The 122446-nt window shown below is 39.8% G+C and overlaps 8 protein-coding genes and 4 long non-coding RNA genes across 17 annotated transcripts; 5 read left to right on the forward strand and 7 right to left on the reverse strand.

The window, feature by feature from the left end:
- Positions 1–1830: 1830 nt before the first annotated feature.
- On the reverse strand, positions 1831–2926 carry LOC116732162 (interleukin-8-like). Of its 2 annotated transcripts, none has more exons than XR_004341718.1 (4): positions 2728–2922; positions 2522–2630; positions 2341–2405; positions 1831–2128 (listed from the first exon to the last, which is right to left on the reverse strand). XR_004341718.1 is itself a non-coding variant. In XM_032582153.1 (4 exons), exons 1-4 carry the CDS (start codon positions 2786–2788, stop codon positions 1930–1932), a joined length of 459 nt encoding a protein of 152 aa, XP_032438044.1. In that variant the 5' UTR covers positions 2789–2926; the 3' UTR covers positions 1831–1929. The 2 variants fall into 2 exon arrangements, 1 of the variants encoding a protein (XP_032438044.1); XM_032582153.1 differs by having other exon boundaries at positions 2341–2430; positions 2728–2926.
- Positions 2927–6840: 3914 nt separating this feature from the next.
- LOC116732208 (growth-regulated protein homolog gamma-like) lies at positions 6841–8163 on the reverse strand. The gene is made up of 4 exons (XM_032582243.1): positions 7817–8163; positions 7621–7729; positions 7455–7535; positions 6841–7107 (listed from the first exon to the last, which is right to left on the reverse strand). Exons 1-4 carry the CDS (start codon positions 7878–7880, stop codon positions 7047–7049), a joined length of 315 nt encoding a protein of 104 aa, XP_032438134.1. The 5' UTR covers positions 7881–8163; the 3' UTR covers positions 6841–7046.
- A 3974-nt stretch (positions 8164–12137) lies between these two features.
- On the reverse strand, positions 12138–16020 carry LOC116733481 (growth-regulated alpha protein-like). The gene is made up of 4 exons (XM_032584333.1): positions 15863–16020; positions 15451–15559; positions 15287–15367; positions 12138–12569 (listed from the first exon to the last, which is right to left on the reverse strand). Exons 1-4 carry the CDS (start codon positions 15921–15923, stop codon positions 12545–12547), a joined length of 276 nt encoding a protein of 91 aa, XP_032440224.1. The 5' UTR covers positions 15924–16020; the 3' UTR covers positions 12138–12544.
- A 923-nt stretch (positions 16021–16943) lies between these two features.
- On the reverse strand, positions 16944–18243 carry LOC116732157 (growth-regulated alpha protein-like). Its single transcript, XM_032582147.1, has 4 exons — positions 18031–18243; positions 17840–17948; positions 17685–17765; positions 16944–17437 (listed from the first exon to the last, which is right to left on the reverse strand). The coding sequence occupies exons 1-4, from the start codon at positions 18092–18094 to the stop codon at positions 17308–17310; spliced, it is 384 nt and encodes a 127-aa protein (XP_032438038.1). The 5' UTR covers positions 18095–18243; the 3' UTR covers positions 16944–17307.
- A 7127-nt stretch (positions 18244–25370) lies between these two features.
- On the forward strand, positions 25371–31974 carry LOC116732887 (protein mono-ADP-ribosyltransferase PARP14-like). 2 transcript variants are annotated; one of them, XM_032583464.1, is made up of 7 exons: positions 25371–25549; positions 25940–25980; positions 26738–27635; positions 27716–28306; positions 29691–29827; positions 30062–30242; positions 30376–31974. In XM_032583464.1, exons 3-7 carry the CDS (start codon positions 26774–26776, stop codon positions 30654–30656), a joined length of 2052 nt encoding a protein of 683 aa, XP_032439355.1. In that variant the 5' UTR covers positions 25371–25549; positions 25940–25980; positions 26738–26773; the 3' UTR covers positions 30657–31974. The 2 variants fall into 2 exon arrangements, with proteins under 2 accessions (XP_032439355.1, XP_032439356.1); XM_032583465.1 differs by having other exon boundaries at positions 26741–27635.
- A 112-nt stretch (positions 31975–32086) lies between these two features.
- On the forward strand, positions 32087–48261 carry LOC116732886 (protein mono-ADP-ribosyltransferase PARP14-like). 3 transcript variants are annotated; one of them, XM_032583463.1, is made up of 14 exons: positions 32087–32788; positions 32871–32995; positions 40385–41902; positions 42070–42306; positions 42638–42862; positions 42938–42992; positions 43082–43228; positions 44574–44636; positions 44728–44904; positions 44991–45170; positions 45276–45887; positions 46314–46450; positions 46982–47162; positions 47337–48261. In XM_032583463.1, exons 1-14 carry the CDS (start codon positions 32617–32619, stop codon positions 47624–47626), a joined length of 4119 nt encoding a protein of 1372 aa, XP_032439354.1. In that variant the 5' UTR covers positions 32087–32616; the 3' UTR covers positions 47627–48261. The 3 variants fall into 3 exon arrangements, with proteins under 3 accessions (XP_032439354.1, XP_032439353.1, XP_032439352.1); XM_032583462.1 differs by lacking the exon at positions 32871–32995 and adding an exon at positions 38533–38657; XM_032583461.1 differs by lacking the exons at positions 32087–32788; positions 32871–32995 and adding exons at positions 38179–38450; positions 38533–38657.
- A 2287-nt stretch (positions 48262–50548) lies between these two features.
- On the forward strand, positions 50549–51152 carry LOC116732722 (uncharacterized). Its single transcript, XR_004341869.1, has 2 exons — positions 50549–50796; positions 50848–51152. It is a non-coding gene; the product is annotated as an uncharacterized LOC116732722 (long non-coding RNA).
- Positions 51153–51960: 808 nt separating this feature from the next.
- f13a1b (coagulation factor XIII, A1 polypeptide b) lies at positions 51961–64449 on the reverse strand. The gene is made up of 15 exons (XM_032583062.1): positions 64343–64449; positions 60426–60640; positions 59525–59713; positions 58560–58808; positions 58367–58485; positions 58182–58289; positions 57899–58073; positions 57330–57468; positions 56471–56574; positions 56008–56096; positions 55673–55826; positions 54960–55235; positions 53499–53659; positions 52992–53128; positions 51961–52111 (listed from the first exon to the last, which is right to left on the reverse strand). Exons 2-15 carry the CDS (start codon positions 60610–60612, stop codon positions 51970–51972), a joined length of 2229 nt encoding a protein of 742 aa, XP_032438953.1. The 5' UTR covers positions 60613–60640; positions 64343–64449; the 3' UTR covers positions 51961–51969.
- A 6254-nt stretch (positions 64450–70703) lies between these two features.
- Positions 70704–79297, forward strand: LOC116732720 (trichohyalin). Of its 2 annotated transcripts, none has more exons than XM_032583060.1 (3): positions 70704–70922; positions 71125–71949; positions 73769–79297. In XM_032583060.1, the coding sequence occupies exons 1-3, from the start codon at positions 70874–70876 to the stop codon at positions 79162–79164; spliced, it is 6270 nt and encodes a 2089-aa protein (XP_032438951.1). In that variant the 5' UTR covers positions 70704–70873; the 3' UTR covers positions 79165–79297. The 2 variants fall into 2 exon arrangements, with proteins under 2 accessions (XP_032438951.1, XP_032438952.1); XM_032583061.1 differs by having other exon boundaries at positions 71173–71949.
- A 4341-nt stretch (positions 79298–83638) lies between these two features.
- On the forward strand, positions 83639–84925 carry LOC116733032 (uncharacterized). Its single transcript, XR_004341934.1, has 3 exons — positions 83639–83688; positions 84104–84230; positions 84439–84925. It is a non-coding gene; the product is annotated as an uncharacterized LOC116733032 (long non-coding RNA).
- A 1034-nt stretch (positions 84926–85959) lies between these two features.
- Positions 85960–87302, reverse strand: LOC116732202 (uncharacterized). The gene is made up of 2 exons (XR_004341734.1): positions 86615–87302; positions 85960–86526 (listed from the first exon to the last, which is right to left on the reverse strand). It is a non-coding gene; the product is annotated as an uncharacterized LOC116732202 (long non-coding RNA).
- A 479-nt stretch (positions 87303–87781) lies between these two features.
- Positions 87782–89068, reverse strand: LOC116733024 (uncharacterized). Its single transcript, XR_004341930.1, has 3 exons — positions 89019–89068; positions 88477–88603; positions 87782–88268 (listed from the first exon to the last, which is right to left on the reverse strand). It is a non-coding gene; the product is annotated as an uncharacterized LOC116733024 (long non-coding RNA).
- Positions 89069–122446: the final 33378 nt, after the last annotated feature.

Consider the following 122446-nt stretch of genomic DNA (forward strand, 5'->3'; position numbering starts at 1 on the left):
TTTTAATGTTTAGTTTTCTTTTCAGTTTAAAGTTAGTTTGTGTTGTTTTGTCACACAAATCCCAAATCGTAGGAACATCTAGAGATCAAGAAAAGCAGTCTCAGCTTCAATCTTTGTTTTCCATTCTAGTTCATCGTCACTACAGAAGCGATGGTGTGTTATACTTCCCTACATCTTCTGATGAGTAAATAGTTCTTCTTTTCTTGACATTTTGCCTGCAGCAGTTCACACACACAATGCTGCCACCTCTTGGCTCACTATCCCTCTGAATGCTGCACAATCTCAGCTCTTTGTGGTTCGGTTGCAAATCACAGTTTCTTGATCCACCTTCAGAATTCATCAGAGAACTAGATGAAAACCGAGACGCTGTCAGATTTTCTTGCTGTCCTGATCTGACCTTTTTCTCTACTTCTTCGCCTGCGAGACTCTGGCACGCTGCCACCAGATGAATCATTATTCTCCTCAACATTAACAGAGCCTGAGACCTGGGATCCAGATGACGGCAACGCTTTCCGAGAGTGGAGATGTGCTGCAACCTGTCACAGCTGGAAAACAGCCAAGGACTCAGTCACTTTATGACTGTTATTGTAATAGAAGTAAATACAAAAACAGATTTCATGGTCGCTTTATTCAACCTTATGTGTGTCATCCTTTTCCAAAAGTGTGGCAGCGGTGATGCGGCAAGAGCAGAGAAATAAACATCTAGAGAAAAGGTGAACATGCATGAAGCGTTTTAAATTTCTGAATGATTCACTAATTATTTGACACCAAAGTGACGCCAAGCAGACATATTTTGTCTGCACAATTTGTGGAAAATGGAGCAGATACATAAGACCTTCATCACCGTTTCTGGGCTGCATTGACGCGCTCCTGCAGAGCGTCAAAACATAACTGGAATAAACGTATGATGAGCTGAGATTATTTGGTAAGCCTAAAGCTAAAAAAAATCAGCATTGCTGGAGGATATTTCGAATCTATTGTTGATTATTTTCATTTGATATTCTTTAAATGATCCAAATATTTGACAAGCAATGACAGATGTCATTGTGCACATGCCTCCTGCTCGACCACAGTGACCGCAGACATCACTGCTGCTTACATTCAACGCGTTAAATATTACAACAAACACAGATCTAGTAAAGACAGATCTACCAACCTGGGTCAGGTTTATTAAGCTGCATCGCAGCAGGTAAGTCATTACTGAGCACATCCTCCTCCCGGTATTTTACAAGTTCTAATAATCTGCATATACTTTGCAAATTCATAAATGTTTTGCCATTCTCCTCATTTTGCTACTCAATCCTATTTGTACGTTATTTATAGATCAGGTTTGGTTAGAGTTTTGTTTTGCAGTAATGCTTCTTAAAATTAGCTGACACTGATACATGAAATAGGTATATTTTTTGAGTTAGTTATGAGGAAAATGATTTCATGTTAAGCATTCAGGTTCAGATTGTGATGTTTTGACCCAACTCTGTTCATGTACTCTGGGGTTTGCTCTTGTCTCTGCAGGTGAGTTTATATTTTACGAGCTATGAATTAATGCAGCCTCAAACTCAAGACAAACCGCCGAGAAGACAATTTTTGTGTTTCTATCAAATGTTGTTTATTATAAAATATGTTAACATCTGTGGCATCATATAGAAGTGAATTTGAATAGATTAAAAAAACAAAAAAACATACATATTTAAATACTTCAAATGATACAAATAAATGCTGTGACAATCAACAACCATAGTTCACAAATTACATCCATGAATTTAAATTATCGACTAATTAAATTATATCACATTAAAATACATCACACAAAGGAATTGACAGATTTGAAAGTCAAGTTGTGCTAAAACTTTATGACAACTAAAACTTGTCTTTTCACTGTTTCAGGTCTTTGCTGAGTTGATAATCTGAATGTGGTGCATTTAAAACAAATTACAGAGATGTTGCTGCTGCTGATGTTGTTGTTTCTGCTACTGGTGTTGCTGCGTTTGATGTTGCTGCTGCTGCTACTGGTGTTGATGTTGCTGCTGATGTTATGATTGCTGCAGTAGTTGTGGTTGCTGCAGTAGTTGTGGTTGCTGCAGAAGTTGCTTTTGTGTTGACGCTGCTCGTCTGCTCAGCCTTTGTCTGCCTGCGAAGGAAACAGATCAGAGTCAATCACTTTGAATTCATTCAAGTGTTTTTACAAAATATTAAACTGATTTAACAGATCAGAGATTTTACATTTAGTTAAAACTGCTGTTTATCTCAGATATGTCTGTTTGTGCACACTGATGTTTATGCCTGTCTAATGTTCAGAGCATCATAGAGGCGCTACATTTATATAAAAATAATCCCACTTACATTTCTTTTGCTTTCAGGATTCTGATGATGTCTTGAGCCTGACGTCCCGCTGGGTCAAGACAGAGCTGGGTTTTATTTTTCAGGATGACAATGCAAGAGATGGAAAAAACATTTAAATAAAACAAATTCAATCAACGCTCAGAGGTCATTCTAATCACTATTTGCTCTTGAAGATACTTACATCACTTCCTGTAGGCTGCAGGATGGACCAGGTTTATACACTGTCGCATCAGCGATGAAACGGGTCCTTACTGCAGAAATCGTTTTTATACACTTACACCTCATAATACCTGGAGAACAAATGACAGCATAAATTAAGATGTGGTTTTAATCAGGAATATTTTTAATCACAGGTTTCATGACTGTAGAATATTTTTGCACACTTACTGGCTGAGGAGCAGATGGTGATGCAGGCCAGAAGAACGATGCACCGGATCCCAGAGTTCATCCTTACTTCAGGTTGTGAAGATCAGTCGTTTCTCCTGCAGTGATTTTCTCCTCTTTGACGTGAAGCGTTCTTCACTCCTGAGTCTGTCTGACTGTGCAGCATCATCAGCTTCTCCTTTTATACGCTCACAGTGAGGTGAAAACCTGCCAGGTGAGTCTTCTTAGGAAGTGAACCCAAAAAAAACTTTCACTGCCCCCGTGTCGTTTTCCTCTGAATCCGGAGGAGCAGACTTCCAACACGTCACAAAACAATCCGGTCGTGTTGAAACTCGGCCGCCTTCGAGGCATTTTCTCTGTGGGTGTTGAAAGCCAACAGAGCCTCATCTGCAGGTTAGAGAAGACAGATAACTCTCTAAACCTTCATAGTGGTGGTCGGAAATATGTTTATTGGCACTGATTCAGTTGTAAAGAACATTAATCAACGGTTTCCTGTTTGTTTGAGAAAGTCGAGGCATTTTTCGAAAACTATCCTTAGCATGTATTTGACTAGGCAGATATAGGAAGAGGTGGAAACATAATTTGTCAATTGAAATTGTGTTAAGAATTGGAAAATTATGAACAAACAACATTGAATATTAGTTAAATATAATGGAGGTTGACTTTCCAGCCAGACAACAACCCTCAACATGCAGCCAGAGATACAATGGGAAGGTTTAGATCAAAGTGTTAGAATGGTCCAGTCAAAGTCCAGCCCTGAATTCAATTTAGACTCAATCAATCAAGTTTATTTATATAGCACATTTCAGCAACAAAGTATTGTATAAAACGCTTTAGATTATAAAAACACAAAGTCATAGAAAACACCACACAGCCAACAACTGAGAAAACCACTAAACGTTACATTATTGCATCATTCCACATCAACATGCTGGTCATGTTTCATTTATTATGGTTCTGAAGCAATTCTTTTAAAGACTTTCAATCAGGGGTCTCAAACTCCAGTCCTCGAGGGCCACAGTCCTGCAACTTATAGATGTGCCTCTGCTGCACCACCTGAATAGAATAATTAGGTCATTAGCAAGGCTGGGAGAACTGATCTACACAAGCAGGAGGTAATTAAGACATTTCATTCCAGTGTTTTGTACCTGTGGCACATCTAAAAACTGTATGTCTGTGGCCCTCGAGGACTGGAGTTTGAGACCCCTGCTTTAAATGGATGTTAATTGCAGCTCAGATGTGCTGGACACAAAAATACACAAACTGTCTCTGCTTTTAATGTTTAGTTTTCTTTTCACTTTACAGTTTAAAGTTAGTTTGTGTTGTTTTGTCACACAAATCCCAAATCGTAGGAACATCTAGAGATCAAGAAAAGCAGTCTCAGCTTCAATCTTTGTTTTCCATTCTAGTTCATCGTCACTACAGAAGCGATCGTATGTTATACTTCCCTACATCTTCTGATGAGTAAATAGTTCTTCTTTTTTTGACATTTTGCCTGCAGCAGTTCACACACACAATGCTGCCACCTCTTGGCTCACTATCCCTCTGAATGCTGCACAATCTCAGCTCTTCGTGGTTCGGTTGCAAATCACAGTTTCCTGATCCACCTTCAGAATTCATCAGAGAACTAGATGAAAACCGAGACGCTGTCAGATTTTCTTGCTGTCCTGATCTGACCTTTTTCTCTACTTCTTCGCCTGTGAGACTCTGGCACGCTGCCACCAGATGAATCATTATTCTCCTCAACGTTAACAGAGCCTGAGACCTGGGATCCAGATGACGGCAACGCTTTCCGAGAGTGGAGATGTGCTGCAACCTGTCACAGCTGGAAAACAGCCAAGGACTCAGTCACTTTATGACTGTTATTGTAATAGAAGTAAATACAAAAACAGATTTCATGGTCGCTTTATTCAACCTTATGTGTGTCATCCTTTTCTAAAAGTGTGGCAACAGTAATGTGGCAAGAGCAGAGATTTATTTATTTATTTATTTATTTTTACAGCAAGAGCAGCGAGAGATCCGATGAAGATCCATGAGGGATTCCAAAATATCTTAATCAGGTACTAAGTAGTAGACACCCAGGTACTAGTGTGTGTGTGTGGGGTGTGTGTGTGTTTTGGAAAGGAAGAGGATTCACCCCATTATTCTAAAACAGACCACCCACTGGCTGCATTACCTTGCTATGCGCTCCAACTGTTGAAAAACAAACGGTGTTGCAGTTGGACTAAGGGTCAAACATGAACATTTGGGAAATATATTCAGTTTGACATCAGTCAAAATTTGACACATTTTCTAGTAATTTCACTGCAGAGGCCCGATAATGACGTTCTGACCGTCGAACCCTTCAGAGGAACTGGTTTGAGGTTCAGTTCACACAGAACTGTGAGAACTGAACCTCATGTCCTTTTGTAAACATTAAACACCCCCTGCACTATAGCTGCTGCGGTTCTGTCGTTCTCCTCAGACAGCCAGGAGGCATTTCTCCAAATGATTCACAAACATCTCCATTTGACCCGGTAAATCCAACTACCACATATCAGCCTGAAACGAAGATACGTGACCTTTAACCTGGCGCTGAACATGTTCCTCCTGAGTGTGAGGGGAAACGGCTTCATGTCATTCACTCTGTTTCACTGCCCTCATTAAAACTGTTACCTACCATCAAAATGACTTTCCTCAATCTGTTCCTCTTAGATTTTGTCTTTTTTCCCTAAACAGTTTTTCAATCAGACACCTGACTAAATACAAAAATATTGTTTTCAAGTAATGTTTTTATTCATTTAAAACGCTGTCCAAAACAATCTAGACCTCGACATGGACAGGATTATTAAAATCACACACGTTTAACAGTTTTTAGAAACACGAATGGTTTGATTAAGATAAAGCTGAAGCAATCAAACAGCTCTGGAAAAAATTAAGAGACGACTTAAAATGATTTTATGTGATTTTATCTGTGATTTGACTCTTTATAGATTTATGTTTGAGTAAAATGAACTTTGCTCTTTTATTCTATGAACTACTGACAACGTGTCTCTGAAATTACAAGCAGAAATTTAGTTTTTATTTGCAGAAAATGAGAAATGGTCAAAATAACAAAAAAGATGCAAATAAAACAAGTTCATATTCATTTAGAAACAACAATACTAATGTTTTAACTCAGGAAGAGTTCAGAAATCAATATTTGGTGGAATAACCACAATGTTTCCAATCTGGTTCAGTGCAGTGGGCTCTTCATTCTTTTCCAGAGCTGTATTTAAGTCCAGACTTTGACTAGACCACTCCGAAGCCTTTCATTTGGTTGTTTTTGAGTTACACAGAAGTAGCTCTGAATCATTGTACGGTCAAGACGCTTATTTGATCAAGACTTACTGGTATATCACAAAAGCTAATGGACCCAGAAAAGGCATCAGAACAATGAGCGTGCAGGTTTTTAAATAAAGTCTTCAGAAAACAACAGATAATTTATCTGAATCCATAATTATCTTGACAAACATACAGAACAGATACAAAAATAGCTTGTTAAAAACAAAAGTGGGTCCAGATCGACTGGCGGCGCCATGAGGGCACGAACTGGTGCAGGTTGAACTGACTTTGTTTATCAGTGTGGAAACTTAACGCTTCTCTGAGTGAAGAGAACAAAGCTGCAGATTCTACTGAGGAACGGAGCCACACCATAAAGGTAATAATGGGGTAATTAAGGTTGCTTCTCCAGGCGCCAGGATAATTAAAACGTTTTGGGCTTGTTTAGCAGCACCAGAGTGGAGGCGAGTGGAAAGCGAAAGTATCGACTGTGGAATATTTGGATGTGAGAGGTTGTAGCTGAGTCACAGCAGGACCAGACATTACAGCTTTGAGCGATTCTCTTTTGAAGTACAATAATAAATGGAGCAATTTCCTCCACCGTCGGTTTTAATAGATACCAGATTAGCCAGTAATGTTTCTGTACAGAGCAACAAAAAAACACAAGTGTTGTGTTTAAACATAGGTATTTATTTAAGTTAAGCAAATTTGTAAATATATATATACTGTATATATATATATATATATATATATATATATATATATATATATATATATATATATATATATATATATATATATATATATATATATCCTTCAAAAATAAATGTACATATCAAACAAAGTATAAATTCACAGATTTGTGTGAAAGTCTCGTTTTGCTGATTAGCCAGTAATTCAGTCCTAACAGAGACTCTCTAATCTGGGGTTAAATAAAATTAATATTTTACTTTTAGCTTCTGGTGCAAACTATGTTTCATACAATAAAACAAACAAAAACATAATAAATATCAGCTTAAGCGTCACTGATTTGTGACAGACGAAGTTGCTGCTGTTGCTGTTGTTGAGAGTTTCTTGTTGTTCCTGTTAAGAAAAACAAACCAAATGTAAACATTTTGAAACCACCACTGTTAATGCATCTAAAAAAAAACTCTCTGAATTTGTTTTACTTATTTAAAACTCTACAATGTAATACATTCAGCGCTGAGGTCATAGCCTAAAATGATGAAATTGTCAATTATCTTCACCAAGAGAATATTTAGGAACTGATTGTTTAGGCCTTTGTTATTGGTAGAAATAACTAAATTCTTTAGATTTGATGACTTGATTCCCGTTGACTGAATCACTTCAGCTGCCACTAAACGTCAATTTGATCTTTTATGTAAAACTTAAGTGAAAGATGTTTTAAAAGAACTACTTTTTCCACTTACATTTCTTTTTCTAGCAGGAGTTTTTTGGTGAAATCTGTCTCCGGGTTGAGACAGAACTTTTTATCATCATTCCGGATGACTCTGCAATAACAGGACAATAAATCAGTCTTTAGTTTTCAGTGCCGTTTCTGATCGTCTTGACAAATTTTTTTCTGCAGGGACTTACATCACTTGGAGTTTCTTGCAAGCCGGACTGGGTTCATGCACCTTCACTTCTTTGATTAATTTGTGCCTTATTGCAGGGATCGTGTTTATACACTGGCATCTCATAATAACTGGGGAGAAATTATTACAGCGTAAGTAAAGAAGGCAGTTTATACACAATGAAACAACAAAAGAAAATCTTTCGACAGCACACTTACTTCTCGCTGAGGAGCAGAGGAAGACGCAGGCCAGAAGAACGACGAGCTGGACAGCAGACTTCATGTTTGTCTCAGATAATAAAAACGAGTGAAGCTGATCTCTCCTCTCCAGACTGAAGGATTTCTCCTCTCTGTGAGTTTTGCTGTCTGACTCTGGAACGCCATGAGCTTCACCTTTTATACACTCACAGTTGCAAAAATATGTCTTCCAAGGAACTTAAAAAAAACAAACCAACAGTTTTTCTTGCTCGTCCGCCCCCTCTAATTTATCTGTCCAGTTTCTTCTGAAACAGGAAGAGCTCCCTTTTCCTTTTATGGACTTTCTGCGCTGAGAGGAATCCCTGCTTCATAGTGAAACAAGCTGAGTGATGTCAGACTGCACCCGGCATTTATGCTGCTGCAGAAACGCTGTGGCGCAGGAACCAATGTTTAATTAAGTCTGACAAGTCAGTAACTCCTCACTGATATGGATTCACTTTAGAGTTTTACAGTCTGTCAGATATCATGCATAGTTATTGTATTCCACATTACTTAAGTACAGATATGTTGTTTTTTTTTTAAAGCTATGGTTGTCTATTCAGTTTCCTCCAACAACTGAAATCATAATTTGTATTTTTTTTTCCTGACCTTTCTCTGTAAACCCAATAATTTGAAGCATCACTTCACTGCTTTGGACTCCAAATGAATGTATTTTACTGGTCCTGATGGCTCAGGTGAGTTTTTTTAACTGGACAAATAAAACCTCTGATATTAAAAATAAAATACAGAAATATTCATCCTTCTCCACTAATCGCCATTTTTTTATTATTTGGTTTGCTGCAGTCTCTGATGTCGAGTTCATTTGCTTTTTGTTTACGTAGAAAGTTCTCCTAAACAGTGACGGTTTTCTTAACTGTTGTCCTGGAAAGGTTCACTGGGGTAATTTCTGTCATTACCTTTGAAATATTTTAAATTTCTCACACACCAGGCTGGTGCCTCTGAGTCTGTCTCTGTCTTTAAAGCTCCTGCCTCCTGCAGATGTACTTCCATTTCGAATGTGCGCAAAACTTTGTGAATATTCCGCTGATGACGAAAAAATAGCATCGTTTTTGCAATTGTGGTGTTTCAAGTAAATAAGAAACACAATCAAAATCACAGGTGACTACGCTCGTTCACGCGGTGAACCATTAGTAAACAAGCCGCACCATGATTCTCCAACGACTTCCTGTCGTCTTCTTCTTCGTGGTTTCCGTCAGTGTCAACACCGGCTTGTTGATCGCTTGACTCGTGTGATGCAAAAAAAGTGTCTCCGTTGCAGTTTTGCGAGACAAATTAAAAAAAAACAAACACCTCATCCTAGAATCAAAACTTTTTTATCTAAACTGGTGTGTTTCCAATAAGTAAATTTAGTCTCTAAATAAATTTCTAAATGCCCAGTCGACTGAGGCAGTCACTCTGAGCATGAGATTTATTCCCGTTTAAAGGAAGTCATTCCTCTCCACTGTCTCCACATGCTTGCTGAGGACGAGGAATTGGGAAGAGCAATGAGTCGGTGAAATCATTTCAGTTTCTTTCGATCGATGATTTTAATTAACAGGCACCGAATGGCTGAATTTCTCTAAATGTATTAGAACTTGTGCTATGTTGGGCTGCAGGTAAATAAATATGAATCTGACCACATGGCTGTGTTTTAATGGGAGCGGCTGGTTTAAATGAAGTGGATTTGAACTGAATAAGATTCTCTACACTGTAATTGTTCATATAAATTGTGTTGGAAGGTGAATTGAAATGACATTTGTTGATAAATGGGGTAAAGTAGATTAATTGTATGTGAATTGTGTCATACGTCGAAGCGTGTTCAGTGGTTTTGATTAATCTGAAATAGTAAAGAGGAAGACAGGAACAGATTTTAAAAAAAGATCTGTTTCTGCCACTTCCTTCTCAGACTTTTTTAAAAATATTGTTTATTTTCTTTTAACTCTTCTTCCAGTTTCTTTTTAAAGTCTATTTGGCCGTGAACACAACAGTCTGACCTGAGTCACATAAAATAAGTCAACATTTTACTATAATTGTTGTTTTTTTGTGTTTTTTTTTCTTGGGATTTGCTTGCAGGTTCATCTGTGGGCTTCGGGTAAGTAGTTTTTTTTTTTTCATAGTTCCAGCTCAACGTTCTGCACTGACTCAACAATATCAACGACTGAGATAAGACTCTCCCGTTGAGATAAAACGACCTAAAGTGAAATCCATCAGCTCTGAGTGGGAGTGTGTCGAAATGCAGCTGGGAAGCATCCAAGTCCTCGTGTGAAGCACGTTGGACCTGCTGACAGGTTCACAGAGAGAAGGCCAGAATGTTGGTCTCTTTTCTCTAATGATGGTGAACATAAAACACCAAACTCTTTAAAAAGAAAAATAAAACTCAGCATAAAATCTCTTGGCATGACAGCGGCTGGGAGAGAATCTAACCAATAATACGCAGTCGGCTATCCCTATGTTTGGTTCATTGTTGAGTGAGTGAGTTTCAGAGCAGTGAAGGAAGCTGCTGTCGTTTGACAATTTCAATTAATTTAGAAGCCAATTTAAAAAATCATTACCTTATCCAGAGCAATTAAAAGTGCTTTATGTGTGTAAACACGGAGGATTAAAGGACGGTCGCAGTAGTGGGATGAACATACTGAACCAGGTGTTTTATGTCTCCCTTCATCCTCATCTCTTCTCCACTTACTCCTCTCGCCTCCCTTCTCAGTAGCCACCAAGCAACTTAAATTCATATTTACTTGAATTTAAGTCAAGTAAATTTATGTAGATCCATGCCACGTTTTTCAGATTTAAATAATTATTTTTTTAAAACTGCGTTTCATTGATTGTTATCAGTACTCGGATGCTTCCCAGCTGTGTTGCGACACACTCACCCCCCCACAGGGAGCTGCTGAGTTTTCCGCCACGTTATGTTGTGACGACGGAGGAAGATTCTTATCTCAGGCTGTGATGTTGGTGAGACTGAGGCGGACGTTGTGCTGGAAGCCTGCCAGCATTCCTGCTTTCCAATGTGAAACTTGAACCCACGGATGAAACCGGAAACCGTTTCTAAGAGTTTGTAAATGGCATAATTTGGTGATTAGATGAAGCTGCAGTTTCTTTTCTGTACCACGTCTTGACATTATTTGATTTGATTATTTTGTGCTGTGATTTTTGACTCATTTTGCATGTTTAATAATCAGCCAGATAAAGCTGTTCTCTTATCGTCTCACTCCTGTCTCAATAATCAGTTTTATAGTTTAACAGAATCATTAAAAACAAAAATAAACGGCATATTTTATTGTTTTATTGCTCTGAAAAGCACTGTATACCTGTTAGCTTGTCAGCTGCAGTTTAAAGAAGCGTTATCTTAATAATAGGTACGACTCATATTTCCAGACAGCCAAATTAGTGTTTTCTGAAAGTGTGAGAAATCTCACCACGCTCCCATAAAACCTCCTGGGTTGGGCAACAGCGTCTGATTTATCAGGGCCTCAATCAGTGACTTTAATGTCGGTTATCTGTATTTGAAAGTAATTATCCCTTTATTACATCTTTTCGCTCCCAGGATCACAGCTTGCAACAAATGTAATGGTCAGCTCTTTTAGTTCTCCTTTTGTGTTGACTTCTTTGGAAAGAAGAAACTGTGATTCCTCAAAATAAAAAAAGAAGAGTCGTTAATTAAAAAGGTCTTAAATGGCATTCTTGCACTTGATTCCATAAAATGTGAAGCTCTGAAGAAAAACGTGTTTAACTCTGTTATGCAGGCATGAAGCCTAGAAAAGGGATTTTTTTTACTCCATTACTTTTGCTGCTTTCAGCATTTCAGCTTCTTTAAGATGACTTGAGGTCTTTTGGTCTTCCTTTCCTCCTGACTATGATTGAATCAGATGGTTGAGTCTCTAATATAACAACTCTCTCCTACATTAACAAACAGGATTGCATTTTTCTAACTCGTATGTGTATTTACGTTACTCAGTCTAAATACTTTAAGATGGAAATAACTATATATTTTTTTAAGTAAACGTTTGACATTCAGTCCAAAGCTCACAAACGACTGTGTGACCTCAAATTTATCACCGTGTGTTTAGCAAAGAATACTGTAAAAAAAAAGAAACAAAACACATCAGATTAAGTTGTAGGTTAAACTTTCCATATTTCAAACAGCATCTCATTCATTTTATGGCGGAAGTGGGACAGTCAGGTATTTAAAAAAAATACAGCCCCACCACCAAGACGACATATTACAGCTTAATATGTCGTTAATACAACTGAATTACATAAATAATAATGGCTGTTTCATAAGAATCAAAATCACAGCGAAACATAGAGGATAACTGTCTTTATTATGATTTCAGGCTTAAAAACAAAAATATGAGGTTAAATCTTGACAGACACAAGTTTCACATTTATGTTTAATTGTGCAGAAAGAGCATAAGGTTTTAATTTTTTTTTTGTTAATTTGATCATATTAGACAACAAGTATTGATTGTAAAGGTTAATTTAATACATCTCTTCCTTCAAATCTTTAAAGCTTGGAGCATCAGAAATTTAAGACCAGCACTTTTCACAGGATTCCAACTAAGCAAACTGAAGGCTGTTACTCTTTGACATTTTGGCACAAACGAGGAACTGAGCAATCCAGCCGTTGTGAAATAATCTCCGCTGATGATGACACTCTGGAGCAGTTCCTGGCAGAGTTGTGGGAACCTGAGCTCATCCGGGGTGGGAGCCTCATGTCCTAGTTGCCAGTGGGATCCTGTGAAGCAAGCAGGAGGGGACGATGAGAAAAAGAGTCATTTCTGAGTGAAAATAATGTGATAACTCAGTAGAAAAAAACAAAAAACAAAAAATCAACTGATTCTTGTTTAGATTCCAAGTTTAATTCTCTCTGACAATGATTTTTCTTGTCCTTCTGTACTCTACCCTGTTCAAAGAGTTTGAAAAGCAAACATGAGTGAAGTCTCCCTCCTCCATCTTGTTCAAATCTGACAAAATTGGTGTCAAACGTTTGTGCTCCGTTTGACAACGTTGTTACACCAAAGTAACAACGTTCATCCGTGTCATTGTCATTTTAAAGGTAGCAATAAAGAAGTTTCCAGATGTAACCAGAGGTCATCAGCAACATCTTCAGAGCACGAGCAGCACAAACAAAACCTTTTGCTGCACAACAGAACAATCCAGCGATCCAGAGAGAAAACAAACATGGAAATCCTGCGCGCTGCGTTTCTGCTTTGCACATTTGCAATACCGTTTTGAACTTCAGGAGCAGCTTGGCCAATATAAGTTTCTCAATATGATATTTGGACTCCGGCCATCGGTTGAGACATCGTGGGCCTGTGATCGTCGACTCGTCTACGCACAAACTTTTTCCAGTTGCTGATAGATTGGTGGCTCAGGACATTAAAGATAGCAGGAACTATTCACTGATGCTACATAGAATGTGATAAATGTGCAGCATTTGAGCTGCAATTAGATCATTTTAATGCGCAACATCAAAAGCTATGTTTTTGTACATGGAAGATTCATGTATTTTATAAATGCATGATGTTTGTCTCCTATGTGTCTGTTTCATGCCATATTTATTATGCTTTCATAAACTTTTAGTTGGAGAATCAGGTACGATTTCAGTACAATCAATACATGCAGTGGTAGCGTTAGCAACACTGCATGGCTTATTTTTCACCATGACGCCCAGAAACGTTGTGAAGTCTAGAAGAAAACGAGGTAAAATGTTTCCTGCAGTTGGTTAGGATCGAGGTCGGTCTGTATTCACACCTGAAGCGAAATGCACCGGAGTTTGATTGGGAGTGGACCGAGATCACCTGAGAAAGCGGGTCAGAGAAAGAAGATGAAGACATGCAGGAAATGGTTTGGGAATCAAACCTCATCAGAGCCTGAATCAGTATCTTTAAAGTAATTCATTGATATTTGAAAATAACAGTTCACATAATTTCTCTCCCGAAAGCACAGCTTATTTAAAGGTCATCTCCTTTAGTTCTCTTTTTTGTGTGGACTTCTTCAGAAAGCAGAACTGTGGTTCCTCAAGAAAAATGAGTCTTAAAAACAGAGTTCTCTGTGATTCTTGCACTTGATCCCAGACAGCGAGAAGCTCATTTTAACAGGAATAAAAACATGTTTTATCCATGTATGAAGGGGAGAAAAGGGATTCTCCAGAACCTCTGGGGTTCTTTTCTGTCCTATTTAGATGTTGTTTACCTCAACCCAGAGCTGCTCAGGTGAAGCTCTGTTCAAAATGCCTGATTTAAAAACCAAAGTGAGCTCAGTGGGCAGTTCCCTATTAGTGATCCTCTGGTTAGGATGATCAATAATCATCAATTTAGTTTTTATTCCTCCACTCCTCTGCTCATCATCTTTGGTAGGACAATTTCTGGGCTGCAGGAAGAAGCCAGAGTGAGAACCAACACCATGCACGGCAAGAACATGCAAACTCCATGCAGACAGCGCCGTGCTGTCACATGTGTAACTTTGCATATACCCTGTGCAATTCAACAGGAAAAGATTCATTTTTGAGAAAATGTTAAAGTTGCATGTTTAGTGGCATGGACAGAGAATAACCTGTCATCTGATGGCTGGGATTTTAAAGTTAACTGTGAATGGTCACGCCGTCATTAAGATCCTAAGAGCAGAACAGTTCAGTGTGTGCTCCCCCAGTTTTGTAGCCGTGGAACAGAAACTAGTCTGTCAACGGCAGCTAGTCGTTTCATCATCTGAGATGTCCGTGAAAAGCATCCAGAATCTCTCCAGCTTTAATCAGCCTGGATGTGTATTATTCTGAACGGTGCTTCAGGACCTTTCATGATTATCTCTTGTAAATCTGTGCTCTTCAGTCTGGTTTCTCTCTTTTTCTATTTCAACACCCACTGCGTTTGTAGAAGTGTAAACAAGTGTTAAGATGAACTGACCCAATAAAGTCAAATCAATGACTCTGTGTGTGTTGGCAAGCCAATGAGACAGAGTAGAAGCTGTAAGTTGTCACTTTTTGCTGCTTTGAGCTTGAACAGCAGCCATTAATGTAACGGAAAATACAACAAATATAACTAAGATGACATGTTTAATGCAATTGATTTAATTACAACACAATCACATTAAAGAAAGGTTAACTTTCTTTAATATGATTTCAGTCTTAAAAGTAAAAGAATGGGAGCAAAATGTGACAGATGCATGAAATTTAACAGTACATAAAGAAGAATGGGTTTCAACATATTGTTTGTTCATTGGATTATACTAAATGAACATGAATAAGTCTGCCAACTACCTTTGGCCAATTCTATGATATTACATCATTTTTGTCACAAATGAGGGATTGGACAATCCTGGTAGAGTTGGCAGTGGGTTCTTGTGAAGAAAGTCAAGGGGACAATTAGAAAAAGCTGCTGCAGCTGCGAGTTGACTTTGTAATTTCATGTTAAGCTTGAATGAAAAACATGTTAAAATAATTACTTTTCCACTTACACTGCTATGTCTCGCAAGAGTCTTTTGGTGAAATCTGACTCCGGGTCAAGACAGAACTCGCTATTATTCTTCATGACGACTCTGCAATAAAAGAATGATAAATAGTCAGAGCTCTTCAGTTTCGTTTTTGATCGTTTTGACAAATTGTTTCTGCAGATACCTACACCACTTCGAACTTGTGGCAGGCAGGATGAGGTTCGTACACATTTACACCAGTGATGAGAGAGCGCCTTACTGCTGGTATTGTTCTTATGCAACGGCAGCGCATAAAACCTGGGAGTACAGTGTAAGAAAGGCCATTTATTGTCTAAATTGACTATCTGACTAAATACCAAAAATATTTAGTCATTGTTACACTGCAAAAACCAACCGTCTCTAATTTATGGTAAAATATCGGCAGCTGTGTGTTGCCAGAATTTTACCTTATAAATACAAACTTTCACAAGGTGAAATTCTGGCAACCACAGCTGCCAATATTTTACAATAAATTGTTTTGTTTTTTTTACAGTGCAATGTTTTTTTTTAAAATATATTATTAATTATTGAATTTAGAAAATCTTTGCACAGTACACTTACTCTTTGAGGTGCAAATGGCGATGCAGGCCAGAAGAAGGATGCCCTGGACTGCAGCCTTCATGTTTGTCTCAGACGGAACAAAAATAAAGTTTTTTGCAGTGATTCTCTCCTCGTCGGTGTGGAAGCGATCTGACTGCTGCACAAAAAGGATTCTGCTCTCTTCTGAACCAGTTGGAGCATCCCACATCCTTTTATGGACTTCCTGCGCTGAAGGGGAAAACTCCTTCACAGTGGAGAACGGCGAAGCCTTTCGGTTTGACAGTCATCACTGATGAAGCACAAAAGCAAGTGATAAAAGTGCTGTTTATTTAAAACAGATGACAAACATTTGATAAATAAAAAGACGTGGAATCTGAAATGGTTTAGATTCATTGAGTTGCTCTTCTTTGTGCTAACCGTCACCCCCCATTTATAAATATTTAAAATGAACTGCATTTCATTATTTCGTAAAACTTAAACAAGTGGAATGCACAGAACTGGAGATTTGGTTGGATTTTTTTCAATAAATGAATTAGTAAAAGCTAGGATATTCAATGCTTGAACATATAAATTATTGAACAATATATCAGTCAGATGCCCAAATAGCAGAGTTTATCTACAAGTCCTCTCTGCTTTGTATCGGTGTCACTTTTTTAAAGTTGCTCAGCTTTACAGTGAAGAACGGTGAAGCTTTTTGGTTTGACAGACAGCCATCACTGATGAGACAAAATGAGGTTTTGTACCAACAAACCACGGTGTGTTTGCCGCTTTGCAGCTGAAAACTTAGGTTTTTCTATCACCTGCTCATAGTTTACTGTAAATAAATGCGGTTTTGTGATTCCAAGGTGGCTATTTGTTTTGATCAGGACCCTTGAGTTTCTCGTGCATCAATAAGAGGCATCAAAACTTTAACATAAAGTCTTCAGAAAACAACATAAAGCTAAATAAAGATGACATTTGTTCTGTTGGCATCATTAATCTTTACAAACATAAAATTGGGCTGAGCTACAGTGGCAATGCCAATGTTGGTATAAAGTGGAGAACAGACTCAGATTTACTATGAAGTCCTTTGTAGTTACCAATAGAAAGTATAAAGTAAAAGCAGAATGCAACGGTGTTTATTTGCGTTTGTATTTATTGTAATGTAACCATCAACAGCATGTGGTTTTTATGTACAGTGCAATAAGAGATAAAAATACACACACATATTTGAATTAAACAAAATTATGAAAAAAAAAACATCTTCCCAAAGGGAATAAAGCAAAGCTTTTCTTGGACACGGCATTAAGTTTCACTGATTAAACATTAAAGTACAAACTGACAGATATCTTGGAAGGTCACAGTTTGCTGATTAACAAGCCTGTCGTTGCCTGAAATAAATATTTTAGTTTTAGCTGCTGGTGCAAATGTTTGTAGACTTGAATAAAATCAAACCAACGCAAACAGACTGAATAGCAGCTTCAGTGTCACTGCCGTCTGACAGAAGTTGATGTTGCTGCTGATTTTGTAGTGGCTGCAGTTGTTGTTGTTGTTGTTGTTGTTGTTTTCGTTGTTGTTGTTTTTGTTGAGTGTTTCTCTGTAGATGCTGTCCTCTGCCTGTAAAGAAGATAAAGCACTGGTGAATATTTTTAAACCATTGCTGTTCATGTTTCTTTAAAAATGGTCTGAATTAGGTTTTTACTCTAGAAAGGAAATTCTGTAGCAGCAAAAAATAAAAAAATCATGTGATTCCTGTTTACTGATGCTTTACAGTTACTGCAGCTGCCACTAAATACCAATATAAACTTTTATGTAAAAGTTGAAAAAAACCAAACATTTTCAAAGGACTACTTTTTCCACTTACGGGAAAAACTCCCTCAGGAGTCTTTTGGTGAAATCTGACTCCGGATCAAGACAGCGCTGATTGTTGTCTTTCATGATGGCTCTGCAATAACAGAATCATAAATTAGTTCTCAGCCTTCAGTGTCGTTTCCACAATTTTTTTCCTCAGGTACTTACATCACTTCTTGCTTGCTGCAAATCGGATTCGGTTCATCCACCTTCACATCAGCGATGAGATGGCGCCTCACTGCTGGGACTGTCCTTATACAACGGCATTTCGTAATAGCTGGGGAGAAATTATTGCAGCGTAAGATAGGAAGATCGTTCATACCCAATAAAACAAAAACATCTTTATACAGCACACTTACGATTTCCCGACGTGCAGAGGAAGACGCAGGCCAGAAGAACGACGAGCTGGACAGCAAACTTCATGTTTGTCTCAGATAATAAAAATGAGTGAAGCTGATCTCTCCTCTCCAGACTGAAGGATTTCTCCTCTCTGTGAGTTTTGCTGTCTGACTCTGGAACGCCATGAGCTTCACCTTTTATACACTCGCAGTTGCAAAAATATGTCTTCCTAGGAACTTAGGAAAAAAAACTACTTTCTGCTTTTTCACTTTCGCTACTTTGTAATCCTGAATTCTTCTGTAGTATGAGGAAACCACCACTTCCTTTAATTTGCTTCCGATGCTGAAGGGAATGACTCCTTCACTGTGAACTCAGGGAAGGAGTCACTGAGTAAACCGGCACGCTTGAGGAATGCCGGTATGGGAAACTCCGGCCTGTGTGCAGCCGGACTTGCTGCTGCTAAACGTCTGATAAGTCAGTAAATCCTCACAGTGGAGGTTTAAAACGTTTTATTGTTGTATTTTACAGTCTTTCAGAAATCAGGGACATGCATGACATGGTTACAGAAAATCTTCAAGAAGGTTTGTCATCATTCTTTGGTATAACAGGCAATCTGGATTTTGGCGACAAAAAAGAGGTGATGAAAGTAAAAAATATGTTAAACATTGGATAAATCTAAATGGGAAGAAACACATTATCTTAACTAGTTCAGATTTATTAAGTTCTTATTCATTAAATTCCAAACTTAAACTACAACGTCTCTTTAAATTTAACTTAAGGACATTTTTACTTTATCTGGATAAATGTTCTTTTAAGAGCTTGGTATGAAGTTTAACCTGCACTTTAGAAAATTACCGTACTTAACTTTCCGGGTGTTTTATTACCACTGCCTGATTTACGTTTTGGCACCAACCCCCTAATTAGTCATCCACTTCATACCATTTTTTAGGTAAACTAGTGAGAATCAGGTCACCAGTTCATCAACGAGGCTCAGAAGGAAACTAGAAAGTGTGCATTCCTGCCAAAATGTAAGAGTGAATGCTTAATGCTTTTCTTGAAGATGCCAAAACGTTTGAAATCAACTGCTGAAGACTTGCAGAAATGCAAGAAATAGGCAGACGCACCAGAACCAATTATAATCCTGCAAAGTGCCTAAATGGGATTATTATAACAGAAAAACTGTTAAAGAGGAGTAAAAGCTTTTGAATAATAGAAAAATTCCACCTAAACAGTATTAGAAATTGCTGGAGAACAGTGGTTCCTAACCTAAACCGCAGGGTCACCGCAGTTTATAAGGTAGAATTATATAAAAGGCTAAAAGTAGCTAAAATACTAATGGTTGCAGCTAGGCTTCCACTTGCATGTAGAGTTACAGCAATATATTCTATGCAATGTAAAAAAAACAAATGTAAAACCTAAAATTTTAAAAAGACAGAAACGTTCCCCTATTCATTCTGATAGAAACGGTGGGTGAATGAAATCCAAACCTTTTATGGTTGGTAAGATATCAACATTTGTTTGGAGGCATCGTTTACACGGTGACTACAAAAAACATGCCACATGCAGCACAAAAAAAAACTACGTCAAAAGGTCAAATTACTCCCAGGTGTTAAACAGCATAAAAGCTGTTAAGCTGTCCAACTTCAAAATGGCCGCTGCCTTGTGTCCTCCATCAGGCCTGGAACTGGATGATTGATTGCCATTGATAGGCAGGAACTAAAACATCCACTGTGAAACACAACAGACATTTTATATTGTAATTCTCAATTCTGCCACAGGATGGAGTGGTTTCCCCCATGGGGTGAAAAATTCATAAAAAGCTGAATATTACAAAAACTATGAAGGTTATGAATACCAAGAGAAATAGTCGGCATTAGGAGAGCAAGCTGCATAGTATAAAAGTTGAATGGTGAAAATAGAGCAAAGTATGCAGAAGAAGAAGTGAGGCGAAATTTACGGAGCAACCAGGAAAGTGGGACTCAATAGTGTGAATGAATGCCTGCAGCTTTCATTCACACTATTAATAAAAATGTGTAGGGGGGTAAAGTGGAGGGACCAATGGTTCCCTGGCCCAACCTGTTCTGGCGAAGCTGCGCAGGTCACTTCCAGTTCAGACTTGTGGGAAAAATGTATTTAATGCCCACAGATTAATTTTTTTCATATGCTCACTGTGTGCTATTATTACCCCTAGCAACAGTTGCCATGTTGCTGACAATGATGTCATCAGCATGACTTCAAATGATGTCTGTGTCATGAGGCCCTTCTAAGGATGCCTTTGTGATGTCATAAAGTCCATGACATCACCAACTGATCAGTTAATTCTCCGGTCAGTCAACACAAAATTCATTTGGACATTTTGGACAGCGCAATAAAGATGAGTGATGAAAGCTCCAGGAGTGACGTAGTAAAGGACGTAGATTTTGTCTTTTTTGACGAGATGGAAAGAAAACTCTGCTGAGACATTTTTCAACTTCTCTGTGGCGATGATGATGTAGTTAGAGAACTACTGTTTAAAATGATCAAAAGTGAAAACCCAATAGTTTTTTACAAGCCCACACAGAGTTTCAGTAGAACCTGGAACGTTCTAGGAAATTAATCTTCAGAAAGATTTTCTCAGGAAGTCATGGAAGTGGATTCAACATGCTGTCTGCTGTAGAGACGATTCAGACGTTGTTCAGACTCAAGAAACCTCTAAAAGTGGACCAGATATGGAGCCAGCCTCCGAGTCAGGACTGGGATCTGAGTCAGGACTGGGATCTGAGTCAGGGCCGACCTCCGAGTCAGGGCCGACCTCCGAGTCGGGACCGGGATCCAAGTCAGGACCGACCTCCGAGTCAGGACTGGGATCTGAATCAGGGCCGACCTCCGAGTCAGGGCCGACCTCCGAGTCGGGACCGGGATCCAAGTCAGGACCGACCTCCGAGTCAGGACTGGGATCTGAATCAGGGCCGACCTCCGAGTCAGGGCCGACCTCCGAGTCGGGACCGGGATCCAAGTCAGGACCGACCTCCGAGTCAGGACTGGGATCTGAATCAGGGCCGACCTCCGAGTCAGGACCGACCTCCGAGTCGGGACCGGGATCCAAGTCGGGACCAGGATCTGAGTCGGGCCCTGCTTCTGAATCGGGACCTGCCTCTGTGTTGGGACCGACCTCTGAGTCGGGACTGGGATCTGAGTCGGGACTGGGATCTGAGTCGGGACTGGGATCTGAGTCAGGACTGGGATCTGAGTCAGGACTTGCCTCCGAGTCAAGACTTGCCTCAGAGTCGGGACCTGCCTCCGAGTCAGGACCTGCCTCTGAGTCAGGACCTACCTCCAAGTCAGGACCGGTCCCTGAGTCAGGACTTGCCTCCGAGTCAAGACCTGCCTCTGAGTCAGGACCGGTCCCCGAGTCGGGACCTGCCTCCGAATTAGGACTTGCCTCCGAGTCGGACTCATCCTCCGAGTCGGACTCATCCTCTGAGTCGGGACCGGCCTCCGAGTCGGGACCGGCCTCCGAGTCCCCCTGAGTTTATTGTAAGAAACGGTACCTTAAGTCACTGTTGTCTTTCTCATTTAGAACCAGTCCCTCCATTCCCCTATGAATCCCAACACCATAAAGACTTTCCTATCTTAACTCCTGTTTGATGAAAAGTATATTTTCTTCTGACCATTCTCTATAAACCCAAGACATAATGGCACGTGAAAATCTTAGTAGAACCATTATTTGTGAAACACTCTGACCAGCCTGTCTGCCACCGACAGCTATGCTACGTCCAAAGTCACTTTAATCACTTTTTGTTAATAATCTGACCCTCTGAACTTCACCTGAAGCCACTTGGCTTCATGTCGCGGATTCACTTCTTAGTGAATAAGGTTTTGAACCAGTGTACCTAATGATCTGGCAGACTCATAAATGTAGTCTGTGGTTAATGTGTGGTTCGGGTCCTGCAGCCAGATACTTCTCGGAAATCCCTCTACTTGGGTTTCGGGGAATAACATGGAGAGAGACAGGAATTTTCTAACAACTATATAACAGCTTCGTCCAGCGGCTTTCTGTGGGTGAGAGATACGGCCATCTGTCACAGCTCAGAGAGATGTTCATACTTAGACGATGTTTTATTTGTTTATAATGCAAGAGACCAGATGTCTGGTCTGGGCGAGAATGTCGGTCTTTTTCTCGTGATGGGGTGAATGTAAAATATAATTTTTTTTAAACAGTGGACTTTGGTAGCACAAGAGGGGCGGGGACTTTATATGAAGTGCACACCTACAGCTCTAGAAAAAATTAAGAGACCACTTAAAAAGATCAGTTTCTCTGATTTTACTTTTTGGTGGTTTATGTTTGAGTAAAATGAACATTATTCTTTTATTCTATAAACTACTGACAACGTGTCTCCGAAATTCCAAACAAAAATTTAGTATTTATTTACAGAAAATGAGAAATGGTCAAAGTAACAAAAAAGATGCAGTGCTGTCAGAGCTCAAATAATGCAAACTGAACAAGTTAATATTCATTTAGAAACAACAACACTAATGTTTTAACTTGGGAAGAGTTCAGAAATTAACAGAAAAACTCACGAGGCACCTTTCTTTCAGCAACACGTTTGTCCAACAACTTATGATTTTCTGCAAATAAAACTATAATTTGGCCATTTAGATATTTTTTAATCTGGAAATTTGGCATTTTGTCAATCCAGAGGTTAGATTAAGATCAAATTTATCATCCCTACCTTATAGGAAAATGATGTTTAAGGGGTATGCATTAACTGAGAATGGATGTCACCAAACAGAGTGTTTCCATATTTCATGTTAAATTAAATCCTGAGATCTTCACAGAGCATCTTCTTTTTGTTCAAGTAGACACATTTGTTCTGTTTAAAATGCCCAAATCACTATTCCTTGCGATGGCTTAAATAGTGCGCCTATGTTCCTAATTAAAATCGTAAGAATTTTATTTTTTAATTATTTCCGATTCAAAATAAGGGCTTGCATCACTTCCCTCTCAAAATCCCAGCTTAAGCATTTCGCAAAGTAAGCACCTATAGTTCCCTTTTCCGACAATTTCTTCAGAATGAGGAGACTGTGATTCCTCAAAACTGACTATGACATGACCTAGTTTTAACAATTTCATGATGTTACTATTTTGCTTCATGTTCTTCACCCCGTTTCAAAGTCAGTTCATCAGACTTGTTGTTTGGTGCAGAATCAAATAAATCCCCAATGTATTTCAGTGACCTCTAAGGATCAGAGTTGTGACCTTTCGCGTGCGTCTGTTTTACAACAGACGACGAATTTCTTTGTTACTGAATTGCACAATGCACTATGAGTAACTGGGTTTTCTCTGTCTTATGATGCCTCCTTTGACCAGGTCACTGTGGTAAACACATCGTAAAACATGAGGTCTCTATCACAGGAGAACAATACGAGCTGATTAAGTGGAGTGCTTAGGCTGCACTAAATGCTAAATTAAGCAGCTAACAGCTTCAAGCAACTGGCCAGATGTTTTATTGCTTGATAGGTATTTCTCAAACCTTCATAAAAAGACAACCACAGACAACGTTTTAGTTTTCAATCAAGTCTTTTGCAAAAGGAGAAAGCATAGCAAACCTTCAGCACAACTTATTCACCTCTCATCTACTCCGTCCTCAGATCTCCGGCCGTTCCATACACCGGGCAAAGGAGACACATTTAAACTCTTTGTACAATAAACTTTAACTGATTTTCTCTGTATCCTGAAGTGTATTCTGCATGTGGGTCAAACGTTTAGCCTCAATCATGACGAATGGTTCCTTTTATGAACTTCCGAAAAAAAGGAAGGAGTCTCTCGGTGCACTGATTTGGAAAAACAGGTCGACTACCTTTGAGAGTCCTTATCTATTTTCTTCTCTGTTTATTTTCTTTATCTGTGGGTGAAAATGTTTGTCTTGGCAGGCTTCATTGTTTTACATCTTTTTTTGGCTCAAGGAAAACCTTCAAGATTAGATTTAATACTAGTACATTTGATTTTTGGTATTGGCTTCTAGAACTAAAAGGTGGACAGAAAAATAATTGCATATCAAAAATATAGTTTTAAACTACAGTTTTCCAAGATGAAGGCCCAATTACCCTTATGGTGAGTGAACGATCTGATATGGCGTCTGCCACTGGATTTAATATTGTTAATGTATTCTCAGTAATAGCTTTAGAACGTTTGACCATATTACTTTCAAATAATTTTGTATACATTCCCTTACTGACACAGGCAATCTGTCAATTTGATCAGAAGAAATATATATATATATAAAAAACTTGGCCCTCACGCTTGTTTAATGTGACCAAAATCATTCATGCAGAAACAGAACTTGACGTCCCAATAATATTGGGAATAGTCTGATCAGAATATTATATAGATACTGGATATAACCCATGTGAAGTACCTTCAGAAAATGTAATAAGTTTACAAATCCTAAGCGTGTCATCATGTGCCTGACTTTGAGAGTTCATCAGTTTGAGGAGTTCGTGTTTTCCATCTCCACCATTTATTGTTTCGAATGCCTAAAATCAACATATGAATCCCCAACACCTTTCTAGAACTCCCTTCCAATCTCAAATGCAAATATGACCATAAGTTTCTCAAATCATATAGCTAGTAAATAGAGCCAAGCCCATATTGTAAATATATGTCATAGATATATAAATCTTGATATATAAAAAATATGATATATACAAATATGCTTTAACTTTAGTTGGCTAATTTTGCTGTTTAAAATCTTAGAAGAAAGCAGATTTTAATTTTTGAACATTGAATAAGAACCATTTACTGTGAAGATGCTGTAAACTTCACCTTTCCGCGGTTTTTAATCTCAGTGTGACATCTAGTGGTTTGCTGTGGTATCACAACATGCCGATTTGACACAAGATATTAAAACATAGTGTTAGTTATTTGGTTTTATTGCGTTTTAAATAATGTTGAGTGACAATACATTAAATCAAATGGAGCAAATTTTGACACGTCATTAAAATAAATGTGATATATTTAAATATATTTTGCTTCCAAAAAACTAATTAGTTTTCTAAAAAACACATTTTTTATACAGTTTCTAAACAATAATTCTCAGACTTTCTGATAGTCTCTACTAGTATTAAAGCACTTGTACCGTGTTGTTTTAAGAAAGCCTCTTTTTCACAACCACTTACAAAGAATAGAAGATAAATTTGATGATTCAAAATCAGATTTTGATATTTAAAAAATGGCTCAGCGTACTCTACAGCCTATTTATTTCATATTGCCATTTGCACAACAAAACACAAACAGAAATGTTGCCATAAAAGGAAAACTATTTGCATGTCTGGGAGTGTCACTGCAACACACAGACCTGTCAGTAAATGAAACTGAAACTCAAAGTTGTCTCCTGAGATCAGCTGGTGGAAATGGTGACACGTTTATTAAAAGTCTTGTTAGAAGTTCAAAAGTTTGATAAATATCAGCAAATAATTTCTCTAGAATCAGGGGAGACTTAAACCCTGTCCAGGACAGCAGAGAGTCTGGGGGAGGAAGTGAAAAACCAGCAACACTCGGTAAGTTGTATTTAGAAACAAAGCTAACTTTGTCATCAGTACTCATAACAGAGTTAGCCGTCAGCTAGCAGCAGGCTAACTTCATGCTAGCTCAGTGCTTGGCTACACCGTTAGCATGTTGGACAGGTTAGCTTTAGCTAACCGAAGCAAACTATTCCTGACAGAAAGCAGTGACACAGTTTATCTGAGACTTTTATGTTTTAAAAACATTAGTTGTGGGAGAATAAAGGAGAGGAGATAATCAAATTTAGTGAATTGCATCACATAATCCAAAATGAACCTGTTCTTCTTCTCTGACTTATTTTTTGTTGCGTGCCCCGTCCATCCCACAAAAAAGTATTTGCCAAGGAAATGTCACAGTTTTAATCTACTTGAAATGTTTTCTTCCAGATCTTTTAACTACAGAAAGGAACTCTAATATTCAGCAAAAGGTGAGTTTTTTTTTTTTCTGGAAATGATACACTATGCTTCACTCCCCCCCTGATTTTGATAAATTGAAACCTTTTTCCAAAGTTTATTAAACAAAATTTACCTGAAAGAAATTATGCTATGGTGATATCGGTTAAAATGTCAATTTCACTGCATAGAAATATCAGATACTTATATAGAGCTTGATTGGAGTTCACCTGATGTCAGTTCAGTTGATTGAACATAATTTGGAGACACAGTTGAGCATGGCTCTTCAAATCCCAGCCTTGAGGGCCAATGTCCTGTTTTCATCACACCTGAATACAGTCTTTAGCATCACTTTGGAGAACTTGACTGCATATTGAGGAAGTAATTCAGCCATTTGATTCAGGTGTGTTTCTTCTGAATGGGAATAATATTAATGTTTTGGAGTGGACCATGGTCGTCTTAATGTGAATCTGAAAAGGATTCTGTGCAGGGAGCTAGAGGTCAGGGTAATGAAAGTTTTGAAATGAATATTTTTCACCACAGATATTTCTATATCTTATTTAAAAAATTAAAAAAAGTAAAAAAAAACAACAATTTTTCAATAGTGTAATAATAATTGTTTTCAATCTTTTCAATTCTTTTTTGAGAGATTCCTATTTCATCTCGTCTTAGATGACTTGGATAAAGAAAAGTAATTTTGATTCTAAACCAAAATGACTGGTTTATGAATAATTTTGGACCTACCTGTTAATGAAGCAGATAATAATTTTTTGGTCTTTGTTTTATTTCTAGAAGGACCCCTGTCGCAGGGAGGAGCGGTTCAGAGTGATGAATGATTTCGCCAAAGGTCAGCGTCTGTCTTACCCAGGAAATACAAATATAGTCATCTTGAAAGGACCTGGCAACACAAGACCTACTAACCCCCATGGACAAAACACAAGTGATTTAGAGAGGAGAATAAATCTTCCTCAAGATGTAATAACCTTTATTAAATCCAGTAATGCCGTTCGTAAGTACCAGACACTCTTCCAGCAGCGGTTCAGGAATCCCGTGTTCATAGAGGTCGGGTCAGACTTGGTCTTGTTTTGTAAGTGCCCTCATGACCTGGATGAGGCTCAGGCACAATTGGTGGGGGATCTGAGTGTGGAGATTGAGAAGCTCCAAGGCGCTGCCGCTGTTCCTCCAGATACAGACAGAATCAAAGAAACCCTCATGAAAGCCAAGACGGACCTAAACCGTGATGAGCTCAGGGTGGACTTCAGCTTCATCCCTGGGCAAGGTGCAACCACGGTGGCCAAAGTACGCCTGGTGGGCTACACTGAATACGTGAAGAATCTCAGAGGTGTTCTTCAGGATTACCTGTTGAATCAGGTTTTTACAACAGAAGTGCTGAACCTGCAACATCCTGAAATGGTTGACTGCTTTGGCAAAATCCTAGAACTGATTAGCATTAAGCAAACACAAGTTACTTTGAAACAATCCCTTCTTCCCAAGCCCTGTGTAGCTATCTCTGGCCCCCGTTGCCACGTGCAGGAGGCCCATAAGGCTCTTAGGTCCGGATTAGCCAGTTTGACATTAGAAAAGTTGGTTTTAGATGGTCCGGGAGCTGTGCGTTACTTCCAGGCAGAAGGTAAAACGAGCAAACAACTGGTTGAGAGCTCCTGTAAAGTTCTGATCCAGGAACGTCAAGGTAAGCACAATGAACAGGAGTACTATGAGTCTTCTTCTAGTTACATCTGTCTAACCATTTATATTGGATTTAATTTGCAGTATCAGCACCAAGACAATTTATGTTTTCAATCCCAAGTCTTCGTCATACTACAAAAACCAGTCAGCAATCCTCTTTCCTGTTTGTGGGCCTTCAAAGAAAAAATGTTGATGATGCCCTAACAAAGATTAAGAATCTGTACCAAGACCACAGCGCCACAAAAACTTTCACCAATCAGGATCTGGCAGACCTCACAGAGGAAGACATGAAAAAGTTGATGAACCTAGTAAAGACTCAGGACTTGTATGTACAGGAGGACCCCTTAAGCCAGGGAGGCTTAACGGTGAGCGGGTTGAAAGCTGGCGTCAACCAGGTGGACCAGATGCTCCAAACACTCATTCCTCTTAAGAAAGAAATGAGAGCCAAAGAGGAGGAAAATCTGTACCCTCGCATAGCTTGGTGTATCCTGGGACAAAGCGGTACCTGGGAGAGGCTCCCCAAAACAGGCAATTATAATCTGGAAAAGCGTAACGCCACGAAAAGCATAGTGGACGCACACAGGGTTACCTGGAGTGTGAATCTACTGAAGATGGAGGCCAGAAGAGATTTAACTGGACAGACGGCCAAGTTGAAACGACTTGAGAATTTGTCAGGTAAGGGAAACAAATGCTTTTATTTGAGTGTTGGCTTCATGAAGGTTTCAGTGGATCCCATCAGAATTATTTCCAAACTTTGAAAGAGGCAACTAGAGCAATATTTGCCTGTTATTTGCCTTTTACTTTGCAGACTGACTCTGCTACCTCAAAGACAAAGTGAGACTGCCATGAATCATTTTGGGAATGCTAAAAAAAAATATGTCTGCTGAGCTTCAGCCATACCATACCATATATACCACAACATGCCACCTGGTTTAGAACAATATAAACATTCCCCAAATGTTGCAGCAATGGCCCAGTGTACAAAAGTCAAACATATTAAACTCTAAATACAAATATTCACTTAGATACAAAAGTTAATCTAAACAAAGAAAATACAAATCCCCCTCACCAGCAGGAACTAGTGGTGCAGTCCAATCAGCATTTAAGTCTATTGAGCCCTGGCCCCATCTTTTGTCTGGCAACTCCATGGCAGGTAAGTACGGGCAAAAGAACCAAAAAGAACTAATCTTATGCAAACAATTTGCAGTTACCAACTTAAGAGTGAGCCCTAAATGTGTATGTAACATGATTATGGCTCCTCATGTTATCTACAGGCTTGCTCGGCCTTTTAGATCACTCTCTAGGTGGCTGTCATGTTGATATATGTTCTTAGAAACAAACAAATAAAAAAAACATACCCTTACAATGAAAATGCATTCTAAAAGATAGTTAACTGGGCTGGAGATCTACAGATCTTATCTTTTATTCAGTGGCATTTCTATGAAGTCACATGTGAAAAGCAGAGAGGGATTGCCAGTAAGTGATGACGTGTTTTGCAAGGAAGTAATTTATTAACCAACTCTTGACTTCCTGTAAGAAGCTCAAACAATAATTCTGTTAAACATGGTTGGTTTGTCAAATACACAAACATGTAGAAATAACTTGATGAAGTTTTAAACCACATATACACATAACTTTTTTTTTTTTTTAGAAATTAACTCATAGACCGTTTTTCATTGTAGATATTTTGGCACAACGTGTACAAAGTTGAATGCAACCCTTATTGTCAACCTTTATAAGTCTTTCATTTCAACTAAAAATGGAGTTAAAGGCCTCATCACTGGAGTTATGCAATTACAAGTATTGCTTTTGAAAAGAAAATGTCTCCTAAAATTACATTTTCAAAGTTTTTTTGGCTTTGCTATGATAAAAAAAAGTAAGCATTAAACTATTCTATGGTACCTGAACCATAGAAATGATGTTCCAGTTAGAGGCCAAATGTGTATTTATTTCACCAAATAGGTCAGCTGTTATAATCTAACAACTGCATTTATGAAGTTTCCAGAATATCTTTGTGTGTTTCTAACATCTTCTAATGTCAACTGTGACACTTTGCTAGACTTTACATTTCCGCTGTACTGGGACAAAATGTCTAGTACTAAATGTTTGGAAGAAGTGCTGCTGGATCCTTCATCTGCAGAGTATCGAACCGTCCAGCAGGCATTCAACAAAACTGCCCAAAACACCATTGTGAAGGTAGGGGAGCTCTTTTCTTTTTAGTTAGCTTTTTGTTTATGTCTCAGTGAATGTGTACCACATCATTAACTCTTAGACAAAGGCCTCCTCATTTTATCCATTCATAACAATCACATGGTGAATACTTCTTATTAGGTCCAATAAACAGTAATCAAACCTAAGCAATGATTTTTGAACTAATCATATAAAAAAATCTGTTTTATTGATCCATTATCTCTTTTTCCTTCCTGTCAGATTAAACGCTTGCAGAACGTTCACCTGCGGCGCACGTATGAAATGCAGAAGAAACACATCTCTGAAAAGAACAAAAATGAAGGTGGAGTAGTTGAAAGACTTCTGTACCACGGGACAAGCCAGGAAAACCTCAACTCCATCAAAACCAAAGGGTTCAACAGGAGCTTTTCTGGAAAAAATGGTACTGTCTACTAACTAGTTCTTCTGCAGATGAATTGTTTGTGGAGATTTAGGACATGTAAAGAACTTGCAATAACGTACCTGGGTACTTTCCTCCACCATGAAAGGTAATTATTTCATTTTGTCTTTCACAGCTACTGCATATGGTCAAGGAACCTACTTTGCTGTAAATGCCAGCTACTCAGTGGGCTACTCCAAACCCGCAGCAGACGGTACACAAACCATGTTCGTGGCCCGAGTCCTGACAGGCCTTTTCACTCTGGGCCGTAACGACATGAGGATGCCTCCGCCTCGCAACAGCCAGCAACCCGATGACCGCTACGACAGCTTGGTGGATAGTATCAACAACCCCACCATGTTTGTTGTGTTTCACGATAACCAAGCCTACCCAGACTACCTCATCACCTTTCGTTAAGCACATGTTTAAAAAAAAAAACAGCCTGTTGATTTTTTTTGCACATGTACCAATTCATACGTTTGGGGTTTCTGTTGTTCCTAACCTAATGTTTTGTGCCAACAATGTTTCTGTTCATACACGCCTCGGAGACTTAATTCACAGTCTTTGACAGCTGGAGATTTAAAGTCGTTCGCCGCAGGACTGAAGGCATTGCCCAGACTAGAGACTCATCCTCCTGAGAGCTGCAGCTGCATTTTTAACTGAGATTAAAGGCCTTATCTCACAAACACTAATACCTGAAGAAAAGGTTCTGTACCATAGGTAACCAGTTAGCGTCCCCTGGTTTGGAAGAAAAATTAGCAAATATATGACGATGTGAGGAAGGAATTCAGTCTACCTAGCAACATTATGGCTTTCTGTTATAAGATAGCATTGAGGAGAATTACAGCTGGGATGCCACAGGGATCTTTTTCAGAGACAGTGAAGAGCTAGCGCTGTTGTCTAGACATATGAGGCAGTGTATGAGCCGCAAAACCAGAACTATTAAGCTGAGTCGGCAGCTGAATTAGCAGCTTTCTCCTGGCGATTAACATGCTGTGATTTGTTGTTACGGTGGTAATTATGTGAGATGAGATGGTTTAGAGGAGACATTTATTTTTTAATATTTTGAAACTTCATTACAATTGATAATTGATGTTGGCTAATGTAGTTAAACTGTGTTTTGTCTACTAGAGAGACGTTGGAAAAGCACAGAGTTTTTCTGTTAAATCAGCTCAGTGTCAACTGAGTCCTTTGTCTGTTCCTGTAATGTTAAATCAGAGAACAACAGGATTGTTTACATGTGCAATGCTTACAGCATGTTTGAAAATGTTACATATTCAGAACACCTGGGTGCTGGAGTTCTGTAATATCACCTTGGCGTTCTCTAAGTCCGTACAAGAAACTTAGAAGGTACCTAAAAACCAACCCTTAGGCAGCTTGGTTGAATTAGGGGTGGAAAACATGTGAGAACGTGGTCAGTACTGCCAGAGTCCTGGCAGCAGCAGACTGTAAAAGCCTCAACATGTAGGAAGTTTTTGCTCAGATGTTTAAACTGCATTGCAACAATTCAGACATGGCAAGAGTATAAACAGTTTTTCTACTATAAGGGCACAAAATTGGGCAAAACTTAGAGAAGCCTCAATTTGACCTGCTCTGCAAGTGATCCACAACAGCTACACTTTTACTTTGGTATACTGACATTAACACAAGTGATGGGCTAATCCATTTTTCTAAGCTTGTTGAAATTCAGGTCATGCAATCATTTATTGACAAAATAAAAAAAATGCCAGAAATATTTTTAGTCTATTCTTTCAGGGTTTGGTTTAATAGTTCACACATAATCTGCTTGTTTTAAACAGGATAAGATAACAGTGAAAGATGTGGTTTCCTTCCAGGATGGGACGGTACTGTAATATGACTCCACTTTCAATTCTTCAATTGAAAGAATTGAAAGCGGGTACTTCCCATTTCAAGTTTGCTCTCCTCCAGAAATCCTGGCAGTAGCAAACTTTACCGAAGAGAAACACTCAGTACTTGAATCAAAGATCCCTGCTTGCCACCACATGTTATAATTACATATCTGGTATGTGTGAGGCAGCTCGAGTATAAGTTGTGTGTGAATATACTTCTACACAATGAATTACGCAATCATAAGTTATTTCAGAACCACACGAAATGTTGGACGCTGTAGTTAAATGAAAATCATGGAACCATGATCAGTGGGTTTTACTGTCTTATTTACCTTTTCCTTTGCCAGTGTTCAACAACGAAACCAGAAAACACCTTCAAGTTTTCCATTTTTCACAAGGTGACTGGGTGTGTCAAAGGTATCAAGAGGAGCTGAAATATGAGAAAGTGAAACTAGTTCTTCAGTGAACGCTGTTTACTCAGAATAGGGACAAGCACAGAAAGTCCTCTCTCAGGTTAGAAGTCAAACATGGCTGAATATCCATATCCGCTGTATTTTGAGGCCAGACATTTAACAGTCAGAGAGAAGGAAAAGGTCAGGAGACACTTTCAGAAAAGAAGAGACTCCGGGGGAGGCGACTGTGGTGGGATTGAAAAGGTGGAAGACAACATCTATAAAATCTGCTTCAAGGAAGAAGAAGGTACGCACCGATGTTTGGCTTAAATAAGAGCATGCATGCAGATTTAAAACAGACATTATTTATATTGTCTTTAATCTTACAGACCAGGAAAGGGTTTTAAAGAGGAAAACTCATACGATTGGTCTTCCTGGGGAAGATCTACACCTGACCGTAATTCACAGCAGTTCACCACAGACTCAGGACCAGCCATCGACAAGCCAATCACAAGTGAGCTCTTGTTTATTGCAAATAAAATAAAAATAAACAATCAGGGTGAAAGCTGAACGGGGCATAGTATTGTTGACTAAACATGCCAGTTTTAACCTGATGGTGCACACTTTATTTGAAATGTCATTAAATGTTATTACACTGTCAAATGCTATAATAACAGAGTCATTACTAATCTCACGTAAAGTGGAACAAGTAGCAGCAGTTATATAGATGTCATTGCGTGTTATTACACTGTCAGATGCTATAATAGAGTCAGTGCTTGTGTTCTTTGCTTTGGCAACTTTAGTCACATGAAGACTCATTTTAGCCTCAGGACACACGCTGGTGGGTATGGGTGGAGGGACAAAGGATGCTAATGAAGACGTGCTATGGGTGAGGAGGATGCTAATGAATATTCATAAAGACTTCATGTTTATGTCAACAGCTTTATGCACATCTCTTCAAATAAAGTGGTGTCCATGTTTGTCTGTATTTTCCTTTTAGTTTTATTTTAAACTGATTAAACCAGTTTGTCTTATGCTTCTAACGTTGGTGGATTTTAGTCACACAAATGGAAAGTAAATATTCAATAATTATGGTGTTGAGAAGTAACTTGTACAATCTTTATTTTTGTTAGAGATAATGACAAAACAATGTACCTTGCAAAATTTATTCATACATCTTATTTTGTCACATTACAAACATGAACAATATTTGTGGGATTTTTTTGTGATTGACCTAAAGTTGTTAAGTGTAATAAAAATTATGATATTTCAGATTATAGCAAAACAAATTTCTAACTGGTGTGAAACATGTGGCCACCAAGTGGTGCCATCAATTATAGATGGACGGAAACTGAAAACAGCCACTTAGTTAAACTAGGAATAGAAAAAGGTAATAATCACAGGGGAAGCCAGATGTAGTTCACAATTATAAGAAATTCATTAAAACTGCAGTGGAACAAATCTAAAAGCCAAGTCACCAAGTCGGTTCTTTTAGTCGGCCTCCGGCGCTCGATTCTCCAGTGACCGCCCAGTCGGCGTTCCTCAGGGCCTTGTACTCCAGCGATCCCCAACGTTTGGTCCTGTGCCCTTGTTACCAGACTTGGTCACCTGGTCGACTACGCACCTTCCAGCTCTGTACGATCCACCGGAGCTGGTTCCACGTTCCCTGGATCAGATCCACGTTATGGCCCTGATTTGAGTACTCTTAGTCAGGCTGCTCTGCCGATAGACTTGTTTCCGGTCGCGATAGCCGGTTTTACGTCCTGTTGGTACGACCAGGTCCTGGATGGGAGGCTCCAAAACAAAGAAACCACTACAAATACCTGAGAAGTCACACTTAATGGTTGGAATTCCCTCCACCTCTTTGTGTAAGACACGGCACAGTCACACCCAAAAGTAATGAATGGTGGGGATGAGAAGGGAAATGATCATTTTCCTTGTTCTACTTTGTGTTGGTTTATCACATAAAATCCCAATAAATACATTATAGTTTATGGAAATAAAATATGGAAAGGTTTCCTGAGAAACTGTGTTTTGTAATAAATTTGTCTGTGTTCACTTTTACGTTACGTAACAAATTAATTAATTTTGCTGTTTTGGTCTTTCAGACGACTACTAAAGTCAGCACAAAAGGACGTGAGAAGATTTTCAGGACAGACATCTTTCTCTTGTTCTACATGAGAGACAACCCTAAAGCTTACAAAATACTGCAGAAGCAGTTGTCTGCAATCGGCTGCACAATACAACTAGACTTGGAGGAAGAAGAGGCAGTGGTGAGGGGGAACATAGAGAAAGGTCCCGGAGGAGCTTTTGATGGCGGAGCAGAAAACTGGGAGCTACAAGTGGATCAGACCTTCAACAGAATCATCGAGACCTACACCTGCCATCATGTCGTTGAGCCCAAACAAATCAAGAAGGTTCTACAGGATCCCTTCTTTGTGTCTGATGATGTGAAAGTGTACCCAGAGAGTGGCTATGCTGTGGTTGTGGGGGAATCAGATGTAGTGAAGGAGAAGATTGCGGTTCTGGAGAAAAGCATACCAATTCGCAAAGAGCAGCCGGTTGTGGAGAAGAAGTTCAAACTGATTGAAGAGGAATTCAACCGAGAGATGAGAGCAAATTGTCCAGAGGTTAAAATCAGCAGAGCCTCTAACGTCATAATCTTAGAAGGTCCTGAAGATAAGGTGCAGTCTGGTGCAGCCAAACTTAATGAACTGATAAAGACGATAAAAGAGAAGAGGGTCAATCTTTCCAATGATTTATTAGACTTCATGGCGACTAGCAGCGTCATCTCCAAGTACCAAACACAGTTTCAGCAAAGTCTCAGGAGTCCAGTGTCCCTGGAGGTGGGATCAGAACTGGTTCTGTCCAGTTTGTCTTCGGATGCTCTGAGGGAAGCTGAGACGGTGGTGCTGAGAGATCTCAATGAGTCCAGTGTGACTCTTCAGGGTGCTGCAGCTGTGGCTCCAGATCTAGACAGACTCAAGGAAAGTCTAGACAAAGCCAAGAATGAGGAAAACTGTGGCGAGCTCAGAGTGAACGATAGCTTCCTTCCTGGCTCCAGTGGTACTCCATCAACCAAAGTAAAGCTGGTGGGCTACACTGAACACGTGAACAAGCTTAAAGAGCTTCTTTATGATTACCAGGCAAATCAGGTTTCAACTCCAGAGGTTATCAGCTTGCAGTGTCCTGAACTTGTCGACTGCTTTGATAAAATCTTAGAAATACTTGGCATGAAGCAGACCGAGGGTGTGTACCTGAAAAAGGACCTTTTTGGAAACTTGATAGTAAGCAGTATGAAAGACGGGGTCAACAGGACAATTGTGAAGGTCAATTCAAAACTGCATGGCACCCTCACCAGAGAGATGAGAGGGAGGGAGGAGGACGATTTGTTTGCACGTGTGATGTGGTGCATCCTGAGGAAAAACGGAAACTGGGAAAGAGTCCCCAAAACGGCCAATTACAACCTGGAAATGAGGGATGTTGGTGGAGGAATTATGGATGCACACGGAGTCCTGTGGCAGGTGGATCTTCGAAACCTAGCAGTCATAGCTGCAGGACACAAAACAAATCTCAAACGACTTGAGAACCTGGAAGGTGAAAAAAGCAGATTTTAAAAGTATTTATGAAGTATGTCAGAAGCTACTTTTACTCAGCATTTTGCAAAATGCCTGTTATTGCTGGGTTGTGTGTGTCAGTTTACTAATTTGCTAGAATTAGTCCTCTTTCTTTAAAAAAAAAGTTTCCATCTTTTATACAAAACAGTGACTAATACGGCTTTTACACTAAAATATCACACTACTGTATACTGCTGTTAATATAACTTTTTCTTATTCCTCTCATTCAGTGTGGATAAATCTAATTTGTAACCATATAAACATTCCTACTAGATATTCTTATTTTATAAGACGGGTTCACTAAATAGAAGAAAAACCCTCCAACTTTCTGATCTAATATACTTTCCAGACTTTATTGTTCCTTTGGAATGGGACAGCATGGCGTACGGCGAGGACATGAAGAGGGTACAGCTGCAGCCTTGTACACCAGAGTACAGGAGAGTGAAGCAGGGATTCAAACGAACTGCTAACTACACGATAATCAAGGTCGGTGGTTTCCATTAGGAATCAACTTACAATTTTTAAAAATGGACTTTGCTGCTGCTTACCTCAGAAGTTCCCGTAATATTTTTTTCTCCTAGTTTTTGTTTTAACTTTGATCTAGATTTTGCATAATGCATTGGAGAGATTTCAAACCGTATCAGTTTATGACCTGTTGATATTCATCTTTTTAAAAACAACAGTCAGAAATGTCAAACGTTTTAGTGATTTTGGCTTATCAGCCTCCGTTACCTTTTTCGTCAAGATATCTATCACTTTGTTTTAACGTGTTTTTGAAATATTGTTTTAGAGCTACCAACAATTGAGGAAATGGTGCTTTAACAGTTTTTCTCGGTTCTCCTGTCAGATTGAGCGCGTGCAGAACATTCATCTACGCCGTGCTTACGAGGTACAGAAGAAAAAAATATTTGAAAAGAACAAACAAGAGGGATCTGCAAATGAAAAGTTTCTATACCATGGGACAACGGAGGTCAACTGTGACTCAATCATGAAAACTGGCTTCAACAGGCGCTTCTGTGGGCAAAACGGTAAAACTGTCTGATATAGTCTAAACCATGATTTATATCTTAAAGCTTTTGTAAATTAAATTGGTGACGTCTTTCTTAAAAGTAGCTAAAAAATTAGTAAATAAAAGGGAGAACCAGTCCAGCAAGTATCTCTTTGTTATAGTTGCTAAAATCTTTATTTTTGTCGGTCTCATAGCAACAAGTTACGGTGAGGGGACCTACTTTGCTGTAGACGCCAGCTACTCCAGCCACCCCACCTACTCCAAACCTGCTGCTGATGGTTCTCAGCTGATGTTTGTGGCCAGAGTCTTGACGGGCGTCTACACTCTGGGCCAAAGAGACATGAAGGTTCCTCCACCTCTCGACGACCAGGAGCCTCACATACGATACGACAGCGTGGTGGATAAAATGGACAGACCCAACATGTTTGTCGTGTTCCACGATGACCAAGCTTATCCGGATTACTTCATCACCTTCAAGCCATGACCCTGAAAACGTCTCCTGGTCCTGCCAAAGTTGGAGTGAAGTAATGGTTTCTGGGTAACATTAGGTTAAAAACATAAGGAATACAGAGTTTTATTGAATTATGCTAAAACCTCAAATGTGCTGATACTTTAGCTAGACTTTATTTTAACCTTTGAAAGCTGTCTTTATTATTATTTTATCAGATTTTCTGAAGGTCCTATGATGATTTCCTTTTAACTCCTTTGGCTCTTAAAATTAGAGGCAGAACCAGTTCACACACATATCAACAAATAAAAGTGTTAAAAGTTTTATTATGCTTACCTATCTGGTATGTGTGATGCAGCTTGAGTATGACTTGTGTGTGAATGTGTTTCTTCTACACAGTGAATGTAGGGATATTACAAAGTTGCACAAGTTATGTCATAACCACATGAAATGTTAGATGCTGTGTTTGCACATTAATAAATATCATCATGGAGCCATGATCAGAGGGTTTTACTGTCTTTTATTTACTTTTTGATTTGCCAGTGTTCAACAGGGACACCAGGAAACACCCTCAGGTTTTACAGTTCCCGGACTGCGACTGGGTGTGTCAAAAGTATGTAGGGGAGGTGAAAGATAAGAAAGTGAAACTAGTTCTTCAGTGAACGCTGTTTACTCAGAATAGGGACAAGCACAGAAAGTCCTCTCTCAGGTTAGAAGTCAAAAATGGCTGAATATCCATATCCGCTGTATTTTGAGGCCAGACATTTAACAGACAGAGAGAAGGATAAGGTCAGGAGACACTTTCAGAAAAGAAGAGACTCTGGGGGAGGCGACTGTGGTGGGATTGAAAAGGTGGGAGACAACATCTATAAAGTCTGCTTCAAGGAACAACAAGGTACGCACTGATATTTGGCTGAAATAAGAGCATGCATGCAGATTTAAAACAGACATTATTAATATTGTCTTTAATCTTACAGACCAGGAAAGGGTTTTAAATAGGAAATCTCATATGATTAGTCTTCCTTGGGGAGATCTACACCTGACCGTGACTCGGAGCAGTTCACCACAGACCCAGGATCAGCCGTCGACCAGCCAATCACAAGTGAGCTCTAATTTATTGCAAATGTGTATAAATATCTTATATAAGCAGGATAAAACCTCAACAGGGATTAGAGTTGTTGACTAAACACACCAGTTATATCCGTGAAGTGGATATTTGTCTGGATTTTTCTTTTACTTTCTTTTTCAACTGGTCAGACCAGTTTCCCTTATGTTACTAACTTTGGTGGATTTAAATCATAAAACTGGGAAGTAAGTATCCCAGAACTACAGTGTTCAGTAGTAACTTGTACAATCTTTATTTTTGTAAGAGATATATTTCAATACTTCACAAACACAATACAAAGTACCTTGCAAAATGTATCCATACAACTTACTTTGTCACATTATAAACATGAACTTTAATTTATATTAATTTATATACATCTCGTTGCTTGTACTTGTGACAGTGCAGTGACAATAAAGTTGAATTCTATTCTATTCTATTCTATATTTTTGGGATTTCATATGATTGACTAATTCAAAGTCATATTTGTTAAATGTAATGAAAATTACATATGATTTTTCAGATTCTTACAAAGCAAATCTCTGACAAGTGTGACTCATGTTTATTCAGCCTCCTTGGGTCAGTCATTTGTAGAACCATGTTTTGCTGCCACGGTTTCTGGGTCCATGTTGCTGAAATGTTTTGCCCACTTTTCTTTTTTTTTTTTTAAAAATGGCTGACGCGGGGCGTGCTGTGGTGGCGCAGGGGATTAGCATGCCCCGCGTTTGGAGGCCTTAGTCCTCGACGCGGACGTCGCGGGTTCGACTCCCGGTCCCGACGACCTTTACCGCATGTCTTCCCCCCTCTCCTTCCCTGTTTCCTGTCAGCCTACTGTAGAAAAAATACGAGCCACTAGCGCCGTAAAAACTCTTCGGAGAAAAAAATGGAAAAAAAATAAAAATGGCTGACGCTCAGCTAGACCTGGCAGGCAGCATGTGTGAAGAGCAATTCTGAAGTGTTGCCACAGATTCTCCATTGGATTTAAATCTGGAAAATGACTGGACTGTTCATAAATACAGTATACATGTTTTTCTGAAGCAGGTCCAATCCAATTGAGCTACTAGATGCATCCTTGCATCTACACACCTGAATCAACATACTGTGTTTTGCTTGTAGGCAAAAAAGCTCAGTTTTGATGTCTAATGACCAGAGCGCCCTTTTCCTCATGTTTGATGAATCCTCAACATGATTTGTGGAAAATGGAAATGAGCTACTTTCCCATATAGATTTGTGGAGTACATAAATGATGTTCTGTCTGCAGTCATGGACAGTCATGTTGTTTTGGGTTGCAGTTTTGCTACAGTCTTTCAATTCTTTCAGTTTCAATTCTTTCAAAGATAATGGATCTATTAGATAGAGCAGATCTATTAGAGATGTTCCAGTCTTGGCGTATTGCTTTATAACCTAACTCTGAGTTAAACCTGTCCAGAACTTTCTCACTGACCCCATCTTCCATGATCCCTGGTCTTCATAATGTTTGTTCTCTGATGTTCAGAGAACAGAGAACAAATGTTTGTCTTTGGGTTTGTCTGAAGATTTCAGACACTTTTCTTGTTCTACTTTGTGTTGATCTGTTACATAAAATCCCAATAAATACATTATAGTTTTTGGAAATAAAATGTGGTAGGTTTCCCAAGGCGCAATGTTTTTTCTAATGAATTTTGTCTGTGTTCACTTTTCCATTACGTAACAAATTCATTAATTTTGCTGTTTTGGTCTTTCAGACGACTACTAAAGTCAGCACAAAAGGACTTGAGAAGATTTTCAAGACAGACATCTTTCTCTTGTTCTACATGAGAGACAACCCTAAAGCTTACAAAATACTGCAGAAGCAGTTGTCTGCAATCGGCTGCACAATACAGCTAGACTTTGAGGAAGAAGAGGCAGTGGTGAGGGGGAACATAGAGAAAGGGCCCGGAGGAGCTTTTGATGGCGGAGCAGAAAACTGGGAGCTACAAGTGGATCAGACCTTCATCAATCTAATCGAGGCCTACACCTGCCATCATGTCCTTGAGCCCAAACAAATCAAGAAGGTTCTACAGGATCCCTTCTTTGCGTCTGATGATGTGAAAGTGTACCCAGAGAGTGGCTATGCTGTGGTTGTGGGGGAATCAGATGTAGTGAAGGAGAAGATTGCGGTTCTGGAGAAAAGCGTACCAATTCGCATAGAGGAGCCGGTTGTGGAGAAGAAGTTCAAACTGATTGAAGAGGAATTCAACCGAGAGATGAGAGCAAATTGTTCAGAGGTTAAAATCAGCAGAGCCGCTAACATCATAATCTTAGAAGGTCCTGAAGATAAGGTGCAGTCTGGTGCAGCCAAACTTAATGAACTGATTAAGACGATAAAAGAGAAGAGGGTCAATCTTTCCAATGATTTATTAGACTTCATGGCGACTAGCAGCGTCATCTCCAAGTACCAAACACGGTTTCAGCAAAGTCTCAGGAGTCCAGTGTCCCTGGAGGTGGGATCAGAACTGGTTCTGTCCAGTTTGTCTGCGGATGCTCTGAGGGAAGCTGAGACGGCGGTGCTGAGAGATCTCAATGAGTCCAGTGTGACTCTTCAGGGTGCTGCAGCTGTGGCTCCAGATCTAGACAGACTCAAGGAAATCCTCAACAAAGCCAAGAATGAGGAAAACCGTGGCGAGCTCAGAGTGAATGTTAGCTTCCTTCCTGGATCCAGTGGTATTCTGTCAACCAAAGTAAAGCTGGTGGGCTACACTGAACACGTGAACAAGCTTAAAGAGCTTCTTTATGATTACCAGGCAAATCAGGTTTCAACTCAAGAAGTTATCAGCTTGCAGTGTCCTGAACTTGTCGACTGCTTTGATAAAATCTTAGAAATAATTGGCATGAAGCAGACCGATGTGACAGTGAAAGCCTCCCCTTTTCCAAATCCTTGTGTTCTTTTGTCTGGTCCTCGTTTGCGGGTTCAGGAGACCAAACAAGCCCTTGGGTCAACTATGGCCAGCATGACAATGGACAAACTGGTTCTGGATGGTCCTGGGGCGCTGCAGTACTTCCAAGGAGCTGGTAAAGACAGCAAGGAGCTGGTTGAAAGATCCTGTCAGGTGATTATTAGGGAACAACAAGTTGTTAGCTCACCAGTTGTGGCAACCAAACAGCAAAGCCTCAGCAGCATCACACCCAGACCATCAACTCCCAGGACTCGCTTCAGCACTGTTGGAGACAGTTCAGTCAAAATCAACCTAGAAATCAAGATTGGCAGCTTAGAGAAAGAGCAGGTTTGACCATTTTACTTTATTTTTTTTCTCACATTTGGCACATTGTGAGAAAAAATGTCTCACATCCATCTCACGTTGTCTGACATCCTGATATTACTGCCAATATCTGGCCCGATATTGTCAGCATGTCAGTTTTCTATTAATGCTATTTCTAAACGTTTCCACAGGTGAACGTTTTGGTCGTCCCCACACACAGCAGGCAGCTGTCTTCAACAAACATTGGCAAGTCATTGCTTAGGAAAGGCGGAGATGTAGTCGAATCAAAGTTTGACTTATTGGCCGCAAATTCTTCCCTCAATCCTGGTGATGTTCTGGAGGTCGGTGCCAGCGCCTCTCTGGGTTGCTCCAAGATATTCTGCATGGAGTGCCTGGCTTGGGATGGAGTTGGAGGAAGAGGAGTGCAGGTGAGAAATCAAAACCCCAAAAATCAAGATCTATATATGGTACACTTGATACACGGTTTCAAGTGGCTGAAATTAGCATCCTTCATAAGATGACTTGTCTCAACAAAGACAGAATGGGTCGCTCTATGGGACGGGATGAGCTTGGACTCATTGTTTGAATGTGGAGTTTTTGGTATCTAATCAGGATAACTACTACATGCCATTCTTCAGAAGATTTCAAGACTGATAGCAGAGGGACACCCCTAGAACAGGACGGACCATATATCCCGTCTGGCCTGTGGATTGATGGATTCTTATTAACACAGGGAAATGTTTTATTCCTGTCTTTCAGGCTCTTTCTAGGGGGCTAAGAAGATGTTTGGACCTCTGTGCAGAGAAGGGCTTCAGTTCAGTGGCCATTCCTGTTATCGGGCCTGGACTACTCCTAAAATACCCCCTGAGTGAAGCCGTTCAAGTTCTGAAGGAAAGCATTCGCCAATTTGCATTGTCTGACCGATGCGGAAATCTCACCACCATCCACATCGTCATTAAACCAGGCTATCCAGACTCCGAGGAGGTACCTCTTCAAAGCAAAGTATGGCATTTAAATAAATGTTACATAACATTTACTGTTGATTTTAATTATTTCTAGAGCTACCATGAAGTATACAAACATCTCAGCTCAATCATGAACCAGAGAGGCAGAGGTAAACCAGACTTTATTGGCAGTTCATAATTTTTGTAGCATATAAACATTTTATTGGCATCAAACTTCAAGATGGCTTCTTTCTCTTAGCACTCTTCGGATCCCTCACCAGTGACCTCGATGACATCAACATCACTGTAGGAGGCGGGATCAAACTGCAGTTGGTGTTCGGCGACATCACTAACGAGACTACAGACGGTGTGGTGAACACCACCAACTTTGTGAACTTCTACAATGGTAGGGGATCAAATGCAGGAGGAGAGCATTTGAAGGTCAAAGTCCCAGGAAGGAAGCACACTGGAGCTGTAAAGCTGTTGGTTGACACACACTGAAGCATATTACAGAGCAGAAAAGAGGATGAATGAACACGCAGGCACTTAAAAATCACAGCAGCAACAACAGATAGTTGACAAACAGAATAAGAAGAGGTCACATGATTCGGCTTCACAATATTTACTCATAAAACACATTTTCCTGGATTTTGGTTGGTTTTCAGGAAGCATGTGGTATCAGGTTATAAAATATTCAGTTTATGATGTTTGATTAAACAAAAATAACTCATGCAATTTGTTGGAGTAATTTTCATACAGTATAAAAAAACAGAACAGATATGAAACATTCCCTGGGAGACAAATTGGCTTATATCCATCCATCCATTTTCTAACACCCTTGTCTCTAGTGGGGTCGGGAGGTGCTGGTTCCTATCTCCAGCTAACGTTCCGGGCGAGAGGCGGGGTCACCCTGGACAAGTCAACAGTCTGTCGTAGGGCAACACAGAGACAGACAGGACAAACAACCATGCACCCACACACACCTAGGGAGAATTTAGAGACCAATTAACCTGATAGTCATGTGTTTGGGCTGTGGGAGGAAGCCAGAGTACCCGGAGAGAACCCACCATGCACAGGGAGAACATGCAAACTCCGTGCAGAAAGACCCCAGGCCGGGAATCGAACCCAGGACCTTCTTGCTGCAAGGCAACAGTTCTACCAACTGCGCCACTGTGCAACTGCGCCACTGTGCAGCCAAATTGACTTACAGTCAGAGCAAAATTTCTCACAAAAGATGACATCAATACGTACCTAAATGAGTAAAGCACCAGGAACACAATAATAATAATAAAAAATACAACCAACACTCTTTAAAACATAATAAAAAGTTTTTGGTTTACCATCTAGACTCAATAAATATCAGTGGTTAGTTAAAAAAAAAGTTTTTATAAGCTTTAAGCCACAATGGTTAACAAATCAGATTATGTTATCTGCATGAGTATGCATTGGACTTTGTGGTGTTTTATTGTTATTGGCAATATAATAACTGATTAAAAAGCTGAAGGTGATTTTGATTAGGCAACATCAGAAAACCTGCAGAGACATTTAAATATAGCTACTCTTAAAAATGGATTTTAAATGTTCTGTACTTGAATGGCCTTTTATCAAGTCGAATGCCTTATTAAAAATGTGACTCTGCAAAAACATCTCATCTTTATCAAAAGATTGTTACTCTTTATGAAACAAGTCTTGGCTCTGCTTTCGCATCAGCAAAGAAAACATGTTAAAGTGTACATAATTATTTGTTACAGAGGGAGTCTGCAAAGACATTTTAACCGTAGCTGGACCAGAGGTGGAAGCTCAGCTGAAAACAGGTAAGAGAGGAGAATTGGCCACGTGTTTTAAAGCAACACACGGTTCAGATAGTTGGTTTTTGTGGTGATCTCCTGTGCTTTGTGTGTTCAGCGAATGTGAGTCGAGGAAAGGCTTTTGTGACACCGCCTGGACAGTTCCCCTGTAAAGCCATCTTACATGTATGTGGAGAGAAAGACGCAAGCCTTATTGAAACACTTGTGCCCAGCATCGTTAACTACTGTGAAAGCCAGGGATTCAGCTCTGTAGCGATTCCTGCCATCTGTGCAGGTAAGTATACTGTGTTTTTTTTAGAGAATACATAATAAATGTTGCACTTTGTGGTTGAACTCTGTGTGGACAATCTCTTTCTGCAGGAGCCGGTGGGTTGGCCCCTGCAGTCGTTGCAGGTGCAATCCTGAGAGGAATCAAAACTGCCACATCATCCGGTCCTTTTTACAGCCTCACCTCCATCCGCCTTGTCCTGATTAAAATCAACGTCTTCTTAGCTTTTCAAGAAGAAGCAACACAGATGTTCCCCACTTCTGGAAGGAAAGGTAACAGAACATTTTTTTACAAATAGCTTTCTTCCAGTGCGTCTCTTATGATGTTTTAAATATTATGTTTTGACTTTTCACAAATATCTTGGACCTGTTTTCCAGCACCACCATTTCAGGTGCCTCAGGTACAACAACAGGCACCTTTATCTCTGATTGCCGACCTCAGCATATATGATACCATTCCTGCAAGTGAGAAATCTACATTCCTGTTCCTGGGTCTTACCAGAAACGATGTTAATGAGGCCATGGAAAAACTGAAGAATCTTTATAAGCATCAGTGTACTGAACACACCTTCCCAAAAGAGCAGCTAGACAGTCTCTACGCAGACGACATGTTAGATCTGCAGCAGATGGTGAGGATGGAGGGTCTGTACATGAAGACGGACCCCTCTGGAAACTTGATAGTGAACGGTATGAAAGACGGGGTCAACAGGGCAATTGTGAAGTTCAATTCAAGCCTGCACGGCAACCTGAGGAGAGAGGTGAGAGGGAAGGAGGAGGACGATTTGTTCGCACGTGTGATGTGGTGCATCCTGGGAAAAAATGGAAACTGGGACAGAGTCCCCAAAACAGCCAATTACAACCTGGAAAAGAAGGATGTTGGTGGAGGAATTACGGATGCATACGGAGTCTTGTGGCAAGTGGATCTGAAAAACTTAACGGTTTCAGCTAAAGGACGCAAAACAAATCTCAAACGACTTGAGAATCTGGAAGGTGAGAAAAGCAGATTTTAAAATTATTCATGAAGTATGTCAGAAGCTGCTTTTACTCAGCATTTTGCAAAATGCCTGTTATTGCTGGGTTGTGTCAGCTAGCTAATTTGCTGTTATTACCTTCCTCACTTTTGTTAAAGCCCTTGTCCTCTTTCTTTAAATATATATATATATATATATATATATATATATATATATATATATATATATATATATATATATATTCACTTATTACACTCAATAGTGACTACTACAGCATTTACAGTCAAATATCATATTACTAGATTTTGTATTAATATAACTTTTGTTTATTACTCTCATTCAGTGTGAAAGCTGTGGATAAATCTTAGTTGTAAACAATCCTACTGGATATTCTTATTTCATTAGACGGGTTCACTATAATGTTCTGGTGTAATATATTTTCCAGACTTTATTTTTCCTTTGGAATGGGACAGCATGGCGCCCGGTGAGGTGATGAAGAGGGTAGTGCTGGAGTCTTCTTCACCAGAATACAAGAAAGTGAAGGAGGGATTCAAACGAACTGCTACCCAAACTGTAATGAAGGTTGGTGGTTTCCATTAGGAATCAATTTACTATTTTTTAAAATTTACTTTGTTGCTGCTTATCTCAGAAGTGATTTAGAGTTTTACAAGTATCTGTAATAAGTTTTTGACAGCTGCCCTTAATATATTTTTTCTCCTGGTTAGGGTTAGGGCTTGATTTCTAGGCGTGATTCCCTACTCCTTAAATTTGCTTAAAAGCACGCCTCTGTGATTAAAAATGTAATTTGTCCCATTTCAGGAAAGATTAGTATTTTATTTTGTGTTTGACAGTTTTGTAGCTAAATAGAAACTCAGGAAATTGAGTTTGCATTCTTATTAAATAGAGATTTCAATCCTTATCAGTTTATGACCTGCTGATATTCATCTTTTTGAAAACAAAGGTCAGAAATTTCAGAGATTTTAATGATTTTAACTCATCAGCTTCCATTAGGTTTTTTGTCAAGATATCTAGCATTTTTTCTATAGAGGTGCCAACAGCTGCCAACAATTGAGGAAATGGTGCTTTAAGAGTTTTTCTCGGTTCTCCTGTCAGATTGAGCGCGTGCAGAACATTCATCTACGTCGTGCTTACGAGGCACAGAAGAAAAAAATATTTGAAAAGAACAAACAAGATGGAGGAGCAAATGAAAAGTTTCTATACCATGGGACAACGGAGGACAACTGTGACTCCATCATGAAAACTGGCTTCAACAGGCGCTTCTGTGGGCAAAACGGTAAAACTGTCTGATATAGTCTAAACCATGATTTATATCTTAAAGCTTTTGTAAATGAAAATGATTGTCTATCTTAAAAGTAGCAAAATGAATTAGTAAATGAAAGGGAGAACCAGTTCAGCAAGTATCTCTTTGTTATAGTTGCTAAAATCTTTATTTTTGTCGGTCTCATAGCAACAAGTTACGGTGAGGGGACCTACTTTGCTGTAAAAGCCAGCTACTCAAGCCACCCCACCTACTCCAGACCTGCTACTGATGGTTCTCAGCTGATGTTTGTGGCCAGAGTCTTGACGGGCGTCTACACTCTGGGCCAAAGAGACATGAAGGTTCCTCCACCTCTCGACGACCAGGAGCCTCACATACGATACGACAGCGTGGTGGATAAAATGGACAGACCCAGCATGTTTATCGTGTTCCACGATGACCAAGCTTATCTGGATTACCTCATCACCTTCAAGCAATGACCCTGAAAACGTCTCACGGTCCTGCCAAAGTTGGAGTGAAGTAATGGTTTCTGGGTAACATTAGGTTAAAAATATTTCCTGGATTACTGGGAAACCTCAAATCTGTTGATCCTTTAACAAAATTTTATTGTAACCTTGATTATTATTTTATCAGGTTTTTGAGAGTCCTATGAGGTTTTTTGTTTGATTTCTTTATCTCTTAAAACTAGAGGCCGGTCCAGTCCACACACGTATCAACAAATAATAAACCTGTTAAAAGGGTCTTTTGAAACTTAGTGACGTCTTCCTGTCAGAAAGACACAATTTATTGAAACCTTTTTGACCTAATCTGTAAAGAAATTGCAAATAAAACAATCTTCAATATATCTTGAATAAATCTTAAATAGCTTCAACTGGTTTATTCCCCAGGAAGCTGAAAACTTGACATAAAAAAATGGTCAATAAAGATCTTGTGTCTGATCTTTGCTACACATTTTACCATTTCTGAAACATATAAGTATTGCAAATCTATTTTAAATAGTTTAGACGCCTCAGAAAAAGAAGAGAAAAAAAACAGACTCTACAGAAGCAAAATTAAATAAGAGTGATTTAGAGGTTTTGCATAGTACTGTAAATATAAATGAGCAAACATAAAACAAAAAACAATATAAGTATAAATACCGTATTTTTCGGACTATAAGCCACTACTTTCCCCCAGGCTTTGAACCATGCGGCTTATAGCCCGGCGAGGCTTTTCTGTGGATTTTTCTTCAACCGCCAGGGGGCTCTGTAGCAGGAAGTGAATCATTGGAAGTCAAAATTGGAAATCAAAGAAGAAAGTACTGATTTTCATTTAGAACAAGCTAATGCTAACAGCAGGAACAACGGAGAAATGTTTTCAAACTCAAACCCCCTCATCATAGAAAACACGAAAAAGTTTATATGATGCTGATTTTAAGTTGAGGAGTGTTGATCTGGAAGTTCAGGAGGGAAATAGAGCCGCTGCACGTAAACTCGGCGTGAACGAAACCATGGTTCGGCGTTGGAGACGCAGGACTGCGACCTTAATAGATCCAGCAGATTTATTAGGACTCAGCCGTCTGCTGTCCTCTGCTCGGTCCTTGTGAAAAACCGAGATACCAGCGGCTTATATATGTACGTTTCCAGTTAAAAAAACAAACAAACAAAAAAAAAACTTAGTAGATGCGGCTTATAGTAACGTGCGCTCTATAGTCCGGAAATTATGGTACATATAATAATTACTGTTTACATGAATGAATCTAAAAAGTGCCACTGATTTTTAACTACATGATTGAGGTTTACACTACCTTGTTCTGTTGAGTGAGGATTTCCCCAACAAAGCAAGTTTTTCTAATGCACTTTAAGGCTGTACAGTAACATGTTTGTAAAAACTTTTTTTCTTCTGAATTTAAATCCCATAAAAGTTGTTGTTTCATGGATCAACTTGATCTTTTCCTCTTGCATATTTAATCTGACCGTCTTGATTTAGTCCAAAAAATGCATTTTTTCCTCTGAATAAAAGTTTTCAAAACAGAACAGGTGTTGGTGACTTTATAGGCTTTTTTCTCTGTTTTTATGAGTTCTATTCTCAACTACGTTAGACAAAGGGACAAAAACAGACAATTTTCATTTCTAATTCTGAATCTTAAATTGCTTTAAATCGGCAAAACTGTGTGTTATGCAAGCATATCTTTAAAAAATTACAAAATCATGAAAAAGGGAGCACTTTCTTGTAATTTTAGAAACAGAATCTTGTGTTACATTACAGTTATTTTAAACGTTCAAATAGACTCATTCAGACTCAAAGTTTTGAAGTATTTCAAGCCTTTGTTGCTTGTTATTTTTGACAGACTGCTAAAAATAAAGAATATTTGGTGTGTCAGAAAACTGTCTTGGAATGTTATATAAGATTAGTAAAAAAAATAATGCATATTTTGAACAGAAACTTCTGGAAAATGTTCAGTTCCATGCACTTGGATTTTGCATGAATTGCTACATCAATGTGACGAGGCATGGAGGCGATCAGCCCGCCGCTCTGCAGTCAAGGAAGCCCAGGTTGCTTTAATTGCAGTTTTCAGGTGATCTGCATTGTTTGGTCTGCTGTCTCTGATTTTCCTTTCTACATTTAATGCTCAACAGATTCAGAGCTCAGAGCGTTTGCTGACCAATCAAGCACAGTAACACCATGATCACTGCACCGACTTCTGGTTCCTCTGGCAGTGTGAGCAGCTGCTAAGTCTTGAAGTGACTGTTTTGTTCCTGTCTGGTCAGTTGCTCCTTTGCTTACAGGAAGTTTTTGCTGTATTTAAATTTTTGGGGGGGTTAAGGTTTATAATTTCACCGGCTTCTTCTTTCAGATGGTTCTAGTCACATTACTTACTTTTTTCTAATAAAATCCACTAATTTGCTACATCTTGTCTTTTGCCGTTTCATTCATCCTGGAACATCAGTCATTGTTACATCTCACCGTCTCCTAGAGACCATCTAGGGATGTAACGTTGGCATTAAGACTCTCCTCCAGTGAAAAGTGGCTGAATCCGGTGTTTCACAACTTGCTAATTAAAGGGCTGGAGCTTCACTCCACACTGATCAGTTTTTAACTGCACTGTGAAAACCTTGTGGAGAGTAAGATGAAGACACTAACAGTATAAGTTACTTTTTAGGGAAAATGGTTTGCCTTAGATTTTTATTGATCCTAAAAACACAGGAATCCCTTCATGTAAAATGTTGACTTTTAAAAAGTGGAATTTGTGCACTCAATAGGATTATTGTACTGTTAGGTTATGAAACTTATGATTGTTTTATTACCAGGAAGACCCGTTATAAAATGGAAAACTCACTGCAGGGTTAATGATTGAGCTTTATGGGTTAATTGACATCTTGGCTTCCCCACTCTGTCTCTGACTGACACACAGTCTAATGCGGTAAAAATAACCAACACCAAATGTTGCTATTTTATTTATTAATTCCAAGACAAAGGAAAAACAGAAGTAGCTGTTAACAGTGAATATAAATGGAGTTTAATCTGCATAGAGACACACAGACGTAAGAATGGAAGTTCTTAAATGTAAATCAAAACAGTAAAAGGTTTGATAAAATACAGTAACTAAAAGGCCTTTATCAGTTTTCTATGGCATATATTCGGTATTTGTAAGATTTTTAGCCGCACAGTTTCAATAAATCCTCTGCTTACTTCAAGCTGCTGTTTGCTTCATAGCAAGCAAATAGAAATAAACTGGAAGCTCTTACATTGCAAAGAGATTATATAACACGTGCTTAAGTATTTCAGAATATAACATACTGGGCTTGTTGCATGGTGTAATAGACAACTGTGGCTGAAACTCCCTTCCTGTTAACACATGCAATGAAAGTTCAGTCACTTTTTTTTCTTTACTTTTCAACGTTAGTCTGCCCTATGGTGGCCAAATTACATTACTCAAAAATGGGACTTGAAGCAAAAATTATGGTCAAGATTTGTACTGACCAAAAATATGAAGTTGTTGATCAATCTTTATTATGCTACAGGTAAAAATCTGAGTTTTTTAAATCTATTTTTGTCTGTACTTTCATGCATCAGACTAGTATTTCAATATGCTCAAACTACCACCTCTATTGATATAGATGATAAAGCTATTCTTATGGAAGTCTCTATACTTTACTCTATACTTTATGTACTTTACTGTGCAGAAGTCTTCAGACAACCCCTTCAGTCATGTTTTAACAGATTATAATCATGTAACTAGGCCTGTCCCAATAAACAATAAACCAATTAATCGCATGATAAATTAAAAGTAACTCAATAATTTTGCTTGATTGATCATTTTGTCTCCTTTTCTCTCTTTTTACCAAAAACTGAATGATAAAAGTCTTCAGTCTGGTGTTTTGGTCTCAACTATCCCTTTGTTTGAAAGATAATTTTGTTTACAGAGACTTCATATTTTATTTTCTTTGTTATTTCTGTTGTTTTCTTTATTCGTTTTGGATATTTAAAATTTCTTCCAGTTCCAGTGTTTAAATGTTCAATAGAATTTAAATTTCATTGATCTTTGAGAATGCGTTCTTGCATTTTTATGCCATTATTACTATTATACTACTTAAAAATGTTCTTAAAACAACAATGTTATTGTTTTACACAATAAGTTCTAGGACAATTTATCGTCCACCAAAATTTGTTATTGAAACAGGCCTACATAATAAGCCCATACAAATACCTCCCCATGCTTTCTGAAACTTTTCTCCAATTTCAGCATTTTTAACAAAGTCTAAAGAAATCGAGGTTGTTTAAAGCTTGTGCACAGGGCTGGAAGCTGTAGCTGGGTATCAGTGAATCTTCTGTTTTCTCTTTAGGTTTCAATGGTGATGGATGCCTGGCCGGAGACCTGTCTGAGACCAGAACAGTCCAGAGTAGCCATCACTCTGGTCTTGCCAGCCCTCTGTGGAGTAAACATCTCAGTCCAGGTCAGAGAGGAGCCACCGGGGAGCAGACTGTGAACAGCAGAGTCTGAATTACAAACTGGACAGACCGGACTGCTTTAAAAAGACTGAGACGCATAAATCATTAGCTTATCAATTTATCTCGTATCAATTTAGTAGCCAGACAAAGTTATTTATAGGACAACAGAATATTTTAAGTAGAAAAACTATTCAACATCTTTTCTAAGGTTCTGTTGTATAAACGTTGTGGCTCATTTAGTTTGATAGGTGTTACTATGAAGCCCAGATTTCTCCTTGGTGAATTATTGTACAGTACTTTTAGCCAGAGCGTGTAGTCTGTAATTGCACTGGATTTGTGATGGTCTTCTAAATTGGAAAGAGATGACCATGCAGCAAAGGCTGCTGAAGACCGATGATGATGCACTGCAAAAACACAACATCTAACCAAATAAGTTTAGTCTAGTTTCTAGTACAAAAATCTTTGTACACTTGACCCCTAAGAAACTTTTCAACGAGATATAGTGACTTGTTTTAAGTCAACATAATTCCTTAATCTTGATGAAAATGTACTTGTCCCATTAGCAGATTATTTGACTTATAAGAAGACATTTGGCCCATGTTGTAAGTGAAATAATCTGCCAATGGAACCAGTACTTTTCGTCAATATTAAGGAATTACTAACTTAAAACAAGATTGCTACATCTTGCTGAAAAGTTACTTGACAGTTAGTTTTGTCTTATTTTAAATCTAGTAAGATATTTGCACTAGAAACTAGACTAAAAATACTTGGTAAGACGTCGTGTTTTTACAGTGTTCATCAGTGATACAGACCCAAATGCAAACACAATGCCAGCAGTTAATAAAGTGAGAAACTGCAGATATAGATGGAGTTTATTTCTAGGAGAACTCATCTGTTTCCTCTCGGTTTCACCTGTAGTATCTGGATTTGAGCTCCATGACTCCGGGTCCTTCCATTCGGAGGTGGACGTTCTCAAGGTTGAAGGAGAAGGGGTTGGTAAACTGCACGCTGGCCATCATCTCTTCATTCACTCTGCCGCCGCCAGACACCTGAAGTGCAAAAAGAAAACACACAGAAACCTCAGAAGGTAAACATGAAGGAGGAAACTGTTCGAGGCCGATGGTAGAGATGGTGGTAAGAGTTGGCCCGACCCTGGAGCCGGTGGGTGGCCGCTCCATCTCTCTCCGTTATTGTGTGCTTGAGCAAAACATTTTACTCACCTTGCACCCTGCTGATGGTGCTGTTACTCACTTCTGTCAGACTGCCAGGGCAGCTGTGGCTATAATCTGAACCACCAGCAGATTGTGAATGTGTGCGTGAATGTAGCTCTTTAGTGTCCTCTAGACTTGAGAAAGTGCTATGCAAGTGCAGGCCATTATGAAGGACTCACGCTGGATCAGCCAAAGGAAAAGTTTGTACCTCAACAGTGAGTTTGGGAGTGTGCAGGGTGACCACTTTCATGGCGGTCACGATACGGCCGGTTTCTTTGATCTTCCCAGTGACTATGAAGTTAAGGTTGGCCTGTTCCACCAGGTGAGCAAGATAGTTCCTCGACTCAATCGTCATCAGCTCCTTCACACCTGCAACAGTCAGACGTTTCTGTAATGATTACCCTTTAGGTAATGGCTTCTCTTCTTGTACTCCAAGAGTTCTTTATCCAGAATGAAATAAACACACATAAATGCAAATTTCAGAACGCAGATTGCAGAAAACTGAATGCTTCTGAGGTAATTTTGGCTTCATGTTTGACCACTCTTCTTCTTGGCAGAATTTGTAATGCTGATTTAAATCCAATATTTGTCTACCATGGACCTGGGTTTAGGGGTTATTTTCAAGAGAGTTGAGGTCAAAGTCATTCCTAAAGCTTAACTTTATCCATATCAGTACCAGTTTAAATGTCTATTTCAGAATATTGTCTTTTGAGAACAATGGGGTGGCCGTGTTTCCGGTGTTTAGATGCTGATTTGAGGAGAAGCTGAATAAATTGGAGGTGATCCTCCCTTTTTATTCCACTCACGTTGTGCAATGCATCAATATTTGCCCCCTTTTCTACTTTCAATATTGGTTATGTCCTAAATATTGGCGAGCCAGCCAGGAGATTGCAACCTAGAGACATTAATTAAGAAACTTGATCTATTACACTATTGACCTATAGGGTCAGATAGAACATTGTGTTTTAAATCACATTTTTACAGGTCTTTTTCAGACTTTATTATGTTCTACTTTGGTACATTTGGGATCCACTTTACTATTTTGCTGCAAACATTTGATACTATTTATAAATGCTATTAATTTTTCTTATGAATTCCATTTAATATATGCAGTCAAAATTACTCTTGTGTCTTGTGTTGTTATTTCACCCATTGTAATTCAACTTTTGGGGTTCAGTGAGCAAAACCTAACTGGATTAACACAGATCCAATTATGTGTTAATTGCACAATCAACACACCTAAATATATTAAATATTTACTTCCATTAGACAATATTTGATAGCTGTTCCTTCATAGATGTAACCAGCAGCCATTGGGTATCTGGTTACAGGTTGTACAGTTTGTTAGGGTCTGGAAGAGCTGACTTGATTCCTCCAAACATATTTATGTCTGCAAAAGGAATGTGGCCAAGATACAACTTTAACTTTTAAGAGGGCATTTACCAACATAATAGTTAGGTTGCATGTAGAAATATGACCCTGTATGTATACTTTTGAAGCTGTATAGCAGAAAATTATGTCCTTTTCCCTCTCTTTTTGACATGCCAACCTGCATGCACCTCGTTCTTATTTTTTGTGCTGCATTGCATCATCTATAGAAAGAAGAAGACGTATTTTTGTCTTCTTTGTCACTCTTGAGTTTCCTCTCCTTTCGTTTCTCTCTACTCACTCTTTTGGGCCGGAATGGTCACAGTGGGGGTCTTGAACAGGAACTCATTGCTGGAGACTCCGGTGTAATACACCACACTCCCGCTGACGTAGGCCTGCACCGTGCGCTTCTGCAAGCTCTGGTTGACAAACTCCACGTTGAACTCAAAGTCATTGCCGACACTGATCTCCAGGGTGGGCAGGACCACGTTCACATCCGCCTCAGGGGGGCTGGACTTCTCCTGCTTGCAGCCGAACTCCTCTGCCTTTTCCAGGACAGTCCGCTCCTCTGGGCTTCCTGCGTTTAATTGAGGTATTTCAGCACATATGCAATTTTTTCTTTTGTCATATTAGAGCATTTGATTTTATCATTAAAGGGAAAAGGCAAAAGAAAAAAAAGCCAAAGCTAATCCTTTTCATGGATTTCATTTAGGACCTCACATCTGACAAACAAATCTGACTTAGATATGAACTGAAAAAAGGAATCTGTCAACGGAGATGAAGCTTTTACCGTCGTTGCTTTACTTTTCCTGTTTACTTTGAGTCATTATGCGTTACGGTAAATTTATTAGTTCATGCACTCTTGCGTTTTAGCTGTGACGGCTGGTTAATTTAAAACTATCCTCACATTTGCCAGGAGTGAGGTCTGTGTGTTAAATCAGAAGCAGCAGCAGGGAGAAGCGGGTTCTGCTGCTTCGTTTAGCAGCAACGCTTGTGTTCGATGTGGTCACTGACCTTCAGGAAACTTGTATTGATCGGTGATGTCTCGACGACCATTGCTTCCCACAGCTTTGGTCAAAACCATGCGACCCACGTGACTTTTGTTCACTCTGACCGGCTCCATGGTCCCGTCATTCTTCCGTGAGTAAAACACGACATCGCTGTTGACCTGCAAGGAAACAGGACAGGAAAACAAATAACGGCCGAACCGGGTCAGACCTCTGCTGATCCGGCTGCTGGTCACAAAGTATGACAGGAGACAGATGATGGAAATACTTCCCCTTTTGCTTGTAATTTCACAGAAAGTTCAAGTACTTCTCAAAGGCCGTATTAGTGCTGAATGAACTAACCTCAGCAAACACAAAGGGAGCATCAAATGGGAAGCAAATGTGTCCGTGTTTTATGGCCAGGACAGACGCAGGTCCACATCTGTACATCCCTTCAAGCAGCAGGAAAGACAACAATTGGTACGTTCACTTCACTTTCATATAGGGACAAAACATGCTTTTGTTGTATCACAAAGTACTGCACCTTCCACACTTACAGTCTCTGTGTAAAAAACCTGAAATGATTGAATCCTTTATTGCAGTTTCATAAGAAAAACTAAGAAGGGGGCATCCATTGTTGGGGAGGTAAAAATAATATATATCTGAGGGTGCTGTGGTGGCGCAGGTGTTAAGCACAACCCACCTCGACACAGCTGTCACAGGTTCGACTCCCGGCACTCTGACATCCGGTTGATTCAAAGTTATATTTTCAAGGCCAATAAATGCGGAAGGGGCTGTACGTCAGTTTCATATCGGGATCGTTTACCGTCGCTGGTTTCCTGTGGCGTTGCGTCCACAACCTGCCAGCCTCCAAAACCTGGAGGGAGGTCCGGTCTGGACATGTAGCACTCGTTCCAGCAGTGATAGTTCCTGAGAAACACCAACATGTTCAGAGTCACAGAAAGTGTGGAAAGGTCTCACGGTCTAACTTTGGAGCTTTCTTCCACAGTCGTGTCTGTCGTCGCTGGTTTTCTCTACATGAGTAACCGCAGAGTGAAAAGTTCAGTTCAAATATGTCCCATCTTCAAGAACGGGACTCTGGAAACCAAAGCATTTGAGATGAATATGAAGGCCTAATTATTAACCTTGTAACACTGAGCCATTCTCAATCTTTGGTAGCAATATTATTTGATAACTCAAGTGACCTTAGTAGCCCTTTGGTATCAATTATTGACAATAAATTAACTTTGACATGTTGTTCCAGCACATGGATCTTTTCTTCCAGCAGAAGCTTCTTAGTAAGGAAAGCAGAAGAGAATAATTCATAAGTTAAACACTTAAGCAGGAGAATGGAGGCATAAAATAGAATATGCTGGATTACAAATTTCTTCTGTTTTAGATTTCTTTTCATATTTAAGTGTCTAAAATCACCAAACACGTTTTAATATCAAACATAACGTGAGTAAATACAAAGGGCAGTTTTGAAATTATTTGTATTACTTAGAAAAAAACAAAACACAGTCACACACAGACCTGAGTGCTGCCAGACTTGTGTGTGACTCAAGAAATGACATAAACAGGCCCTGAATGACAACACAAAGTAGGCTAACAGATCCTGAAAAGCAACACATCATGCCTCAATTTAAAGAAGTGTAAAAACGGATGTGAAAGGGAGTGTTTGGTACCAGATGGAGTCCTTGGTGCGGCTTCGATCGATTCTGCCGTTGTCGTCCAGAATTATGTCCAACTTCAGGTTTCCGTCGTTGTCGTGAGCAGAGTAGTAGTTGGTGACCACTCTGGACGGGATGCCCAGACAGCGCAGGACTGAAACACAGAAACGTGACCGAATCTTAACAAATATCAATGTCATCCATTGTACAGAAGGAGCCAAAGTTTGGTGTAAATGCCCATAAATTTCTAAAATGTATTTTGCTTGAGATGAATTCTGCATTCGTTGGAAAAATCTTTTGTTTACCAGCTTGTTGCTGTTGAGTTCATAATTTTGACTCCAATGAAATCACAATTACTTTTTTTAAAATGTCGAAGCAAAATTATATTTTGTATAATTTATATAACCAACACAAACTGCATTTCTCTCAGTGTTCAGGTGCAGTTTCTGATGTTTTCATATATGACACAGTGATGACTTCGGTACTAATACTATGGTATCCATTCTTGTGGAGATCTAATGGAATAAAAAAAACCAACTTTGGGTTGGCCAACCCAACGTGAGATCTTTAAACCAAGATCTCACAGGAATTGAAGACAGCAGCGTAGACCCAGCACTGAGCGTAGCACACGGGCATCTTGCTGCCAGAGTAGCTGAGCAGGATGTCGGTGCTGCCGGTCCAGGAAGTGGGCGCCACTCCGTAGGTGTAGTCGCCGCTCCAGTTCCCCACCAGCACACCGTCATCATCACGTGAGTTCAACTACGAGAGAAAACTACCTGATTTTTAACGTTTCAACAACACATTTGGGCTTATGTCATATTTTTGAATTTCGCAACTGGAGACTTTTTTTTTTAAAGAGCTCCTCACCATGGCAGAGGCCTTTCTGGTCACCTTTATGGGGTCTCCTCTGTTGGTGATTGGCATTTCAGACCGATCCATGATGTACAGACAGGCATCTAGAACTCCATAGTTGAACTATGAGGTAAAAAAAAAATTAAACCATTGAAACAATCAATGGTCTCTCAGGTAAGAGAGAATACATCCTCTCTTACCTGTCCATAGTTCCAGTTTCTCTCGGACACGTCGTCATAAGCGCCGTGATAAATGACCCCCAACTCATTCATCACGCACTCCTGCCTCTCTGCCTCATCATCCAGAAACACAGCATCATCTACAAGAGAAAAACAAAAAGTCTTAAGAGAATAAAATCAAAATCACACCTGCAACGTTTCGATCTAAACAAACCTGCTGCCCAAGGATTGAAGAGGACGTATAAATCTCTGCTGTTGTCCCGCTTCGTCCTACGAATGCCAAACGGAGTCTGCACTGCAACGTACATGTGATATTTTCCCACAATGCAGTTGGCTGCTGGCGTGATGCCCATGGTGACCACGTTGTCGTTGGTCTGTATGACGCGACCACCCCAGGAGCTCTGACGGGTCTTGGTGGGAAACACAGGAAGGTAGGTCCCCTTGCTGTACTGAGGATCGGTGCCTGAGATAAAGCAAGAAGCATCAGCAAGTTGTTGTTGCATTCACACCCACAACTACTGCTATGATTACCAAACCAATTTAAAAGGTATTCAGATGAATTCATCTTCCATTGTTCAAACAAAACCTCAAACTAAGAATCGTTTAGTCAGTGGGGAATACAAGGTTGAAATACACGGAGAGAGCGCTTGTTGAACAAGCTTGTCCTCTAGATCGACCAGAAAGTACTCGGCCCACTTTTCTGCTCTTTTCTCTTTAGCTTAGGTTTTCAATGCTTTCAAGATTCATTGCAGTTATTTACAATTTTGATGGTGGGACAGAAAGGCCTAATTCCTCCCTCACACACACACCATTTGGTGTATAATTGTTGCTATGGAAACCAAGTTACCACTCTTTGCAGTAGTTCTCCAATGGTTAAACTCGTAGAGTATTTTAAAACCTCTTTTTATCATCTTCCCTGTGTTTGATGGTAAGATAGACTCAGGTACTTATCTAGTCTTGCTAGCATAAATTCGAGTTCATCTCTCTGATTGTAGATGTGGCTAAATTGAGGTCATAGCTATTTTTTTTGCTTGCTACATTTAGTCTTGAGGGAACTGTATTCCATCTCACTGAATTAGAAGTTTTTTGGGGGTTTTTTTGCCATGAATTTTTGACCACTTTCACTCAGTCTCTGAAAAATCCATCCAGCAACGAGACGTCTAGTTGGAAATGTCTCACCAATGACAAACTCCACGGCAAACTTGTCCTCGTTAGGTTTGTAAGCACGACTGAAGGTGATCTTGATCTGGAACTCTTGACCTCGGCGGACGATGAGATTGTCGCAGTGGTACAGGTTGGTGCGGTGGTCGGTCTTGTTGGTTTCGTCTCGCCTCCTCATCATGTCCACATCCGAGATGTCCAGGAAGTCTGGATGGACAGAAACACGCAGAGCAGAAAGCAAGCAGCCTTAAAATGTGGAGTGAAGATACCGAGGAGCAATGAGGAAGAGAGGAAAAATATGTAGCAAGGCAATTCTTTGCTGTACAATTGACTTGTTGGTGCAGTTCTCCAAGGGAACGAAAAACTTTAGAAATTAAATATTGATTCAGAAACTGAATCAGATTAAATCTGCTTAAATATTTCCAATGTTACTCGTCTACAAACGTTTCTCGAAAGTGCTTTTGGCACATTCTCCAGTAAACATGCATTTAGGTCCAATCAGCCCTTAAAACCTACACATTCAAGTGGCCCAGCAGTTTTTCTGTTAAATGTTCTCTCGTCACTGTGAGGTTCCATCCAAATGTTCACATGTGCTTGTTTGCAGGCAGTCAGATAAAATTCCAGTAAGTGTTTCATAAACTTCCGTCACATCTGGAACCCACAGCAGGAAGTCTGCTCATTTTATCCAGTTTGCGCGTCATTCACCCATCAATCATGTCCAGAAACAAATAAACAACCTGTCACTGCAGGACAAAGAAACACATATTGTCCTCTAAATCAAACGACTTTCATCAATAAAATGTCTTGAGAAGGCAGTCGTCTTCTTCCTGAATCAAACCTTCCTCTCTCAGACATTTTAAGTCGAGCATATGTTCATGTGAGTACCTGGCGTCTGTTGCCAATAGTTACGGCCCCTCACCTGTCAGAGGAGGGTATCCTCTCGGACCCGGTGCTACAAAGTATTCTAATTCTGGGATGTCGGCTGTCTCAAAGTTGTCGCTATCCGTGGGGCCTGACGCTCGGCCCCGGTGGCCCACCTTGGGAGGACGTCCGGCGGGAGGAGCGGGGGCAGCGGAAGGGGTCGGGGCGTCGCCCTGGTCAGACATTTTGACGGTTTCTTGAAGCGCTGTACTCCTGAGAGAGGGGAGGAGTGGATAAAGACCAGAATTAGCCACACTGAGTCCACTCTGCTGACAGCATGTTATATGACATATAATTTGGTCGCTGCAATTAAATGTTAAAGCCCAGAGCTGGATTTATTGTGTAAGAGAGTACGAGCGAGAGCAGCGCTTAGCTTTAGTGTTGAAGCAAGCGGCGCAATAATTGCTCTTTCCAGAGGTTTTGATTTACATGTGGTCACCGTGTGTGTTTGCGGTTCTGCTGGAGCGGAGTTTACAGCCACTGCTTCTCCTGTGAGCTGCAGGGAAACACTGCTAGCGTTTAGCAAGAAGCATTCTGTGTTTTTACGTGTGTGGCTGAAGCAGAGTACACACACACTGCTGCTGAGCGTTCATTCAGGATTAAACGGGTATAATCAGAAAAACTGTAAGCTTCAAGAAACAACCTACAGACCATCTTTTTCATTTTCATTTCACTTGTAGTGATATGGGAATATATTTTGGGTATTTTAGAAATGTTTGTGTCCTTTCCATTTCTTCCCAATAAAGTATGTAAACCATTAAAAGCTGTCATTGCTATGCATCAGTGTCGGAGGCATATTTAGCAACGCTCTATGCAACACGGCTGCCATTATTATCTACATAAATGTTTACAACAAGACCAGTATCAGAACTTATTCAACTCAACTCAAAGGAATTTTAAAATGCTACTTTTCTCACTTCCTGCAGCAGCTTGTTGCACCAGAGTGGAAGTATTGTTTTGTCCATGAGATTTGTTTTTGACTGAGCAGCAGAAACCGGTGCATAGTTGTGAAATAAAAGAGCACATCATTTTCAAAATGTTAAAAAAAATAAAGACATTTCAGCTGCGTGTCATTGCATCACTCTTGACAGCAGACGAGTCTCTTTGCAAGCCAGAAGTCTCTTTATGGAGCAATTTGTTGTCCTGTGTGGCAACCCCACAATATTTGGTTCTGCTAATTAAAATTAGGCTTTTATTCATAACAATTCATGAAGGTTTAACAAACTGAAAGCGTTTGTCTGTTATCCGCTCTGCCAGAGCATCCCACAGAGTCCATATCTGTGGTTCTGGTGTGGGTTTTTTTTTTTCTTCTTTTTTTTTTTTTATAAAACTGAGCTCTCGCTGCGTTAAATGGTGACGGATGTCGTCCCAAACCCCTCTCCGTCTCACACCCACATTATGTAACAGCTGCTCCGGCTCTCAGCCAGGTGTTTTGCCCCAGCAGCTGGAAGCTGAGAGCGCTGCCCCTGCATGAGATGAAAACAGCTTTTATTTATTTGATGGTTTTCTCCAAACTTGGAACACACTCCTGTCATCATCAACGCTGCAGCTCCATGCGCTCCCGGCCTCCTCTGCCAGCTGGATGCATGTGAAGCCCCTGTGGGCGGAGGTCATTTTAGCAGTTTTTCATATTGCTCTTGTTGAATAGCGCTGAGTACACAGTTGCTCTTTGTTTACCCCGTTTTAGTGTGTAAACAGAACGGGTTATGGTTGAGCATGTCCGTATTTTCAATCACCGTAATGGTCATTTTGGTTTAACCTGAAATCACAAAACTTTGTTTCTGTGAACTGTAATGGCCACTCAGTGGAAATACTGGATAGGAGTACAAATTGATGGGCAAATTTATCAAACTGTTTGAACACAATAAATGAGTGCAAATCAGAGTTTGCATATCCGTTCAATTAAACTGTGCAAAGGAGAAAATCTGCTTTGGAAGCCATGAAGATCCTGAAATCATCCTGAGAATGACTAAAGCAGGGCTTGGCTAAAGATTCTTTGTTTGACACCGTTTTACCGTTTCCTCACAGTCGTTTTATCTTCAGGTTACAGTGGGAGTTCAGTAGAAGAAAGTCAGGACAAAGCAGGAGAGACGTGGGAAGAAAGCATAAAAATGAGCTCACTGTTGTGGTTTGCATCAGAGAAAGCAAGAGAAGAGTAGGTGTGTGGGAAGTCCGCAACTCTCCAGGTCTACATGTGTTTTTGTTTTATCTCTAACACTGAAAATCATTTAAAATACCCAGGTGGTAGTAAAGACAACCCCCAAGTCACTGTTGTCCTTTGAGGGTTTGGTTTTGCTTTCCTGGATTTGTTTTTTTTTTTCCTGATCCCTTTTTGTCTTTTGTGTTTTCATCTGTCATTAAGCCTTGTTTGTCTGCCTCGCTCTACTTTTGTCAGATCTCCTTGTTAAATTATGTCATTTCTCCTTGATGTCTTTTATATCGTCTCTCACTTTTTCTTCCAAGTTATTCTCATATTTCCATTTTGGTTTTCCAGTTGTTCCTCCATGTTGCCACTAGTTTTCTTTAGTATTGCAACAAACAAGACAGATGTGTGTGTTTGTGTGTGTGTGTGTTTTTATTTGCATGCAAACAAATACTGGTTCATAAAAAGCAGAGATAAAGGAAATAGCATACACAAACGATGTGCAAAAGGTTGACCAAACAGCGACTTTGTGAATCGATCCCTCTGATTTTTGCACATTTTCTTCTAAAAAAATGTAACTTTTAAGTTCACTTCTATTGGTACTGTGATAACTTAATCTGGCGCTAATGAGTTTATTTGTCAAGCTGCTTTCTTTCTTCAAATAAAAAATATTTTCAGAAGTGTCACCTAAATATAAGATAAGTAGGATTTTATATCCATCTGATATTATTGAGTGATTTCAGTCAGATTTAGTTTTCTATCTTTGGCAGCTTTCTAGAATCTCAGATGATTTTATTTAGAGTTTACTATAAAAATAACCTTTTAGCATAATTTTATTTTTCAGCTGCGTTCATAAAGTTGAGATGTTTAGAGAACAAAAACAGTGAAATCTTGTTATTTCCAACCCAAACCAAAATCTGCCCCGACTGTGATGCTGATCTGAAGCATTTAGGATTGTGGCAAGATAGTTTTCATTTTTGGCATTTAATGGATTACATCAAATTATGTGAACAGATTCCCTTTTATCTTTAATAAATTCCACAGTTGCTGAAGTCAAACAAGGACAGCATAGTGTTAGACAGGACGGAAATATTTTAAACTGTTTTACCATCAGCTGCTGATAAAGTGTCGACACGCTCTCTTGAACAACGTTTCCATACAAATTCATTTTTAAGCTTCAATTTAGGCTGAGCAAAAACACACATTCCTGCAAGGAATATTTGTGTTTGATTTCTGTCTCTTTTTTAAACCGTCAGATTTTTATCCATTGATCTTCACTAAAATTGTTCATAAAACAATTTTGATGAAAAAGAGTTATTTGTGCCAACTCGAATAGATTTATTGGGTGAAGTTTTTCATCATAAAACTCATCCTCCGTCCCTCGCAGAGAAGAGACAGAAAAAAAAGAGAGAAAGAAACGCAGTTCGTTCACCGAGGAGCATCTGCCCCGAATTAAACACTAAACACATACTGAGTTTCATAATTCAAGATGAGGAATGTCTGATTTTATTGCTGTAATAAGATGCCATTCTTTGGATATTGCTGCTGTCTCCTGAAATTCATTTTGTATTTCGTTTTCAGAGGCAGAATTTCCTGGAAAAGTTGCTGTTTGGCGTTAATATGACTCACACGGAAACACTAAAAATCTCATCCTGCTCCTGTAGAGCTGTTTAAGCCACGTTCAGTATGAGTAATTTAATTTGTATCCTCTCGTGAGGCAGCAGTGAATTATGAAACCACCAAACTTGCAGCAAAGTAAAATCTCTACTTACCAGTCAGGCTTTAAGAAAGTCTGATGCACCTCGGCTGGAGTTGCAGAAGCTGCTGAAGGGTGGAGCTGATCTGCTGCTGCTCCATCCAGGACTCTTCTGCTTCTGCTTATAAACCCAACAAGAGCCAAGGAAGAGGTCCAAGTGTGTGTTTGCGCGTGCTTGTGTGTGAAGTTGTCCACTGTTTGCGGCAGGATGTGGGTGGTGCCGTCTCTGGATAAACCCCCCACCGCCAGCCTCAGACCGAGAAACTCACTCAGATAAAGTTTGTTACTTCAACTTATTTTGGGACTCTGCTGTCTTTCCTTGATGTGGTTTTCTGTACCAGTAAGACTGGGCTGTTTGTGGAATAAAACACATACTGATTACAGCAGTCGGCGCGTTATGCTGGGACGGAACGATAAGCAGAAGCTGGTGACCGGGGACGTAATCTGGAGAATTTTCCCTCATAAATTACATGAATGCAACAAACTGTTTTATGCGCAAAATACACAATAAAGTTAAGAAATGAATCCAAATTCTGCCCAACTCCACAAGAATAATAATATTGAAGAATATAGTCCTGATATTTGCTCAATCCAGTTGAACATGATTGGAATTGTTTCCCATTTCTGGGTCACATTTAAGGCAGGTGAATAAAAAATATTTCCAAAACTCTCGATTTACAAGTCGATATACATTCCTACCCTCATCAACGGTCAAAGGATTTGGATAGTGACAGAAAAGAATGAGATTGTGGATACAGGTGTGATTTACTGCTGTGATGTACGGCGCCAGAGCTGTACGAGAATGGTTTAGGTTGAAGTATCATCGAGCTGAGGATCTGGGGACGTGAAAAGAGATCTCATTTAATCTGACTGACCTCGACCTTTTTTTTTGCAAACGAGGCCTGCGGCTGTAATTGCGACGAAATGTTGGTTCTACAAAACATTGATTCGCTGGAGTCTAAATGCACGACAACGTTTTCTCCTTCCATTTCACAGTACCGAGCTGCTTTGTGTTGGTCGTTCTCAAAAACTACATAAAAGTTTTTGATTATGACCTGAATTTTTATTTTTAATTTTTTTTGAAGAAGTCCAAGTGGTACAAATAATTCCTGAGTGATTGTCCAAGCTGTCCTCTTGACTTCCTGAATGTGCTGCTTGATACTTCCGTATAACTCAAGTGTTTGTATGAATAAATGACCCGTGAAGCAGAGTGACATGAATACCCACAGTGTTCACGCAACCCGAAGACCCCAGTCGCAGAGTTCATATAAACATTGTTTTGTCGTGTCCTTTATCGTTTTGAAAAGTTTTAAATTTGGGCATCTCTGCTGGGATGCAGGTGGTTTGAGGCTGCAGACCCTGAAGTTTAGCATCTAATTTTGGGCTAAGAGGCTAAAAAAGGACGTTGTGTGACATGTGTCACATATTTGTTCAGTACCTCTGAGTGAGTGAGACTTTGAAGCCTTGCTTAATTTGGGGGTCATGATTCCCAGTCACAGGTGCTCTTCGAGTTTGATGGTGGTGTTGGTTTATGGTGTGTTCCTGTTTATTTTATGCTTATGCTTTTTCACCTTTGCAGATTCCCACAGAAACCTCTCTGTTGCCCCTTTGAGGTTCGCGCTTTCCCGTCTTGCTCTGGCGTTCCTCACTTTAACGTCTTGAGGGTTTTTGTTGTCTCAGTAAAGACAAAGTTGTGCAACAGACCTGCATTATTTGTTTGCGAATGGCGAGAGAACTATTTTTTCATCAAATCCAAACTGGATTACTGTCCGCAAGCCGAACAGTAAGACCAGTCCTGCTGGTCTGCGAAGGCAGCACAGGAGAAAACCTAAAGTTAAAGTTTCCTTTTCTACTTTGAAAACTTCAGATTTTTCTAGTAAACAGACAAATGATATGGTTTCAGAAAGGCCGATACAGAAGCAAAAGCATTGCACCTCTTATTCTGCCTTCTAAGTTGGATTGTATCAGATACGCCAAGCAAAAACTAACAAAACCCCAACGATGCCTTCACTGTCCGTCTCACTGAGTCGGTTGAATGTGCTTTAAACAAAGTATTTTAAAAAGTTTTATATTAGAAATAATCTTCAATATTAATAATACATCTCAAGTTTTAAAATGAAACGTAGGCGTAATGTTGAGTTTATTTGAAAAGCAGGAAGTAAACAAGCAGGGCTAAATGATTTTGTGCAAAAACATTTAAAATGAAAAACGTCTGGCTGCCAAATGACACTGCAGAACATCTTAAAAAGAAAATTATCAAGTTATCTGGAAATTACAGAAAGCAAATAACTTTTGCTAATGGCCACTTCCAAGAGCAGAATGTTTTTTTTTTTGTCTTGTGCTTTTTCTCACTTAATTTATATTATTACTAACACTGCTCTTCTCATATTAAAGTCGAATGTTTCCTCTTATTTCTGAATGGTCCTAAATTAGTTTAGTTCTAAGTTATTATTGAGCTTTTCTGCATTCAGTCTGGGCGTTCAGCTGTTTCTTCCTCAACTTTGGCAGTGAATCCGTGTTCAAGGCTAGTAAAGTAATGAATCCAAGCACAAAAAATAAAAAATAAATTTAAAAAATCCCAACTACTCTTTAATTTGCTTCAAGTATGACAAAGAATTTCCATCAGGAGCACACACAAAAAAATGAAATGCAATTTCATTTACTACTGTGGCAGACGGGTTTTATAAAGAAAAGAACTGTTTACTGAACTTCATCTGTGAACCGACAAAAGCACCTTCCTGCCCTCCACTTAAATTAATCAAACACACTGCACTGTACGTTTTTCACCGTCGACACTCACTCTGCCAGCCGACAATAACTTCAGGGGTAAACTAATCACAAGCTCTAACGTTAATCTGTGTGATAAACCAGATAAATGTGAGCTGCTAGAGGTTGGCGCTCTTATTTTCTTCATAATGTGAACTCGTTCAGTGAAAACCCTCAGAGCGCCTCGTGAAACTATTCATATCCTTTGAGCTTTTCATGCGTCTTGCTGCATAACGACCTCAAACTTTTGAATTGTTTGGGGGAGTTTTCTGTAACGGAATAACACGCAGTAGTACATAACTCCAAAGTGGAAGAAAAAAATGATAGATGAACATGATCTTTGACTGTATGTTGCAAATAAAAAGTGTGGAATATTTGTATTCCACAAATATTCGGTGTGGCTGAATATTGACTATTCAAAGTATTGAATAGTCAATTCAGTACTTGACTCTGCTCTTCTCATATTAAAGAGAAGGGCAGTGTGAACAATGAACAATTTGAGTTCATTGCAGAACTCAAATTGTTCTGCAATGGTCGCTGCAAAATAACTAAATCAGAACGAATGAGGTGAATCTAAGAGAATCATTTTACCGCAGACTTTCAATTTGATTCGGTGTGGACTTTGACTGGACCCTCCCATAACATGAAGATGTTTTATTCTGCTGCAGAATTGAGTCTTTCACAGCCTCTGATTAGTATTCCTAAAATATTCTTTCGCATTGGGAGTCATTCATCCTCCCATCCATGCTGATTAGCTTCCATGTCCCTGTCAAAAAACAAACAAACAAACAAAACAAAACCCTATTTTAAACAGTTGCATGTATTCCAAAAAATTTTGGTCTTATCCAACTGGAGCACCTTCTTCCAGATTTTTACTTTTTTTTTTTTTTTTTTTACATTGTTTTAAAACCTAACCCTGTTTTGAACTTCTCCACAAATATCCACAAATGTTCACTAGTGTTCGCTGACAAACCTCTGGGGTCTTAACAAAACATCTGCACTTTAAACTTTTAAAAAATTAAAGTGATGAAGCTAAATGGCTGTGCTGAATTTTATTTAAGGGTATCAGACTATGGGGGTTGAATCCAAATATTAGAGTCATATTCTGTGGGTTTATTTGTTTATCTTTATTTGGTGTAATACCTGAAAGTCACAGTGGGTGGCGTCATGTCTGGTTAAACTGGGCGTAGCAGACAAGCGTCTGAACCATCCTCCAATCTGGAAGGTGGCGGTAATGCAGCTAATGTTTGCCAACCGCCATTTAAAAACAGAAGAAGAAGAAGAAGAAGAACCTCTCAGCAGGGTGTGTTGATAGCGCAGGAAACAAACTGTGTTTGAGCGTCGACGTTGTTTGTTGATTATTGCGTTGCGCCAACCTTTTGGTTGTACTAAGCCGACTCTGTAAAGATTAAAAACATTAATTAAAATTTTACAGTTGTGATTGTAACGTGACAAAAGCAAAAAAATACAATAAAATCTGCGGTATAAATACTTTTGCAAAGCACTGTGTCTGTCATTATGCTGCTCCCCTATAAAGAAAAAGACTCAATTAATGCTTACAAGAACATGCGTGTTCAAACAATAAATTTAACATTCAACCTGTTATTTTAGAAAAAACACAACTCCAAGGAGCAGGTCTGGATAGATTAATGCCACCAAAGCTATAAAAGAGTCGATTCAGTGCTTTCCATAAACAGAGCTTGTTTCTATCATCTCTAAGTGCTGCTGGAGGAAAGGATGAATCATGAAGAACATGATCTCATGTGTGTGTTTTCATGGTTTGGGGTGAACAGGGTCACGTTGTTGGAAAACATGTTGTACCATGCCGGTACCCAAAGACGCCCCCACAGCGATGTGACAGGAGGCAGATCGTAGAGCGGGGGTGATGAAGGATCACTGGCTCCTCACACAATAAGGCAACTATAAGAAAATAAACGTCTCATTGTAAGGGCTCTAATCCGGCATGAAGGGTTTTTTTTATTTTTATTTTTTTCACAACTGCTGCTCTGCCGAGCGAAACTTTTATAGGGCCAAGCTTTGCGAGGAAAATAAACGGGGGCTTAATACATAATTTGAAAAGTCTTTCCATGTTGAATGTGACAAAATGGAAACTGAAAACCAAAACAAATCTCTTAGAGAAAAACCCAAAAGTGGTTTCATAAGTATACTCTCCCTTAAGCTAATACTTTGTTGTGCCGTACTTTGGCTGAGCATTTATTTGATTTGCAGAAAGGTCACAAAGAATTGGAAGAATTTTATTGCACAGGGAAAAAACCATTTCAGCTCAAGAAATTTCAAACTACGGCAGTGAAGACGGTAATCAATGATTAGAAAAGAATATGGGACTTTTCCCCCCAAAACTGAAGAGAAAGACATGACTGAAGTCAGTGGGGGAAGGACTTCAGGGGTGAAATAGTTGTCCCATTATGTCCTATTCTTCAGGTGTGCTTTGGAAAGCTAAAGATGAAAAGGGATTTTGTGTTTCTGCATCGCAGAAAGTCCAAGTAAACATCCAAATCCACCACAACAATAATTTTATACATATGGTGTCCAACAAGGAGTTGACGTTCTGCATGCTTTATATACTTCCTTGGTGTAACACGTCTTAATTGGTAGAATGCTGAGGAGTTTCTTCAGTCGTTTGAATCCGTTGCATTCGAAGGAGGAAGTCTAGACAGAGTCCAGAACTTAATTTCACCTTAAGGAAAATACGGAGCTGAGATGTCTGCAAAATCTGCTAGATTTGAAGTCAGAGAACAAAAATATTACCAAATGACAATTTGGAAAGCTGACAGACTCCAAATAAAGTTGAAACTAAATCAAAGTTTAAGCATAAGACTGAATATTTATACAAACCAGAGGCGAAAACAAGAGGCGGGGTAAACCGTGGGCAGGTCACCAACCCATCACAGGGTAGATTTTATTTCCGTTTGTTAAAAATATCCTAAAATATACTAGGTTTCTATATTATTTTTGACATTCTTTTATTAAATTCATATTGGTAATGCTGATTCCCAGACTAAAAATGGACTCTGAAACTCATTTCTGACGTAAAAAAGAGGAAGTGATCTTCGGCTGAGTATTTTGTCTATACCAGACAACATGAAATGAGGAACGCCCCGTGTGTTTTGATAAAGCAGATAAGAGATGCACTTTACTGATTGAAATGGGCTTTAATCTATAAAACTTAGTGTGAAGCTATCCTTTATTGTCTCGGTTTTTTATGCTGGCATGACTCTTTTCTGTGTGTAAGGGATTCTTGAACCACAGAGAGTTTTTGTACTGCCTCTCCGTCTTGTAGGCACAGGAAACAGAAGTTCCACATGTTCACCACAGAGCAGCTTCTGACTTCAAGTTGCAGAGCAGCTCTGAGGAAAAAAATGCATTTCTGTTCCTACATGCAAAATAACACCATTCTTTGCTGCATGCACAATTGCATCCATGAATGCACCCGTTCTACAGCTATTAACCCAACTGCGCATTTTGCAAGCTTTTGTACGAGTGTTTCTTAAAAGCTCGCGTTGCCACCTCCACCTCCTGACTTCCTGTCGTGTTGAAACAGAGCATGTTAGAAAACCACAAGCTGAGGTCATGTGACTCAGTAAGACTACTACGATACGAGTTCAGTTTGTGAATCTCAAATCCTCTTTTCAGCTCAGTCAGTCGTTGGTTTGTGTCCGTTTTGTGTCGCAATGACTTTAGAGAAGCTCTTCCTGTAAAAGTACACACAGGAGCCAAAAAAAAGGGGAAGAGGAACAAGAGGAGGAAGGTGGACAGAGAGATGGACTCGGCAGATGAGAACTGCAGTGCAGCCGCAGAGGCAAACGGAGGTGAGTTTACAGTGGATCCTGATGCAGGACATTGATATGAAGCTTGTACATAGCTGCCAGTTTAAGGGTTTCAACTCTTGAAATTGGTTCAGTGATGTAGACGATGGATTCAATGATGAAAATCTAAATTCAGTGCGGTTTGTGGTGGTAATCTAGATTGATGTCTGACTTTTGCCACATTTCTTTGTTCTGTGTCACTCAGCTTATCCGGTACGATGCACTGAGGAAGTACTTCTCCCTTTCTTCACAGATGAGAGTTTGCCGGCTGCCATGAACGTCCAACGCCCTCCGGTCTCCCCGGGCACCCCGCCCGCCCTCCAAGAACTCAGAGTGGTCCTGCTGGGCAGAAAGGGAGCCGGCAAGAGTGCCGCAGGGAACACCCTGCTGGGAGGAGTGGGCGGCTTCGAGAGCGGGAAGCCCACGGAGGAGTGCGTGAAAAGGCGAGCGGATGTCGTTGGCAGGAAAGTCACAGTGGTGGACACACCTGGCTGGGAGTGGTACTACCCACTCAACAGTACCCCCAACTGGGTGAGGAGGGAGACTCTGAGGAGTGTGACCCTGTGCCCTCCTGGACCCCATGCCGTGCTCCTGGTAGTTCGCTCCTGCGCTTCCATCACAGACAGCTACATCCAGGAGATAGAGGAGCACCTGGAGCCGCTGGGAAGGGAGGTGTGGGAGCACACCTTGGTGCTTTTCACCAGGGGAGACGAACTGGGTCTGACCACCATGGAGCAGCGCATCCAGACCAGCGGTTCTGGACTCCAAAGACTCCTCCAGAAGTGCAGCAGCAGGTACCACATCGTGAACAACTACAGCAAAGGAGACGGTACGCAAGTGAAGGAACTGATAAGGAAGCTGGAGGTGATGGTGGACAGAAAGAAGGGAGGAAGGAGTCATCTGGAGCTGGATAACGGAGTCCTGCTGGGGCTGGAGGCGGACGGGAAGAGGAGAGCCAGGGAGAGGAGGAAGAAGCAGAGGCAGATGGAGGCGCAGATGCAGAGAGGGACCATCAAAGCCGCTCTCATGAGTAAGTCCTTCAGATTGTTTAATGCTGAAGAATAAGAGTTTATTACAAAATAAACTCTAGAAAAAACTCTAATGGCCTCCATGTTGGAATGGCCACCATATATTCACCTTTTCTATAAATTAGACTTCAATGACGTGTTAAAACTTTGGTCTTCAGGACTAAAAAGATTGTATCTTGAGAATAGTTGTGTCATCTGTCATTTTTCTATAGCAGTTTCATTTGAAAATCACAAATCTGTCAGCTTGGAGTTGCCCATGTCCATGACTGTGGACATGGGGAATTTTAGGTTAAATGTTAATTTCTTGACTTTGGAATTCAACATACTTGAACACATGTTCTCTTGTTTTTCCAATTTTGAGAAGTGTCAACTACTGTACATGTGAAGTATTACTCACAGAACTAAAAGATAAAGGGTTTAAATACTTTAAAAACAGAAGCTATATGTAAAAAAAATGCCTTAGTTTTATTTATATTTAAGCACTTGTAGAGATTTTTGTCAAAAACATTTTTTTGAACATGTTGGTGTTTGTGTATGTCCCTCACTAAATAAATTAAAAATGTATTTTTCAGAGTGAGATCAGGGGCAGTTAGCGTTGCCCTGTCCTCACAAACCCAGTCAATACTGTTGTGACTAAAATTATTACTGTTTATCGCTCAACTTGTCGGAAAGATGCTTCTTAGTTGAGTCCAAGTTTTGTGTTTTATAAAAGACTGAATTAAATGGGCTACTAGCAGAAATCGCAAACTAGTGGTGATTCATGTAAAGCTAAAATAGCCTTTTAAGCTAGCCGTTAGCCAGATACATACACAACCATCGGAGCTAACACCACCAGAGGGCGCTGTTCCTCACTCACCGGAGATTCCATCAAGTAGAAGAACACATGTTTGTGGCTGCAGCTAGCATGATTATTTTTGCTCATGAGACCATCCCATCCTGTGTTATATCGCTGGTGTTAAAACCAGCTGTGTGAGTACAATAAGTCTAACAATATCTCCGGTAGCAGCGTATCTAATCACAATACTTAGAACCCTGCTGAAAACCACTGTCCAAAATTCTCATGTGGGAAGCTAATTGAAGGTCTGGTTTACAAGCTAGATGTTTTAAATTATTATGAATGTGAGAAACTCCGGCCATCCTGGAACTGAGCAGAACACCATGGGTGGAAATGAGCGAATACACATGCAGCTTTGTAGTTTAGTTTTCAACTTGAGAGGGATTCAGAGTAACCTTTCAGAAGCAGAGTTGTCACCAGAGTCTTTTTAAATAGGAGTATAAATGTGCCCGAGGTGAGGTAAGCATGAATTACGTGAGTAAATGCTACTAAACCGGTGGAAAAAATGGAGGGGAGTGGAAACAGTGGGAGGGAGGGATGTCTCAAATTAACCACCAATACCCAAGAGAACTACTAGTTATGGATTCCCTGCAATTACACAGGGAATTCATTCAGATGATTAGCCTTTGAATGTGACAAACATGATTTGTCACTTGGCTAATGAGAGATTCATCCACTACCATCATCTTTTCTGCTAAAACATTGGATATCAGGAGAGAGGATCATTGTTGAATGAGTTTTTTGTGAAAGATGGAAAGTATTTCCATCCTGGTAACAACCTGAACCTTGTTCTACGCTTTGCTTTCTGGATATAATGAGAAATGATTGCCAGCTGGAGACGTGGAAATTTTACCCAATCGCTCATTTTTGACTGTGGTGTGTGTTTGCATTTTCCTGCCAAACGAGGTGGACAGCAAAGTATGACATGGTGACAAAATGTCGAGCACAAACCACAGAGTAAAGTCTGTTTATATTTTTCTCCCTAGGTGATGGACCCCAGGGTTCGGAGCTGGATGCACACCAGTCCTTCTCCAAGGCTCCTCGGCGGCTGCCCGAGGTCAGACTGGTTCTACTGGGAGAGCGCGAGACTGGGAAGAGCTGTGCCGGGAACGCCATCCTTGGGAAAACAGGCTTCTTCGAAGCAGGAGCGGTGACGGAGGAGTGTGTCCGCCAGCAGGCGGAGGTGGCCAGGGTGATGGTGACCGTGGTGGACACGCCGGGCTGGGAGGCAGGAGTGGCCGGTGCCACGCCGGAGCGGGTCAAACGGGAGATCATGTGCAGCGTGGCCCTGTGCCCTCCGGGGCCTCACGCCCTGCTGCTGACTCTGAGGGTGGACACTCTGGTGAGGGCGGGACATGTCAGGGAGCACCTGGAGCTTCTCGGAGAGGGTGTGTGGAGACACACAATCCTGCTGTTCACCCACGGCGACCAGCTCCGCGAGGGCGTGGACATCAAGCAGCACGTCCAGAGCGGAGGCAGGGACCTGCAGTGGCTGCTGGAGAAATGCAGGGGTCGGTACCACGTGATCGGCAGCGGAGACGGAGGAGGACGAGGCAGCGGGGGGTCCGCAAAGGTGACGGAGCTCCTGGAGAAAGTGGAGAAGATGGCGACGATGAACAGATGCGAAGCTTTTTCCTGCGTGGTGCAGGAAGTTAGGGATTTGAGCCTCCAGAGGAACGAAAAGTTCAACCAGCGGATGAAGGAGATCGTGGACAAGATGGTTCGTCAGGAGGCTGAGTTGAAGAACTTGAGGGACAGGGAGGTGAAGAGCATCAGGTGGTTCTTTGACAGGAAGAAGAAGGTGAAGTCGCCGGGAAAGGCCGATGTTCAAAGAGAAGAGGAGGGCGACGAGGACAGACGGGTTGGTGAAATAAGAAACGACTTTGGCGACCTGGAGGAGAGGATGAGATGGCTGACGGAGGACAGAGAGAGGGAAATTCAGGATCTCAGCCTTGAAAACGAGAGGATCCGAGTCACACTAAACCAACGTCAACAAGAGAAACACGAAGCGGAGCTGAACCTGGAGCTCAAAGAGAGGGAGATCGAGGAACTGAAGGAAAGGACTGACGAGCAGCAGCTGAAGCTCCTCGATCTCGAACGCACCTACGTTGAGTCCGAACACGAGAGGAAGCGAAGGGAGGATGAAATCAGAGCAGAGAGACAGGAATGGAGGAAAAAACTTGATGAGAAGGAGGAAACTGTGGCGGTGCTTGAAAAGGAGAGAGAAGAGTGGATTGAACGGTTTGAAGCTTTACAAGTAAAAATGGAGCAGATTGAAACACACTATACTGATTCTCTAAGAAAAGAAGGGGAGAAAATCAGGGCGATGGCAGAGAGGGAGGAAAAACTGGTGAAAGAGATGGAAAATCAAGACAAGCAGCTGGAAGGACTAAGAGGGAAAGCTGCAGAGGAAAAGCAGATGATGCTTGAAAACTTTAACATGTTGGAAAAAAGCACGGAGGAGCTGAAACTACAACACCAAAAAGAAATGGAGGAGAAAGAAACTCAGATAAAAGATATAAAACTGCGGCATGAAGAAGAGATGACCAGAAAAGCCACTGAGAGCGAAAGAATCATAGAGACAATGAGAGTTCAGCAGAAACAAGAAGTTCATAAGACACTAAAAGAAAAAACAAATGACATTGAGCTACTCAAGCAACTGCACGAGGAGGGAATTAAAAACATGAAGCAAGAACAAGACAAACAAGTAGCACAGTTAAATGACAAGTTTGCAAAAGAGAAAAGTGAACTTTTGGAGACAAAAAAGAGAGAGTTAGCAGAACTAAAACAAGCACATCTTACTCAGATGGAAGCAAAAGGGCAAGAAGGTGAGAAAAACAAAGAGATGATTCAACTACAGCACAAAAAAGAGCTGGAATTACATGTTCAAGAGAAAAACACAGAGCTGGAGGCCTTGAAGCTGAAACACCAAGAAGAAATGGCTACAAAAATAAATGAGATGGTTAAACTCATGGAGGAAAGAGAAGTTGACCGCAAGAAGGAAGTCGGTGAGATAGTCAAAGAGAAGGAAGAGGAAGTCAAAAGGGTTAGACAGGAATACACAGAAATACTAAGCAAGCTGGAGGGAGAGAGACAGAGAGAAAGAGAGGAGCTGAAGCAGCAAATAGATGAAGGAGAGCAAGAAAAACAGAGATGGATAAAAGAGTTAAAAGAAAAGTTTGCTGCCCAAACAGAAGAAACTAGGCGAGAACGGGCAAGCATGACGCAAGATCTGCAGCACAGTCAAAGAGAAACCGAAGACGTCAAATGTGAACTGATAAAGCAAGTTGAAGGCAGGGCAGCAGAGAAAGAAAGGCACAAGAAAGAGTTTCTGCAAAAGGAGAGAGAGGTTGAGGAAATGAAAGAGAAATTTAAAGAATTGAGAGAGACAATCCAACAGAAAGAAGAAAGAGAGAAGGAGCTTTTCAGTGAAATTGAAATCAGAGAAACGGACAAAGAAAGATGCAAGAAAGAGTCGGAGCAACAGATAGAGGAAATGAAGGAGAAGCTCAACGAAACGAAAGAGAAGATGCAGCAAGCAGACGAAAGGCTGAAAGTCCTTTCAAACGATATGAAAGCAATGGAGCAACAACTAAAAAAGAAAGAGGACGAAACAGAGGAGATGAAATTAACTGTTAAGGAAATGAAGGAAGAAATCAGAGAAAAGGAAGAGAAAGAACTCGTTTACCTGGAGCGTAAAAAAGACTCGGAGCAGAAACTGGAGAGAACAGAACAAGAAGCTGAAAAGATGAAGGAGCAAATAAAAGAGCTCGAGGAAGACTTGCAGCAGGCAATGGAGCAAAGAGAGAAAGACGGCTTGAGCAAGAAGAAGATGCAGCAAACTCTGGAACAAAACGGCAGAGTGATAGAAAAGTTGCAACAGCACATAAAGGACATCGACGAGATTCTGCAGAGAAAGGACAAGGAGGGGGGCGAAATCATCCTGAACCAGAAGAAGGAGGCCGAGCAACGCCTGCAGGACACAGAGCGAAGGATGGAGGAGATGAAGCAAGAGCTTCTGGAAGACATGGAGAGCAAACTGAAAGAGAAGGAGGTGGAGAACGAAAGCATCAAACAGCAGGCTGACTCCAGGGAGGCAAGATGGAGGGAAGAGCTGAAGAAGACGGAGGAGAGAGGGGCAAACGAGATAAACAAGCTTCTGGAGATTATCGAGAAGAAGACAAAAGAAATAACACAAGCAGAAAGACGTCTCGCAGAGAAAGAGGGAGAGGTCGACGAGCTGAAAAGACTGTGCTCAAACCACTGCAAAGACATTGACGAGTTGAGAGAGAGCAATGAAAAGTATACACTTCGTATAGCTGAGATGCAGCAACGCCATGCAGAGGAAGAGAAGAAAATTGAGGCACAAATGATGGAAAAGCTGCAGGAGAAAGAAGAAGAGCTCAAACGTCTGCTGCAAAAGGACAAAGACAACGAGAAGGAGCTCGTCCAGCTGAGGCTGACCATCGAGCAGACCAAATCAGAGCTGAAGGAGCTCACCGAGAGAATGGAGAAGGAGATGACGAGCATGATTCGGGAGTACGAGAAAGAGGTCAAAGAAAAAACGGAGAACATAGAGGCCGTCGCGAAGGAGAGGGAGAGTCACGAGCAAAGCGTTCGGGTCGTCACAGAGAAATACGAGGAGAGCCAAAAGAGAGTGGAGGAGCTGCAAGAGCACAACGAAAAGATGAGAAAAGAGACAGAAAATCTCAGCATCAAGTGTGAGGAGATGAGGAAGAAGAGTGAGAAAGAGGTTAGGGAGCATCTAGCAACATGTGAGGCGAAAATAAAGAGCATAGAAGCTGTCCTTATGGAGAGAGATGCAGAGGTGAAAGCATTACAAGAAGCCAACGATAAACTTCAAGGAGAGGTGGAAGTGATTAAAGCAAGGGAAGACAGGAGCAAGATTCAGATAAATGAGCTGATGGAGAAACAAAAAGAGCAGGCAAAGAAGTATGACGAAGAATGTCTAAACAGAGAGAAATTAGCCGAGGACAGAGAGCGAGCTGTGAGGAGAGAGGAAGAAGAGTTGAGCAAAAGAAGAGACGACCTCAGTGCAAAACAGGAGGAACTTGTTGAAATGGAGATAAAGTTGAAAAATCAAGAATCTGAGCTTCAAAAACTCCAAGCTAATCTAGAGATAAGAGAAAAAGAAGCAGAGGAAATGGATAATCAAATGACAGAGTTGAACTCAAGGAAGCAGGTTATCAGGAAGAAGGAAAGGGATCTGGACACTTTGCTTGGAGCGCTGGAGGGCAAGCAGAGAGAACTGAGCTCTCACGGTCAAGACCTCCAGAAGAAGGTCAGAGGTCTGAAGGATCAAGGGAAGGAGCTGAAGGACAGAGAGTGCTACCTAAAGAATGAGGAGCAGGAGCTGCTCAACTGGAAGTCAGAACTGCTGGTGCAAAACGAGTATGTCAACTGCACAACGCAGGAGCTGGACGAGATTCGCCGGGATATGGCTTTGCTGAAGGAGGAGCTCCGCACCAGGGAGACAAAGCTAAAGGAGTCGCTCAAAGACATGAACAAATGGGAGCTGAATCTCAGAAAACGAGAGGAAGCGTTGGTCAGGGGGGAGCAAAGGTCCGATGACAGCATTGACGAAACGGGTTCTTTCCATCTACTGGCTGAAGATAACTTACCTTTGATGGACCAAGAAGTCAAGGATGGGAGGGCAAAGGGAAGAGGGAAAGAGTCAGCTGTAGAAGATACTACTAGCCCCACAGAGACAAATAAATGTCACTTTGAAACACTTTTAGAAACTAAACAAACTGAAGAAAACAAGAAGATCAGCATTTTAAGGTCCCTACCGAACCACAAAGACCCAGGGTGTGACTTGAGAGTGATGGTCCTGGGAGAGACGTGGTCTTCTCGCTCCCCAACCGGAGTCACCATCTTAGGCGGAGAGGCGTCTAAGTTCAGCGGATCCGGCTTCAGGCCCTGGAGAGGTCAGATAGCCGGGAGGCGCCTGGCGGTTGCAGAACCGCTGGGTCTGAAGTGGCGAGACGGACCCGATGCGACCGATTCGGCGCAACGGAAGAGCATCCTAGAAAGTGTCTCCTGGTGCCGCCCGGGCGCTCATGTCGTCCTCCTGCTCGTGCCCGCCTTCCTGACCTGCACGCGGAAGTACAGGAGGGCCATGGAGGAGCACGTGGGCTTGCTCGGGGAGGACGTCTGGAGGCGTACGTTGGTGCTTTTCACCTGGGGGGAGATTCTGGGAGAGAGCGTGGATCAGCACATCCTGAGGAACGGGGAACTGATGGGGCTCATAGAGAGGTGTGGGGGCAGATACCATGTGCTGACGAGCAAACAGAACAACTCAAAGATCAAGGCGTTATTTGAAAAAATGGAAGATATAGCAGATTTATCTTTAGAAATGTGAGGACTGAGTAATAATTATTTTTTTCACGTGTATAATATGAGAGAGACTCTATAGGCACCCTTCTGTCAAAATTTAATCGGAGTTTGATGGATGAGTGATTTATGACCCTAATCATTAATTGCTATTAATATCCACCCCCCCCCCCCCCCCCCCCCCCCCCCCCCCCCCCCTAAAAAAAAAACAAAAAAAACAACTGTTACGCCAACTGTTATTCCCACTATGTGTTTTAAAAATAGTACAATGAAAGTATGAAAAACAATAAGTGTTAGATAATTGAGAATAATATACAATATAGTATATTTAAATAGAATGTTGTAGTTACCTCCGGTTTTTCTCACTAAGCCATTTGGTGTTTGTGCGTGTGTGTCCGGCTCTCTCGTGCTGACTATGAGTTTGTGACAGAATACCGGACAGGCCTCACCTGTCATCTGTGTGAGGCGGGCTAAAAAAAAACCCTAGGTAGGCGATTCTCTTGACCTGAGGGTCATCACACACACCGCCTGCAAGGAAACTCTATGTCTCCGGAAAACAGATTTTCAAACCGTCATCGATTATCAGCTCGGGATCTGCGCGGGAAAAGGGTTCCTGCCATCTGTCCGGCTCTCTCGTGCTGACTATGAGTTTGTGATATAATACCGGACAGGCCTCACCTGTCATCTGTGTGTGTTAGGCTAAAAAAAAAAACCCCTAGGTAGGCGATTCTCTTGACCTGAGGGTCATCACAGAGGGCCTGTAAGGAAACTCTATGTCTCCAGAAAACAGATTTTCAAACCGTCATCGATTATCAGCTCGGGATCTGCGCGGGAAAAGGCGGGAGCCAGCTGTCCGTGTCTTTCAGGGTGATTCTCATCAATTATCAGGTATTAGACAATCTTCCTGAATGCTGTGTATCAGGAACGGGAGAGGGCATAAGGGTGGACAGAGGCGTGTGTGTGTGTGTGTGTGTGTGTGTGTGTGTGTGTGGGTGCACCCGTAAGACTGAACACATACCTCTAGAGAAAGCCTAGAGTTTTAACTGTTTTACTGCTTTATTTTATGGTAGCACGACTAGTCAGTGCTGACTATGAGTTTGTGATTTCCTTCATCGCTTAAATTTTAAACTCTTATAGATTTTGTTTTCTGTAACACTTGCTAGTGTGATACGTTTCAGTAAATGTTCCTCATCTGTACACGTACTTCTTAAGAATATGTGACAGACAGTAAACAGGCCTACTCAAATTTAACTTTTATCTTTCCGCAGTTAAAGAATTTGTCCAGACTTTTCCAGAATTTGGCCCGGTATCACTGTGAATAATTTTGTTCAGTTTTTTTCTTGCTGTTGAATCAACGCTGATCTTCCCACTGCTTCATGTTTTCTCCAAAATAGTAAATCCTGGTTTAAATACATTTGAAACTCATAGATTTTTTTTCTGTAACACTTGCTAGTGTGAAACATGTTAGTAAATGTTCCTCATTTGTACTCGTACTTCTGAACAATATCTGACAGGGGCTAAACAGGCCACGGTGAGGTTACTCATATGTATCTTTCAGCTTTCCCTCCACCCATTATCTTACACACTTTAGTGTGTTCACTAGCAAAATATAGTACACCTCTAATTTTTTTAATTTTTCATTATTAAAACTTTGAAATGATCAATGTGAACCATCAGTCTGTATTAAAATAGTTAATATAATTCATATTATTTATTTAGATTTGATGTTTTAATGTGTGCCCTTGGATTTATATTGATTTATTCAATATAATATATTGATTTATTTATCAAACTGAATAGCCATTCCGTTTTTTTTTATATAGTATTTTTTTCTTTTGGTGTTTGTTGCACAAATTCAAATATATGCCGGCTATCAACCAACAATTAAATCAGTGAATTTGCGTTTTTTTTCTTAAATACTCCCTCTCACCGAGACTTACTTACATCTTCTGACAGCTAGCCCAACTTATAATAACATTGACTAAATTTGCTATTGGTACACTTTACCTAAAAATAAAAATTAAACATACTCACTACACAACCATGCTCCAAGAGTTGCTCACAACATGGTGAATTGTTTTGTTACCTTAAAAATGATCTGCAGCTTTTGTTTCTTGGTCCTAATGATGATGTTCACTAATGTTCACTAACAGACAGTTCAACACCTCTTGTGATTGATAAGCTTATAAATGATCAATGCAAAGCATCAGTATGCGCTAAAGAAGATCATATCAGTCAGATTAAGTAAAATATCATTAAACTCAAAGCAATCAAAATTATATTTCTCTGAAAGGTCTTTTTTTTCAGGGAGTTTAGACTGTATGAAAGGAATCAGTGAAATATACTATGAAATATTTTATCTGCTGCATCCCCATAATAAAACTTCAATTGTGAATTGAATGATTACATTGCATCTAGACACAAAAGAATCAACCGTTAATTAGTAATCATACTGACTAACAAGATCTGATCAAACAAGAAACTTGACAACCTCAAGGGATTTCTCACATTGGAGAACGAACCGTCTGACTTTCTTTAGCCACTAAATTTAACCTTACCAAAGTTCTGCCTTGGAGCAAACAGGTACTGAGTTTGAAGCGGATCAGACGCCTTCAGCCATCTGCTAAAGCTAGACTCCGGCCTTCCTCACTGTAAAATAAAACATTAGACTTAAAAAAAAGTTCAAGCGAACATCACTTAATTATCATCGACTTGTTGTTTGTACTCATCTTAAACAAGTGGCAGGAACATTTGGATATATATATATAAAAAAAAAGCTTTATAACTTAATCTATTTAAGTTGAGTCCATGCAACAAGTAAAATAAAAAGTGAACTATTTGAAAGTAGTGAGGATTTAGGGTGGTAAAAGTTGAACATTTTAACATGCCCAGACACTTTCTGCTCAAGCAAACCAAAAGGTTTTGAACAGAACAACCATGTCAAATAATGAGACCGTGAATCTTTAATCTATGTAGCAAATATATTGCTGCTGCTGCTGTAAGCAGAAAATAAAAGAAGTTTTACGGAGAATAATATTTTGGATGAGTTTAAGAATATTGTTTGCCAAAATCACACGGTGTAACTACACTTGTTTTTTATAAGTTGCAGTATTTGAATCTTTTTGAGGCAATTGGTTGCATAAATTAAAGTAAATACGACCTATTTTCCTGCTCCACATACTTAGTTAGCAATGTGCCAGTTAGCTTCCCAGTCTGAACTTCTGGGCAATGTCTTGATTCAGTCAAATTTTCTATCTTGTATCTCCTGAACTCTGATATTTTGCTTGCTGGTCTTCATCGTGCTCTGAATGCAGTATCGGGTTTCTCTTACTTTAACCCGCCCAACTTACACCTGATTGGCATGTTAGCCTTTTGATTCCCTCCCAGCGAGGCGGTGCTTCACAAAGCAAACTGTTTGTCAAACTGTTGATCTGCCTCATGGCTGTTTTAGAAGATATGGTGACTGAGTTTTAGAGAGTACTAGCCAGCTCATGCAGCTTGTTTTTATTAGATGCCAGTCCTAAAAGTACATATCTTTAAAATATGAATAAATACGTACAATTCCATAATTATTCGATCCAACGGTTGTAGAAGTTTTGTAATAATGCAATTCAGGTATTTTACATTTTCTGGACTAAAGGAGGATTTCAGTTCAACACCTGTGGTTTCTTAATGTAAGTGTTTCTGCTACTGGACAAGAAACAGGGTTAAAAGAGGATTTAGAAAGCAAAATACAAAGATGATAGTTGTTTTTACCGAGAGCAAGGCTGTGACTAGTTATCAGGACAGCATGAGACCTGTGCAATTTCTTAATCTTTAGGAAATATTTTTGGACACAGCCATCCGCAGGAGCAAGATGAAGCAAGAACATCACAACATCGGATGTATTTTTTCATCCTTCTATCCGTGATTTAAAACTATTTTTAATTTTGTGTCATCTTAAAGATGGAAAGAGTCAATTATGTTTTCACCCATGGAAAAGTGTAATGTGTTTATTATGAGTAGGATTAACCAAGCTGAAGGAAAATAAAGAAAAAGGATAAATAAATATTCATTGATACAGAACCGAATCAGCAAATATGAACTTATGAAACTACTGAAACCTTCAAGAATTTTATGTTGTGTAAGATATTTAAGAAAATAATAATGAATCTGCGTTCATGAATTTCTTTATTTGGTCATTGTCTGTAAAATACGTTTACCTTTTGTTTTGTTGAACACCAGACATCTCATCTCTTTCCCACAGTTTCTTTTCACTTAGTTCCACTACTGCTGTGGATTTTATAGTCAATGTTTAAAGTCAGCACAGAGTCTGAAGCGATGGAGGAAATTTACGTCAATATGGAACCTGTTGGACAAACTGCATCTAATCACACAGGTAAGAACAAAGTTACAGAGAAATTTAGTATGTATTGAATTCAATTTTGCTAAGGTTGAGGTTTTTGTTAAGGTTGGAGCAGCTCCAAAGAGAGGCTCTGCCTCCGTGCGGCTGTCTGTTTGGGAATCCTGAATGTTTTACTTTTGGCTGAACTCATCGCCCTCAGTGTTCACAGTGAGTCTTGTTCTAGTCATCTTAAAGATGTAAAAAGAGTAGATTTTACGTTTCTGTTATATAAAAAATGTCATTGTTCCCCTTCTAAAATCAAACTGACCAAATAGCAAGGGTTTAAAAAAGAATAAAGCTTCGTGACTCAAAAGTTTTGCAGAGAGGTGAAACATTACACTAAGTTACATGAGTCTGATTCATTTTCAGCAATGGTTGCATTTGCAGCCATTTAGGTTAGCGTGTCTTTAATATCTTCTCTTTTTCAAACTATTTACCCAACGATTCATTGTTCAGTGTTACCTCAGTTTAAATTCTACAGGCATAACCAAAATCATGAAACTATTTTGTAAGTCTTAAGTGAAAATACGGTGTTGCCACTTCTTTTTGCAAACATGTTTGTTAATTTTATTTTTTTTTTCAGCTCATGACATGACAGCAGATTTTTCTGACATCAGCAACATTCTGACCGACCAGAACAGCAACAGCGAGTTTCCCTCCATGAACGCCAACTTCACTGAAACGGCTCCACGAGCTGAAGACACTTTAAGGTTGGTCAAAACTTTAAAAAATGTGGATCTCGTTAAAAATTGAATTCTACTCTGAATTGTAGAGTATAACTAATAACTTTCCTTTTTGGTCTAAATGAATATAATGTAAATGAACAACTTTTATTTTAATTTATTAAGTGCTCTATCATTTGCGTGTGCTGAAAAACAATGTAAAACAAACTAAACTTTGTTTGTTTTCTCCTTAAAGGGAAATTGTGTCCTACAGAACGAACAAACATCAGTTGTTCCTGTTCATCCAGGGGCTGCGGAAGAAGAGAAGAGCAGATCCACTAGTGATGGATGATTAGGATCTGTGTTCACTGTGATATTATTCACCAACAATAATGTAGCTTATGGTGTTACATAAAATCCTAAAGATGAAATGTACACTTCCAACTGTTGTGACCTGCATCTAATAACACAACTATTTTATCGCTTGTACTCTGTGTTTTTCTTTCTTGTTAAAACTCTGACGTGATAAACAAACGTTTTTCTTTTTGTTTGTTGTTTTTTTTTTTTGTATTTTTGCGGAGAATCGGTTGATGCGTTCTGATTGTGTATTAATGTGACTTTTACTACGAAACTTTATGGAGTTCCAGTTGTGTCCGGTAATAGTGGATTAAGTTCTATCTTGGTAAAATTATATTTCCAATTATTTACTATCATTTGTAATAAAGTGATGCCAACACCACGGATTCAACAGTGAGGAGTTTGTTCTAGTCATCTTAAAGATGGAAAGAGTCAATGTTGTGCTGATTCTGAGTAACTGAATGACTTTTTATTCATTTCAGAGTTCAATCAGCGAGGTTATTCGTTTTGTGATGGTCCTAGTCTAAGAAAGAAAGAAACAAAGAAAGAAAGCAGCAAATGTACATGTTGGTTCCCCTGAAAATATGGATAAATTCAGTCATTGTAGGGTTAAAGTAATTTGAAGAGGGAGAAGCGTATAAACAAGTCAAGTCAATGACGAGTCAATGACTTGATGCATTCTGCATTTTTAACTCGGTTAACTTAACTTTTTGTTTTTTTTACTGACTTTAATACATTTAAATCGCTACGTTGTTTGATAAGTAGAATGGAAATGACTTTTTTTGTAAATGGTCTTGTAAATTAGCGTTTTAAAAATCAACTGAATTGAATTAAGAAATTTGACCATCGGATTGGACTGAAGAGAAATGATGAGCAATGTTTTATGGGTTTGGGTTTAATAAAGCAAAGATTGGTATTTTTGTAACATCAAAAGTTCATTTTTGAGGCAAAACTAAGAAATTTTTTAAAAATTTCAAATTGCATTTTCCTACATACCGTTGCCTGTTGTCTGAGCAGGTAAAGGTTGTCAAAAACCATGATCTTAAATTTTATTTACAAAGATATAAGTCCTAATATTCTGTACAACATCATTCACAGGTTACAAATACTAAAAAGTCAAGCATTAGAATCACTAAAAACTCATGACAAAAAAAACTTGTGACAGCAATCTTGCTCCTGAATTTGGGTCAGGAAAATAAAGCTAGAGTAGCAAACTCTTTCACAATTTAGATTTACAGATTCACAGGAAAAGCTACGTTTTCAACAACTATATAGATTTAGAAAAACAAAAAAAACAAATTTTAGGCATAACTATTGTATTTTACCTGCCTCAGGTGATTTGTTGGATCATTTTGTGTAGCATGATTTAGTAGTAGCATCATGTAGTACGATGGTGACAGTGCAACATCAGTGTTTACAATAAGTTTCGTATCTTTAATGGCAGGAAACATCATTTTTTTACATCAGTGGGATGTTAAAAGTCTTGTATGTAAACATCTTATGGGGAGGTTTTTATTGTTTCCTTATTTATTGTTTCCTTAAAACCGTTTAAAGAGTGTTGATTTCATCCAAAATTTTAAGAGATTATAAAGGACTTAAAGTTAAAAACAAAACTCAAATGAAAATGTACTACATGGCATGCATTTGAAGCTTTGACCCAACACAGGGCAGGCTGTACACTGTGATGGAGATATTTGTCTCTTTAAAGATCTGTTCCAGGATCTTTGACACCTTTGACCACTGCAGCTGGTCCAGGCCACAGCCAATTCTGAGGGAGGAGATACGAGACAAGCAAATTGATTAATTATCCCCAATAAAGAAGAAGATTTAAGGGTATTTATTATAGTCATTTATTCACAGTAGTTCCTACAAACTGGGGTATTGATATCTTATTGACACCATTTTCTAAGCAGTGAGATTTCATGTCTTCCAGACTCTGTCTTAGGCTGACATACGTGGGTTTCTGGCTGGCTTTTTTCTTTGTGATCTGAGACACATAATAGGAAAGATACAGTTACCAGATTAAATAATGAAACAACTTTTGGTCCAATGCAGTATAATTGTGGTATGTTTACCAGATAGTAGATGAAACGTTGATCATGTGTCAGGACAGCACACTGCCCCGGAAGCTTCTCTATTAGGACATACAAAAAAATACAAAACAGGATATGATTTAGCACTTGCTGTTGAAATCATACATTTGAATGAACTGGAAAAACATAAAACATTTTTTTCCAAAACAAAGACTTTAGTAACTAGTCTGACTCACTCTGCTCCTTTAACTCTGAGACTCGACCAAACTTCTTCTTGAACATCGCCGCTATGCCTGCTCCCATGCGACAGTCTTCACTGATGCAGTGGGCCAAGGATTCATCGCGTGGACAGGAGAACAAATCTCCGGTGACATACTTTAATGTCCACTTGGTTGATTGATAGAGTTTCTCAGTTTTGCCCATGTTCATACTTTCTTCAAGCGCAATTTGGAGAAAACTATAACCACAAAGTACCAAGTTGGTAACGGCGCTTACTACAGCCTTGCTTATCCCCTCACCATCTATCCCCACACTAGGCTGTGTCTCATTGTTCCTTAAAGCACCACCCATTTTAGCTGAATTTTTTTCCAAATTTGTCCGGGGGGTTGTTAGTCCCAGTAAACTATAATAAGCAGGATTTTCTGTTTGCCTCAAAAATGAACTTTTGATGTTACAAAAATACCAATCTTTGCTTTATTAAACCCAAACCCATAAAACATTGCTCATCATTTCTCTTCAGTCCAATCCGATGGTCAAATTTCTTAATTCAATTCAGTTGATTTTTAAAACGCTAATTTACAAGACCATTTACAAAAAAAGTCATTTCCATTCTACTTATCAAACAACGTAGCGATTTAAATGTATTAAAGTCAGTAAAAAAAACAAAAAGTTAAGTTAACCGAGTTAAAAATGCAGAATGCATCAAGTCATTGACTCGTCATTGACTTGACTTGTTTATACGCTTCTCCCTCTTCAAATTACTTTAACCCTACAATGACTGAATTTATCCATATTTTCAGGGGAACCAACATGTACATTTGCTGCTTTCTTTCTTTGTTTCTTTCTTTCTTAGACTAGGACCATCACAAAACGAATAACCTCGCTGATTGAACTCTGAAATGAATAAAAAGTCATTCAGTTACTCAGAATCAGCACAACATTGACTCTTTCCATCTTTAAGATGACTAGAACAAACTCCTCACTGTTGAATCCGTGGTGTTGGCATCACTTTATTACAAATGATAGTAAATAATTGGAAATATAATTTTACCAAGATAGAACTTAATCCACTATTACCGGACACAACTGGAACTCCATAAAGTTTCGTAGTAAAAGTCACATTAATACACAATCAGAACGCATCAACCGATTCTCCGCAAAAATACAAAAAAAAAAAACAACAAACAAAAAGAAAAACGTTTGTTTATCACGTCAGAGTTTTAACAAGAAAGAAAAACACAGAGTACAAGCGATAAAATAGTTGTGTTATTAGATGCAGGTCACAACAGTTGGAAGTGTACATTTCATCTTTAGGATTTTATGTAACACCATAAGCTACATTATTGTTGGTGAATAATATCACAGTGAACACAGATCCTAATCATCCATCACTAGTGGATCTGCTCTTCTCTTCTTCCGCAGCCCCTGGATGAACAGGAACAACTGATGTTTGTTCGTTCTGTAGGACACAATTTCCCTTTAAGGAGAAAACAAACAAAGTTTAGTTTGTTTTACATTGTTTTTCAGCACACGCAAATGATAGAGCACTTAATAAATTAAAATAAAAGTTGTTCATTTACATTATATTCATTTAGACCAAAAAGGAAAGTTATTAGTTATACTCTACAATTCAGAGTAGAATTCAATTTTTAACGAGATCCACATTTTTTAAAGTTTTGACCAACCTTAAAGTGTCTTCAGCTCGTGGAGCCGTTTCAGTGAAGTTGGCGTTCATGGAGGGAAACTCGCTGTTGCTGTTCTGGTCGGTCAGAATGTTGCTGATGTCAGAAAAATCTGCTGTCATGTCATGAGCTGAAAAAAAAAATAAAATTAACAAACATGTTTGCAAAAAGAAGTGGCAACACCGTATTTTCACTTAAGACTTACAAAATAGTTTCATGATTTTGGTTATGCCTGTAGAATTTAAACTGAGGTAACACTGAACAATGAATCGTTGGGTAAATAGTTTGAAAAAGAGAAGATATTAAAGACACGCTAACCTAAATGGCTGCAAATGCAACCATTGCTGAAAATGAATCAGACTCATGTAACTTAGTGTAATGTTTCACCTCTCTGCAAAACTTTTGAGTCACGAAGCTTTATTCTTTTTTAAACCCTTGCTATTTGGTCAGTTTGATTTTAGAAGGGGAACAATGACATTTTTTATATAACAGAAACGTAAAATCTACTCTTTTTACATCTTTAAGATGACTAGAACAAGACTCACTGTGAACACTGAGGGCGATGAGTTCAGCCAAAAGTAAAACATTCAGGATTCCCAAACAGACAGCCGCACGGAGGCAGAGCCTCTCTTTGGAGCTGCTCCAACCTTAACAAAAACCTCAACCTTAGCAAAATTGAATTCAATACATACTAAATTTCTCTGTAACTTTGTTCTTACCTGTGTGATTAGATGCAGTTTGTCCAACAGGTTCCATATTGACGTAAATTTCCTCCATCGCTTCAGACTCTGTGCTGACTTTAAACATTGACTATAAAATCCACAGCAGTAGTGGAACTAAGTGAAAAGAAACTGTGGGAAAGAGATGAGATGTCTGGTGTTCAACAAAACAAAAGGTAAACGTATTTTACAGACAATGACCAAATAAAGAAATTCATGAACGCAGATTCATTATTATTTTCTTAAATATCTTACACAACATAAAATTCTTGAAGGTTTCAGTAGTTTCATAAGTTCATATTTGCTGATTCGGTTCTGTATCAATGAATATTTATTTATCCTTTTTCTTTATTTTCCTTCAGCTTGGTTAATCCTACTCATAATAAACACATTACACTTTTCCATGGGTGAAAACATAATTGACTCTTTCCATCTTTAAGATGACACAAAATTAAAAATAGTTTTAAATCACGGATAGAAGGATGAAAAAATACATCCGATGTTGTGATGTTCTTGCTTCATCTTGCTCCTGCGGATGGCTGTGTCCAAAAATATTTCCTAAAGATTAAGAAATTGCACAGGTCTCATGCTGTCCTGATAACTAGTCACAGCCTTGCTCTCGGTAAAAACAACTATCATCTTTGTATTTTGCTTTCTAAATCCTCTTTTAACCCTGTTTCTTGTCCAGTAGCAGAAACACTTACATTAAGAAACCACAGGTGTTGAACTGAAATCCTCCTTTAGTCCAGAAAATGTAAAATACCTGAATTGCATTATTACAAAACTTCTACAACCGTTGGATCGAATAATTATGGAATTGTACGTATTTATTCATATTTTAAAGATATGTACTTTTAGGACTGGCATCTAATAAAAACAAGCTGCATGAGCTGGCTAGTACTCTCTAAAACTCAGTCACCATATCTTCTAAAACAGCCATGAGGCAGATCAACAGTTTGACAAACAGTTTGCTTTGTGAAGCACCGCCTCGCTGGGAGGGAATCAAAAGGCTAACATGCCAATCAGGTGTAAGTTGGGCGGGTTAAAGTAAGAGAAACCCGATACTGCATTCAGAGCACGATGAAGACCAGCAAGCAAAATATCAGAGTTCAGGAGATACAAGATAGAAAATTTGACTGAATCAAGACATTGCCCAGAAGTTCAGACTGGGAAGCTAACTGGCACATTGCTAACTAAGTATGTGGAGCAGGAAAATAGGTCGTATTTACTTTAATTTATGCAACCAATTGCCTCAAAAAGATTCAAATACTGCAACTTATAAAAAACAAGTGTAGTTACACCGTGTGATTTTGGCAAACAATATTCTTAAACTCATCCAAAATATTATTCTCCGTAAAACTTCTTTTATTTTCTGCTTACAGCAGCAGCAGCAATATATTTGCTACATAGATTAAAGATTCACGGTCTCATTATTTGACATGGTTGTTCTGTTCAAAACCTTTTGGTTTGCTTGAGCAGAAAGTGTCTGGGCATGTTAAAATGTTCAACTTTTACCACCCTAAATCCTCACTACTTTCAAATAGTTCACTTTTTATTTTACTTGTTGCATGGACTCAACTTAAATAGATTAAGTTATAAAGCTTTTTTTTTATATATATATATCCAAATGTTCCTGCCACTTGTTTAAGATGAGTACAAACAACAAGTCGATGATAATTAAGTGATGTTCGCTTGAACTTTTTTTTAAGTCTAATGTTTTATTTTACAGTGAGGAAGGCCGGAGTCTAGCTTTAGCAGATGGCTGAAGGCGTCTGATCCGCTTCAAACTCAGTACCTGTTTGCTCCAAGGCAGAACTTTGGTAAGGTTAAATTTAGTGGCTAAAGAAAGTCAGACGGTTCGTTCTCCAATGTGAGAAATCCCTTGAGGTTGTCAAGTTTCTTGTTTGATCAGATCTTGTTAGTCAGTATGATTACTAATTAACGGTTGATTCTTTTGTGTCTAGATGCAATGTAATCATTCAATTCACAATTGAAGTTTTATTATGGGGATGCAGCAGATAAAATATTTCATAGTATATTTCACTGATTCCTTTCATACAGTCTAAACTCCCTGAAAAAAAAGACCTTTCAGAGAAATATAATTTTGATTGCTTTGAGTTTAATGATATTTTACTTAATCTGACTGATATGATCTTCTTTAGCGCATACTGATGCTTTGCATTGATCATTTATAAGCTTATCAATCACAAGAGGTGTTGAACTGTCTGTTAGTGAACATTAGTGAACATCATCATTAGGACCAAGAAACAAAAGCTGCAGATCATTTTTAAGGTAACAAAACAATTCACCATGTTGTGAGCAACTCTTGGAGCATGGTTGTGTAGTGAGTATGTTTAATTTTTATTTTTAGGTAAAGTGTACCAATAGCAAATTTAGTCAATGTTATTATAAGTTGGGCTAGCTGTCAGAAGATGTAAGTAAGTCTCGGTGAGAGGGAGTATTTAAGAAAAAAAACGCAAATTCACTGATTTAATTGTTGGTTGATAGCCGGCATATATTTGAATTTGTGCAACAAACACCAAAAGAAAAAAATACTATATAAAAAAAAACGGAATGGCTATTCAGTTTGATAAATAAATCAATATATTATATTGAATAAATCAATATAAATCCAAGGGCACACATTAAAACATCAAATCTAAATAAATAATATGAATTATATTAACTATTTTAATACAGACTGATGGTTCACATTGATCATTTCAAAGTTTTAATAATGAAAAATTAAAAAAATTAGAGGTGTACTATATTTTGCTAGTGAACACACTAAAGTGTGTAAGATAATGGGTGGAGGGAAAGCTGAAAGATACATATGAGTAACCTCACCGTGGCCTGTTTAGCCCCTGTCAGATATTGTTCAGAAGTACGAGTACAAATGAGGAACATTTACTAACATGTTTCACACTAGCAAGTGTTACAGAAAAAAAATCTATGAGTTTCAAATGTATTTAAACCAGGATTTACTATTTTGGAGAAAACATGAAGCAGTGGGAAGATCAGCGTTGATTCAACAGCAAGAAAAAAACTGAACAAAATTATTCACAGTGATACCGGGCCAAATTCTGGAAAAGTCTGGACAAATTCTTTAACTGCGGAAAGATAAAAGTTAAATTTGAGTAGGCCTGTTTACTGTCTGTCACATATTCTTAAGAAGTACGTGTACAGATGAGGAACATTTACTGAAACGTATCACACTAGCAAGTGTTACAGAAAACAAAATCTATAAGAGTTTAAAATTTAAGCGATGAAGGAAATCACAAACTCATAGTCAGCACTGACTAGTCGTGCTACCATAAAATAAAGCAGTAAAACAGTTAAAACTCTAGGCTTTCTCTAGAGGTATGTGTTCAGTCTTACGGGTGCACCCACACACACACACACACACACACACACACACACACACGCCTCTGTCCACCCTTATGCCCTCTCCCGTTCCTGATACACAGCATTCAGGAAGATTGTCTAATACCTGATAATTGATGAGAATCACCCTGAAAGACACGGACAGCTGGCTCCCGCCTTTTCCCGCGCAGATCCCGAGCTGATAATCGATGACGGTTTGAAAATCTGTTTTCTGGAGACATAGAGTTTCCTTACAGGCCCTCTGTGATGACCCTCAGGTCAAGAGAATCGCCTACCTAGGGGTTTTTTTTTTTAGCCTAACACACACAGATGACAGGTGAGGCCTGTCCGGTATTATATCACAAACTCATAGTCAGCACGAGAGAGCCGGACAGATGGCAGGAACCCTTTTCCCGCGCAGATCCCGAGCTGATAATCGATGACGGTTTGAAAATCTGTTTTCCGGAGACATAGAGTTTCCTTGCAGGCGGTGTGTGTGATGACCCTCAGGTCAAGAGAATCGCCTACCTAGGGTTTTTTTTTAGCCCGCCTCACACAGATGACAGGTGAGGCCTGTCCGGTATTCTGTCACAAACTCATAGTCAGCACGAGAGAGCCGGACACACACGCACAAACACCAAATGGCTTAGTGAGAAAAACCGGAGGTAACTACAACATTCTATTTAAATATACTATATTGTATATTATTCTCAATTATCTAACACTTATTGTTTTTCATACTTTCATTGTACTATTTTTAAAACACATAGTGGGAATAACAGTTGGCGTAACAGTTGTTTTTTTTGTTTTTTTTTTAGGGGGGGGGGGGGGGGGGGGGGGGGGGGGGGGGGGGGGGGGGTGGATATTAATAGCAATTAATGATTAGGGTCATAAATCACTCATCCATCAAACTCCGATTAAATTTTGACAGAAGGGTGCCTATAGAGTCTCTAATATGTAAATATGTTTGAATAAAACTACCTAAAAGTGAAACAATCTAATTTCTGCCACACAAGTCTTTATTTAATATGTAATTCTGTTTCTTCTTACCTCAAATTAATTAAATGGGTCACGAATTAAAATATTTAAGGATATAAATGAGGAATTGAATTGACTGTCAGGTCAAAAATTTTAAGAAATCATAAATCCTGAAGTGCTAGAGGTGAAAAAAAATCACTTTAGTAAAATACAAAAAAACCTGTAAAATCTGCACTTAACTGTACTTTATTAACACCCTGTTTCCTGGATGTTTCGTAAAGACTCATCATTCATTCATTTACTAAAAAAATAAATGCTGTAGGCTTGATTTATCAGAAAAGCCTCATCTAATCTCAACCGTAATCGTCTCATTTCCTCCACTAGATGGAGCCCTTGAGTCGGTGTAGACTTCCCTCCCTAGTAAATGTATCAGTGTTGAAAGCCACAAATGGTGAGAAACATGATGGTAAAAGTATAATGAAGCCCCGTCAAACACGTTTCAACTGTGTTTCACGGGTTTCTGTGTAATGGTTACTTTTAAAAGGAAAGAGCACACAAAGCCTGACTATAGCAGGCCCCTGTGCTTCATCTTTACTTGAGGCATTTCAGGAGAACCGTCTTGCAATTATAACCCCGGGGAGCCGGCCGCACACTGAGAGGACCCCTGCTTTGACAAGTAAATTATGACTCTTGATGAGAGCATCGCGCCTCTTTCAAAATGCAATTTCTGACAGTCGGGAAAATGCAGGGGGATACATACAACAACTTCCATCATCATCTGCAGAGCCACATACAACATCCAAAAAACACTCGTGTGCAATCATCACGACTAATAATTATGGAGTGTGAGTGCTGGTCTGAATCCAACATGGCAACAGTCTTTTTTCATGTTTTTTTTTTCTACCTATAATCTGTCCATTCAGTGTGAGCTGCCTTTAGACGCAAGATGAGAGGGTGTTGTGTCAAGACAGATCGGTCTCTCCTTTGATCATCTCTGCAGGATGGGCCTTCTTCTTTGTCAACTAGCATCTGGGATGAATTAAGGGAAAAAAGTTGTCAAATTGCAGTTGATGCAGACATAATTTTCATGCACTTAGCATAATGTTTTCATGCCCCAGGCAGAAAATCAGTCTTCGTATCCCATAAGCAATATTCTTTATTTATTTTATTGTCTTACAGCCTTAGATTCATCATCCTTTATATGGTTTAAAATGTCACAGGAAGTGATTTACATGTTATAGCAAATGTCCAGTTTGTGCCTCACCTTTCAACCAATGACCGCTCCTGCCCCTCCCACCACCCAGTAACTTTAAGTCTGGACGATGGATGGATTTGTAATGGCTTTTATTTGTACATGTGTGTTGATCAAGTTTTTTTGCTCTTCTTCTGTTACTCTCCCCTCTTCATAAACAAACCCCAGTTGAAGTTAATGCTCCTGTCAAACCAGCTGCGTTCAATACCATCAGAAGTGTCCAAAATGTGATTATGTATCAAAAATTATTCACATTTGGCCCAGAATGTAGATGGACCAGTTCCTCAACTTTGGAATATGCTGGGGGAAAAAAAACAAGCTTGGTCTGAAAATAGCTGTAACATTTAGCAAATGCTACCTAGATTTTGGCAACAGTCTATGGGGAAAAATTTAGACAACCTCCAGTGAAAATGGACCACAAGCAGATGTGAAAGAAACAAGGCAAGATGAACAGCAGTAGCGTCTTACAACATATTTAAAAGGATTTATAATAGCCGCCAATGAAGATTTGTGTTCACAGAATATGTAGCCTGTTAGCTTGTCTAAGCTAACTACAACAAAATAAACTATAAAACTTGTTCCTCAAGTCTCAAAATAAACACAGTAGCAATTATAAAGCTAACAAAACAAAATGTCATATTTTGGTTTTTCACATAAAAGTCATACTTCAAAAACTGTTAAAAGAGGTCACATGTAGGGTTAGCATAGCAACATGCTTCACTGAGTGCAGCTAGCTGGTCTTTATTAAAATGATAGTGCTTAGGTTGAATGAATTATGCAAGTTATCTGTGAGAGAAGTTAAACAAGTTAAATATTCAAAAGGAAAATAAAGTTTGAACATTGTGTGAAGTTTTATAGTTTTATAGTTCTGATGTTGAAACAACGTGTAGCTTTTAAACCACTACATTAAAGCAACATATATGGAGCCTAAATCTAAAACATGCAGTTTCTTTGGAGCAAGTTTTTTCAGTGTTTTTGGTTTCTCATCAAAATCACACTGACGTAATGTGTGTTTTCAGGGAAAACTTTTGCTTTTCCCTAAAAAAAAACGTACTTCCACAATGTTAAACATTTAGATTTAGTGCTATGCTGTGAGGTCCTGACAGGTGAAAAATTGGATGTGTGAATGAAGAATAAACGAGAGGGTAAAATTTTACAGATTTGTTTTTTAGAGACCTCCAAACCATCAAACCCTTTTGTCGTTCCATTTCACACCATTTAGAAGAAAAATGTCCCGTCTTTCCGAACTTTTCCGGCTCCACACTGAGATTCCCACACTGAACGTCTCCGGCTGATGAAACCACTTTTGAACACTCATTTTGGTTTTAGCTGGCACTAGTTCAGATTAAAGCAGCACTGTAACCCTAATTTCTCTTTATTTGCTGCCTTTTAAGGTCTTGATTGAGGCTTTTGGGAAAATATGGATGGGACCACATTTACATGCAACACAATAGGCAGCGATGCACAGTCAATCACGTCCGCAAGCGCTGGAAACCAAATTACCGGGGCCGTTTTAAAACAGAAGTTAATGGTTGGGCTGATTTCTATTAAGGTCTGTGCACTCTCATTTGAATAATGGTCTTCCCTGCAATGTTGTTTTTTTTTTCCTTCCTTTTCTGTTCCGCACTTGACCCAGGAAGGAAATGAATGTGTTTCGGTTTAAACAGCTCAATTAATATTCAAGTGGTTTTAATACTCCAGGTTTAATATGACTTCACCGTAATTAGCATTGCAGCCTGGAGCCAATTAATGACAAATCATATTCTGTGACTGCAGATTGATTTGATAAAATGCCACCACAAGCACAACATTTAAAAAAAACAACAACAAAAAAAAAACATTTATTCTGAATGGGGCTCAAAGTTGATCAGTGTGAACTAGAAAGCATTTTTTAATACGGCTTTTCATCTCTAACTCCTAAACAACTTAATAACATTCTGTAGATTTAGCCAAATAGAAAAACGAATCAATAAATTAGCTGAAGCAATTCTCACTAGAGAGAATTTGGTTTCTTTGGAGCAGATTTTAACGTATCGTCTTTTCTCTCTGAGCTGAGGCGAATCTTCCAGGTAGGTGAAAATATAGTTATTTGCATGATTGCAAAGGTCAGTCAAAGCCTCTAGAGGGCAAGGATTCATATTGAAATTGATGGACCATGAGCAGGTGCAGACATGCACCTTGTCGCCCTCAGTTCCCACCCTGGCCACTTAATGGAGGGGGGTTAGATTTACAAAAGTTAGGCATTCACTGTTCCTGGTAGATCGTGAAACACAGCCAATATTTATTTGCAAGGTCCTTTCAAAGTTCTTACTTGTGCTCTATGCTGCTGTAGCGAAACGCTGAGCTGTGTTTGAGAATGCTGCATAGATTTTAAGAAGACTTAGCAAAAAATAAAGCCAAGGAAGAAATGTGCTAGGAGAACCAGACCAGAAGATCTTTAGATCTGTAACATGTTTACCCCAGGCGAACATGTTCAGAAGAATTCAAAGGTTTTAAAAATAAGATTGCTGCCATCGCCACTGTTTGATGGAATCGTCCATCATGGCTCGATAACGTTCTCATGATCAAACAGTGACTTAAAACTCAAATGAAACTTGAAAACTTTAGAGTCATGGCTAGCTCATCGTCAAGCATAATGCTTAGCAACAACAGATGAACAGCTGGAATCTTCTGGCTCTTTTGATGTCATCAACATCAATGTATATAAAGCTGATTTAGCTGTTTCAGTGCTTCAATATATGTTTAAACAAATTGTATTGTTTAAACATGATATGTTTAAACAATACATGATACCATGCAGTGGAAATCCATTCTCCATCACTTTTTAATGCAAATCTGATGTGTTTTTTTTTTATCCCAGAAATGCAAAACGTTCCTGCGGTGCATCTCTTCGAAAAGTCTCAAAATATTACATTCTTATATATTCTTGTTTTTACAACATTTTACAAAAAATAACTGCTGTCGTTTTATTCACTAGGTCCTTCCGTTTATCTTTCCCCCTCTGTGTATATTTTCGTCTCCACCCGGTCCCCTCCTTCTCCGCCTCCTCTTCGGAGCGGAGGAGGGAGAGATGAAGCGAGGAAGAGGAGCGAAGCCGCAGATGATGAATCCCCCTCTGGACTGCATCGTTTCCGGCTGAGCGCGTCCAGTGGGCCAGAGCCAGGTCCTGGAAACTAGCTAATGAGACACGGCCCCCCCAGGGGGTCGCGTGCCCTCCCATTGGCCGAGGAGCTGGCAGGAGCGCAGATGATAGGCCGATTGACTGCTGTCAGAGCGAGTTGGACGTCACGCTCGGGGTTTTCATATCAAGTGTGGCACGCAGTAAAGAAGCTAAATGAGCAGAGAGAACTAGGTTCTTTAACGTGTGTGAGATTTTTCACCCAACGGGTTTGGAAACAAAACCAAAAGAGGTGAAAATGATTGTTTTAGCTTTGTTGTTTTCGTGCGTCGATTGATTTTGCATGTTTGGGAGACGATCTGAATATGTAACGTTTGTAAGATTATTAATTTAACACGTTTCTTGATGGCTCCGAATTAAGTCATGGTCGACCTTTGATCTTTGGGTTCCCTCCTAAGGGAGAGTGAGTCACAGTACGCCCACAGATACATGGTTTTCAGGATTTAATGCTTTTGACCTTAAACACATCACAATACCTCAGTAAGACAGGTTGACATCCATCACCTCTCTGTAAGAATACACCAGCAGTATAGATTTTATTTATTCAGAAAGACATCATGGCTACATGGTATTTATCTTACTACAGAAATAAAACATTGCATCTTTTTTTACTGCATGAAAAATGCCAAGCTCTCCACAAAATACGGTGAGTTGCAGGTCAAACCCTACGTGTAATTAGGGGAAAGAGGTGAGTTATTTTTGAAATTGCCGATAATTGGAAAAGTTGAACTATTTTTTTTTTCGTGGTGTTTTTCAGAAGAACAGGACCAAAGAAGGGTTGGGGGGGTAGGGAGGAGTAACACAAGTTCAAGACCTTTGAAATGTACTTAAGCGGAGGATGTGAAAAGGTCCAACCCTCTGCTTTTTCACCCCGGCTTTGACATTTAGCTTCTCCGTCTCAGCGGCGTTCTTGGAGCTGTCAGTTGGGTTCAGCTGAGGGTCAGGACGGGAGGAGAGGGGAAGACGAGCATTTCAGGTCCTAAGTGGGCGTTCTCCGATCAGCCCGTGGTGGCAGATGCCCGACGGCTAAATGGCAGCAGGAGGAGGAGGAAGAAGAGGACGAAGAGGGAGTAGAGAGCTGCTGCCAAGACGGAGAGGGGAAAATCCAATCTATGACTTACAGCTGACAATTCAGAAAGTATTGTATAACAAGAACGACTCACAGCTACACTGTTCTTTAATAACGTGCTTTTTTATGGATGTCTTTGAACTTTTAAATAGTAATTTTGCATCTTTAAGTAGATATTACACACTGGTCATTGCATATCTAAGTCATTTCTATAATCTTTATGGACTTCTCTGAGATCTGAGGGATACATTTATCATCATTGGCGAGCCAGAAAAACGCAGGGTGACAACTTGTTGCACGTCGGTTTTAGACACATCTTCATTATCGCAGACGGAGCGTTTGCACATAGCAGAGAGATCGAATTTTTCAGAACGAGGCTCCATGAAGTTATAATCAATTGTTTTGCTAAAAGTTCATATCATATCGTATTGGGTTTCTGGAAAACTGAAAAAAAATCCTCAGATTTTGTTGACACTTTTTTCTTCCTCCTCACATAGATGAAGCTCTGGGGTCCGACTCTGACAAACTAAAATATCCTCCACACACGCCCCTAAGAGTTGAATCTGTTCCCACTCCTGTGTCAGCTCCTCTTCTTGTCTCTCTTCCCCTTTTGTTTCCAATTTGATCAATTTGCATCACTTCCCTCCGGCCTGTTTACTTTAGCCCGTTAATCGACCTGCGGACTCTCTCTGCGCTCACGAGTCGGGTCATGGAGTCAGTGTGAGCTGCTGCATTCATCTAATTAATCAAAGCGGGATTATATTATAACAGATGTGATACTGTGAGAATGCCCGGCAGCGAGAGGGTGGGGGGGGTCAAAAGTTCACAGAGGATACGCGCCCTCTAGCGGTCAGCTTGCATTTCTGCCCCGTGCTTTGGATGTATAAACGCCACACTACGCATCATGACTGTGTACGTCCCGAGGCAACAATAATTTTAGTAATATTTGTATCTGTTTGAAATGTTTACGCCTTGCGATCCTTTTCCCGTCTCATCCTTTCATGCCAAACACACACATCCACCGAAGGGAGTTCTTCACCTCTGCTGCGTTACATTATATAAGACTGAGGGGAAAAAACAGGATTTGCGTGACAGACGAGCGGAGGAATTACATGACTAAAACACACACACACACAGAGAGAGAAAACACTCTCCTACTATTTGACATCTCAACTGCGGCAACTGAGCTACGTTTAGTCGTTTTACCTCATTTGAACTCTTGATGGAAGGAAAATGTCATGTTTTGGAGGAAAAAAGCTCCTCGTTCACAAAGGCCGCGCTTGTTGGGAAACATCAGTAAACACCTGCACACATCCCGCCGTTCACTCAGACCTCTGTAAATATTCAATGTGCTCCAGCTGATAAAATTCGGTGACCCCCGCATGGCGCATATTTTCATATAAAAACCCTTTCCAGAGAGTCGTCTAGCGCCATGTAACACCTTAAAAACGGCTCCCTCTCACCTTTCCTCTGGGACTGAATGAGGGGGCATTTATTCCATTTTGGTTTTTATCTCCGTTACCCTTATGAAAGTTTCATAAGTCATCCGTCACAGCTCTGGATGGAGGTGAGGAGCAGATAAAAGATTAATTGTCTATGCATAATGAAGTCATCCTGGGGAAAAAAAAACGTAATGTTTTTCCACCTCTTGGCGTGTCGGCGTGTCGGTGACCTTCATGCTGCAAGAGAATAAATACGAGCTAAAATAACCTAAATAGCAGAAGGAGCCGGTGGGAGAATATTCCAAACTGCAAATCAAACCGAGGAGAAAAAAAAAACAGAGAGAAGAGACTGGCCAGTGGTTCAAAAAGTGATCATGAAAGTTTAACTGTCTTTTTTTTTTTGTTTGAGAGATTGGGGGACTGATTTGGAGCTGAAGGAGGAGCTGATGATGTCAGTGATAAATGGGGAAACGGCTGGTAGACCAACTGCTACAAGCTCAGACGGGTTTGGGTCCAAAGCTTCCTCTCCTCTGTCTTCTCCCGAGATGCACATCTCGGTTCGAAACAACCACTCAGAGCCGGGGGGGAGGGTCTAAGCGCTGTCAATCATACGCTCCCTCTTCCTCTGCTACGCTACAGCTTCTCCCCGACAGCAGTCTCTCTTATGAATGCTAATGCTAGTTAGCATAGCCTCCGCTGACGGCAGGTAGATGGTTTTCCTATGCTTTGAGCAGCGAATACAAGAGGTTGATTGACAGCAATCAACCTGGCTCTGATTGGTTGCTTTTGACCGGGAGCGGTGTACTTCTTCAGACGTCAATAGTAGCTCTGGGAGAAGGACAGATTATCTGTTTCGTAGCATAGTGTCAGGACATAATGACACTTTTAATACACATGTAAAAAACTAATTTTAAAAAAGAATAATAATAAAAGTTATCTAGTGCAGCTTTAATATAAATGATGCCTATTTTGTCTTGGAAAACTGACAGTGAGGTATTGCACTTATTTACCGTGAAGGAGTTGGAGATTATCTCTGAGGTCAAGAAGTTTGTTTACTGTTCGATGAGTCAGAGTGTGTTAGGTTTGTGTTGTAGGTATTGCTATTTTTTGACACTGAATTTAGTTTTTCTTTTCTTCAATAAATCAGTCTGCAAAAATGATTTAGACAGAAAGGATGCTTCCTTTCTCACAACATTTAAAAAACCAAAATCTCTCCATCCGTATAAACTGAAACGTGGACGTACCGCTCTGCTGTTTACGCGTCTCTGCGTTGAGTCACCTGATGGAAACAAAGGTTCAGTGAATCGACTCTGGACGGGGAAAATCAGCGTCTTGTTGTTTTTGCCGCAGTAATGACAGACACAACAGAAACGCCACGGGGCTTCCTTCTGAATCCAGACACACTCAGGGAGATTGTCGGGGTGTGAACCCTGGGGCCAAAGGAGTCACAATGTTCTGGTTTTAAAAGAGCGCGACCAAACCGAGAAAAACAGACGAAAACAAATAACGTCAAGCATTGCAACAGGATCGCAGAGTCAGAGAAACAGAAAGCAGCCTAAATGACAGGCTTGACGCTGCAAAGGACCAGTCCTTCTTTGTAAATTAGCTAAAACAGAACCAAGAAGGACAAGCCTTAGACTTAGTTTAATGCTGAATTCAACACCCCCAGAGTAACGGCCGGATGTGTGTCCCAATCCTAAATGAAAACCTGTCAGAAGCTGCTAAAGATCTTGGAACGGGACAGTCCTAAAATATATTTTAACGATTAAATGATTTGGTCTAAAGCAGATTCATGTTGTAGAAAGGTCTAGTCAAAGTCAAGACCCTTGATATTTATGTTACCAACCATAAAGAGTTGTCTGCACAGTTTCATATTTCTGTTGAAAGTCATGGTTCTAGTAGCAACAAATTATTAATAATCAACTGTTTAGTCCAACAGCTCGGGCCTAAAGCCCTCTGAAGATTGTTTTTCAGCCTCACTGGAAGGCTCTTCTTGATATTTGATCAACACAAAGTGAAACGACTGCCCTGCGAAGAACAGCTAGTCAGTGACTTGTGTTGGATTGCCATGGAAGCTGCCATGCTGTAGCCTCTGGATAACCATGAACGAGTCGGCCCTCGGAGTTAGCATTACTATGATTCACATTGTGCCCAAAGTAACTAATGCGTACATGTGGCCAAGTCTGTCGAATTGGATCGCTGTTTCTTTTCTCGTGTATGTGTTAGTGAGTCACAAGTCACAGTTTGCCCATGTTATTTTCATTATACACTCGCTCACTGTGTTAATTCAAGTTGTCAGCGGAGATCAAGATTTAAAGGCATTGCAGTTTTATGCAAAAGAGGATATTATGTGGACCGTGCATGTGCAGCTGCAAAGCCCTAAAGCTTGTGAGCAAAGTAAATCTGCGAGCGTACGGGCCCGCGTCATAAAAAATGCATTCGGCGGCATATGGTGTGCCAAGCTGCGTTAGAGCCAATCCAGCTGCAGCCCGTACACTCACACTGTAAATCCATATCCATTACTGCCGGGGTTTTTTCATATCTGCAGAGTTCAACAGTTCAAACTCCGTCACACTGGAGAAACCCCTCGACATCTGCTCCTGTTGCCATCGCAACTGCCGCCTCTGCTGCTGCTGCTGCTGATGCTGCGGCCGTGGCGGCGGCGGCTGTCTGACAGAGCAGAAGAGAAGGAGAAAAAGGGGGTGAATAGGAGTAAGGGGAGCGTTTCTCCTGCTGCAGGTGCAATCTGATGCTCTGTGAAGCTAACTAAAGTGCAGAGAAGCCCACTTTTCCAGAGCGCTGCCGGTCGTGCTCGTCAATCCTCTCACACACCTGGACCTTTACAGGTGTTTTTCCAACACATCGGCACACATCTTATCCTCGACGCTCCTGAGGGAAAGAAGAGTCTGTGGCCGTCGTCTGTGTCACAGAACCACAGCGACACGTTCAGACTGCTCACAATAGCAAACGCTTCACAAATATTTTTGGGGTTGTTTGTTCTTATTTGAACAAAATGTTCAACTTTTCTTTTCAAGAGACCTCATAGCTGTCAGCAGGATAATATTTTATTTTGTTCAAGAAATATTAAGCAAGTTAGAATTTACATTTTGGTTTATTGCATCTAGACAATCGGTGTAGATGACGCCGAATGGTTTTTGACTTTTCATGCCACTACACACACCATGCATACCAACCGTCCCAAACTACACACCGTCTACTGCAGGGGCGTCAAACTCGTTTTCATTTGGGGCCAAATCAATATTATGAATGCTCTTAAAGGGGCGGTTGTGCCAGAATGTATTGATAAAAACTTGTTCAAAAACTATTAAAATATCAATACATTTTAAAAATTAAATCATATTGTTGAACATCTTTTCAGTCCCTCCAGGATTTTGTGATGCTTTTTGAGATTTTTTTTTTAATAAAAATCAAATTATTTGTGGTACTAATTTAGAAATATTTGCGATATTTGCTCCTGTTTGGTAAATGCAACTTTTTATTACTCGCTGTATATATCACAGACTATAATCTGACATCAATTAAGGCTGAGGCAACTGTTTAGTACAGGTAAGAACGTTTTTGACAATTCTTGCGAAAAAATATGCAATAAACTCCCAATTATGTATTAGCGCAAAAAAAGTGCAGGGATTTGTTGATTTTTGTGTGAATTTCCATGATAATTCTCAAGAAACTGGAGGCAGTAAACAGATAAAAACTGCATTGATTTGATTGATAACATAATATTTAAGCACAATTAATGTTTAGTCAAGAATCTAGGGCCACATAAAAAGCTATTGCGGGCTGGATTTGGCCCACAGGCCTCGAGTTTGACACATGTGGTCTACTGTGTCTTTCTGTTTGGATTAAATAGCAGCTAGCTAAAACGATGATAAAGGTGTAGCATTGCAAACAAATGGTCGCTGGTCAACTTCCTATTTGTCTGGGGAAAAGAACATTTGATATGAGTGCAACTTAATGTTTTTGTCATTATGTGTGAGTGCTGACCCACATGGAAACGAGGCAGGAAGAGAGAAAAAGAGAGAGAGAGAAAAAAAAGAGAGATAGAACGTAGCATAAAGTAAACCAGTTACAGCTATTAGCTTGCTAACGTTTCAACATTAGCACTTTTACACGTTAGCTCACAAAATCAATATTTATGAAAGTTGAGGTATAGTTTAGAAGTATAGTGATTGTACCTGTACTGTAATGTAGGAAGCTTGTATTCTAGACCAGTAAAAATAAACAATAACAATAACCAGAGTCTGAGTTAGCCTAGCTTGCTAAAGCTAGCATCCACAGATAATTCTTATATTCTTGTTAATAACGCCCAGGCACATTTTCCCCTCAACTTAACAGTTAAATGACCATCTGTTAATGATTAATGACGATCATCAAGTCACAATTATTTACATAAATTAAAGAAAAACAAGGTTATTTTCAATTAATTTAAAAGCCAGGTGTCATTTTGAAAGTTGTGATGTCATCCACTCTTTTTTTATTATTAAAAAAATGATGCAATAATGAGTACAATTACCAGTAGATTTTCTCAAACCGGTTAATATCAGGGTTAAAAAGTAAGATGATGTTAATTATATGTTGTTTTTTTTTAATCAAAAATAACAAAGCTGCTGTCCATCGTTCCAGAAGACACTCGCTTAATGTTGGAAAAGCAAAAAAAACACATTCATGTTTGTTTTGTAAAAGAAGATTTAAAAAAACCCCACATTCGAATATTTTTATTCTGCAACAATCCATCAGAAACTTTTAACAGTTCATTTTTAAATTCACAAATTTCCATCTGTCTGAGAGACCGCTGAGAGAATGCACATGTTGGATTTAGAAAGGCTGCGAACGCTCTGGCCCATTTATTTATTAATCACTTAAAAAGAGAAAAAAATGAATAAGAAATAAGGCCCAGTTGTAGCATATAAAGTGTTTCATGCAGCCCCTTTGTAGCATATCTGTGCACGCAGAAGGAAGAAGTAGTCAAACAGTGGGCCTTTAGCATGAACTGGTAAGCGAGGTTATTCCATCAATTTTAAATGTTTGGACGATTTGACTTTATTTCAGCAACTTTAGAAAATAGCATCTTCAAAAAAATATGTGAATGTACTGAGCAACCGGTGTGATCTTAATGCTTCCTATAAATATTTCAAAACAATTGAAAATGCTTTAAATAAATACCTGCTGTTTTTTTTTCTCATAAGAAATGCGCTTATAGAAATAACAGTGATCAACTTTATTTTGCTCCATGCTGCACACAAACCGATTAAACCCTCTGAAATATTTGCATATCTCCACAGGAGGGGAAATAAATAGAACTATTTCACAAATTGACACCTAAATTGGCCATTTAGAGTTTAGCGTGTTCACAAAGTGAGCTCAGATTTGATATTAATTCCCTCAAAATGTGTTTTCAAATTGCCAACAGGGTTAAAGTGGGACTTGTTAGCAAAAATATTTCTCCCATCATTAAGTTAATTTAATTTCATGTTAAATCGCACGCTCCGGAGTTGGAAATAATAACAATAATAACTGTGATAATTAAATAAAAAAAAGAAGAAGAAGAAAAAAAAAGACACTAATTAGTGCGCTCATTTGTGAGTCTGACTGGGTGATGAATAATTCATGAAATTAGAGAATGGAGGGATCAGCTTTCCCACTGAGGGGGGGATCAGTATAAAGACAGGAGACGTGCCTTTTCTTAGGAAACATGCTCAGACTGCTGCTGCTGCTGCTGCCTGGATACAGCTGCACAAGCCAGGTAATTCTCATTCAGGTACTAATAATTTTATTTTCTTAAAATTACACAGTTTTTTTTAAAATCATTTTAATACAGTAGCTACATGTTTAAATTCCTGTTTTAGACATGTATTTTTACCAAAATGTTCCAAATATTTTTACTTACATTTATAGTTACAAGGACTACATATCAATGCATTTAATTTCAAACGTATCTGTCAGCAGAAAAGGAAACAAACAACAACATTGCATTGATGTCATTCATTTACAAATTCTACCCTTCATTTAAGCTGCTTGTTTATTTAAATGTACATTTCTGTCCACATAATAATTTGCTGTTGTTGTTGCTCTTCTTGATTTGAATCTGTAATAATCCAGCCATTCATTCAGCACTGTTATCGTGCAGGAAATCATCCCTGAAACCAGCGGAGCCCGGGACCCGGAGGCCGGAGCGAGGCCTGGTCCCTCCGTGCGGTGCTTTCACAGTTCAGAGGCATCTCGACCTAAATGCGATGTGACAGGAGAACCTTTACTGAAACAAACGGGAATATAGTATCAGGGAAGGCTGACCGAGCTGTGAACCGGAGCCTTAACACAGAGCAAATTAACATCAGCAGAAATAGCTCTCCCTCTCTTTCCCTCTCTCTCTCTGTGTCTTTTTTTTTTTTAGATCGCTTGTATGAGTCGGACAGCAAACACATCCAAAGCTCATCCCATTATCTGAGCGTGCGATTGTCTAATTAAACAAGCTGATGTGAGGGACCTTATTTTGGCCCCGGCTCTGTCCGTGAACTCTGACCGATGAACTGGACCGTTTCCCGAGGTGCTGCTGCTGGTTCGATGTCCTGCAGGCGAATGTTTCTGGGCCTGAGCTTTCAGTCCCGCTATCGTCCGTCAGAGATCTGCTCCGTAATGTGGAGCCCAGGATTGAGAATGCAGTTTGATTGGGAGGCCACTAAGGGGCTTTTTGCCCCCTTTCCCCTGAGTCTGAGCACGTTCAGGTTTATGCGAGGTCAGCATCATGGATGAAGAGCTGTCAGGACAGAACTTCTGTTTCTGACTGACTGACAGCGGTGGGCTGAGAAGGAGCTGAAGCTGCATGAGACCACTTTAACGGGTTATGAGTCACATTAGTCAGCACGAGAACCAGCAGGGGAAGAACCAAGTCAAGAGGAGTGCAAATCAAGCCTTGCACAAGAGTGCAAAATAAGTGCAAACAGCACAAAAACACACTCCTCCCACCCACACTCCTTTTAACTTCTTGGTCTTTTGTCACATTCTAATTATTTTTTTAGTTCTCTTGCACAGTTCAGGGTTTAATCTTTGTTGTCATTTTTTCCTCCTCACTAGATCCTCTGGACGGAAGCGGAGAGCTGCTGACACAGAGAAGACCAGAGACGACCAGAGACCAACATGGCGACACTGTGGGAGAAAAAAAAAAGTCTCCAAAACAAGATCATTCAATTCTGTTTTATGTTGCGCGTTTTTTGGTTGTTTTTTTTTTAGCAGTTTCAGTTCTTCGTCCTCTTTAAACAGTCAGTTCAAAGTCACAAAATCCGTATTTTTCTCAATGAATGAGAAGCTGTTGTTTTAAAAACAATCAATCAAGGATTTATCAGGCACTAACAGGAACGCAAATGCTTTACAGATACAGAAAAAAAAACTATTGCTGTTCTACTGTAAGCCACTAAAATTCCTCCTATGAAATAAAATAAATATAATTAATTAATTTAATATACAGATGCACAAAATTAACAGAGTTGATCTTGAAACTCAATAAAAAAAAAAAACTTCCAAAAAAAATGAAGCATATGCATAAAGAATTACTAGTATAATAAAATCATATGGTATGCTTCAAAAATGGTGCATGTTTTTGAGCATATTAAAATAAATACAAAATAAGAACTCAGACCAAATATTTTCAATAGGACAACGGTTGATGAAAGATGTGAGATGCAACACGGTTACACAGAAGAAGAAGAAGCTGATTATTTTGCTGGAGCTAAAGAAATAAAGGTTAACTGGAAGAAAACCCACTACAGGCTGCAAAGGACTTGAAACAGGAAGGAAGTTCAACCTTAAACGGCCTAGTAAAAGTCCAGAACTAAATCCAAATGAGACTCTGTAGCAAGACATAGGATTTGCTGCTTACAGACTTTCCTTGTAACTTTAGAGAGCTGGAGTTCTTTTATACAACAAGGACAGAATAGGCAAAAAAAAAAAAAAGTCCAGATGTATAAAGCTGATAGAGACAAACCACAGGTGAAGTAAGTATTGACTTATGGAATCTAAATTAAAAATAAGGTTACGTTGCAAAACTTTCATTCCCTAACAAAAATATTCACCACTCTGTTGGTCTGGCACATAACATATATTCTAGTTGTAACTTCAAACTTCACAAACTGTAAAATGTTTCTAGAGGTATGAATATTTTTGATAATCACGCCACATAAACACATGCAGATCAATTCTGGCAATTCTAAAGCGACTACAGCAGACATTTACACAGCATTAAGGTGTTTTTTATTATTATCTTGGTAATTAGAGTAGAGTCCTGTGCCTGTTAGTGACTCATCCTGATGAAGCAAACAGAACACAGACACTTTACATAAACCTTGAACTGTGTTATAACCTGATAAATGTAACTCAGTGGCCCATTGAAGGACAGTGAAGCTGTCAGACTAACTTTGACGTTAAATATATGTAACAACTTTGATCACTGATGACACATTAAATGATTCCTTAGTGCGCCGTTCATATACCCGTTGTAAAGGAACGCCTGGTGCACTTCAGGTAAGCCTAAAAGGAGTCAGTCACTCGTTTAAAGTGAGCTGCACTTTGGCATGTCCCTGGGTTTTATCAGCCACATGTCGCACTTTACATGTCCAAAGGTTAACTCGTCTGCTCCACCCACATCAAGCCGTCGGACGTCCATCCAGTCACATCAAGGAGGAGACCATCAACGCTTTTCCAGCCGCCGTCCAGGATACAAGCAGCACAGACACTGTCTGCTAAAGCAAGGCTTTCCTTTCTTAAACAGAATAGAATAGAACAGAATAGAATAGAATGGAATCCACCTTATTTCAAGCCCCCATGAGGCTTTGCGTGATTTATGGGCGCGACTTCCGCCGCAAACAGGAACCGCCATTTCTTTACATGTTAGCAACTCGCTAACATGTAGCGAGCCTAAAAGCCTAAAAGCTCTGGCTTTCGTCAGAGCTTTTAGGCTATGAAATATGTGGGATAGTGTTCGTTGGACTGAACAATTTGTTCAGTGGTAATTAAAGTATTTCCTATTACAGCTGTTGCTGTTTTTTCATCCCAACAACTGTCAGAGAAGTTTGCCTTCTTAAAAAAGGCTCCAAATGAATTGAAACACAGTCAAATGCAGCTGATAAAATCAAGCTATTGTAGTTTTTATGTTTTGTTTTTTTTACAATAAGGGCAGACACAAATACTAATCTGATAACTTGTACAATAAAGATTTTGCCATAGAAAATAGAAAAGCGCACCCGAAATACACAAGAGAGGGGGAAAAGAAAGGTAGATGTGACAGATAGCGAGTCGCCTTGCCTCCCTTCTTCATTGCTTCACAGCCCATTAGGTCAGAGCAGATCAGGAAGAGCAGCTTTTAGGCTGGAGGTGTAACGCTGGACAGGGTGCAGCTGGGGAAAGAGCCGGTGGAGGTTTTTAAAAGCCGGGCTGGATGTGTGGGAGAGGTGAGATGTCATCTTCCTCAACTGCCAGGGAGCAGCTTCATAGTGAGACGAACATGAGCTGCTAAAGAGCGAAGGACCTGCAGGGCAGCAGACGTAGAGCAGGGAAGATGTTGTGGATATTGTAGAAAATAACATATTAACAATGGGGACAGTTCTTCTGACGTAAAACAAAGCTCATTATAATTTATCTGTGCACAAAAAAAACATTTCAACCAGAATTAGCATCTCAGACATTGTGACTTAGAATCCATGAATAAATCATGGTTACTGGTAAAATCAAACAGCAACAAAAAGAATATATATGTTTTTTTTTAAGGACATGAACCCGCAGGGAGTTACGCTTGGGGACAAACTGGTTTTACAAATGGACAATGACCCAAATTGTACAACTGGATTAGTTATAAAAGCGTTTTAAAAACTACAAAAAAGCATTAGAAGATTTGTAAGCAGAACTGAAAAAGTTTTTTCCTATTTAATGTGTCAGAGGAAGATTCTTTGGGTTGTAAGTGACTCATTTACAGCCTTTAGTCAAAACAGCTTCCAAATAAACATCTGTTCAGGAGAATAAAAGCTTCGGTGAGCTTTAGATCTCCAGTTTGTTTCAAAGACGATTTTGCCTCAAAAAATTTACTTTCCTTCAGAACATATATATATATATATATATATATATATATATATATACAGTACAGACCAAAAGTTTGGACACACCTTTTAATCCAATGAGTTTCCTTTATTTTCATGACTATTGACATTGTAGATTCACACTGAAGGCATCAAAACTATGAATAACACATGTGGAAATATGCACTAAACAAAAAAGTGTAAAACAACTGAAAATACCCCTTATATTCTAGTTTCTTCAAAGTAGCAACCTTTTGCTGTGATTACTGCTTTGCACACACTCTGCATTTTCTTGATGAGCTTCAAGAGGTAGTCACCTGAAATGGTTTTCACTTCATAGGTGCCCTGTCAGGTTAATAAGTGGGATTTCTTGCCTTATAAATAGTCATGAAAATAAAGAAAACCCATTTTAATTAGAAGGTGTGTCCAAACTTTTGGTCTGTACTATATATATATATATATATATATATATATATATATAGTACATATACTGTATATATATGACACAATACATTTTCCTCTGCTCAAGGAGAATTCTGCACTGCTTTATTTCATGGTCATTCTGTGACCTTGTCGTGTGTTGTGTCAAACTTGATTTGCTGTGCACGTATCGATCTTGGCCTCCCTGGAGGAGTTCCCTACAGTTGCCGTACAGGTCACACAGGACCGCACCTCTGAGTCTCTCTGGCGGGGGCCGGTAGCTTTCAAATCTCTGACCCTCCCGGTGTTTGAAGTAGGAGGAAGAAAACAAAAATGAAGAGACGGGACGGGACGGGGGGGGGGGGGGGGGGGGGGAAGACAAATAAAAGGTTTGACTTTTTTTGTGTGTGTGTGCTTTTCAGAAAACGGGACTCCTTCCAGTTCTGCTCTCCCGTCCGTGGTGTCATCTAATGTGTGAAGACATCTGAGAATCAGAGCAGCCAGATTCTGGCCGGGGTGTGATTCATCCCCCAGTTCCTCATGCCTGGACCTCCTTTTACACTTGGATCACAATCGCTAAATCGACCCCAGGTCAAGCATGTGGAGACACCCTCACCTTCCTCTAACAGGAATCAATGAGCATGCTCCTGGCCCGGCTTTTTGGGTTACAGGTACCACCTAAAGGGCATCTGAAAACACGCACAGGCCCCACGCCTCACTGCACTCACTCCACACATTTTCAGATTACATTAAATTTGCTCATATAGCACCTATGGAAGGATACCTGCTCAGTCACACAGGCTGCCAGAGACGCGCAGCACGTCTGACAGTAGAGTATCTGAACCATAAGCGCTGATGCTGCATGAAACAGCTGATGGCGATACGGCGCTTATACCACGGCGTCGATGGGGGAAACACATGGAGCTGTGTGTGTGGGTTAAAAAAACACATTTGGCCCTGTCACGGATACACAGACTCATGAACAGGAGCTGTGAGCACGCCGCACAGTAAGCACAGTGGTCTCCAGCGCACCAGATGTGGCTGGAAAAACGCAGAAAGAGCCCAAATGTGCCAGACGACATCACAATCTGCTGCGCGGCACCACGCCGACTAAGGGACCTCCGGTAAAGGGAGGACGGACAGGAAGAATGGCACACCTCCATGTGGGCACTGCAGGGGGATGCCAGGAAAAGTGAGGATCACACACACAAATGTGCGCACACACACGCACGTACACTAATTTCTTTTAGTGTTTCGAGAAACAGAGGTCATCCTTTTTTGTTTTTCTGAAAGCCACTTTCGTGTAGCACCCCCTAGAGAGGCAGCATTGTGTATTTTCCAGCTACGTAGTGCCATTTTATAGCACAATCACGTAACTATGTTACCTTCAGTTATATATATGCTGTATACATTTAATATAACTTTAAAAGAAATTTGAGTTTGTAATTTAAAGCCTCAAAATTGGGCGTCTGCCTCTTTAAAAACTCCTGCTTTTTCTGAAATTCCGCTTTCAGGAAGTCCTCACAACATCGCTCCTTTATTAACCCTTTAACAACGTTTTTACCAGCATAAGCGGCTCGTACAATGAGCTCAGCAGATGCACAGTTCCATCAGGCGTTTGCCAATTGCTGCTGGCTAGTCTGAAGGATCCGAGTGGCAGAGTTGCGGGGATCGGTTGCTGTGTGAGGCGGAAGCTCAGGAGCTTAGCAGCTCTGAGGAGGAGCTGCGTCTTGAAGGCGGGGCTAGGTCCAACCAGGCGTTTTCCACAGCTGACTGGTTGCCACGGGAGACTAAAGGATTCATCAAACATGCATGAAAGAATCGAAGCAACACTCCACACGTTTTTGATGAGGGAACAACATTATAACATGATACAAAGCTCAAAAAAGTACATTTTACATAATACTGCCCCTTTACATTTTTGTCACGTCATCACAATACAACCACAAACCTCTTCGTGTTTCATCAGGATTTATTTGACAGCCCAACATAAAGTAGGGAATAAGGAAAATGAAATATGGGTTTTTCAAAAATCTTTAACAAACAACCTTTTTAAATTTGTCGCATGCCTTCACATTCATCCTCTCCGAGTCAATACAAAACGAAGTAAAGGGGAGTAAAAGAAATTATGACCTCTGAAATTCCTGGGTCATTTCCCTGTTGCTGCACAGAATACAATACTTTGTCAGAAATCCCAACGTAACACATTGAATTTTGAGACTGTTATGTGACAAAATATGAAAAACTGAGTCAGTGCTTCAATTGATAAAAATGGTTAATTATACACAACCTCGGCTGAAACATCTATAGACGTATGTATATATATAAATATATATGTATAGGTTGTGTATAATTAATTGCAAATGGAATAGACAAAAAAGTATAATTTTTTCCCCATTTTAAAAAGAAAGATAAATCCATCTTTATAAATAAATCCAGCCGCTGCATCATAATTAAGTTATTGATTAATTTTTGTGCTTTGTGAATATTCAGCGAACAGACACGGACTTCCCGCCGACAGTAATTGCAGAAACAATCTTTAATTACGCAAATAAATGCTTTTTGTTGTCGCCACGTCCAGCTAAAGGATTTAATCACACAGGCAGCCTGGAATTAACCTTTCAACTGCATCAAACAGGCTCAAAATGAGCTCCCTCCACCGACGCCAAGCAGAAGGAGACGGCATCGATAATTTGCATGTGCTTTTTTTTTTATTTTTTCAGTCTAAATGGAAGAACTCTGTTTGAACTTTGAGCCCCTGTAGCTTTGCAGCCTTAAACTGAACTCTACCACTGCTGATTTTTACAGTACTTTTGCTCAAAGGGGAATTCCTCCCTAACCTCTAGAACTTATGAACCCTTTACATAATCAACCTGATAATGTCAAAAATGCTCGCTGTCAAGCTAAGAGCAAAGCTACTTTTCCCTTCTTCCACGGAGAAAAGAGACAACTTTTTTTTAATCCCAGTGCATGTTTTCACCTGACAGAATCAAAGAATTGATTTTCCAAGCACACTGCACCGTGCTTAAGTCGCAGAATGAACAAATTCTCACAGAGGTTATTTTAGATCAGCGTGAGGCTGCATTGCATCTGCATTGGCAGCATGCTCTCACACTCCTGCATTTTTATGTCGTTTTATTCATCTTTGCACTCTTCAAATCAAATCAAATCAAATTTTATGTGTATAGCACATTTCAGCAGCAAGGCATTTCAAAGTGCTTTACATCATATCAAACACAGAAACACAAGGATACATAGAATCAAAACACGACATTAAGTCAGGTTCCATCAATAAATTTGTAATTGATTACGTTTCAAATACAATTTTAAACAGGTGGGTTTTTAGTCGAGTTTGCATCCATGAAAGGTTTACCTGTTACACTCCTACTGTGTCATATGGAACAAAATACCTGTTGCTATTTTTATTCCCACTCACAATCACACAGTTTAAAACGATGTAAACAGCATTTTAATGGGCTTCTGGCACAAGGCTCCGTACACCTCTTCATGGAATTTCACTCTGGGACACGGCCGTCCCTCACAGATTTTTGTGCAATTCTATGGTACCCGTTAGTGTCTAGAATTTACAGGGTTTCCGTTACGCGCAGTGACCCTCAGTCACTCGGCGTTTTTCTTCCGGCACTCTTGTGGCACTCATTGACAACAGCCATTGATTCATGCTCTTAGAGATCATGCTGCCTTTTTATTTTGAATTAAAGACACAAAACCACGTTAAAATGTGTTTAGTAGCACTCGTTTCACTCTATTACCATTTTATGCTTTTGCGGTTTTAATGTACTTGAATTTAGGGATGCAAGAAAGAGCTGCGACAGGACGATTCATAATGAAACCAGTCATGTGGGTATTGATTGATAATTGATTATTATTGACTTAAAGTAATTTTATACAATTTACATAAAGCCCGCTGTAGGGAAAAGCAGTGAAATGACTTCAATAAATAATCTTCACCACAAAAGGGCTCTCAGTTATTTTGTTTTAAGTCATAATGTTCCATATTTTACATAAATTTATACTAAATATAAATCTACATAAAATGTACATCACGTAACATGGGATTAAAGCAGTTTTACAAACTTTGTTTGGTGAAACCGGGTCTCAGTGAAGTATTTCTGTAACAGCCATTCCAGAGGTGTGACGTAGCCCACAGGTACGTCGGCGCACATGCGCAGAACGCACGGCTGAGGGGGGGCGATAACACAAAAACAATGGCGGACCGCGTTGTTCTGCTTAACCTGTTCAGCTTACTGCAACTCCCAAAAAGAAATACTGAAGTTACATGAGCACTTGGTTCGTGTGAGACGGGTTACTGTTTTCTAAATGAGGTGGAAGCTAATCCTCAAATGCGCGTTTTGACAACCTAATTAAATCACAGCGCCATCTAGTGGCATGTCATGACAACTACTGTACTGTCAAATCAGACAGAGATGTGAAATGAGCACCTGGGACTTCAACAGACTGTAGAAAACTACAGAAGAACACGATCATCAACACCAGAAAATACCGACAGTTTCCAGGCAGCGGTTTTATCAAAACGTAGCTTAGACATTAAAGTTTAGTTTTGGTCTAAGCCTAAACAGAATAAAACCTGGCTGTGAATACAGGAAGACATTGAATCATGTCTACAGTAGGTCTACTGATAGCTTTAAAGTTTAAATCAGATTGAACAATTTACCTCACCCACACTCTGCAATCATTATTTTAAGATCTTTGACTCTGTGTTAGAGCACTGCTATTTTTTCTACAGGCTCCTGCTCTGGTTTAGCCTGTTGTTGCATGAATGCTGAACCTCTCGGTCCATCGCAGCATCATCTTCTTCTCTACATCCAGCGTGACTATAACTTCTTCCTGCTCATCTTCTTTCTTCTTGTCTCTACCTTAACGTTTCACCAGCCGTCTCCCGGCCTCACTTTCCATTTTCTCCATAAACAGTGTCCTCCTTTCCATGAAGTCCTTCAATAAAATATCCTTTAACCTGCTGCTGGTTCACCATCTCCAAAACCACACTTAACAGCTTAGTGAAACAAGCTGCATATCCAACATCAATAATGCACCAGTCAACATGTTGTACTGTACACAGAGCATGTGGCTACATCCCTTTAGCGTTGTCAGTCCAAATGGATTTTGGTGTCTCTGCATGTGGCTGCCACAATGGATAACCCAGGACAGACTTTTTAGGGGGGGATTGTAATTGCGCAGCTGCAACTGTGGTTTTTAAATCTTAGTCAAATGTAATTTTGAGAAATTAAACTGTAACTTTAAATCATCAACTGGTGGATAAATCCATGAAATGATACATATTTTTTAAAAACCTGCAAAAAATAACCACACACTACTTGCGGCTATGCATGTGGGCCTGATTGTGTAAGTTTGTGTTTCGTTGCTGTTTGCCGAGTCATGTTTGCTCTCTGAACACTTTGAAGCTGAATAGTGGTATCAATGCCCCAGTGGCATTTGCTTTAATGGTCTTATCTTAATCATCACCAGAGTTCATCATCGGGATGAGAGTCAGAGGAACAAAAGGGTCTTGGTGAGCGCTGCCCTGCTGATGAACTGGGATGAGGCGATGCTCTGTGACCTGGATATTATTTTAGAAAGGGTGACGGTGTCGGCACCAACACACCACTGCGTATGTTGTGTTGTGTGACTGTGTGTTTATGTGTGGCCTTGTATATGATACATTGTAAGGAACATTTTTTTCTAACGTATACAATGTTGTGGGGAAGCGCCGCTCCTTGTGGGGCCTAAAGCCTGCTGGAAGGGAACCCAGCGGGCACATTGACGAGATTTTCGCCACCTGTATCCAGTTTTCATCCAGGATTATTCTGTATTTAACTCCATCAATCTTCACGTCAACTCTGACCGGCCTCCCTGTCAGTTCTGAGTCGGTTCTCTGCCTCAAAATGTGTCTTCCATGCTGGCCAAATTTGTTCTCATTGGAGGAGAACATTTTCTTCCACATGGTTTCTGTGTCTCAAATGTCACATGTACCAATCTGTAAACTCGATTCCTTGCAGGGTTTTTTTTTGTCCGTCAACTCTATTGTTTGTCTGGACCTTTCTTCATAAAGGCCAGATTTGCACAAGTTTACATAAGAGTCCTAACAAAAAAAAATTATCCTACTTGAGCTGCTGATCTCCGCAGCTCCTCCAGAGTTGCCAATTAACTCTTGGCTGCTTCTCTCATTAATTCTCTAAGCCCCCATTATTGGTAGGTTTGCAGTTGAGTCATATTCTTCCCATTTTCACCTGATGGATTGATCAGAACTCTCTGACAGGTCCAAACCTTTTGACAACCGATTAGTGCTATAAAAATGTTTTTCTTTTTCTTCGTAAAGTGCCTCGAGTCGAGATGACATTTCTTGTGAGCTGTCGGCTGTATAAGTAAACTGAACTGAATGAATTTTGTTTCTCCCTGAACTGTCTGCTGTATTTCTTCTTCTTCGTGATGCTCTCTGCTCACTTATTCTTTACTCTGAGACTTTACCAGAACAGCCAAGGTATGTTACACACAAGCAGACTGTGGCTACTAATTAGGCGACTTCTAAAGGCAGCATCGGCATCAGAGTAAAGTAGCAGAACGGATATGCACGGCATGCTGTTCTTTCCAGATGTTTTTCTCTTTTTTTTAACCAAGAAACATTGTCATTTTGATGATGATGATGATGATGATGATGATGATGATGATGATGTGCTGTCTACTGACTCCTGCTTCAGTATATGTAATTTTGACCTTGGTAATGCAGGCTGTTGAGTGGCAGATCTTGGCAACTTTACACACAACCGGAGTGTGAGCGGCATGTATAAGATCACAGCAGATCTCAGGCAATTTCTGGGAAGGGTGAAAGAAACAGCAGAGTTGAAGGTGGATTCTGGTTTTCTTGTACATTAAACACATAAAGGTTTAAAGAGAACTAAAGTAACATCCAAATTTGTCAGGTTTAAGACGTAAGTAGAGTATGAGTGGCTTTAAAGCAGAGCTAGCTACAGTCAGTGTATGATCAGAAGGTGTAAACCAGGAGACGAAACAGTTTCGACATCTAAGCCGGTGCTTTTCCTCTTCCTCTGCACACACAAATGACATATTATCTTCCTTTCTTCTCCTTTCCTCACCATCGTCTCTTTTTCTCACTATCACAGTCCTTTTATCTCCCTCTCCTTCCCTCTGGTCATTTCTGCTGAGCTGTGAGGACTGAGAACAAGGTGTCCCATGGATGTGGAAAAATGTGAAGATCATTGGAAGGTGTGACAACAGAATGCCTTTTCAAACCCCAAGGGCATAAAAGCGCAAACCCCAACTCAAAATTGGAAAGAGGTCAAAGCAACAACTTCAGGAAGTCCCTGAATAATCTACGAGTTCCAGAGCCGGAGTTTGTTTCTGTAAGCGTTTTTATCGTCTTTAGTTTGACCCCAACAGGTTACATGAATCACAATCCGTGATGTGGACGGGATGCATTTGGCCTTTAGCTGTTACTAATTATTCATCTTCCTGTCGTTTGATCTGATATCTGAGTGTCAAGTTTCTTTTCCTCTCCTCTCCTGACCCCGCACTCCCTCGCTCGCAGCTCCCATCCTCTCCCTGAACGGGCTCTGCTGCAGCACAACGCCTGTGCGCGGCGATGCTGAGGGAGGTCGTCGTTCGGTCACTGCGTAAAGCCGAGTCGCATTGTGACTTGGAGCTGCAGAATGTGCCATGGTGCATTAGTGCGCTGCCGCCTGGCCAAGCATGAGGCAGTGAGAGAGATGGGGAGAAAGAGGCGGAGGAGGAAAGCAGAGAGAGGAGGAGCAAAAGTGAGGAGGAGTGGGAGGCAAGAAGTAGGCAGGGGGTGGGAGGGAGGAAAGTGAGGACATGAGCGCACTTACAGAAGCAGCAGCTCCGAGGCTCCGGGGGCACAGGTCCTTGTAAGGTGGATCATCAAATATGAAAGAATATGAAGGCGTGTGTTTACACTGGAACGTACAGTAGCACTCATCTTCACTTCCCTCTGCTCACCCTCCTGCTCTTCCATTTCCAGAAACTTCTCATCTTGACAATTGTCACATTTTCAAAGCTTATACCTGTGTGAATGAGGGTCCCGTAAAGATTTTGCTCAGAAGGGAAAGTAGCTCTGAGTTTGCAATGTTTTGTTGTTGTTGTTTTTCTTAATGGAAACCTTTAGATTGTCTAAATACTACCTTATGCATGCAATGAGTGGAAAAAACTCTATGTATGTATCAGGTGTGAAAACCCCTATGTTTTCACACCTGATCGTTTGGGGACCACAATTGCAACAATTGTTACATTTTCAAAGTGGTTTGTTTGTGCTTTGAAACCCTGTTCCCCTCCTCGCCTGTGGTGGCGCTGCACCAAGAAAGAATGAAGGAAACAACTCAAAATCCTCTGAAGAGCAACTTCCTTCTTCACAAATGTAAACAAAAATGGAGTAGTGTCAGATTTTAGGATTTCTCGTCTTTGGTGGCGCAATTTCTCCCTCTAGCGCAACACTCTTGCATTTGTTTTGGTTGTATTTACCCAGAATGCCCTTCGCTATATTATGCTTCCTGCTTTTGGAGCGGTCTACTCACCAGTCTGCTTGGCGTTCACATATGCATTTGAACTGCACCAGATTTCACTTTAATCAAACCAAGACCTAGGTTTCTATGTGAACCAGAGTTTGCTTTTTCGGTCCATATCAGGGTTCGAACGCGCATTCACACTTGAATCAAACACTAGTTTGACCAAACAGGGCTGGCGTGACTGCATGGTATGTCTTAGCTGGGTCCTAATTGGATATTGAGAAAATCTGTTTGAATCTAGCAATAAGACATCATTCTCCTGATTAGATACAGCATGCATGCGGATTGGCTCCCGGTGTGGTTTTCTGTCTGCTTCCTGGCTCAAGGTGTCGTTCATTATTTCCTCTAAAACGTGGTTTTAACTTTATCAAGATCTCTGCAACATGTTTATGTCACTAAACGCATTGAGTTTCTGCCATGTGATTGGCTGAGTCACAATTAACCAGGCAGACATAATTAAATAATCAGTGAGCGTATAGGACCCAATGGGCTGTGTTCTTAAGCCTATTACAGTTAGGTTCAATATTATGGGAGATTTAGGTTCAAAGTAAATATTTAACTTTTCCGATGCGTATCATCTGACTGCTTATCACCCAGAGATTAAACCTCAAAACAAACAAACAGTGGAAACATCTAAAAAGCTGGTCAGGAATAACAGGAGGTTTTGGCTGCTTTAAAGACAATAAAAACATTTTTAATTCGTCTTTGAGAATGATAAAAAATAATTTGGACTTGCCATTCTCACCAAAATGTAAAAATATTTTTTAATTATTGTCTGAAATTATTTAACATTGTTTTATGATCTGTTGAGAGATAATTTTCTCATCTCCAATCAGGGACAAGCATTTGGTTGAACAAATAAAGAATTTTAGATCCAAGAAAAATTCCCATGTGCCAAATATGTAAATGTGTTTTTTCGTTTTTACCTAAATATTTTTATTTGAGATTTTCCAGTTTGAAAACACAATCATGTTCCAGTCTGAACACGCTTGTTTTCTAATTACTACATAACAGCAACATAAAACCATAATCCCATTTTGTGGCTATATAAATGTTATATTTTTATTATCACATAAAGTCCAGTTTATCTGAGCAATCCTCCATTAAAGCAGCTAACATGCACCCAAAAGCCGTTGAAAATAATAAACATATAGCACAGATTGGAGACATAAGATTACTCTAAGCAGGTTAATCATACTTCCAATCCCCCTCTGTGTGCCGGTGGCTGTCCTATTGGGTTGCTTTGCAGAGCAGGACCTGATTTTGTAAAGCCAATAGAAACAGAGTGTGAGTGGATGATTTAATGGACCAATAAGAGTGCTTGCCGTAAGGCTGTGGGGATATTATCTCATGTCCATGCTCTTCCTAAGCAGGTTTAGACCACTCTGATGGCCGATTAGCCAGTAGCTAATCGGCGACGCACCAAGTGGATGAATTGTAGCTAATGCTCACGCTACACATATGTGCCGGCTTCACTGTGTTGTTTTAAGCACCATGCACAATTTAAAATAACAAAAGAATGTGATTTTAAATGTGTGACTAGGGAATAAATGTACATTTTAAAGGATATGTGACATTGACTGTCACCGTCTGAACTAGAGGAAGAGGTCACACTGACTGGTGTCCATCGAGGGACTTGTGCTGAAAGTCAAACAAGAAAGAGCTCTGCATCACGGAGTCCCCGGCTCCTCTCCCGGGACGTGACCGAGGTCAAGGGAAGTATCTTAGGTCACAGCGGGGCTGTGCTGCCCTCTTACTGTATCATTAAGTGATACACTCTGGCATGCACACACAAGGGTTTCGTACACATCGCGGGCGCCGCACATAAACACAAGCGCCTCTCGTGCTCCCTCTCAGCTGCACACGCGTATCTGCGTCATCGGGCTACAAGGCCGGGTAACGACAAAGGCGGCGGCCCCGCGGGGCACGCAGGCTCATGGCAGGAAGCCACGGGTTCATGGCCTGTCCTTGACCTCGCACCGGACCTGGAGAATGATGGGGAGTGAAAGGCGAAGTTGCTTATTAAAGAAATGAATCAAATATGAGTTTTAGGCCAGCTAGAGAGAGTGGGGACATTGATTAAAGGTCTTGAGAGCTCAAAGTGAAAATTTAAAGTGATACATGATGACTGAGTCATGAATTATTAAGTTTACTAACTTGTTAAATGTGGCTGAAAGCTTTGGAGAAAAGGCAAGTTGGTGGTAAGTGATAGATTGGAGTTTTACAACAAACTTTAGTGGAGACGGAAGTTGTGACATTGATATTTGAAAGTTTTCAACGCCGTCATTTCCAGGATCTGCCTGAGAAGTTTATCATTTGTGGCTCTTTTCAAGGATAATCACTGAAGGCAAATGTTTTTGTGATCTCTTTAATTCGAAAAGTCAGAAATAAAACATCATAGATATGAACTTGAATGTTTTTTTTTATTTGGTTTGTCTGTTGCAAACTTTAGCAAGACACAGGATACACTGTGAGAAAATTCCTAATTTGAATATAGACATTTTAAAAATCATACAACATTAATATATTTATTATAAATATTCAAATTACCAAGTTATGTACTGATTTCCATCCAATAAAATGCTTTGGTGTCATAATACTTTGATAGTGGACTGCTTAACTTTCTCAGAAAGACATTTTTTAAAGTAATGTTTAATATTTATTTTATGTTTAATATCTCTTTTATGTTGTCATGTTGTTACAGTTGAGACCAAAATTATTCATACCTCAGGCAGATTTTAATGAACAATAATTCTAATAAACCAACATGTTGGTTTCCAGCAGGAAATGACAGGAGAGAATCACAAAAATATATATTATTTACATTTTAGAACGAAAATGATATGTCAAAAATGATTTAGACCCAATAATCAGTGGGGAAAATCCTTAATGGCATT

Source organism: Xiphophorus hellerii, chromosome 14 (assembly GCF_003331165.1).
Source record: "Xiphophorus hellerii strain 12219 chromosome 14, Xiphophorus_hellerii-4.1, whole genome shotgun sequence".
NCBI classification, from domain to species: domain Eukaryota; kingdom Metazoa; phylum Chordata; class Actinopteri; order Cyprinodontiformes; family Poeciliidae; genus Xiphophorus; species Xiphophorus hellerii.

What these genes read in the sequence shown, in the direction of transcription:
- f13a1b (XM_032583062.1), bottom strand. Translation starts at nt 60,612, where the DNA reads ATGTCTGACCAGGGCGACGCCCCGACCCCTTCCGCTGCCCCCGCTCCT. An exon ending in TCAATACAAGTTTCCTGAAG is followed by an intron (nt 55,236 to 55,672) that starts GTCAGTGACCAC and finishes AATTAAACGCAG; the next exon opens with GAAGCCCAGAGGAGCGGACT. An exon ending in GACCATTCCGGCCCAAAAGA is followed by an intron (nt 53,660 to 54,959) that starts GTGAGTAGAGAG and finishes TGACTGTTGCAG; the next exon opens with GTGTGAAGGAGCTGATGACG.
- LOC116732887 (XM_032583464.1), top strand. Translation starts at nt 26,774, where the DNA reads ATGAATGATTTCGCCAAAGGTCAGCGTCTGTCTTACCCAGGAAATACA. An exon ending in ACGACTTGAGAATTTGTCAG is followed by an intron (nt 28,307 to 29,690) that starts GTAAGGGAAACA and finishes ACACTTTGCTAG; the next exon opens with ACTTTACATTTCCGCTGTAC. An exon ending in GAGCTTTTCTGGAAAAAATG is followed by an intron (nt 30,243 to 30,375) that starts GTACTGTCTACT and finishes TGTCTTTCACAG; the next exon opens with CTACTGCATATGGTCAAGGA.
- LOC116732162 (XM_032582153.1), bottom strand. Translation starts at nt 2,788, where the DNA reads ATGAACTCTGGGATCCGGTGCATCGTTCTTCTGGCCTGCATCACCATC. An exon ending in TGCAGCCTACAGGAAGTGAT is followed by an intron (nt 2,431 to 2,521) that starts GTAAGTATCTTC and finishes CATCTCTTGCAT; the next exon opens with TGTCATCCTGAAAAATAAAA. An exon ending in ATCCTGAAAGCAAAAGAAAT is followed by an intron (nt 2,129 to 2,340) that starts GTAAGTGGGATT and finishes TTTCCTTCGCAG; the next exon opens with GCAGACAAAGGCTGAGCAGA.
- LOC116733481 (XM_032584333.1), bottom strand. Translation starts at nt 15,923, where the DNA reads ATGAAGGCTGCAGTCCAGGGCATCCTTCTTCTGGCCTGCATCGCCATT. An exon ending in CGCCATTTGCACCTCAAAGA is followed by an intron (nt 15,560 to 15,862) that starts GTAAGTGTACTG and finishes CTGTACTCCCAG; the next exon opens with GTTTTATGCGCTGCCGTTGC. An exon ending in CTCTTGCGAGACATAGCAGT is followed by an intron (nt 12,570 to 15,286) that starts GTAAGTGGAAAA and finishes CTTGCTTCACAG; the next exon opens with GATCCCACTGGCAACTAGGA.
- LOC116732157 (XM_032582147.1), bottom strand. Translation starts at nt 18,094, where the DNA reads ATGAAGTTTGCTGTCCAGCTCGTCGTTCTTCTGGCCTGCGTCTTCCTC. An exon ending in CCTCTGCACGTCGGGAAATC is followed by an intron (nt 17,949 to 18,030) that starts GTAAGTGTGCTG and finishes ATTTCTCCCCAG; the next exon opens with CTATTACGAAATGCCGTTGT. An exon ending in TGCAGCAAGCAAGAAGTGAT is followed by an intron (nt 17,766 to 17,839) that starts GTAAGTACCTGA and finishes CTGTTATTGCAG; the next exon opens with AGCCATCATGAAAGACAACA.
- LOC116732720 (XM_032583060.1), top strand. Translation starts at nt 70,874, where the DNA reads ATGGACTCGGCAGATGAGAACTGCAGTGCAGCCGCAGAGGCAAACGGA. An exon ending in AGCCGCAGAGGCAAACGGAG is followed by an intron (nt 70,923 to 71,124) that starts GTGAGTTTACAG and finishes TGTGTCACTCAG; the next exon opens with CTTATCCGGTACGATGCACT. An exon ending in CATCAAAGCCGCTCTCATGA is followed by an intron (nt 71,950 to 73,768) that starts GTAAGTCCTTCA and finishes TTTTCTCCCTAG; the next exon opens with GTGATGGACCCCAGGGTTCG.
- LOC116732208 (XM_032582243.1), bottom strand. Translation starts at nt 7,880, where the DNA reads ATGAAGTCTGCTGTCCAGCTCGTCGTTCTTCTGGCCTGCGTCTTCCTC. An exon ending in TGCAAGAAACTCCAAGTGAT is followed by an intron (nt 7,536 to 7,620) that starts GTAAGTCCCTGC and finishes CTGTTATTGCAG; the next exon opens with AGTCATCCGGAATGATGATA. An exon ending in CTCCTGCTAGAAAAAGAAAT is followed by an intron (nt 7,108 to 7,454) that starts GTAAGTGGAAAA and finishes TTTTCTTAACAG; the next exon opens with GAACAACAAGAAACTCTCAA.
- LOC116732886 (XM_032583463.1), top strand. Translation starts at nt 32,617, where the DNA reads ATGGCTGAATATCCATATCCGCTGTATTTTGAGGCCAGACATTTAACA. An exon ending in GCTATCCAGACTCCGAGGAG is followed by an intron (nt 42,863 to 42,937) that starts GTACCTCTTCAA and finishes AATTATTTCTAG; the next exon opens with AGCTACCATGAAGTATACAA. An exon ending in CTTTGTGAACTTCTACAATG is followed by an intron (nt 43,229 to 44,573) that starts GTAGGGGATCAA and finishes TATTTGTTACAG; the next exon opens with AGGGAGTCTGCAAAGACATT.